General features: G+C 38.6%; 2 protein-coding genes across 6 annotated transcripts; one reads left to right on the top strand and one right to left on the bottom strand.

Moving 5' to 3' along the window:
- Positions 1-31,850: 31,850 nt before the first annotated feature.
- On the bottom strand, positions 31,851-93,099 carry rin (ras GTPase-activating protein-binding protein 2). 4 transcript variants are annotated; one of them, XM_067761081.1, is made up of 5 exons: positions 92,542-93,099; positions 44,438-44,496; positions 42,438-44,363; positions 42,109-42,356; positions 31,851-33,457 (listed from the first exon to the last, which is right to left on the bottom strand). In XM_067761081.1, exons 3-5 carry the CDS (start codon positions 44,203-44,205, stop codon positions 33,005-33,007), a joined length of 2,469 nt encoding a protein of 822 aa, XP_067617182.1. In that variant the 5' UTR covers positions 44,206-44,363; positions 44,438-44,496; positions 92,542-93,099; the 3' UTR covers positions 31,851-33,004. The 4 variants fall into 4 exon arrangements, with proteins under 4 accessions (XP_067617182.1, XP_067617183.1, XP_067617181.1 ...); XM_067761082.1 differs by having other exon boundaries at positions 44,438-44,491; XM_067761080.1 differs by having other exon boundaries at positions 42,438-44,496.
- Positions 93,100-99,539: 6,440 nt separating this feature from the next.
- Positions 99,540-109,385, top strand: Hrb98DE (Heterogeneous nuclear ribonucleoprotein at 98DE). 2 transcript variants are annotated; one of them, XM_067761078.1, is made up of 5 exons: positions 99,540-99,698; positions 99,831-100,308; positions 103,950-104,462; positions 106,886-106,996; positions 108,883-109,385. In XM_067761078.1, exons 1-4 carry the CDS (start codon positions 99,636-99,638, stop codon positions 106,993-106,995), a joined length of 1,164 nt encoding a protein of 387 aa, XP_067617179.1. In that variant the 5' UTR covers positions 99,540-99,635; the 3' UTR covers position 106,996; positions 108,883-109,385. The 2 variants fall into 2 exon arrangements, with proteins under 2 accessions (XP_067617179.1, XP_067617177.1); XM_067761076.1 differs by lacking the exon at positions 108,883-109,385 and adding an exon at positions 107,401-108,610 and having other exon boundaries at positions 99,542-99,698.
- Positions 109,386-143,106: the final 33,721 nt, after the last annotated feature.

Below are 143,106 nucleotides of genomic sequence, written 5' to 3'. Positions count from 1 at the left end.
GAATGCATTATATATTGTCGACATAAAGTGTTCGCGCATTTTTCGCACCCGACAGCACTTTATCGCCAAAGGCGATGGAAATTTTGTCGTTGTGCTTGGACGGATTCGATAGGGACTTTACGGTGGACCAAAGCTTACCCACACCAGCAGAGAGGTTACAACGACTTAGATGCTCCTCCCATTTCGCCCGTTTGTGTTCATCCACAAGCAATCTGATGCGCTGGTTTATATCCCTTATTTGGGGGTCGCCGGGATCGAGCTGACTTATAAGGTCACGTTCTCTCGCTAAATTTGCGACCTCCGCCGAAAAATGAAGCCGAATTTCGGGAATTCTTCCGGCGGGAATAAAGCAAGCCGAGGCGGATTCAATAACCTTGCGAAAAGCGCGCTCCCCTTGGCGAGCATCAGTCGGGAAAGGGAGACCAACAAAGCGGCTGTATTCATCCCACTTTCCTTTTTTAAAGTTTATGAAAGTGTGTTTTTCGGTGACGATGAAGTCGGCGGTACGTTAGAGCGAAATTAGTATTGGCAGGTGGTCGGATGCCAATGTTATCATCGGCTGCCAGTTGACGCAGTTTACGAGTTCTGCGCTCACGATTGATATATCCGGCGAACTGTAACAGCTTCCTACCATACGTGTGGGGGCGCCTACGTTTATTGTGCAGAATGTCGTTTCTTCTATTTGATCTGCCAACATCTCACTCCTACTGTTCCTCCGCAAGTTTGAATGCCATAGATCGTGATGGGCATTGAAATCGCCTAAGATAATGCGATTGTTGCCAGTGAGTAAGGCGCTGATATTAGGGCGGTATCCACTGGGGCAACAGGTGACAGGAGGGATGTAGATGGTGATGATTTCTAGGTTTGCATCGCCTGAATGGACAGATAAGCCTTGACGTTCTAAGACACTGTCCCTGCGGCCGATGTCAGGATCAAATATATGGTATTGCACTGAGTGGTGTATGATAATCGCGAGACCGCCTCCATTTCCGCTCTCGCGGTCTTTTCTGTGGACATTATACCCAGAACAGGTCTGCAGAGCAGATCTTGCTGTGAGTTTAGTTGGTGTTGTTGTTGTAGCAATGTTTCGCCCCACCTAATAGCTGCGACCGATCACAAATTGTCATCAATACCCTCTAACGGGAGTCCAAGGAAACTTGCTGTTTCGACAGGGGTGGACCATAATGAAAGGGGTGTTAGAGGCGTTGGTTCCACATTACAATTAAAGACATGGTTGGTGTCATGTGGGGACACATTGCAAGCGGGGCATACATTTTGTATGTCGGGGTTGATTCTGGATATGTAAGAATTTAACCTGTTACAGTATCCAGAACGAAGTTGAGCCAGAGTGACTCGCGTTTCCCTGGGGAGTATGCGTTCCTCTTCCGCAAGTTTTGGGTACTGTTCCCTGAGTACTGGATTCACTGGGCAATTCCCGGCATAAAGGTCCGACACCTGTTTGTGGAGTTCACCAAGGACCTGTTTGTGTTTTTTTGCTTCATACGGCAGAGTTCTCAGGTGCCGTATTTCCTCAAAATGCTTACGGTGATGACTCCTTAAGTCCCTAGGCGGCGCTGGCTCATCAATCAGATGTCTGTTGGGATGCCCAGATATCTGGGTATTCAACAGGAACTCTTTGGTTAGCATCTCATTTCTCTCCCTGATGGGGAGTATTATCGCCTCATTATGTAGATGGTGTTCTGGGGACATAAGAAGACAGCCCGTGGCGGTTCTGAGCGCAGTATTTTGGCAGGCCTGTAGCTTCTTCCAGTGGGTAGTTTTTAGGCTTGGCGACCATTTAGGGACGCGTAGCACGCAAACGGCTGGCCAATTGCTTTTTATGTGGTAATAAGCGTTTCTTTGTCTTTTCCCCAAGTACTGCCAGCAAGGGATTTGAGGATTTTATTAATTTTATTATTACGGCTCTGGATTTTCGGAACAATTGCGTCTGCGTGCTCACCAAAATGTAGATCCTAATAGAGTCGCGGATGATTTATTCGGTGATAATTCCAGGTTTCGCGAGGCGAAAAAACTGAAGAGATCAGGGAGGTAGCCGTTTATTTTGTTGCAAAGCTCATCGATCTTTGGGCCTGGGCCTGTGGCCATTATTGTGCAGTCATCGGCGTAAGAAACGATAGTAACTCCTGGTGGCGAAGGTAGTTTTGATATGCAAAAATTAAACAAAAGTGGGGATAGGACACCACCCTGTGGCACCCCTTTTTTAATTTTTCTTGGCTTTGATATTTCGTTTCTGAATTGCACCGATGCCTGCCGACCACCCAGATAATTTGCGGTCCACCTTTTAAGACTTGGGGGAAGGGTAGACCCTTCCAAGTCTTGCAGTAACGTGTCATGGTTGACCGTATCAAAAGCTTTTGATAGGTCTAGCGCTACGAGTACTGTTCTATGGTGGGCTTCTGATTTAAACCACAATGGCATTTAGCGCGTGGTGGTGCTATGGAGTTTTCTAAAGCCATGCTGATGACAGGCTAGCTGCAAATTTGCTTTGAAGTGGGGGAGCAAAATGACTTCAACCGTCTTGGCTATTGGCGATAGGAGAGATATCGGGCGATATGACTCTCCTATATTAGCTGGTTTCCCAGGCTTAAGTAGCGCGACCGCCTTGGCCATTTTCCATTTTTCGGGTATGACAAAGGTGGAAAGATACAGGTTGAAGACATGTGCTAAATATTTGAAACCCTCTTTCCCTATGCTTTTAAGCATCGGCATTGCTATGCCGTCTGGGCCCACTGCTTTGGATGGTTTAGCATGAGTTTAGTCTCTTGAATCGCAGCAATGCGGATGTTGTGCCGCTTCATGAAATCGACTATCTCCGTGATCTAACTGGCAATTACTGTTTAACTGCAGAATTCTGAAGTGCAGCGGGGAAAACGTCGTCACTCCAGGAGTAAGTGACGGGTGACTACGCCTGGGTTGTGAAAGGCTAGGACGCAATTTCTGTTGTGGCCCTCGGACTGGACGTCTCTGGGTAAGCATTGTGGTACCCGGTGTATTTGGGTTTGCAGCCTGGCAACGTGGCGCAATGAAGCCCGTCGGGGGTTTCCATCGCGGATACCAGAACATCTAGGAAAGTGGCACCGTCAAGGGCAGGAGCTGCATTGGGCGGATGTCGCAAACATATGTATTCTGTACAGGCAAACGGTGCAAAAGGTGGTAGTGACTAAGAGTCTGTTTTCCTGACCTACACGATTGCTGCCGGAAAAGAAGGGGGAAGAAGACGAGGGCGGGGGCTGATTCTCGGCATTGCTACTCACTCTACTACGGAGATTGTAGCTATGAGTGGGAGCGGCCGTATGAGCTGGTGATGCCGTAGGGCCAAAGGTAATAAAAATGCGCTCTTTTTTGTCGATCCGAAATCCCCATAAATTATAAGTTATGCATCACATAGATACACTTTTCTGAACAAATTCATATTCCAGCCCATTTTACTAGAGGTTTACGCCGGTCAGTTAATCGGCGGCGGCGGCGTAGACTCTATTATATACCGGCGGTGGCGGCGTGGCCGGCGCGCCGACAAAGTGATCGACGTAAACCTCTGAATTGAATGGCTGGACTTCAGAGTATCACATTGGCCACAACTAATGAATATGGACACATACTGCTGACGCCAATGGTATGTTTGACGATCTGGAACAATATCATTAACTTGCGGATGAGTATCTGGGAGGCTTGTAAAGCGAAAATTAAAAAAAAATAATATTTGGAAAGATTTTGTTTATAAGTATTTAAGGAAATCGACATTTCGGCCATTTCGGAAAGATCCGCCGCGGCTTTTGCCTCAAAATCTCGCGGATCGTTCAAAAAATTTCGGGAGTAGAGAGGAAGAAATACGTAAAATGGTCAAACTTTTGTAGCGTAGTTTCACCGACCGTCGTCGGCACGATTTGTGGGTACATGCTGGTCACACACAAAGGAGACTTACGGTTGCTATCAATTATCTACTAATAGTCATGACTCTCGTGGCACAGTTTTAACGATTAGCGTCAATGCTGGCTTATTGTTGATCGCGCCAAAGGGCGGCTTCAATTTTTTCGGATGTTTCTAGGAGCTACAATTCTCAACGTGCGAACAGTAGCAAATCCGACCACCAGTCGCTACCACGCATCCTGGCCCTTATACCATATGCCAGCACAGAAGCTATAGGACTGCGACTTTGAACTCATACCTTCGTCGACGTCACTTTCCTAGAACCTCTAGGTGTAGCTCCGAAGACTTTCTCATGCTTCCGAGTTAAACCAAAAAAACACCTTGAAATGTTAGGGAGGATTTATTCGGCCAAGGATGTCGCCCTCGAAATCATAAGCAGTCTAAGTCGATATCATTGTGTAACACATGGGTGAAAATCATATAATCCTTGACGCATCTACAGATTAAACTTTACAAGGACCGTGGATAAAAGTTTTAAAATGTGGACCAAAATTTGCAGACGTTTGTCTTCGAAACATTGGCTTCAATAGTCTTAGTTTCCGGCCTTATGATATAAGAGCTCATTATGGATGACCGCCTTCAGTTTTCAGACTAGTTCGATTATCCCCTACGTTAGGGTAGTAGAACACCCGGTCATTTGTTCGACTGTCTTGAGAAAGCTTTTGCTTTACCACTTTCAGTGTTCTTGCGAAGGGCAAAGCCTAACCTGTTTAAAAAATGTCCCTGTGTATTTACATTTGTAACAGGAGCCATCACGTGTTGGTCATATTTAAACATGGCTGATAGGCTATCTCCAATGTGATTCACTCTAGTTGGGGACTAGTTGGGGATAGGGCCACCAACTTTAGGAAATGTCAAACCGGGAGACTTGGGTGTTGAATGATGAAGCGTGAAAATCTAAATTAAGATTTCAGACGCTATTTTATAGTTAAGCAAATAAAGTGACTTTTCAAACCCTTCTCATACGTGTTGAAGATATATGCAACTTAAGTGTGAGCTGAGAATCATTTCAAAGGAGAATTTAAACCACTGGAACCTACTAGAGGATTTTTGCATTACTGATTTCGCTTATTCTTTCAGCCAATCGGGATATAAAATTCGGCACCATTTTCGGGTAACTTGCTTTTTTTAACAACTTGAGGACAATTTGGAAATATGTTCGACATTTTCGGACATTTTATTTAAATTCATTGTGTGACTGCCAGACTTTCGTCATTTTAGAAAAGTTGAAATTTCGTCAGTGCATACTTCCCACTGAAGCGGGTCGTTGGTATATTATAAAACTTGAGTCATAGTGGCTTTAACAGATATCGTGCAAAAATTTTGCAGAAAAATAGACCTTTCTTTCGTAATTTTATAAAGACTGATTTTCATATATGATCTTCGTCACGGTATAAGAAGCCACTAGCATCATTGCCAGACACTTTGCATAGTGGCGTTGATTATCCAGACACTTTTAATCCTTCTAAACTTCAAAGAACATCGAAGTAATTTTATACTGAAATTCTTATACAAAATCTTAAAAAAAAACAAATTTTGTTTGCCGTAAAAAACTTTTAACTTTCATTTTATGAAAAAGTATAGTTTTGCATTACAAAAAGTGTCTGGCTAAACAAAGCCACTATGGAAAGGATCTGGCAATTAGAGCTTACGATTTCTCGAAAATGTTCGAGAAGAGATTTCTCGCGAGATTCTCGAATCTCGAATTACTCGTAAGGCTCGCGAGCTTCTCGACATTCATCTTAATCGATTCATTGGCTGTTTTATGTAGAGCTTACGATTTCTTCTGGAGCACAAGCCCAAATGTCCGCAAAACCCCAAGTAAAGAACCCCGAAATGTATAGAATATTGACAACGCAGCGACTGAATTGAAATTCGAGAAGATCGCGAGTATTACGAGGAATTTGAGATTCGAGAATCTCGCGAGTCTTACGAGTAATTCGAGAATCTCGCGAACCTTACGAGTAATTCGAGATTCGAGAATCCCGCGAGAAGCCGTGTTCTTGATGTCTCGTTGAAAAATAAAATATTGCGAACAAAATTATATGTATAATAAATATGTTTTGAGTTAAATTCAATGACATTGAATGAGCATGAGCAATATAATCAACGTCACAATCAAAGTCACAATTAAAAAACACCAAATGTATAAAAGCTGTCCATACAGTGATTAACAGCCTGATTCTAATGTGGTAACAACTTTCTTCACCACGGCAACTTTCTTCATGTGGAAACTTTTGTACCCTTTTGGTATTCTGCCCACGAAAGTAGCCGCATAATTATTTACCCACTAAAATAGGTGTTGCCTCTTGCTATACATATTTGTTTCCATGTACTTTCACAGTATATATTACAATATAGCTATGTAAAAACGTATGCATGTATGTACATATGTATATACACATCGTCCCGTTTATTCGTTAACATCGTATCTACGAGTGAAGGGCCAATTAATGGTGACTTATAACCATATAACCATAACCAGATAAAACAGCTGATCGAACCTACCTTACGGAAATCAATGTAATCGATTAATGGTGCCATACCATAACGCTAACTCCATAACCATATCATAGCCAACCAATTGGTTTTTCGCCATATCCATTGCCTAAAAATATTTGAGTTGGTGAATTTAATAACTTTTTGTAGATTTTATTCATTGTTTTGGATACGTTATGACTAAGAGACTTATTTTTCCTGTAATATGTTTGTAATTTTTTGCGTTTTCTTCATTTTTATGACATTTTCTCGATTTTTAGGTTAAGGCACCATTAATCGATCACATTGGAGATGATTATGAATATGGGTTTGGTTACAACTATGGCGTTAGGGTTAAGGAAGTTTAATTAGCCCTTGACACATCGTAGGTAAAGCCATGGCGGAACCATACACGGTGGCAGCATGGTGACATACCTACAAACATAAATAAAAATTCCATGTACTTCGTTTTTGTAAATTCGATTGACAAATGTCAAAATCGTACTGCGCCGGAAGCTGATGTATCAAATTAAATAAAAAAAGTTTTTTTCAGCTGTCCCATGCTGCCACCTTGTATCGTTCCGCCATGGGTAAAGCGAAGAAAACCAACTTTTAAATTTCACCACAGACACTGGTGAGTTTTTCGGTGATGACAGCGTTACCACTTTGGTCAGAATCGCGAATAAAACAACTGGTAACGATTTTCGGTTACATAATGTTCTGGGTACAGTTTTACCGGTAACGCTAAGAATCTGGCCGTAAGTAAGAATGTCGAGAAGCTCGCGAGATTTACGAGTATTTCGAGACACGAGAATCTCGCGAGAAGTCGAGTTCTCGATTTCTCGGGTCTCGAAAATCACGCTTGTGTTCTGTGTAAGCTCTACTGGCAATGAGGCTAGTTGCTTCTTATATTGTGACGAAGACCATATATGAAAATCAGTCTTTATAAAATGACGAAAGAAAGGTCTATTTTTCTGCAAAATTTTTGCATGATATCTGTTAAAGCCACTATGACTCAAGTTTTATAATATACCAACGATCCCGCTTCAGTGGGAAGTATGCACTGACGAAATTTCAACTTTTCTAAAATGACGAAGGTCTGGCAGTCACGGGCTCTTAGACTATAATTTTTTGAAAGATATATGCGAAGTGAGCATTTAAATTTATTATATAACTTTTCTTTAAGTGTTTTGTTTTAATAACTTGGTGAATTCGGTGATGCGAAATCCGTGTTAAGCTGGCGTTGAAAGCGCCTGTTTTCTCAAATAACTTTTGAACGGTTCGAAAGTGTTAAATTTCGCAATTGGATTTTTATAACTGGCAGTGATGTGTATCCCTTGATACCCTCGACCATATCGGACCAACTTTCGAGATGAACAATAAATGGCCTAGACAGTCTTAAAAGAGTAGAAAATATAGTAACGCGCCGAACGCCGCCGCCGCCGCCGCCGCGCCGATATTTTTGACATTCGGCGGCGGCGTTTATCGGCGCCGTATATCTTTATTACTTACCTAATTGGCGCTCATCCGTTTAAACGGTTTTGGTCATCCGACAAGGTACGCCAATCTATTCTTTGCTCTGCAAACTGGTGCCAGTTGGTCACACCATGTGATCTTGAATCGGGTTTCACCTAGTCCTTCCACGAAGTGGGGGCCACCCTCTTCCTCTTCTTCCATAGGCGTCTTCCGATAAAAATACTTCTTAAGCCGGAGCATCATCTTTCATTTGCATAACATGCACTAGCTAGCGTAGCCGCTTCGTTTTAATTTGCTGGACTATGTTGATGTCTGCGTAAAGCTCATACGGCTCTTCATTAAATTTTCTTCAGTACCCGCCGTAGCCAAGGCGTAGAGGTCCGTAAATCTCATCAGATGTTGTCATAGTGCATGCTTAGACATCATATAGCAGGACGGGTACGATAAGTGACACGTAAATGCGCTGACTCTTTGCTCGATGACAGCAGAGCCATGGCTCCCGAAAAATTAACATATAATGAAATTGTGTACACATATTTTGCTTATAGCAGAAAATATTTCTAGTGAAAATGGACGGGATCGGTTAAAGACCACGGCAACTTAGGTATAAAACAAGTCTAAAAGGGTCGTAGACTAGAATAATAAGCTATAACTTAGCAAAAAATAGTTTTGAATCAATGATATTCCACTTATCAGGTTTTATTGTAAGAGGAAACGGGGAGACATTTTTATACTCAGTTGAGCAGAGCTCACAGAGTATATTAACTTTGATTGCAAACGGTTGGTTGTACAGGTATAAAGGAATCGAGATAGATATAGAATTCCATATATCAAAATCATCAGTATCGAAAAAATATTCGATTGAGCCATGTCCGTGCGTCCGCCCGTCCGTCCGTCTGCCCGTTAACACGACAACTTGAGTAAATTTTGAGGTATCTTGATGAAATTTGGTACGTAAATTCCTGGGCACTCATCTCAGATTTCTATTTAAAATGAACGATATCGGACAATAACCACGCCCACTTTTTCGATATCGAAAATTTCGAAAAATCGAAAAAGTGCGATAATTCATTACCAAATACGCATTAAGCGATGAAACTTGGTAGGTGGGTTGAGCTTATGACGCAGAATAGAAAACTAGTAAAATTGTGGACAATGGGCGTGGCACCGCCCACTTTTAAATGAAGGTAATTTAGAAGTTTTGCAAGCTGTAATTTGGCAGTCGTTGAAGATATCATGATGAAATTTGGCAGGAACGTTACTCTTATTACTTTATGTCTGCTTAATAAAAATTAGCAAAATCGGAGAACGACCACAAGGATTGGTAAATTTTTGTTCGACTTATGGCATTAAAAGTATCCTAGACAAATTAAATGAAAAAGGGCGGAGCCACGCCCATTTTGAAATTTTCTTTTATTTTTGTATTTTGTTGCACCATATCATTACTGGAGTTGAATGTTGACTTAATTTACTTATATACTGTAAAGATATTAACTTTTCTTTTAAAATTTGAATTAAAAAAAAAATTATTTAAAAAGTGGGCGTGGTCGTTCTCCGATTTTGCCAATTTTTATTAAGCAGGCATATAGTAATAAGTGTAACGTTCCTGCCAAATTTCATCATGATATTTTCAACGACTGCCAAATTACAGCTTGCAAAACTTCTAAATTACCTTCTTTTAAAAGTGGGCGGTGCCACGCCCATTGTCCAAAATTTTACTAGTTTTCTATTCTGCGTCATAAGTTCAACTCACCTACCAAGTTTCATCGCTTTATCCGTATTTGGTAAGGAATTATCGCACTTTTTCGATTTTTCGAAATTTTCGATATCGAAAAAGTGGGCGTGGTTATTGTCCGATATCGTTCATTTTAAATAGCGATCTGAGATGAGTGCCCAGGAACCTACATACCAATTTCATCAAGATACCTCAAAATTTACTCAAGTTATCGTGTTAACGGACAGACGGACGGACGGACGGACATGGCTCAATCGAATTTTTTTTCGATACTGATGATTTTGATATATGGAAGTCTATATCTATCTCGATTCCTTTATACCTGTACAACCAACGTTATCCAATCAAAGTTAATATACTATGTGAGCTCTGCTCAACTGAGTATAAAAACGAGTGCCTTTTGCCGACAATCTGTGATACATTCTTTCGTCGACAAGGTCAAATACGTGCCATTCTGATTTATAGATAACAATAAAACAGATAATTTTTTTTAGCTTCAAACATATATTTTAAATATTAATCAGACGCACGATAAATACGATGTATACTTATTTATTTGTTTGTTTTCCTTTCTACTTAGGCTTATTAAATCTTAAACTCTCCTTAATTTATCAAATGTTTATCTTTTCAATATCTGTTAAGCAATATACTCTGTACTTTCTTTTTTAAATTAATTTAAAATTTTTTATATTAAAACAAGTAAAGGTGTTTAAGTTCGGGTGTAACCGAACATTATATACTCAGTGTGCGCTTCAACTGTACATAACACGTGGCAACGCCCTTTTAAAAAAAATGTCTCCCCATTCCCTCTTACAATAAAACTTGGCAAGTGAAATATCATTGATTCAAAACTATTTTTTGCTAAGTTATAGCTTATTATTCTAGTCTATAACCCTTTTAAACTAGTCTTATATCTAAGTTGCCGTGGTCTTTAACCGATCCCGTCCATTTTTACTAGAAATATTTTCTACTATAGGCAAAATATGTGTACACAATTTCATTACGATATGTTAATTTTTCTTCGAGTTATGGCTCCGGAAACATAAAAAATTGCTTAGTCATAAAAGAGGAGGTGCCACACGCATTTTTTTGTTTAAATTTGAAGTTTTTCCTATTTATTGTTATAAATCCACCTGGAAAATGAAATACTATTGATATAAAGCTCTTTTTTTGCAAAGATATAGCTTATTTTATTCGTCTACGACCCTTTTAAAAATCTTTTATATAAAAGTGGGCATGGTCCTTAACCGATTTCGTTCATTTTTCTTCAAATCATTCCTTATAGTAAAGGCAACCTCTCTGCCGAATTTTGTTACGCTAGGTTTAACGATTTTTGATTTATGATTAATAATATTTGTAAAATTGATTTTATCACAAGTGGGCGGTGCCACCCCCATTTTAAAAAGTCCACGTGTCAAATTTCAACATCCTAGGTGTATTATTTACTAAATGATCAGGTTTTTTGTGTTTTCCAAAATTTTATATATATAAAAAGTGGGCGTGGCTGTCATCCGATTTCACTCATTTTCCATAGCAATCTATTCTGGGTTCATATAAGCTAGTGTACCAATTTTGGTGAAGATATCTCAATATTTACTGAAGTTATCGTGCTAACGGACGGACGGACATGGCTCAATCAAATTTTTTTTCGATACTGATGATTTTGATCGATTCCTTTATACCTGTATTGTTGTAAAACATAATCACACATAGACATAAGTATGTATACTAAGCTGGGTTGATTTGCATGGACGAAAGTTAACCCATATCGCGCCATCGATTTTTCGATAGGTTTTGGGCTCAGGAAAAAAAGTTCCACTAAGCATACCCAAAAAAATAATTTTCGAGCCTGCAAAATTTGAGTTTTTTGACTTTTTTTTCTTTGATTTTTAAGGTTTTTTTCATGACCTACTTAAAAAATTTTCATTTGATTCTAAAATTTTCATATATACCCTGTCCGACTCAAAATTGTACGCTAAAAACTTTGGCAATAACAGTTTTTTGAAAAAAAAAAATTTTTTTTTGGGTTTTGAGGAGTGTTTTGGTGAAAAAATTTCTTTTTTCGCCATTTTATTTAAGGGTTTCTTCAGAAAAGTGCAAAAGTGTTGCCGATTTGTCTCATAGTTCCTATCCCACTTAAAATTATGCGATAACAAGTAAGGAAGGTTAAGTTCGGGTGTAACCGAACATTACATACTCAGTTGAGAGCTATGGTGGCAACAAAAGGGAAAATAACCATGTAGGAAAATGAAGCGAGGGTAACCCTGGAATGTGTTTGTATGACATGTGTATCAAATGAAAGGTATTAAAGAGTATTTTAAGAGGGAGTGGGCCATAGTTCTATAGGTGGACGCCATTTAGAGATATCGCCATAAAGGTTGATCAGGGTTGACTCTAGAATTTGTTTGTACGATATGGGTATGAAATGAAAGGTGTTAATGAGTATTTTAAAAGGGAGTGATCCTTATTTCCATAGGTGGATGCCGTTTGGAGATATCGCCATAAAGGTTGATCAGGGTTGACTCTAGAATTTGTTTGTACGATATGGGTATGAAATGAAAGGTGTTAATGAGTATTTTAAAAGGGAGTGATCCTTATTTCCATAGGTGGACGCCTTTTCGAGATATCGCCATAAAGGTGGACCAGGGGTGACTCTAGAATGCGTTTGTCAAATATGGGTATCAAACGAAAGGTGTTAATGGGTATTTCAAAACGGCGTGGGGTTTAATTCTGCAGGTGGACGCCTTTTCGAGATAGCGCCATAAAGGTGGACCAGGGGTGACTCTAGAATGTGTTTGTACGATATGGGTATCAAATTAAAGGTACTAATGAGGCTTTTAAAAGGGAGTGGTGGTAGTTGTATAGGTGGTCGCCTTTTCGAGATATCGGCATAAAGGTGGACCAGGGGTGACTAGAATGCGTTTGTACAATATGGGTATCAAACGAAAGGTATTAATGAGTATTTTGAAAGGGCGTGGGGCTTAGTTCTATAGGTGGACGCCTTTTCGAGATATCGCCATAAAGGTGGACCAGGGGTGACTCTAGAATGTGTTTGTACGATATGGGTATCAAATTAAAGGTACTAATGATGGTTTTAAAAGGGAGTGGTGGTAGTTGTATATGTGGTCGCCTTTTCGAGATATCGGCATAAAGGTGGACCAGAGGTGACTCTAGAATGCGTTTGTACAATATGGGTATCAAACGAAAGGTGTTAATGAGTATTTTAAAAGGGCGTGGGGCTTAGTTCTATAGGTGGACGCCTTTTCGAGATATCGCCATAAAGGTGGACCAGGGGTGACTCTAGAATGCGTTTGTACAATATGGGTATCAAACGAAAGGTGTTAATGAGTATTTTAAAAGGGCGTGGGGCTTAGTTCTATAGGTGGACGCCTTTTCGAGATATCGCCATAAAGGTGGACCAGGGGTGACTCTAGAATGTGTTTGTACGATATGGGTTTCAAATTAAAGGTACTAATGAGGGTTTTAAAAGGGAGTGGTGGTAGTTGTATAGGTGGTCGCCTTTTCGAGATATCGGCATAAAGGTGGACCAGGGGTGACTCTAGAATGCGTTTGTACAATATGGGTATCAAACGAAAGGTATTAATGAGTATTTTGAAAGGGCGTGGGGCTTAGTTCTATAGGGGACGCCTTTTCGAGATATCGCCATAAAGGTGGACCAGGGGTGACTCTAGAATGTGTTTGTACGATATGGGTATCAAATTAAAGGTATTAATGAGGCTTTAAAAGGGAGTGGTGGTAGTTGTATATGTGAAGGCGTTTTCCAGATATCGACCAAAATGTGGACCAGGGTGACCCAGAACATCATCTGTTGGATACCGCTAATTTATTTATATATATAATACCACGAACAGTATTCCTGCCAAGATTTCAAGGGTTTTTTATTTCACCCTGCAGAACTTTTTCATTTCATTCTACTTAAAATGGTAGGTGTCCCACCCATTTTACAAAGTTTTTTTCTAAAGTTATATTTTGCGTCAATAAACTAATCCAAATACCATGTTTCATCCCTTTTTTCATATTTGGTATAGAATCATGGCATTTTTTCGTTTTTCGTAATTTTCGATATCGAAAAAGTGGGCGTGGTCATAGTCCGATTTCGGTCATTTTTTATACCAATACAAAGTGAGTTCAGATAAGTACGTGAACTGAGTTTAGTAAAGATATATCGATGTTTGCTCAAGTTATCGTGTTAACGGCCGAGCGGAAAGACAGACGGTCGACTGTGTATAAAAACTGGGCGTGGCTTCAACCGATTTCGCCCTTTTTCTTAGAAATAAGTTATCGTCCCAGAATCTAAGCCCCTATCAAATTTCACAAGGATTTGTAAATTTTTGTTCGACTTATGGCATTAAAAGTATCCTAGACAAATTAAATAAAAAAGGGCGGAGCCCATTTTGAAATTTTCTTTTATTTTTACATTTTGTTTCACCATATCATTACTGGAGTTGAATGTTGACATAATTTACTTATATACTGTAAAGATATTAAATTTTTTGTTAAAATTTGACTTTAAAAAAAAATTGTTTTAAAAGTGGACGTGGTTGTTCTCCGATTTTGCTAATTTTTATTAAGCATACATATAGTAATAGGAGTAACGTTCCTGCCAAATTTCATCATATATCTTCAACAACTGCCTAATTACAGCTTGTAAAACTTTTAAATTACCTTCTTTTAAAAGTGGGCGGTGCCACGCCCATTGTCCAAAATTTTACTAATTTTCTATTCTGCGTCATAAGGTCAACCCATCTACCAAGTTTCATAGCTTTATTCGTCTTTGGTAATGAATTATCGCACTTTTTCGGTTTTTCGAGATTTTCGATATCGAAAAAGTGGGCGTGGTTATAGTCCGATACTGTTCATTTTAAATAGCGATCTGAGATGAGTGCTCAGGAACCTACATACCAAATTTCATCAAGATACCTCAAAATTTACTCAAGTTATCGTGTTAACGGACGGACGGACGGACATGGCTCAATCAAATTTTTTTTCGATCCTGCTGATTTTGATATATGGAAGTCTATATCATCTCGATTCCTTTATACCTGTACAACCAACCGTTATCCAATCAAAGTTAATATACTCTGTGAGCTCTGCTCAACTGAGTATAAAAACGTTGGCATTAACAGTTAAAAAAAAATTTTTTTGTTTTTTGGTACTTGTTTTGGCGAAATCGATTTTTTTCATTTTCAAGGCTCCAAATCATTTTTTATGTATATGTTTCCGTTAGACCCACCAAATTGTATACCAAAATGATCAGGGGACGAACTAAGTTGATTTAGCAATGTCCGGCTGTCCGTCCGTCCGTTTGTTTGAACGCAAACTAGTCCCTCAATTTTTGAGATATCTTGATGAAATTTGGTAAGAAGGCATATTTTGATGGGGGATTTGACATTTCAGTTGAGCAGAGCTCACAGAGTATAATAACTTTGATTGGATAACGGTTGGTTGTACAGGTATAAAGGAATCGAGATAGATATAGACTTCCATATATCAGAATCATCAGTATCGAAAAAAAATTTGATTGAGCCATGTCCGTCCGTCCGTCCGTTAACACGATAACTTGAGTAAATTTTGAGGTATCTTGATGAAATTTGGTATGTAGGTTCCTGGGCACTCATCTCAGATCGCTATTTAAAATGAACGGACTAAAAATCGGACTAACACCACGCCCACTTTTTCGATATCGATAATTTCGAAAAACACAAAATGCGCAATAATTCATTACCAAAGACGGATAAAGCGATGAAACTTGGTAGGTGAGTTGAACTTATGACGCAGAATAGAAAATTAGTAAAATTTTGGACAATGAGCGTGGCACCGCCCACCGCCCCGAAGGCCTTGGGGAGTGTTATCGAGTTGATGGTCCTTTGCCGGATGCAGATCCGGTACCAAGCCCGACCATCTCGGAAACGATTTGTTATGACCAAATAGAAGGTCCCAGTGTATTTCTGCTATGAAAAGCTTCTCAGTGAAAATTCATGTAGGACCTGTTTCGCCAATTTGTAGGAAAAATTAAAAAAGAGCACGAAGAGAGAAAAGCTTGGCCTAAATCCCCCTGGAGGTAAATCGTGGCAAGATTTTTTTATATATATATTTTTTTAAGAACTTTAATTTTCTAAGCACAAAATAGAACTAGACAATTTAAAAAAAAAAAATTTCGTTTCTTTTGGGGTGAGAGAATATCTTAGCTTAATAATAAATAGTACACAAAATATACATATATAACACCCTAATTAGTTAATTATTCTCTACATGCTTAACACGTTTGCCTTTTTACAAGTATGTTGGTATTTATGTATGCATTAGGGTAAGGCGAAATATGGAACCCCTTTAATTTGTTGTCACTACACATTGAAAGTCTTTTGATTTGCAACGTACTACAACCTGCAAATTTCATTACGAAAATAATCATTTTTATTTTGCTTCACCCGAGTGCATGAATTGAGCAAAAATAAAACAACAAACTTATTTAAATAATTTTATTTTTGACTTATCTTGTTTGGTTGATTTTCCGACAGGGTGGATAAATGATGTATATTGGAACGATTTTCCGTCACCCCTTGTCAAATTTGGTTTTGAGACAAACCGGTTTCGGCGTTGTGCCGTTATCAGTGTAGATTTTCGTTCTGATCTGTTGTTGTCGTTTGTCCTGTATTTATAGTTCGTAGGTATATGAGCAGGTATTGTCAAATTGATGCTTGGGTATATTTAGTTATGTGTATGTGCTGTGTGTTCATTCAGAACCGAGAGTGGTTTACTAATCGGTTTGCGTGGCTGACTGGGGTAGGTAAAAATCTGTGATTTTAGTCGTTTGACCTTCTTTGTCGGTTTTTTGTTTCGGTGTGTTAATTGTTTTGTATTTATTTGTTGTTGTGTGTTTGTCTGTTGTACCTTTGTGATTACGTTGTTTCCTGTAAACAAGTTTTAAAGGCTCGAATATTGTGTCAGAAATTGTGTTTATCTGTTCGTTTATTATTCTACCGTCGAATGTCTTCTGTTTGTAGATTTCCATATTTTCGAGTACGTTGAGACGTCGGCCCTTTTCTTGTATGTGAAGAACCCTAACTGTTTTATTCATGTTTGCTGGAGAACATTCATTCTCGACCATGTGATTCGCGAAGTTAGACTCGGGTATAATGTTTGGATTCCGTATTTTTTTGTTGTAATCTCTAATATGTTCTCTGAACCTCGTTCTTATTTGCCGTCCTGTTTGTCCTATGTAACTATGCTGGCATCCGCAGGTAAGCTTGTATACGCCGTGGCTGCTAAACGGATCCTCTGAGTTAATGTTAGTTCTTAGTTTTCGCCCTAGATTGTTCGATGTTTTGAATGCTGTGTTAATGTTGTACTTTTTAAAGAAGTTTGCCAATTTATATGATGCTTTTCCAGTATATGTCATAGTTGTCCAGCTATTATTTTCCTTTTCATTATTTCTTTTTGGTTCTCCATTTGTCCTTCTGAGCTTATCTACTAGTGCTTTTCTATATCCGTTGTTTGCAGCGATATTATATATGACCTCAAGTTCTCTCTTATATGCCTCTTGTGTAAGAGGTGTTCTTTAAAGTCTATGTACCAAGTGCCTTAATGCTGCATTTTTATGCTGTTGAGGGTGATTTGAGGTATTGTGTATTATTGTGTCGGTGGCCGTTGACTTTCTATATATGTCATAGTTAAATCTTTTGGCTTCTTTATCAATATTTATCGTGAGGTCTAGATAGTTGATTCCTCCGTCTTTTCGGTTTCCATTGTAAATTTTATATTTCCGTGCTGCTTGTTGAGGTACTCCAGTACAAGCTCTTCGTTATTAGTAGTTAAAACGCATATTATGTCATCCACGTATCTAGCATAAAATGACACGCCTAATTTGGACTTCAGCTCCTGTATGTACTTTTCTTCCAGATTTTGCATGAACACTTCCATAAGAATTGCTGATGTGGGGCTTCCCATTCCAAGACCGTGCCGATTTAAAATTAATGATGGGCCTCATTGGCGTGTCCGGCTTGTGGATTTTTGGTAGCGCAACCAGTGGAGGAGCCGAAGGGTTCATTTGGACCAATCTATGTGCCATGTTAGAATCTACTATATTTGTTGCATTTTTATAGCAACTTTGATTTGTTTTTGGTATTCATCTGTGGGATCCTCTCTCATTCTACGACATTTCATTTCCTCTATGAGATCCTCGGTTTTGGATATATATTGCTCTTTTTCGATTAGCACAGTGGTGTTTCCTTTGTCCGCTTTCGTTGTGACAATATTGTTTTTCCTTAGTTTATGCCGTAGATTCTTTATTGTTTTCTCCTCTGTATTCGATTTTTGTCCTTCCTGTGCTTTCACCTCCTTTTTATGATTTCCCTGCACATGTGTCTTGCGTGCTCCTGTTCTTCCTGTGGTATCAATGATATTGCGATCTCCGCATCTACAATCGCTTGCTCCGTTTTTCTTACTGTATTCTGGTCCATGATATTGTGCTTCAGGCCCTTTTCGAGAAGTTGTGCCTCTTCCTTGGTATTGGCCACTGTTAGCGTTAACGAACTTGTCATGAAACTGGTGAGTGTTTTGGTTTTGGTTACCCTCTCGTTGTCCTGCCAGCTTGTCCATCTTTCGGTTCAGCGACCTGTATTTTTGTTGTAGTTCCTGATCGACCTCTGTTTTAATGCGGTCGAAACATTCCATTAATGCAGTCGTAGGTAGTTGTTCTGCCAATCTTAAATGGATAGATAATAACTCGGCATTTATCTCATCCTTCTTCGAGTATAAGTTTTCCAACTCATATTTTAAAAAATTAAAAATATTTTTCTTTTCTTAACGATTTCTTCAGGATGTATGTTTGTATGTGTGTATATGTTTTTATGTATTTTATGTTTTACTTTTGTTATAAATATCTTTTAGCTTTCATTATGTATTAATGCATAAATAATAGATATTAAATAACTAAGTAGGCTTGCTTTTATGGTTAGATTTCGCTCACAAATTTTGCGACCTGAAAAAAATTAATTCTTAAATGCTTCTGTGTTAAAATAAAAGGCTTTTCAATTTCCCTTTTTTTTTGTTTGTTTTCAATAAATATAAATGTCAATAAAAAGAAATAAATATAATTTTAGAGGACGTACACAAGGGTATAAAGAACTCGATTATAAAGGGTGGAGCAAAACACCTGTTTTGTGAAAACTAAGCTTTAATTTTCTTATACTTTTGTCATGTTTTTTGATGATATAGACAACTGAAGTTGTCTTTTGCATGTTGTGCTTATCATTAACCCAATACCGTTCCTTGGGTGGAATTCTGGGAAGTTTGGTAGATTCTCCTCTTTTCAAGCGTTTTTGTAAAAGAAATGAATGATGAAAAGCGCAGAGACTTAATAGGCCCAATATAAAGCTGTCAAAATGTGCGGCAACAAAAAGATATCAGACATTACTTCTTGAATATAGTGCCCTTAAAAAAAGTTTTTCCCATCGGGGTCGCCCCTCGGAAGTGATTTGCCAACATTCCGAGTTTATTTTTGCTTTGAAAAGCTTCTCAGTGCCGTTCGGAGTCGGCATAAAACATGTGGGACCTACATGCTAATTTTTAGGGAAGGGGAAAAAAGAAGCTCGACGCAAATTGGAAGAGAAGCTCGGCCTATACCTACTGATACAATTTTAATTACAAATATTTATCTAAACGTACCTTTTCTTTATGATGAGAATGAAAAAGCGGATGAACTAGCTAAAAAGGGCGCATCCCTTGAAGCTTGCTCCGTAGACGTCCAAATTAGACTGGGCGAGATTAAGCGAAGGCGAGAGGTGCACATGATCGACCAAGCGGGAAGGCGTGTGTTCAAGCGCGGGGCTGTAAAGTGTCGAAGATTATGTGTAGGTCTTACAACCTTAGACTAACAAAGTTCCTTCTATCATTAAAAAGACAGGTCTCATGACGGGTATTCTGACTGGACACTGCCTTCTGGGGTCACATGCCTTTAAATTAGGCTTGGTCAGTGATATCAGATGTAGGAAGTGGAGGAAACGATCGAGCACGTTCTGTGCTCGTACCCTGCGCTTGCCAGGATAGGACTCCAGCTATTGGGAGTGATACAGCTGTCAGATCTATAAGCAGCAAGTGGCTTAAGTCCTAGGAAGCTTCTAGTATTTGCCAAGAGGACGGAGTGATTTTATAACATAGGTCCTGGTTTTTGATAGGGTTTTTCAGTTTGGTCGTTAAAACAAACTTCTGGTAACACTACGGACTCAATCAGTATATGTGAGGTCCTCATGGACCGGCCAGTTCAACCTAACCTAACCTTTCTTTATGATAAATTCATGATGCAGCGAAAATTATGAAAACTGTATCTGTGAAGAAGCTAATTTAAAAACCAGAATAGATTACACTCTCTCTCGCCCCTCGGCAGTGATTTGGCAAGCACTCCGAGTGTATTTCTGCCATAAAATTCTTCTCATTGAAAACTCATCTGCCAGATGCCGTTCTCGGCAAAAATATGTAGGTGCAGTCCCGCCAATTTGTAGGAAAAATTTAAAAGGAGCACGATAAAAATTGGAAGAGAACCTCTGCCTAGTCTCTTCGGAGGTTATCGCGCCTTACATTTACCAATTTCACACTGAGGGTTAATGAAATAATTCGTAAATTTGTCTACATTAAAGCACTTATTGAACGCAATCTTCCATACAAAATGCAAATTCTTTATCTCATTATTGCTTTATTGAATGCCTAATGAATTCAAAAATCGAGTATGTTTTGCTTGATGGGTCGAATTTTATTGTTAATGTAACAAATGACAATCAAAAATCAATCATTTTCAATAATTTACGAAAAATAGAAAAACGTCAAAAAATGTAACATTCTATTTTCGCTGCATTTGCAGCAAAAGATAATATGGCTTATTCTAAAACTGGCACATATTTGGTTAGGTGCAACATCTATGAGCAATTGCGAATGCATTTTATTTTAATTGCTATCAATTTTGAGTTTTTTCTAAAAACGCAATATTTTTGGGGCTGCTGACAGATGTTCGCCTGTGGTCCTGTATGAAAAGTAAAACTTAATTACTTCATTAAACAAAATTGTTATTCGATTCATTTTCTGTGTGAAATCTGTATTTCGAAATTCGTGTTGATTTTTCGCACGCTTGTTTTTACGGTGTTTCAGCTTTTCTTCCACTATTTGAAAAGGTTTTGAAATTCTTTACAGTGTTCGTTATACAACTCGTTAAAACTTCTTCTAATGCCGTTTTCGTTTCTGGAATTAGTCGCTCGGTTAGCTTTTTCTTTGAAGCAGTATTTAAAAAAATTTTATTTGCGATTCATTGCTTTTTATTGTCAGCTGCTAAGGCCTTACAACCAAATCTAAACTTGGTATCAAGAAGTTAAATTAAACAATATTTTTTTGGCTCCACCCTGATTACAGTTGGGCTTTAAAGAGCAGCAAAATTTCTTTCCTATTTTTATAAAAGTTGGACGATTATATTCTAAGTCTGACGATATCACCGTTTCTTAATATTTTTTTACTAATTAACAATAAAAAAATTTAATTGTGGAACACATAGGCGCATAGTCATAGTTAAAATCATGGCGGAACGATACAAGGTGGCAGCATGGTGACATACCTACAAACATAAATAAAAATTCCATGTACTTTGTTTTTGTAAATTCGATGGAAAATGTTAAAATCGTACTGCGCCGGAAGTTGATGTATCAAATCAATTTAACAGTTTATAATCACCTGTCCCATGCTGCCACGTTGTATCGTTGCGCCATGGTTAAAATAAAATAGGTTTTAAATTTATTTGTAGCTTTTTGACATAATTTTCTATGAGCTATCTGTCAAAAAAGCTGCAACTAAGGCAAGGTGCACACGAGGCTACGCGTCATAGACGCTGCAGGCGAAATTTGTACGCTTTGATGCCGAACACATGTATTTGAATGGAGAGCTGCATACGAGGCGTCAGCTGCATGAAAGCGACAAAGCATGAAATTTTCGTGTAGCTAAGCATACAGCAATGTTGGTCGCTGAGCGTAGGTACGCTTCAAAAAAAGGAAGAACAAGATGTTTGTTGTTTTTGTATGCAAATTTGTGTAATTAGTTAAAAAATGTTACTTTAGTTAATAAAAGTGCGTGAAAGGTATATTACCAAAGCGAAAAAGAGTATTGAAAACCACAACAGCTTGGTTAGACATTGTTGAAGCGTTTAAAAGGCTAAAGAGTGTTGGAAACTAGAAATCACCCTTTTCTCTAGTCCGCGGTGGTTTAAAATTGCCTTTCATAATTTACAAAGGCACGGGGATGCAAACAACGTTTAATACCTATTTTCCTTTGGTTTCGGGGCGGATATAGCTGAAGAAATTTAATTTTTTATTTTTTTCAATAATTGCTTGCTTTTTGTAGCGACGCTCGTAAGTAGCTTCGTGTGCAGATCTTGAGGCGTAGAGAAATTGTAGCTATATGAAATATCTTGTACGCGTCTATGACGCGTAGCCTCGTGTGCACCTTGCCTAAATATAAAACCTATTTTATTTTGACTATGACTATGTGCCATAGAATTTAGTAAGTATTAGAGTTGGGCATAATTTAAAAAAATTTTAGTTCACTAAGCGTTCCTGTGGTCCTCACGGACTGGCCAATTCAACCTTAGGCTAGGTTCCACTACCATTTTAATAATTGGTGGTGCTTGAAATTTCCTACCATCATTCCCATTTGTGAAGATATTTTCTACACACTTATGTATGTAGATACATACCTAAAATTTCAATTAAAATCTAAAATAGCCAACTGCCAAACGCCTCCATATGAGTAGTTGTGGTATTAGGGATGTTCTTTTCAGAGAAAATTTTGTAACCATACAATCTACAGCCAGCTGTACTTCGCTTCCAATAGGTACGATCGCTCACAAATTTACATCAATATGCTCTAACGAGAGTCCGAGAAAACTTGCAGTTTCAAAAGAGATCGACCAGAGTGAGAGGGTTGTTAGAGGTGTCGGCTCTACATTGTAATTGAAAAGATGGTTGGTGTCATGTGGGAACACGTTACAAGAAGTCACATATTTTTTATGTCGGGAATGATTCTAGATAAGTAGGAGTTTAACCTATTAAAGCATCCAGATCGAAGTTGCGCTAGATTGACTCGCGTCTCCATGGACAGGTTGCTTTCCTTAACTGCAACTGATTTGAAATTGATATAATTTGCTTGTTGTTTACGTGAATAATTCTTACATATTCACCTAAATGGATTAGTTAAAGTTCACATAGGTTTTCCAAGTACTGTCAATATATATTAACGTCAGCATTTTGTGAAATAACTAGTAAAAAGTATTTCATATTATTGAAATTGTATAACCAGTAAGGGTGGATCCGGAATTTACAGGAGAAAAATATCCCTACCAGCAATTTTCTGATCATTTTATCGTCTTTCGCCAAGATATTACTATTCGATACGTTTTTGTTACTAAGGCCCGGGTTATCAGTGGTTGGTTAAGCTAAGCTTAAACTAAGCTTGCTTAAACTCTAGTCAAATTTAAACTCCTCTTTAACTACTCAGCAGTTTTTCAGTCACAGTTTAAGGCCGCCTTTGGGGTATGCTTTTTGTGCGGCAACATTGGTTTTTTTTATTATCTGGATAATTTGTAGATACGGCAAAAGCTGGATTTTGTTTACCCAACAAACGTGGAAAAAAATTCTCCGGCGAAATATATATCTAGTTCTGGATATCCAACTTCATTCTCTAGTCACTATCCAACCTTTGAGAAATTTTTTAAAATTTAAAGTTTTCCAGTTGATCTCCAACGTCATTAAGATTTTCCAATTATTATCCTAATTTCGAAATATTTTGAGAAATGTACACCAAAACCAACAGCTGTTTATTGTGAGAAATAAACAACTGGTTGACAGCAGTAATGAAGCGTAATTAATCAAGAAGAAATTATATAGGCGGCCGCCGTGGTGTGATGGTAGCGTGCTCGGCCTGCCACACCGAAGATCCTGCATCAACATCATTGAATCATACAATTGAGTCCAGTTAGAGAACCGCAAGTTGTTAATTACACATTTTCAACTTAAGTAATATCATATTTTCCGTTATAAAAAGTTCCCTCCTTTACTGAGTACGCTATGATTCTCGAGTTGAGCCACTGTTTCGAAACAACTTTTGAGATTTTAGAAATATGCCTAGTTATCAACATGAGCTCTAATGGTATTCAAGCCCAAATGCATGTTGGGTATATTCGACGCCATATCGTACGAACGCAAATAGCTGATAGGTTAACTAGAGTTTCGGATCGGCCGCTTAAGCTTAGCTTAAACTTCAGTTAAAGTAGACTGAAACCTGCAGAATAAGTTTAAGCGTAGTTTAACTGATAAACTGAGTTCAACTTGTACTGAAAAACTGGGCCTAAGACGATATACAATAGACAAAAGTATTCGTCATTTAACGTATGTGCTCTAAAATAATATGTCACGCCCATAAATTTATTGAAATATTTTTAATTCAAATCGTATTAGTTATTACAATGTATTAGCTTTGTTGTAGTACTGAAAAGCTTTTAATCAACGCTTCAATATTTAAATAAATACGATTTAAGTAAAATAGGTACTGTAACAACCACGATTAATGTCATCAATGATATCTGTTTCATTTTACTTGTAGTATACCATAAATGCTATGTTCAATGTTTTACATGTAGACTCGATGTAATGTTTTGTGAAAATACCACTCTGTGCTGCGCACAGTAATACCTTAAAGATGCATCACTGACGATCAGCATCGTCATGATCGCCTATAAATACTGTGTAAGCAATGTAATTGAGGGTGATTCTCGTTTGACTGCCTTAAGGACGAATTAATGGTGACTTATAACCATAAAGCCATAACCAGATAAAACAGCTGATCGAACCTACTTTATGGAAATCAATGTAATCGATTAATGATGCCATACCATAATGCTAATTCGATTACATTGATTTCCATAAGGTAGGTGTGATCAGCTGTTTTATCTGGTTATGGCTTTATGGTTATAAGTCACCATTAATTCGCCCTTTACATGTTAGTTCGTCCAATATTGCTTTGGTCAACTAGCATTAATAAAGCATACATACAAACGAAATATTAGTACACGCGTTTTTATTCGATTGTCTACAATTCTGTGTGCGACTCTCGTCCTAATTATTGGACAGGTCCATTTGGAAGAGTAGACGCGGTCGCTACAAAAAAAATAAGGAATTGTTGACTCTGCCAATCCTATGAGCTATAATCTTCGGAACGGCAAGGCTAGCGTTTCATTGGCGCCCAACTTAGTGGCCTCGAATCTCGACAACGAACCGACTAGCGTGCACAAAATGGCGACATTTTCACCCGAACAATTTTCCCAAATACTGGAGGCGATTTCAAGCGGCGGTAAAAGCGGTTCTTTTACAAAGTGTACATCACGCTTTAAAGGGCAACGGGATCCAGCAACGGTAGAGGAATTTGTTGCTGCTGTAACAGTATACAAAGATATAGAAAAAATTTCTGACGCCGATGCATTACGTGGGATGCCGCTATTGCTCGAAGACTATGCAGCAACTTGGTGGATGGGAATAAAAGAATCCGTTTCAACATTCGAGGACGCCATGCAATTGATATGAGCAACATTTTCTCCTCCAACACCCGACTGGAAGATTTACTTAAATATTTTTGAGCATAAGCAGCAAGTACGCGAAGCTACCGACAGTTTTATCTGCAAAAAGCGGCTGTTGTTCTCTCAACTCAAAGATAGCATCAGCGAAGTGGTGAAGTTGAATATGATCTACGGCCTCTTATCCATGAAAATTAGAGATCGTGATGTATTCTCGACATTTGACCAACTTATATCGCGTTGCCGTGATGCGGAATTGTTTCTGGCCGAATCCAATCAACTTCCGACGGCACCAGGTGAGAAGGCGGAACGCGCGGATGGGCCCAAGAGGTGCTCTTTTTGCCGATTACGCGGGCATACAGTGGACGTGTGTTTAAAAAAGAAAAAGGAGCAGCAGGCTCAGCAACAATCAACAGTGGCAAGTTCCAGCGGAACAGCGCCGCAAATCAAACGTACACCTGAGTTTGCATGCTACGGCTGTGGAGCACCGCAGCAGTCCGCTAGTTCACATAGAGATGTTTGGGATGACAGGTGAAGCTCTCTTCGACACTGGAGCGAAAACTTCTGTTGCCAGCGCTAATTTAAAGAAAGTATTATCGAGCAAGGGGTGTGTTTTCCAAGATGTCTTGGCTGACGTCATATTGGCAGATGGAAGCTCGACCACGCAAAAAGTGTTATCAACCATTTGCGACATTACTATCGTCAATAGGGTTCGGAAAATTCGAATGATATCGCTTCCAAATGCTACAAAGAATCGGACCTTAATCGGATCGGACTTTTTGGAACAAGCACACATTGTGCTGAATATGGCACGATACTGGTATTTCGAAGATGAACCCAGAACAAAATATGATTTCGCCGCTCCAAGTGGGAGTAGTCTACCGTTTGCTATAGACATAGCTGGTGCGCATGTGGTAACGAGCAATCGGCAATCGCCTCGAACCAAGACTCTAAACGAATATTCAAATTTCGTAAACTACGTCATAAGGCGTGATACTAACATCGACGATGCCGATTCTCCAGAAGTATGTCCAGAAGTAAACTATGGGCCATCAGTAAAAGAGAAACGTTCAAATTCCAACGACTACTCTCCACGTTTAGTACAGCGAATACTTCAGAATTCACTTTTTTAAATTTTTCAATTTTTTGTTAAAATTTTACTTTAAAAAATTTTTTTTAAAAGTGGGCGTGGTCCTTCTCCGATTTTGCAAATTTTTAAAGCGTATGGTAATAGGAGTAACGTTTTTGCCAAATTTCATCATGATATCTTCAACGACTGCCAAATTACAGCTTGCAAAAGTTTTAAATTACCTTCTTTTAAAAGTGGGCGGTGCCACGCCCACTGTCCAAAATTTTACTAATTTTCTATTCTGCGTCATAAGTTCAACTCATCTACCAAGTTTCGTCGCTTTATCTGTCTTTTGTAATGAATTATCGCACTTTTTCGGTTTTTCGAAATTTTCGATATCGAAAAAGTGGGCGTGGTTATAGTCCGATATCGTTCATTTTAAATAGCGATCTGAGATGAGTGCTCAGGAACCTACATACCAAATTTCATCAAGATACCTCAAAATTTACTCAACTTATCGTGTTAACGGACGGACGGACGGACATGGCTCAATCAAATTTTCTTTCGATCCTGATTATTTTGATATATGGAAGTCCATATCTATCTCGATTCCTTTATATATGTACAACCAACCGTTATCCAATCAAACTTAATATACTCTGTGAGCTCTGCTCAACTGAGTATAATAAAAGGGAGTGGGCCTAAGTTCTATAGGTGGACGCCTTTTCGAGATATCGCCATAAAGGTGGACCAGGGGTGACTCTAGAATTGGTTTGTACGATATGAGTATCAAGTGAAAGGTGTTAATGAGTATTTTAAGAGGGCGTGGGCCTTAGTTCTATATGTGGACGCCTTTTTGAGATATCGCCATAAAGGTGGACCAGAGGTGACTCTAGAATTTGTTTGTACTATATGGGTATCAAATGAAAGGTTAATGAGTATTTTAAAAGGGAGTGGGCCTTAGTTCTATAGGGACGCCTTTTCGGAATATCGTTATAAAAGTGGACGAGGGTTGACTCTAGAATGCGCTTGTACAATATGGGTATCAAACGAAAGGTGTTAATAAGTGTTTTAAAAGGGAGTGGGCCTTAGTTCTAGGGGTGGACGCCTTTTCGGGATATCGCCATAAACGTGGACCAGGGGTGACTCTAGAATTGATTTTGTACGATATGGGTATCAAATGAAAGGTGTTAATGAGTATTTTAAAAGGACGTGGGCCTTAGTTCTATAGGTGGACGCCCTTTCGAGATATCGCCATAAAGGTGGACCAGGGGTGACTCTGGAATTTCTTTGTACGATATGGGTATCAAGGGAAAGGTGTTAATGAGTATTTTAAAAGGGCGTGGGCCTTAGTTCTATAGGTGGACGCCTTTTCGAGATATCGCCATAAAGGTGGACCAGGGGTGACTCTAGAATTTGTTTGTACGATATGGGTATCAAATGAAAGGTGTTAATGAGTATTTTAAATGGGAGTGGGCCTTAGTTCTATAGGTGGATGCCTTTTCGAGATATCGCCATAGAGGTGGGCCAGGGGTGACTAGAATTTTTTTGTACGATATGGGTATCAAATGAAAGGTGTTAATGAGTATTTTAAAAGGGAGTGGGCCTTAGTTCTATATGTGGACGCCTTTTCGAGATATCGCCATAAACGTGGACCAGTGGTGACTCTAGAATGTGTTTGTACGATATGGGTATCAAATTAAAGGTATTAAAGAGGGTTTTAAAAGGGAGTGGCCCTTAGTTGTATATGTGAATGCGTTTTCGAGATATCGACCAAAATGTGGACCAGGGTGATACAGACCGTCATCGGTCGGGTACCGCTAATTTATTTATATATGTAATACCACGAACAGTATTCCTTCCAAGGTTCCAAGGGCTTTTGATTTCGCCCTGCTTTTCTTTTTCATTTTCTTCTACTTAATATGGTGGGTGTCACACTCATTTTAGCAAGTTTTTTTTCTAAGGTTATATTTTGCGTCAATAGACCAATACAATTACCATGTTTCATCCCTTTTTTCGTAGTTGGTATATAATTATGGCATTTTTTTAATTTTTCGTAATTTTCGATATCGAAAAAGTGGGCGTGATCATAGCCGGATTTCGGCCATTTTTTACACCAATACAAAGTGAGTTCAGATAAGTGCGTGAACTGAGTTTAGTAAAGATATATCGATTTTTGCTCAAGTTTTCGTGTTAACGGCCGGGCGGAAGCACAGACGGTCGACTGTGTATAAAAACTGGGCGTGGCTTCAACCGATTTCGCCCTTTTTCACAGAAAACAGTTATCGTCATAGAATCTAAGCCTCTACCAAATTTCACAAGGATTGGTAAATTTTTGTTCGACATATGGCATTAAAAGTATCCTAGACAAATTAAATGAAAAAGGGCGGAGCCACGCCCATTTTGAAATTTTCTTTTATTTTTGTATTTTGTTGCACCATATCATTACTGGAGTTGAATGTTGACATAATTTACTTATATACGGTAAAGATATTAACTTTTCTTTTAAAATTTGAATTTAAACAAATTTTTTTTAAAAAGTGAGCGTGGTCGTTCTCCGATTTTGCTAGTTTTTATTAAGCAGACATATAGTAATAAGAGTAACGTTCCTGCCAAATTTCATCATGATATCTTCAACGACTGCCAAATTACAGCTTGCAAAACTTCTAAATTACCTTCTTTTAAAAGTGGGCGGTGCCACGCCCATTGTCCAAAATTTTACTATTTCTCTATTCTGCGTCATAAGTTCAACTCACCTACCAAGTTTCATCGCTTAATCCGTATTTGGTAATGAATTATCGCACTTTTTCGATTTTTCGAAATTTTTGATATCGAAAAAGTGGGCGTGGTTATTGTCCGATGTCGTGCATTTTAAATAGCGATCTGAGATGAGTGCCCAGGAACCTACATACCAAATTTCATCAAGATACCTCAAAATTTACTCAAGTTATCGTGTTAACGGACAGACGGACGGACATGGCTCAATCGAATTTTTTATCGATACTGATTATTTTGATATATGGAAGTCTATATCTATCTCGATTCCTTTATACCTGTACAACCAACCGTTATCCAATCAAAGTTAATATACTCTGTGAGCTCTGCTCAACTGAGTATAAAAATATTTTTTCCTAGCTTGTGGATGAAATTTCTAGTTTATAAAAGGAGGAAAATTCAAAATGTTGACGTCAAACATTGGAATCAAACATTGATCTAATCCCTTTCAGGCATTCGCGTTAGCTGGTTATCTAGTTATCTGTTTTAAAATTATTTCTCTCTACACCTTTTCCAGTTTAAGTTCAGAAATTTACAATTCAAGTTCAGAAAATTGCAATTCAAGTTCAGAAAATTAAAATTCAAGTTCAGAATTTCCAATTTAAATTCAGAAATTTGCAATGCAAGTTCAGAAATTTACAATTCGAGTTCAGATTTTCCAATTCAAGTTCAGAAATTCCAATTTAAATTCAGAAACCTACAATTCAAGTTCAGAAAATTACAATTCAAGTTCACAATTTTCATTTCAAGTTCAGAAAATTACAATTCAAGTTCAGAAATTACATTTCAAGTTCAGAAAATTACATTTTAAGTTCAGAAAATTTCAGTTCGAGTTCAGAAATTTATAAGAGGGTGTTAATTTTCAAAAGTTATTTTAATTAATTAATTTTATTCTTATATGTTACTTGCGGATGTGTTGATGCTTCGTTGACCATGTTGCCAAAATGGTGGCTTGGGTATAGTGTATACCAAGTTTTCTTCAAGGTGTGTACATCCCGAACCTTGAAATCAAATGGACGACAATTCTTTCCAACAAGTGCATGATGACGCTACGGCCAAGAAAGTACTTCAGTCGAAACAGCAGTTTGTGAGCAGTGGAAGAGGGGGACCTCAACAGAGTTGCGAAGGTGGAGGAAGACTTCACCTCGCATGGTTCTTCGAATCGCCCTCAGTTACCGCGAAACAGGGAAAGCTGGCATGATTTGTTACGAAACTGCCAAAATCGCGATTAAGTGCCAATTCACGATGAATGACACTACCTATACGTAACTTCCGGGAGTGTGGACGCTCCCTTGACTGTTTAAGTGATCAGATCTTCGTCATCACTGCTGTCATACTCAGTGCAGAGCAATGGTTGTGACGCTAAGAATATAGCTGGATGGCATTGCAATTGCTTCTTATGAGCGAGTTTTTTTCTTCGCTATCTCGCAAAATTGATTTAAAAGAGCTAAGATGTCCAATGCTTCCTTAACATATAGATACCATCTTACATACCTTTATATCCATTGGATGAAAAAAAAATACTCAACAAATTTTTTGAACTTGAATTGAAAAGTCTGAACTTAAATTGTAATTTTCTGAACTTGAATTGCAATTTTCTGAATTTAAATCGTAATTTTCTGAACTTGAATTGGAAATTTCTAAATTAGAATTGGAAATTTCTGAATTTAAATTGGAATTTCTGAACTTGAATTGGAAATTTCTGAATTTGAATTGTAAATTTCTGAATTTACTAGGGGGCTTTGCCCCCTGCTCGCTACGATTGCCAACCCCCACCCCATCTTCCGATAGCTTGGCTATCTCCAGTGGGGCCCCCACATTATTTAAATTGTCATTGCATAGACTCCTTTTTTCAAGTCTACATTTTGAGCATTCAGGGAAGCAAAGGCGAATAAATTGTTGTACACTCTAATATTTTCTCGGAAATGTTTATTTATTTCATTGCTTTCGAACAACAATTTCTTTAGTATTTCGGGGTACTCGGCGTTATTTGATAGTACAATTTTACCCTGGTGACAACGTGAATGCTTAGAACGCGACATTTCATTTTTGAACGTGAGAGCGTGACAATGTTCGCATTCTGTTTCTAAATCTCCCATATCCAAATATTCTTTCATTGACTCCGTATCAATTTGCTTTTGCCATACGGTAATTTTCTCGTGCTGATTTACGCTTCTCGGCTTTCCAAAATGTTTGATTTGTTTTTCTTATAGAATTTCACATCGAAATGTAATATTTTCTCTTTCTCAACAAACCTTTTCTTAGCATTGCGACGTTGAATACGTTTTCTCTCCGCCAACTCAGCTTCGGTTAAATTTAACTTCTTTCTATAAATTAAAAGAAAAACAAACAGTACATACTACAGAAAGATCATACCACTGAAATAAAATATTTCCGGAAGAAAAAAACTTTTTATATAATAGAAGGAAATTGGAATTTCTGACTTGAATTGTAATTTTCTGAACTTGAATTGAAAATTCTGAACTTGAATTGTAAATTTCTGAACTTGAATTGTAATTTTCTGAATTTGAATTGGAATTTCTGAACTTGAATTGTAATTTTCTGAACTTAAACTGGAAAAGGTGTAGTGTATTTTGTCTTTGTAAACTGAGTAAAAAATATAATCACATATCCGATAACCTTATAACCAGTTCTACGTGAATATCCCATGTATAAAAGAAATACGTAAGGTAAATTTTCAGTCAATTAAGGCTAACTCAAGCTTTTGAATAAAGGATAAGAATAAGGAATTCCAGGTGCAAGCTAAAAAAATATTATTTTTACTCCACTCTAATTTGTATCCACCTTTTTCGAGTTTGCACTACTTTTACTTAATTATTTATTTATCAATTTGATTTCAGAGCTTATTACAGTTTAAAAAAGTTTTTTTGTTTTGTTTATTTTTCGATTTTTTCAGATTTTATCTTATAAACGTACGAACATCTTAATTTTTGTTAAAGTTTTATTATTTTAATTTAATTCAACGCCTTTCTTTTTATTGGGTTTTTTATAAGTCTTTCTTTTGCTCCTTTTTATTGCATATTTTAATTTTACGACTTTTGTTCTTTAAATTACGTTGTTTTGTGTTAAGTTTATGTTAGTTGTATGCTACGATGCTACGTTTTATTTATTCTTAAGATTGGGAAGTTGGTTTTTTTTATTTTTATTTCATTTACGTTTTTTTTTTTTTAAATTAAAATACATAATAACGAAGTTTTTTTATAGTTTTGGTTCTAGAGAAGAGAGAATGCTTATTTTTTGTTGTTTTTTTTTTTTTTCAATGGTTTCATTTGTTAGCATAAAAATTAAAATATTAAATAAAAATTTACTTCAATATATAAAACAATAAACTAAATTTTGTGAGCAGTACAAATTAATAAAAGGTAGAACGTTTTACCGTTATGTGTGAGAGAAAAGATGAATGACAAAAATAATAATTTGAGAGAAATTGTTACTGATACAAAATGGATAAATAAATGCTTTCAGAAAGCGACGACAAGATCGACAAACAATAATAATTTAAATTTAGCAAAACAAAAATAAAATAGTTGTGTGATTTGATTTTTGCTTATTTTTTCGCCAAAAAAACAAAAAAAACAAAAAGCGCCAAATTCAAAATTAAGTTTGCTTTTTGCTATCGATTTGTAATTGATGCATGCCAAAGCAAACTTAAATATTCATAATAATGACAACGACTAAAATAAAAAGTTTGCTCTTGTCTCTTCATCATGGAAATATAAGTTTTTTTAATTGGTCAATCTTATAAAGATTACTACTTTTGTTGATTATGAGCTGGTGGTGGCGTGGTTGTTGTTGTTGTAGTTGGTGTTGTCACAATTGCAGCATTTACTGTATTATAGCGTGACGGCTGCTGCTGATGTGGATGATAGATGAATATTAATGGTTAGCGACGTGTACCATAACTATTGCTGCCACCACCACCAGATGACTGTGCACTGTTGTTTTGATTACCACCACGTACTTGTGGGCCACCACCATTTGCCGGGCCACCACTACGACTGTCACTACGATTGAATCCGCCGCTGCTAAGCCGTGGTCCACCACCGCTAGATTGACCACGTGACATACTATTGGTATTGTTGCCACTACCGCCCGTATTACGCATCATGCTACCACCGCCGCTAGTTCCACCGCCAGCGGAATTGGAAAGCGAACGAGATGGTGGACCGCCACTCATGTTGCGTTGGGAATTATTCATACCACCCCCCATGTTTCCGCCGCCACCTAGCGATTGTCTTTGTGGCATGTCGTTGTTGGGACGCATTGCTGCGCGCGGTTTTTTCTCCTCTACATTCAATTTTTGACCATCTGGAGAGTTTTCAGGGAAATAAAGTGGCTGCAAAGATATAATAATAAGAATTAATCTTTGATTTCATAGTTTACAATGGGTTTTGTTAAAATTTCAAAATCAAAATTTATTGATACTCGTAACGCGAAACATAAAATTTCAGTCTTAATTCATTTACCATAGGCTAGAACCAGTTTAAACATAATTTTTACTTTTAGCCTTGAGAAATCTTTAATGGGACTTGTGAAGATTGAAACCACTTATTTTGGATATAAAAACTATTAATTTTTATTTACGCCCACATAAATGTATGTGGGAATTAATCCTGACAGCGTGGCAACACCACGGCGGAGCAAGCGTCATACGAACGAGGAGTAGGGAAAATAGAATAGAATTGAATAGAATTCAGTCGTTATTCACTCGTCGGTCGTTCAACATTTTCTAAATCGTCAAATTTATTCAACATAAAAGTTCTTTAATATAATTTAATCAAAATTAAACAAATACCTGTAATAATCCGAATTCATGTAAAATACATTTTTTAAATCATAAACTGTGTCGTGTTTGATTGGAAGTCGTGATTGAGTGAGGTAAGAACCACAAAATCGGGGGCTCAGCCGAGATTGTTAGCACGGGAAAAAATAGTGAAGTTTTTGCTAAAGTGAAAATTAAAAAGTTTAATACGGTCGTGTGCGCATACAGAAATCGAGCCAAAAGTGAACATTTGTTTAAATGTGCCGGAAATTTGGCCACAAACGTAATACATGCGCGCGTGGATAAAAAAAGGATTTGTGTACACAAATAGATTACAGAAGTGCTGTGGAAAAAATGCGTAAAATGCATTTAAAATAAAAACTAAAGAATTGCGAGTGAAGTGGACAAAGTGCAAGCTAACGCACTTAAAGGTAGCGTTTTTTTTTGCAAAATTCTGTGCAAAATATTCCTAAGGCGTACAGTATACGCAAAATACATATACATATACACATGTATGTAAGAATGTACCTAGCGTGGTTTCAAAATAAAAATCCGTAGAAGAAGTCTAGAAACTTGCTGTACTTATGTAAGTGAATACATCGGGCGTGCATACATACATATAAAATTTGTGACCAGTAAATTTTGAACTGTGGTGTGGCGAAACGAAGCCAATGTAGCGTCATAACGGTAACCCAAAAAGATTGGTCGGGTAGCGAGTCGGCCATAGCAAGAGCTCAAAATTGAATAGAAAAAATAACGACACAAACACAAAGGTAAAATAAAACTAAAGAGTAACGAAAAGAAACGACACAAACACAAAAAGTAAAATAATGCAAAGTAAAGAGTAAAGAAAAGTATCGACACAAACGCAAGACATATAAACAAAAGTAAATACGACACCAAGCCAGGACCGAAGGCAGCAGTAGCAGCAACGAAAGGCGACGCATAGAGCATACCATCAGAGGAGGACAAGCAGGCAGCAGTTGTAGTAGTAAGAACAATATTTATGTATGTATCTATTTGTCATTTACTTTAGATTCCTTTTTATTTGATTTGATATTGTAAAAAATTTTCGAAAATGAAAGCAAGCGAAATCAGAGCGTTGACGGTTGACGAGTTAAGAGCGAAATTGAGAGAGCTCAATTTGAATGCAAACGGGTTAAAGAAAGATTTGCAAGATAGGTTATTAGCACATTTTAATTCGAATGAAGCAAATTATCAGAGTGATGATGGTAGTGAACGTTCATATGTAACGGTGGCTAATGCAGCTACAGAAGTAGCACAACATTGGAGTGATAGGGTTGCTTTCACACTTCGTGATATCAAAGAGAGCATATCTGCGTTTAGCGGTGACAATTCCATTGACGTGAAACATTGGATTGTTGAGTTTGAAGACGTGGCTGATACGGTGGGCTGGAATCAGTTGCAAAAGTTTGTTTATGCGAAACAACTTTTGACAGGTGCTGCTAAAATATTTGCTCGTGGGTTAGTAGGGGTAAGAAATTGGATTTCTCTTAAAAATGCTCTAGTTGATGAATTCGGTGAAAAGATATGCGCTGCAGAAATTCAACACGCTTTAAGAAATAGACGTAAACAAACAAAAGAAAGTTTGAATGAGTACTTATACGTTTTGATAGAAATGGGCAAACCCATATCACTGGATGATCAAAGTATTATTTCGTACTTTTTAGAGGAAATTCCAGATACCAGGGCTAATAAAATAATGTATCAGGCAAAAAATTTAAAAGAATTAAAAGAACAACTGCGCGTGTATGAAAGGGTGAAAGGGCCTCACTATTCGGTAAATAAGGCGAGTGCACCTCAATCACCAGCGAGTTTTAGTGAAAATAAAGACAAACAGAATAGTTCTAAAAAAATTTGTTTTAAATGCAACAAAGAGGGTCACATAGCAAAGAGCTGTGGAAAAGAAAGCAATGAAAAATGCTTCAAATGCAAACAAATTGGACACTATTCATAAGAGTGCAAAGAAAAGGCTAAATATGTGAAAAGCGAGCCTATGAGCATGATAAAAGAGGGTAGAGCTGATAATGTAGCAAAAAAAGCTAACGATTTTTATTTTCTTGATATTACAATGAATAACATTACGTTTTCTGCTTTGGTCGATACCGGAAGCAAATATAGCATAATGAGGTATGACACACTCCTAATGCTAGGTGATGTGGAGCTAGACCGGGAGAAACTACATCTAAGCGGGGTAGGAAAAGGTCAACTCACGACACTGGGTTGCTTTTATTCGGAAATAAAGGTAGACGAGGTAGTTCTACAAGTACGGTACCATGTGGTTAGGGAAAGAGACGTACCATATGCGGCGATTATTGGTTGCGACGTTTTAAAGAAATTTGAGTTCGTAATAAAGGAAGACCAAATCCATTTTAAGTCATTGATAGGTGCCGTAGCTGCGGTTGCGGTGGAATGTAAGCGTCAGGAAGAGGTGGTGAGGCCAAGAGCGATAGATGATACGGAGGTATCAATCGTGCCATCTGCTGTGGTAGTTGGTAGCAACGTCACTTCTGTGGATGATCAGCGTGTGATTGAAGATGGTGGGGATAACACTAACTTCAATGAGATTTGGCTTAAGGAGTTTGAAACGTTATGTTTGGCACAGGATGCGACAGAAGGCGTCGAGCAAGAGAATGTCGATCTGTCGAACATTGGGGAAAATTACGTAAACGAAATCGAGGCATTGATAAGCAATTATATGCCTAGGAAATCGAGAAATTCACCAGTGGAAATGAAACTGATACTAACAGATGAAATACCCGTTTATCAGCGTCCACGTAGAATGACTTTTGCAGACCAAAAATGGGTAGATGAGCAAATTACTATCTGGTCGGAAGAAGGTATTATACAAAAGAGTTCGTCCGAATACGCCTCTCCGATAGTACACACTAGTAAGAAAAACGGATCAAAAAGATTGTGTGTAGACTATAGGAAAATAAACGAGAAAATTTTCCTATGGCAGTTGTCGATGAAGTGCTCGACAAATTGTACGATGCGTTAGTGTTTACAACTTTGGATCTGAAAGATGGATTCTTTCACGTTCCTATAGAGTCAGCTTCCAGAAAATATACTTCATTCGTGACACAAACTGGCCAGTATGAATTTTGTTTCGTACCTTTTGGTATATCGAATTCACTTGCGGTATTTTGTCGGTACGTACAAGCAATTTTTCATGATTTATTGAGGGACGGTACGGTAATTATATACATGGACGATATTGTTATTCCGTCTAAAGACGAATACGAGGGTATACAAAAACTCAAGTTGGTTCTAGAGCGAATATGGTTTAAATATACAATGGGCAAAATGCCAATTTCTGAAGCGACAAATAAATTTTCTGGGATATATCGTAGAAATGGGGAAAATTCTACCGTCTAGTGAAAAAACCAGAGCAGTTGAAAACTTTCCGATACCGTCAAGCAAGAAGGAAATTCAACGGTTCTTGGGGCTTACGTCATTTTTCAGGCGGTTTGTGAGTAATTACGCAACGGTAGCTAAGTCATTGACAGATTTACTTAGAAATTGTGCGAAGTTTGTTCTGACTGATGAACATCTGATAGCAATCCAAGAGTTGAAAAAGGCTCTGACGAACGCACCCGCTTTAAGGCTGTATAATCCGACGGCGGAAACTGAGGTCCACGCAGACGCCTCGAAGTATGGATATGGAGCAGTGCTATTGCCAAGGGATGGAGAAGATCGGCTATTACACCCAGTGGAATCAGGGATGCACCTTAACGTTAAGCTAATCGTTTATCAAAAAATTTCCACCGTTTCCGTTGAAACACTTCGAAATATTATCGATAAAGAAATTATCAAGATAAATTGCATCTCGTTTTTAACCGAAACGAAAAGCTTTCGTTAACGTTAAAAACGTCAACAAAAACGTGATACTTTATGTTTGAATTGTGCTGGCAATGCTATAGCCATGGTGAAGCCGTAAGGTGGTAACAACGAGCGCACATACACACACAAAATCCATATAATTTGTTTGCGTAATTCGTTGGTGGTAATGTCAAAAACCCTATGAGAAATGTTCGTGCTGTCAAAATTCATGAGAAAAGTTGCAATCAGCTTGGCTAATGCTTTCACCTTTAATGACTCCGCCATCAATCAGCTTTGCCAGCATAGTTTGAAATTAATAATCAACATAAACGATTTGATTCCGTTTTGATACGGCAGAAAACGAAACGAAATCATTTCGTTAATTTGACGTTCTTAACGTTAATAAACGAAACGACTTTGTTTCGTTTATTAACGTTAATTATCGTAACGAAATGATATGGGTTCGTTGGTTAAGCATGCCTGAGTGGAATACATGAGTAGGAAAACAACATCAACGGAGGAGAGATACAGTTCATACGAACTCGAAGTTTTGGCGGTCATAGCAGCCGTGAATAAATGGAGAATTTATCTCCGAGACGTAAAATTTAAAATTGTAACGGACTGCAATGCTTTCGCTCTCACCATGAGCAAACGAAACGTGACGGACAGAATAATGAGATGGGCCATGTACTTGCAAGAGTATGACTATACAGTTGAACACAGAGCAGGGACTCGCATGAGATATGTTGATGCTCTCAGCCGTGTGTATTGTCTAATAATTGAAGATTCGCTAAAATAAATATTACGAGACGCACAGGCGGAAGATGATTTGAAGATTATTTTTTGAAAAACGACGTATTGTACAAAGATATAGTCAAAGAACTGTTAGTGGTACCTGCGTCAATGGAAGATGAGATCATACGGCTGGCACACAATCAAGGCCACTTTGCAGCCAAAAAACACAAGAGTTGGTCGAAAAATACTATTATATACCAAACGTGAGCGGTAAGGTCAGTAGGGTGGTGAAAGGATGTGTTGAGTGCATCATAACGGATGCTAAGTCAGGGAAAAGGGAAGGGGTGTTGACGACAATCAACAAAGCTTGCGATCCTCTAGGTACGTATCATGTAGACCACGTAGGTGCACTGACTGAGACGCGGAAAAAATATAACCATATTTTCGTAGTAGTAGACGGATTTTCCAAATTTGTTTGGTTATATCCAACAAAGTCCACTGGGGCAGAGGAAGTAGTAGAGCGGCTACAAAAACAGGCGTCGACTTTCGGAAACCCGAAGCGAATCGTGTCGGATAAGGGAAAATCGTTTACATCGAACTTGTTTAGAGAGTACTGTGAGCGTGAGAATATACAACATTTGCAAATAGCGACGGGGTACCTCGCGGTAACGGGCAGGTGGAGCGGGTTCACAAGATAGTCATACCCATGTTTTCAAATCTATGTCACAGCAATCCTGCTCACTGGTACAGTCACGTCGACAAAGTTCAACAGATTATAAACAGTACAGCTCCGAGAAGTACGAAAGCATTTCCGTTTAAAGTTCTCGCAGGATTAGATATGCGTAGAACAGATTATCCAGATTTAAGGGAATTATATGAGTTAAACATTGAAGAATTAAATTTAGAGAGGGAAATGATAAGAGAGCAAGCGCAGGAAAATATAAATAAAATTCAGACCGAAAATAAGAAAAATTTTAACAAGAAACGAAAGAAAGAAAAAGAATATGCTGTGGGAGAATTGGTTGCCATAAAGAAAACACAATTTGGAACCAACACGAAGTTAAAAGCCAAGTATTTAGGACCGTATGAGATAACCGCTAAGTTAAATCACGGACGATGTGAGGTGAGAAAACTAGGAAATGGCGAGGGACCAAATAAAACAACCACCGTATGCGAGTTTGTGAAGCCTTGGGATTCGTCATTGGGGTCCAATAACCCATCAGGACGGCCGAATGTGGGAATTAATCCTGACAGCGTGGCAACACCACGGCGGAGCAAGCGTCATACGAACAAGGAGTAGGGAAAATAGAATAGAATTCAGTCGTTATTCACTCGTCGGTCGTTCAACACTTTCTAAATCGTCAAATTTATTCAACATAAAAGTTCTTTAATATAATTTAATAAAAAATAAACAAATACCTGTAATAATCCGAATTCATGTAAAATACATTTTTTAAATCATAAACTGTGTCGTGTTTGATTGGAAGTCGTGATTGAGTGAGGTAAGAACCACATGTATGCGCATATCATGGTATAAGTATTCGAGGTGCGTTAAACGACAGCAGTATCTACAGTCCCACATGTAAGGAATCAAAGTTTAAAACTTTTGTTTGCGTTAATAGAAAGATGACATCAAACTTAGTCCCTATCTTTAATTATACTCAGCTGAGCAGAGCTCACAGAGTATATTAACTTTGTTTGCATAACGGTAATCCGTAACGGCATAAACTAATCGAGATAGATATAGACTTCTATATATAAAAATGATCTGGGCGAAAAAAAAATTCATTTAGCCATGTCCGTCCGCCCGTCTGTCCGCCCGTCCGTAAACACGAAAACTTGAATAAATTTTGAGGTATCTTAATGAATATTGGTATGTATGTAGGTTTCTGGGCACTCATCTCAGATCGCTATTTAAAATGAACGAAATTAGAATATAACCACGCCCACTTTTTCGATATCGAAAATTTCGAAAAACTCAAAAAGTGCGATAATTCATTACCACAGACGGATAAAGCGATTAAACTTGGTAGGTAGGTTGACCTTATGACGCAGAATAGAAAATTTTTAAAATTTTGGATAATGGGCGTGGCACCGCCCACTTTTAAAAGAAGGTAATTTAAAAGTTTTGCAAGCCGTAATTTGGCAGTCGTTGAAGATATCATGATAAAATTTGGCAGGAACGTTACTACTATTACTATATGTGTGATCAATAAATATTAGCAAAATTGGATGACGAACATGCCCACTTAAAAAAAATAAAGCGATGAAACTTGGTAGGTAGGTTGACCTTATGGCCCAGAATAGAAAATTTTTAAAATTTTGGACAATGGGCGTGGCACCGCCCGCCCACTTTTAAAAGAAGGTAATTTAAAAGTTTTGCAAGTCGTAATTTGGCAGTCGTTGAAGATATCATGATAAAATTTGGCAGGAACGTTACTACTATTACTATATGTGTGCTAAATAAAAATTAGCAAAATTGGATGACGAACACGCCCACTTAAAAAAAATTTTTTTAAGTCAAATTTTAACAAAAAATTTAATATCTTTACAGTATATAAGTAAATTATGTCAACATTCAACTCCAGTAATGATATGGTGCAACAAGATACAAAAATAAAAGAAATTTCAAAATAGGCGTGGCTCCGCCTTTTTTTATTTAATTTGCCTAGAAACTTTTAATGCCATAAGTCGAACAAAAATTTACCAATCGTGAAATTTGGGAAGGACATAACTGTTTTCTGTGAAAATGGGCGAAATCGGTTGAAACCACGCCTAGTTTTTATACACAGTCGACGGTCTGCCCTTCCTCTTGGCCGTTAACACGATAACTTGAGCAAAAATCGATATATCCTTACTTACTTAGTTCGCGTACTTATCTCGACCCCCTTTATCTTTTTTTTTTTTGAGATTTGATATAAGGGCTGGAACGTTTGATTCCACTGGCAGGTAATTCTTCAAACTTGACAAATAATTCAAAAATATTTATATTATCTTGGTATTAAAAATAGGCGAAAGCCGATTATGACCACGCCCACTTTTTCGATATCGAAAATTTTGAAAAATTAAAAAAATGCTATAATTCTATACCAAATACGAACGGATGAAATATGGTGATTCTGGGTTACCCTTGTCCACATTTTGGTCGATATCTCGAAAACGCCTTCACATATACTACTAAGGGCCACTCCCTTTTAAAACCCTCATTAATACCTTTAATTTGATACCCATATCATACAAACACATTCCAGGGTTACCCTAGGTTCATTTTCCTACATGATGATTTTCCCTTATTTTGTCTCAAACGCTCTCAGCTGAGTATGTAGTGTTCGGTTACACCCGAACTTAGCCTTCCTTACTTGTCTTTAATTGAAATAATAGCACATATTTAAAAGTACAGGTGCACACACGTTATGTTCAATATCTCCGTTTCAGTTGAAATGTAGATACCCACATTCTTTATTAGGACGGCAGTATGTATTAATGTATATGTTATTACACACATTCCAAACCGATGTACTAAACCGAAATTCCGGTTTAAAGAGCCTGATGAACTGCTCAAACGCTGAACTTAACCGACAACATTTTTCATCTGGGCCACCTCCCTGATAAATAAATATATAATACAAGTATTAAGAAAGACTTACGCAATTAGCTAAACAGGTTTGAACCGATTCTGCATCCTCATAAGTAATAAAGCCGAAGTTCTGTGGATTTCTTGCACCTGGTGGTAATTTGCCAATTGACTTTGACATAACACGCAATTCTAGTACTTGACCAAAGCGGCCGAATAAAGTTTTCAATTCCTCTTCGGAAGCATGATGTGGAATATTACCAAGGAATAACTGTTGGTTGTCGGATTGTTGGGCATTACTGGTACGTCTTGGTTCAAAGTCTAATAAGAAGGAATACGAACGATTAGAAACTACATATGTATGTATGAAATACATACAGATTTGTTAAACAATAAATGTACCTTTATTTATACGAGATACATTAGCACGTTGCGGCAAAGGCCCACCTTGAGATACGGAGCCCATTGTATTGTTGTCTAAGCGCAACGAGTTTTCATTATTACGATTGTTATAAACCGAAAGTGATGATGTCGAATTCGTGTTCGATTGTGAGTATGTTGCGGGGGATATGGTAGTTGCCGATTGATAAGTATTATTAGAAGATTGTTGCTGTTGTTGCTGTTGCAATTGTTGTTGTTGTTGCATGGCGGCAGTTACAAAACCGCTGGGCGATGATGAAGTTGATTTAAAGAGGTTTGCATACGTCTTTGGCTCATTTTGTTGTTGTTGTTGCTGTTTAGCCGCTTCATACTTTTCCTGTTGCTGTTGCTCGTTAATAGTCTTGAAATCGTCAACAATTGGTGTATTATCAACTGCGGCGGCTGCTGCTGCTGCTGCAAGAATACCTGTTGAGCCTATACGTTGTGGCATTGATTCGGCCGAATTGATGATCATATTTGGGCTTATTCCGCTGCCACCGGTGCCAACTTCTTCCACATCAACTGAAGTTGCTGGATGTGTTTGCGCTTGATGTTGTTGTTGCAGCAATGGTTGGTGATGTAACGGTTGTTGTTGCATTACATTTTGCTGCAATAGAGTGCTCTGTTGGAAGCCTGGTATGTTTACAGCTGCGCCGCTTTGGGGTAGAGCAGATGTGGCAGCGACGGGCACAGCAGCGACTGTAGCCGATGGTCCAGCTTGAGCAGCCAATATTGTTGTAGCGACGGCAGGCTGCTGAACTAATGGGGAAGGAGAAGGCGTTATTAATTGTGTTTGCTGTTGTTGTCCAGGAGCCGTTTGCTGTTGATGTTGTTGCTGATGGGCAGCACTTAATAAATCATCATGACCAACTACGCCATTAATTTGTACCTGTTGCGGTGGTACTGTGGTGGTGGTGGCTGAAGCGGTGGCAGCTACTGCAACAGTTGGAAATTGAGCACCTAATTGCACGGCAGTTGTCGCAGCTCCTTGCGGTGGAGCTGCTGCGGTAGCCAACAAAGGTACTGGACGACCGCCAGCAGGTGGTACCGAATAGTAAATGGTTTGTTGTGGTGCAGCAGCAGTGGGTTGTGCGCCTGGTTGTTGTTGTAGAATACCAGCACCTGTGGCAGCTACTACCTGTGACGTCAGTTGAGTCTGTTGAGGCTGCTGTTGCTGTGGTGGATCAACAGGCACAGCCGCGTTATTAGCACTTACCTGTGCAGCTACAACTTGTTGATCATTACCCGGAGCGGCAGATGTAGCTACAGAAGAAACCGTAGATGGCTGAAGTTGCTGCTCAAGCTCTTCATCGTTCTCTGGCCGTGTTGTTCCATCAACATCCTCTTCTGAATACATATCCTGATAGCGAAATATATCATTATGAACATAGTATTTCTTGGGTGACTGTGATGCCAATACAAAAGTTTGTGTGAAACGACGCATTGGTTGACCATCATTCGATAATTCGCCAGTAACTTGTACAACAACACCATTACCCAATGTTGCTTGAGCATCCACCTGACTTATCTTAGCATGACAATCTTTAAAATTTAATTGCTGAATGCGATTATGGATATTACGTTGTCCCACAACCAATGTTGATTCTCCATGAATGAATGAAGAATTATTATTGTAGAAACGATGTAAATGGTTTGGTGCACGATTAAGAAGAGTATAATATTGTCGCACAAATTCGCGACCAACAGATTGTGGAGATGGTTGTTGGGATTGAGTTGCATCCATTACCATTGCGTTTTAATTTTTAATCTTTACGCTACTTTGTTGGTCGGGTTGTTCCAAATTCAGTTAAAATGGGTGATATATTTCTTGTATTGGATCAAAAATTTTCAAAGCGTGCTGAAGACGCTATTCAGCAAGGTTATCAATATCAAGGAAAGAAGAAATGTCTGCAATGTTTTACAATGGTGGGTTTAGTAAATCAATCCTGACGTTGATGCGAATGTATTAATGTTGATATTACTTGACACTTTTTCCGACCTGGCTGCGGGTACAAATTTAGGCTTTTGGTCTGGTTCTGTGCTAAAACAAAAAAAATAAATTTTGCTTTTGAGTTTACTTGATTTTATTTATTGTCTTAACAAAAATTTTGAAAAGAAAAACAAATCTTATTGCATGTTTTTCAGCCGTTGCTTAACACAAGAAATCCAGAAGAAAGTGTGTTTCATATGAAGGTTGATTCTTATAGTTGTTGGTAAAAAGATATTCACAAAATAACGGACCGCTCCGAAACCGGGGGTGAGACCCATTGTAGTATTGCGCAGGGTAATTATTTACTTAAGGGTACAACTGCTAAAACTCGTCCAAAAATATCGGGAGAGCTGTCAAAAGTCGCGACGTCTTGATCCCAGGAACGAATCCGAAAGCGGAAATTAGAAATTTTATTTCTTTTCGGAGATATTTGCAAACAAAATCGAAAATTTTCATGTGGTTGTTGTAATGTTGATGGTTTTGGTGTAGCCACAAGAAAAACTGTGGGTAAAAGTGTTTTGCGCGGATATAGTTTTGGTCTCCAAACGGGTGTTGGACCCGCCCAGGGTAATTTTTTATAAGAGCGGCCGAAGGCTGCCAATGCAGAAAGGTGCTCTGCCCAAAAATACTATGGATACCATCCACGGTTTCGGAGCGCTCCAGGCCATTTTTCGGTTTTTTGGAAATATCTTTTCACAGAAATAAATCCTGGGTCCATAGCGCGTCTTTTGACACCTCTCCCGATATTTTTGGACGAGTTTTAGCAGTTGTAACCTTAGGGAAACAATTACCTTGCGAATAACACCTTTCGGCGTTGACGGCCTTCGTTCGCACTTATAAAAAAACCCTACCTGGGACCAATACCTGTTTGGAGATCAAAACTATATACGCGCAAAACATTTTTCTCACATTTTTTTAAGGCTCAAAAACAAGTTTTGGCGTTTGCGTTGCGTCAATAGCTATCTTTGAACACACACGTCTTTATTGCTGTGTTCTCAATCCACAGGCAACGCAACGGGAACGCCAAAGCAACAGCAAATATCCTTAATATCCTTAATTTAATTTAGTCAATGAAAACAAATCAAAATTTGAGTTTTCTTGCATTCATTGTGGTCAAAACGACGCAAAAGTCGAATGTGTTCTTTTTTTTTTTGAGATTTGATATAATGGCTGGAACATTTGATTCCACTGCCAGGTATGTCTTCAAACTGGACAAATAATTCAAAAATATTATTGTAGAATTAGTTCTTGACTAAAATTCCAATCGTGATATGTTTCGAATAATCTTACAAAATTAAAAATGTCCTTGTGTTCGTATATTAATTATATAAAATAAATAATTAAATAATTCTTGACAAAAATTCCAAGCTTGATATTCTTCTTGTAAATCTTCTCATTCCATTAAAAGAAAAATTATTAATAAAAAGATCATATGAACTTCTAATCTCATTTAAAAAAATGACAAACAAAAGTCTTATGATATATGTACATCATCAATCAAACCACACCTACAATAAGGAGAACTGAAAACTCCAATTTTGTGTAGATATGATTTGAGGGGATGTGTGGAATAATGGTATAACTCAAGAATCAACCTTTTGAGAAAAGTGAAAAAAGCTTAACAATGCAGGTAAAAATAAGTTTATAATAATCATTGGATTTTAGATAGTATGATTCTTTGATAAGAAGAAGTAACAAATTTTATATATACCAATTTTATTAGAAAATGGATTTCTTTTTTTTTTTTAGTTATACCGTTATTCCATAGATCGAATATCAAATATTTTGATTGAGATACTTTATTAAACAAAATAGTAGATACATTAATAACCATTCTTAAATACATTATATTCTATTATTTAGATGTGCTTATATAAAAAAAAAAATAAATGTAAGGCGCGATAACCTCCGAAGAGATCTAAGGCCGAGCTTCTCTTCCAATTTGCGTCGTGCTCCTCTTGATTTTCCCTACAAATTGGCCGGAGGGGACCTACATGTTTTATGCCGACCCCGAACGGCATCTGCAAGGCAGATGAGTTTTCACTGAGAGCTTTTCATGGCAGAAATACACCCGGAGCGCTTGCCAAACACTGCCGAGGGGCGACTCCGCTTAGAAAAATTTTCTTCTAATTGAAAACCCTTATTTCTAAAATTTTGATGTTGCTTTGCCCGGGAGTTGAACCCAGGGCATACGGTGTGATAGGCGGAGCACGCTACCATCACACCACGGTGGCCGTTTGTAATTTTTAGCAATTTTATTTTACTACTTTTATCATTTTTAAACTTTTTCTATTTTAAACAATGGAGTTCTCTGTCTGCTTAGTCGTTTTTGAAACCACTTCAATTCTTTTATTTTTCAGTTCTTTCTGGTCTACGACATTGAATATATTTTCATACCATTTCGATGCTTCACTAGTGCAAAATTTTATTAGAGAGTTATACGGGTTTTCCATAAATGAAGCTAATATCTTTGTTAAATATCACTATTATTTTCTAAGATTAATATGGTATGTGTATGTAATCGTGCTGTTGTTGTTGTTGTAGCAATGCTCGCCCCACCTAATAGCCGCGACCGATCACAAATTGTCCCCCCCAGCGGGTTAGGGGGTCAGAATATACCCGCGGTAGGTATGCCTGTCGTAAGAGGCGACTAAAATACCAGATTCAAGGGGCTGTGTAGAGCAACCCTTCAGGTTGCCAGCGCAATATATAGCTTCTCCAAACCCAATTGTCAACCTCACCTATCCGCGGCGAATCCTGTCTCACTAGCAGACGAGGCTCTGGCGACCCCAAGCTCCTCAAGGAACTTGGGGATGGGGAGGGAGGGATGGCCTGAAGGTTTAACGTGGCCACATAAATCGTTCCCAAGATGGTCGGGCTAGCACTTTAATGATGCTGTGTTACCGGAGCGTACCGGATCTGTATCCGGCAAAGGACCATCACATCGATAACACTCCCCAAAGCCTTCGGGGAGCAACCTTATCGCTACAACAACAACAACAACATCACAAATTGTCATCAATATCCTCTAACGGGAGTCCAAGTAAACTTGCCGTTTCAACAGGGGTGGACCATAAGGAAAGGGGTGTTAGAGGCGTTGGTTCCACATTACAATTAAAGAGATGGTTGGTGTCATGTGGGGACACATTGCAAGCGGGGCATACATTTTGTATGTCGGGGTTGATTCTGGATAGGTAAGAGTTTAACCTGTTACAGTATCCAGAACGAAGTTGAGCAAGAGTGAAACGCGTTTCCCTGGGGAGTATGCGTTCCTCTTCCGCGAGTTCTGGATATTTTTCTTCAAGTACTGGATTCACCGGGCAATTCCCGACATAAAGGTCCGACGCCTGTCTATGGAGTTCACCAAGGACCTGCTTGTGTTTTTTCGCTTCATACGGCTGGGTTCTCAGGTGCCGTATTTCCTCAAAATGCTTACGGAGATGACTCCTTAGGCCCCTAGGCGGTGCTGGTTCGTCAATCAGATGTCTGTTGGGATGCCCAGGTTTCTGGGTATTCAACAGAAACTGTTTGGTCAGCATCTCATTTCTCTCCCTGATGGGGAGTATTCTCGCCTCATTATGCAGATGGTGTTATGGGGACATAAGAAGACAGCCCGTGGCGATTCTGAGAGCAGTATTGTGGCAGGCCTGTAGTTTCTTCCAGTGGGTAGTTTTTAGGCTTGGCGACCATATGGGTGACGCGTAGCACGTAATCGGCTGGCTAATTGCTTTGTATGTGGTCATGAGCGTTTCTTTATCTTTTCCCCAGGTACTGCCAGCAAGGGATTTGAGGATTTTATTACGGCTCTGAATTCTCGGAACAATTGCGGTTGCGTGCGCACCAAAATGTAGATCGTGATCAAACGTCACACCCAAGATTTTGGGGTGTAGGACAGTCGATAGCGTAGTGCCATCGACGTGGATGTTCAATATGGTCGACATTTGGGGCGTCCATGTTGTAAATAAGGTCGCGGAAGATTTAGTCGGTGACAATGCCAAGTTTCGCGAGGCGAAAAAACTGGAGAGATCAGGGAGATAGCCGTTTATTTTATTGCATAGCTCATCGATCTCTGGGCCTGGGCCTGTGGCCATTATTGTGCAGTCATCGGCGTAGGAAACGATTGTGACTCCATTCGGTGGTGAAGGTAGCTTAGATATGTAGAAATTAAACAAAAGTGGGGATAGGACACCACCCTGTGGCACCCCTTGTTTAATTCTCCTTGGTTTGGTGTTTCGTTTCTGAATTGCACCGATGCCTGCCGACCACCCAGATAATTTGCGGTCCACCTTTTAAGACATGGGGGAAGGGTAGACCCTTCCAGGTCTTGCAGTAACGAGCCATGGTTGACCGTATCAAAGGCTTTTGATAGGTCTAGCGCTACGAGTACTGTTCTATGGTGGGGGTATTGATTCAAACCGCAATTTATCTGGGTGCTAATGACATTTAGCGCGGAGGTAGTGCTATGGAGTTTTCTGAAGCCATGCTGATGAGGGGCTAGCTGCAAATGTGCTTGGAAATAAGGGAGCAAAATGGCTTCAAGCGTCTTTGCCACTGGCGATAGGAGAGATATCGGACGATATGACTCACCTACGTTAGCTGGTTTCCCAGGCTTTAGTAGCGGGACCACCTTGGCCATTTTCCATTTCTCGGGTATGACAAAGGTGGAAAGAGACAGGTTGAAGACATGCGCTAAATATTTGAAACCCTCTTTCCCTAGGTTTTTAAGCATCGGCATGGCTATGCAGTCTGGGCCCACTGCTTTGGATGGTTTAGCGCGACCAATGGCGTCCTCAACCTCTCTAGCGGTGATGATGATTGGTGACGCGCTGAATTTGTGTTTATGTGCGTGTCTATTGGCTCTCCGTCTATCTTTGTCGACCGTAGGATGCATTATATATTGTCGGCAGAAAGCGCTCGCGCATTTGTTCGTATCCGACAGCACCTTATCGCCAAAGGCGATGGAAACTTTGTCTTTGTGCTTAGTCGGATTCGATAGGGACTTTACGGTGGACCAAAGTTTACCTACACCGGTAGAGAGGTTACAACCTCTTAGGTGCTCTTCCCATTTCGCCCGCTTGTGTTCGTCCACAAGCAATCTGATGCGTTGGTTTATATCCTTTATTTGGGGGTCGCCTGGATCAAGCTGTCTTATAAGGTCGCGTTCCCTCGCTAATCTCGCGGCCTCCGCCGGGAAGTGGGGCCGGATTTCGGGAATTCTCCCGGCGGGAATGAAATGTGCCGAGGCGGATTCAATGACATTACGGAAGGCACGCTCCCCTTGGCGAGCATCAGTCGGGATAGGGAGGGCAGCAAAGCTGCTGCCTGTTGCAGATTTATATTCTTCCCACTTTCCTTTTTTGAAGTTTATGAAAGTGCGTTTTTCGGTGACGATGAAGTCGGCGGTACGCTCGAACGAAATAAGTATGGGCAGGTGGTCGGATGCCAATGTTACCATCGGCTGCCAGTTGACGCAGTTTACGAGTTCTGCGCTCACGATTGAGATATCTGGCGAGCTATGACAGCTTCCTACCATACGTGTGGGGGCGTCTCCGTTTATTGTGCAGAACGTCGTTTCTTCTATTTGATCCGCCAACATCTCACCCCTACTGTCCGCCCGCAAGTTTGAATGCCATAGGTCGTGATGGGCATTGAAATCGCCTAAGATAATGCGATTGTTGCCAGTGAGTAAGGCCCCGATATTAGGGCGGTATCCACTGGGGCAACAGGTGACAGGAGGGATGTAGATGTTGATGATTTCTAGATTTTCATCGCCTGATTTTCAACGCGAGGCCGCCTCCATTTCCGCTCTCGCGGTCTTTCCTGTGGACATTATACCCAGAGCAGGTCTGCAATGCAGATCTTGCTGTGAGTTTAGTCTCTTGAATCGCAGCAATGCGGATGTTGTGCCGCTTCATGAAATCGACTATCTCCGTAATCTTCAAGTTAGTCCATTACAGTTTAAGTGCAGAATTCTGAAGTGCATGAGGGGTGACGCCGCCACTCTAGGGGTAAGTGACGGGTGACTACGCCTAGGTTGTGGAAGGCCAGGACGCAATTGCTGTTGTGGCCTTGGGACTGGGCGCCCTTGGGCAAGCATTGGGGTACCCGGATGATTTGGGTTTGCGACCTGGCAACATGGCGCGATGAAACCCGTCGAGGGGTTGCCGTCGCGGAGACCAGAACATCTAGGAAAGTGGCACCACCCAAGGCAGGAGCTGCATTGAGCGGATGTCGCAAACCTATATATTCTGTGCTGGCAGACGGTGCAAACGGAGGAAGGGACTAAGAGTCTGTTTCCCTGACCTGCACGATTGCTGCCAGAAAAGAGGGGGGGGAGAAGAAGAGGGGGCAGGGGCTGATGCTCAGCATTGCTACCAGCTCTACTACGAAGGTAGTAGTTATGAGTGGTATCAGCTGTTTGAGTTGTTGGCGCCGTGGGGCGCGAGCAGCAGCGGGTACTTGTTGTGGCTTGCTGAGCAGCGAGGCTGCTGGAAGGTAGTGGGGGGGGGGGGGGGGGGGGCGCTTAGGCGTAGACTACGGGACGCCCTTGGGCGTGAGCAGCAAGGAGCCACAAAAGATTTATAAAAGTTACGTGGACGTCGGGTTTTGGGATCAAGCCCAGAACAACTTGTCCGATGCAACCATCCCTTGCACGAGACACACTGAACAGAGTATGACCGTCCTAAAAAGATTCTTTTCTGGCAAATGCAGCAAAACCATTTCTCAGGACCGGGGTCAGGAGACGGACCCGGATTGGGTTCGATACCTTCCCGGAGTAAGAGAATATGTAGCAGTCCTGCTGCAAGGAGCTGCTGGGAGGATGACAATTTGTGGGACGAAACAAATTAAATGGGGTCACACTGAAATGACAGTCCTTGGTCGGGAAAAATCCCGAGTCGCTCCGGTACATAGAACCAACTGCCTTGGGAATGCGATGTAATCGTGCTCTTTTTATTTAGTTGTTTTATGGAAAAACGGTGTAACTCGACTTATACCATTATTCCACACATCCCCTCATTTATCATATGTTTGACCAGTTAAATATTGTTAATTCTTTTAATATCATAAGGAGACAAACTAATTTTACGAAACCAACAAAAGTTTTTCCTAGTACTAAAAATGGAAGCAAACAAATTTGGATGATCCTTTGAATAATTTAAAAAATTTAAATAAAAAGCATCAAAAATCATATTTCTGAAAATTTTTTGACCCTCATCAACAGTGAATTTAACATTTAAAAAAAAAACCATCATAAATAGCCTTTTGAGCTAATTCATCAGCTTTCTCATTACCATAAATGCCAACATGACTAGGTGTCCCAATAATATGTATGTTATCAAATTTACTATCAATAATTTTCTTATGAATTCTAATAGCAATAGAATTAACAGTATTATTTTTTTTTAATTTGACATAAAACTAAACTATCAGTAAAAATAACTACATTAGAACAAGTATTAACAAAGGCAACATCAATAGCTTCTTCAATGGCTAAAAATTCACCAAAAGAAGAAGCTTTAAATGATAAATTAAAACAAACTTCTAATCCAGTATTTAAATAAAAAATTCCACAACCAGTATTATCATCAGAAAGAGAAGCATCAGTATAAAAAATTACGAGATTTATAATCATTTAAAATTTCATTAGGTAAGAGTTTAACCTGTTACAGTACCTAGATCGAAGTTGAGCTAGAGTGGCGGGCGTTTCCCTAGGGAGAGTGCGTTCCTCGCTGGCTATTTTTCTATAAGAACTGGATTCGACGGGTAATTCCTGACATAGAGGTCTGACGCCTGTTTGTTGATATCACTGAGGACCTGTTTGTGCTTTTTTGCTCCATACGGCTGTGTTCTCAGGTGCCCTATTTCCTCATAATTCTTAGGGATATGACATCTTAAGCCCCTGGGAGGTGTGGCCTCTTCAATCAGACGTCTGATGGGAGTCCCAGGTTTCTTGATATTCAACAGAATGTTTTTTCAGCATTTATTTTCTCACCCTAATGACGAGTACTCTCGCCTCATTGTGTAGGTGTTCTAGGGACATAAGAAGACAGCCCGTAGCGGTTCTGTGGGCAGTGTTTTGCAGGCCTCTATTTTCTTCCAGTGAGTAACCTTTAGGCTTGGCTACCATATCGGGGACGCGTAGCATGCAATCGGCCGGCCAATAGCATTGTAAGTGGTAATGAGGATTTCTTTGTCTTTACCCCAAGTGCTGCCGGCCAGAGATTTGAGGATTTTATTACGTCTCTGAATTTTAGGTACAATTGCGGTTACATGCGCACCAAAATATGGATCCTGATCGAACGTCACACCCAGACAGTCGGTATCGTTATGCTATCGACGTGGATGGCAAATATGGTCTACATTTGCAGTGTCCATGTTGTAAATAAGGTCGACGATGATTTGGCCGGTGACAATGTCAGGTTTCGAGAGGCGAAAAAACTGGCGAGATCAGGGAGATAGCTGTTTATTTTATTTCAAAGCTCATTGATGTGTGGGTCTGGGCCTGTAGTTTGATGCAAGAGTACGAAGTTTGTACACATACACGCATTCATAAATAAATTAAATGACAAAAACATTTTTTTAAATATTGTTTCTTTATTTAAAATTCACTTTTTAACGTTTTTTTAATAGATATTTTAATTGCTTAAATTTTTGATTGTTACAAAACGATCCGCACAGGTTAAGAGTTAAACATTGATTGATTAGTGCTTGTTCTTAAAACTAAGGTAAGAGTTAAAAATATATGTTCATATTTGGTAAGCTAATTGAGAGTGTAATAAATACCAAAGCTAAGAAGAAAAGGAATTTATAAGCAAAGTCTGATGAGAGGATAACGGTTATATTGTAGGGTAATGAATGCAAAGAAGGTAAATAGGTAAATTATGTATTAGTACTATATTGTAGGGTAATGAATGCAAAGAAGGTAAATAGGTAAATTATGTATTAGTACTATAGTATATGTAGGATTAGGGGTGCGTTTTATCATCTAGATCGGTGTGCATTTTGCTCAATCTAAAAATACGTATGTGTTCATTGAGGGTTAGGTGAAACCTCTCAATGTCTGAATTTCCAGTATGAGTATTGGGTGATGTAAAGTGATATTCCACATTTTCAGAGCTACGACAGTTTTTTATTAAAGCTGTGTTAAATTCATTGTCTGCAACAATTTTGTTAGGCTTACCTAATATAGCAAATCTTTCATTAAGAGAGTCTACAATAGTTATCGAATTTCGACCAGAAAGGGTGTGAATAGAAACGTGTTTTGATAGCTTGCCAATGCACGTTAAAAACATTTTAACTTTATTTAAATACAATGTATCGATATGACACACCTCATTAGATTCAGATGGAGTTTCCGTAAGACATAATACAAATTATACAATTATTAATAAATTTATGTATTTCTAGTTTTAAATTTGGATAGTATATTGTGTTTTTCATTTCCTCATATGTTTCCTCGATTCTTCTGTGATTTTTTCCTAAATGATATTTTTCAATTGCTTCAAGAAGACGGTCTTTTTCGAAAATGTTCGTTAAATATTTACAACATTTTAAAATACGCATGCCTGCAATATTTGAGAAATATTTAACTCAAGTCTTTTGAAGTAATTTAAAAATGTCTAAATCATCGCAAATACCCTCACAGTTCCTTTTATTGGGAATATATCATTTAAAACGCTTAATACGTAGCACTCTTCGTAATTTTCGATTTTTATTATATGCCTAATTTTTCTTTGAAAAATTATCTTTTTTAAATAGCTATTAGATTTTCCCTTTTCTATTATAATTTGGTGTTTATAAATATTTACTGGTGATTCGGTTATATAAACATGGTCATCAAGATTTTCATGCCCACTGTGGATAGTTGCTAAGTCACTTCGTACATCACAATTATTATCAAAAGCGTTTTCTTCAATCCTGCTCAAACAATCTGCAACGCAATTGGATTTCCCTTTGATATATTGTATATCGAAATCATATTCATTCAAACTTATCTTCCATCGTTGCATTTTCATATTTGGTTCTTTCAGTGAACTTAGCCAAACTAACGGACGGTGATCAGTTTGTATTTGAAACTTTCTGCCAAAGAGATATGGCCTAAAATATTTTGTTGACCAAACTATACTGAACAGCTCTTTCTCTATCGTGCTGAAATTACATTCGTCGTTATTTAAGGTACGTGAAGCGTATGCTATTGGACGACCATTTTGTGATAAAACAGCACCTAAAGCGGCGAAGCTTGCATCCGTGGTAAGGGTAAACATTTTATTAAAGTCGGGATAAGCCAAAACCGGACTTGAGCTTATTGGTTTTTCCAGCTTACAGAAAGATTCAACAAAGCTAGGGTCATTTACATTAATTCTAGATTTTATCTTTAAACAAGAAGCAAGCGGAAGTGCAACTCTATTGTATTGTATTGTATTTTATTAAACATTTTCTAGATGCATACTTATTAACCTAAGATTACAATATTACATTAAATAATTTCAAATTACTATGCAGCATAGGAAAAGTATATGACATTTTTTATATTAATGTTTAACATAGTTCTAAATGCCAGTCCTAGCTTTGGTATATTGATTTGTGTGGGGTGTACAAAAATAAAAATTTCATAAAGAGTTTAAGTTATACATTAAATTAAATCATCAAAGATATGAAAGAGAATCAATACTAAATATTTGCAGCTTCCTAAGGTAGGTAGGGTTTATAGGGTCGTCCTCAGCATCGTTTCTAATTCAAAGTGATTATAACCAAAAAGATACAGCCTAACTTCTTTTTTAAATAAGTTGACATTTCTTATTACCTGTACAGTGGCAGGAAGGGAGTTGAAAAATTTGCACGACGTGTATGTGTAAAAATTTCTGAAATGCGACGTCCTAGTATGCGGAATTTGTACCATCGGAAGTAGATTTCTTCGTAAGTTGTAGACTTCCGAAGGAAAGCTTTCCAGGTAGCCACACCGTATAAAGAATGTTTTTAAAACTTTGTAAAGATAGAGATGTCGACACGGAAATATATCTAGTTTCCTAAAATATAGCATAGAGTGAGACCTATAGTTTACACTACAGATTCGCCTTATAACCCCCTTTTGAATTGTTACCACTGCTGACAGCTTATTAGCTGAAGCGCCGCCCCAGCATGTGACACCATATTGCAGTTTAGATTGAAATATTCCGTAGTAAACTGTTTTTAGAGTGGATATTGAACATAACTTTATCAGACGATAAAAGTGACGAGTGGTATATAGAAAGTATTTTTTTAGAGCATTAATGTGCTCAGACCAACTCAAGCGGTTGTCTATTATAATTCCTAGGTATTTGAAATTCTCAACAACTTCAACCCTGAAGCAGCTCTCACTACAGTTTCTATTACAATCAAAAGATCTCATCGCGTCACTTTGAGTGCACGCTATATGGTGCATGTTAAAACGAGAGCACACTGCGGAGTGAAATATGACATCATAACTTGGTTGTTCTTTGAGAACATAACTGAAATACATAAGTCTAGTCTTACTACTTACAATCAGTTTGTGTGAAGCGAACCATGTTCGTAACAAATGAATATCATGGTTAATGTCGCATATTAATTCAAAGTAATTCGGTGTACTGTACGCAATTGCAAGATCGTCTGCAAAGGCAGTGGCCTTGCCTCTCAATGGAAGCTTAAATATTGAATTAATATAGACCAAGAACAATATTGGACCAAGAACTGAGCCTTGTGGAACGCCCAGATTAACAAGCTGTAAGCTACTGTAGCTACATTCTACTTTAACTTTTTGTGTTCTGCCCGATAGATAAAATTTAAGCCACTTATGCATAACACCGCGGAATCCTGCACTATATAGTTTATCCAATAGTACACCCCTATCGACCATATCAAAAGCTTTTGTTATGTACACAAAGAGACCAGCGCAACTTCTTTTTTCATCCAGAGCTTTGTAGACGTTGGTGCAAAAATCCAGCAAAGCGTCTTCTGTTGAAAGGTCAGAACGAAAGCCAAACTGCATGGAGCTAAAAAAGCTCGCTTTATTTAGAAAATTAACAAATCTGGTTTTAACAGCCTTTTCAAAAACTTTAGATATGGCCGAGAGCAGTGAAATAGGTCTGTAATTATTAACATCTTTTTTATCCCCTTTTTTCAAGATCGGAATTACAATCGCACATTTCAAACCATCGGGAAAAATACCCTGAGTAATGCTGGTGTTGAATAAATATATATCAGTATATCAACCACATTAAAATATATCTTTTTTAAAATTAAATTGGAAATACCATCCTCACCGCATGAACTATAGTTTTTTAAGGTTTTTATAATGCTTATAATTTCGAAACCTGTGATAGGGTCAAAAAAGAAGCTATTTCGAGCATCTTGGCCCGATGGTAAATGGGTCGCAAACCGACAATTGCAGTTAGTTAATACTGTGTTCCCAACCGTTGTAAAGTACGTGTTAAGTTTATTAGCTACTTCCACAGCATCCGTAATCGACTGACTTCCAGCTTGCAATACTATTCGCTCATTATCTTTTTCACCGTTTCGATTAAGAAGATTATTGACAACTTCCCATTCTTTTTTAATATTACCAAGTGCTGAATTAAATTTGTTTCGAAAGAAGTTTTTCCGCGTCAGTCGTATGGCCTTATTGGTGCTATTACTTATTTTGTTGTATCTAGTGCGGAGCCTTCTATTACTAGGATGCTTAGCACACTTTTTTCTTAGTTGGTTTTTGAGCTTTATTTTCTGTATGAGATCCCGAGTAATCCAAGGCTTAAGTCTCACATTTTTTTTACGATTATTCACAGTATACGAAGAGTTGAGAATGTGCGCGTTTAAGGTATCTGAAAATATTGTAACGAATTTTGCTGCAAATCCTCTTATTTGCAATCCTCTGCTAAGTTCGAGTCACTAAACTGTTGAATAAATAACTCCAATATTGAATAATGGAAAAATGGCCTTTATTAAAGTACTTCACAATAACACTTATACTTTGCTACTCGCTGGCTTAATAACCAAACTGATTGATAACTCAAATGAAACTCTACTATTGGCCGCCAGATCGCGTGCTTAATCAAACTGATTGATATCTCAACTCAAACTGAATTACTTCTTACTCGCTTGCGCCACTTTTATAGTTTACGCTGCATAGTGGTAGCGGCTTTGCAACTCAATTTGGAATATCTGTTTCCTATGCTCGCTGCCGTAACGTCTCTCTAAAGCGCTCATCAATGTTTCGTAGTGGTTCCGCTCGTACTCTGGGATGGTCTGTGAGATTTCCGCAGCTGGTCCTTTTAAAGCTACGAACAATGCAGCAACTTTATCTTCAGCATTCCATTGGTTCACTGCTGCGGTCTTCTCAAACTGTAGCTTAAAGACCTGGAAAGGAACAGAACCGTCAAAGGATGGTGTTTTTACCTTTGGATTACTAGTTTAAACTGCTGGGAGATTTAGTTGCAACGTCCTCTCAAAGCATCCACCTCGGCCTCGATTTTTTCTTCAAACTGTAAAATTTTTGTATCTTGCGCCTCCAACTTCGAGGAAATACGTCCTTCTTGCTCTTCCAGTTGAGCAGAGATCTGCGATGATATCTGTGCTGAAATTTGAGCCGACATTTCGGATATCCGTGCCTCTTGTGCTTCCATCTTCGATGTAATCTGTGTCGACATTTCTGACATACGCGTTTCTTGTGCTTCAATCTTCGATGTTATTCGCGCCTCTTGGGATTCCATCTGTGATGACATATACGTTTTCTGTTCTTCTAGTTGTGATGACATGTTGGTGGATATTTGTGATTTCTGTTATACGTGCTTCTTGATGCTACTGTCGATGTTTGTGCAGATATTGCAGCCAATATCCTGTTCAAGTCTGTGCTCGTAACTGTCTGCGATGTTTCGTTTTTCTCTTCGATTTTTGTTGTCTCGTCGACATCAAGATGAAAGACATACTCTTCCACGTTAATTCCTTCTGCTTCCATTGCCTCTCGTAGCCGTGCCTGAAGTTCGAGTTTAACGCCGCTTGTATTCAATCCACGGCTCTCCAACTCCTTCTTCAGTTGCTGGATCTTCAATTCACTGAACTTTGCCATATCCTTGTTGTCTTCTGGAATTTATTCAACAATTCCTCTTCTGACACCAATTGTAACGAATTTTGCTGCAAATCCTCTTATTTGCAATCCTCTGCTAAGTTCGAATCACTAAACTGTTGAATAAATAACTCCAATATTGAATAATGGAAAAATGGCAACAGTAGTGCGCTCTGGCTTGTCCTGGTTCTTATGGCGCATAATTTTCCTCCGCATATCGATCCTGACGTCATGGTCAACCAAGAAGTCCACTCCCAATATGACTTCATCAACGATCTCCGCCACAACGAATTTGTGTAGAACCATGACTTTTCCAATGAATACCTCACATACCACTTCACCTTGGACTTCATTATACTCGCCTGTGACCGTACGCAACTTTGGTCCAGGTAATGACTTTACTCTCCTGTAGACTAAATCCGCTCGAATGATGGAATGAGTTGCACCCGTATCTACAGTCAGTAAACGTTCCTTTCCATCCACATGTCCTCCGACAGTAAGATTGCTCGACCTTCTTCCAATTTGTGAGATAGAGATTATGGGGCATTCAATTGAGGGAGTCAGCTGTCGCCCCTTGCTGCTGACTCGCTTTAGTTTAACGATTGATTTGTCTTGGAGATTTGCTCATCTCCTTCTGCTCTGCGTTTACGGCCACCCACATTGTTGGAACTGTTAGGGTTGGTGTTGCAATAACGCGCAATATGCCCTGGCTTTCCACACTTAAAGCATTTGACTGCATCATTATTCTTCTGCTGCGTACCCTTCAATGCTTCCAAAATTGCGTCTACCCAGTCTGGCTTTTCCACTTCCACTCGATGAGCTTTGTACGCTGGCTTACTCAAAAGTGAGGCTGTTTCCTGAGTCAGTGCATGCGATACCGTTTCAGCAAACGTTAGTTTTGGATTCGCATATGTAGCCCGCTTCGTTTCCACATCTCGTATGCCATTTATGAAGCTCTGGATTTTTACCCTTTCAGTGTATTCCACGGGTGCATCCGCATTTGCAAGATGAGCCAATCTTTCAATATCTGAAGCAAACTCCTGCAATGTCTCATTTGCTTTTTGGTAGCGGTTTTGCAACTCAATTTGGAATATCTGTTTCCTATGCTCGCTTCCGTAACGTCTCTCTAAAGCGCTCATCAATGTTTCGTAGTGGTTCCGCTCGTACTCTGGGATGGTCTGTAAGATTTCCGCAGCTGGTCCTTTTAAAGCTACGAACAATGAAGCAACTTTATCTTCAGCATTCCATTGGTTCACTGCTGCGGTCTTCTCAAACTGTAGCTTAAAGACCTGGAAAGGAACAGAACCGTCAAAGGATGGTGTTTTTACCTTTGGATTACTAGTTGAAACTGCTGGGCGATTTAGTTGCAACTGCTCGATACGTCCTCTCAAAGCATCCACCTCGGCCTCGATTTTTTCTTCAAACTGTAAAATTTTTGTATCTTGCGCCTCCAACTTCGAGGAAATACGTCCTTCTTGCTCTTCCAGTTGAGCAGAGATCTGCGATGATATCTGTGCTGAAATTTGAGCCGACATTTCGGATATCCGTGCCTCTTGTGCTTCCATCTTCGATGTAATCTGTGTCGACATTTCTGACATACGCGTTTCTTGTGCTTCAATCTTCGATGTTATTCGCGCCTCTTGGGATTCCATCTGTGATGACATATACGTTTTCTGTTCTTCTAGTTGTGATGACATGTTGGTGGATATTTGTGATGACATTTCTGTTATACGTGCCTCTTGATGCTACTGTCGATGTTTGTGCAGATATTGCAGCCAATATCCTGTTCAAGTCTGTGCTCGTAACTGTCTGCGATGTTTCGTTTTTCTCTTCAATTTTTGTTGGCTCGTCGACATCAAGATGAAAGACATACTCTTCCACGTTAATTCCTTCTGCTTCCATTGCCTCTCGTAGCCGTGCCTGAAGTTCGAGTTTAACGCCGCTTGTATTCAATCCACGGCTCTCCAACTCCTTCTTCAGTTGCTGGATCTTCAATTCACTGAACTTTGCCATATCCTTGTTGTCTTCTGGAATTTATTCAACAATTCCTCTTCTGACACCAATTGTAACGAATTTTGCTGCAAATCCTCTTATTTGCAATCCTCTGCTAAGTTCGAATCACTAAACTGTTGAATAAATAACTCCAATATTGAATAATGGAAAAATGGCCTTTATTAAAGTACTTCACAATAACACTTATACTTTACTACTCGCTGGCTTAATAACCAAACTGATTGATAACTCAAATGAAACTCTACTATTGGCCGCCAGATCGCGTGCTTAATCAAACTGATTGATAGCTCAACTCAAACTGAATTACTTCTTACTCGCTTGCGCCACTTTTATAGTTTACGCTGCATACATCTAGGCTCTTCTATTTCCAGAAGTTACTAGTTAGTTTCGGCTACAAAATCGCCAGCCACAACTACGTGCACACATTATTGCTCTCTCTTGTGATAACTCAGATAAGATATATGCATGTGTTTGTGCATTGCCGCTCCGATGCTCGTATACGTACATATGTGTAGACGCAATTATTTATTCGTTTATGTAGATACATAATGATTGAATTATTGATGTGAATGTTTGTAGTTTACAGTCTCTCGAGTACACATAGGCGTATAAGTAAATGCATCTGTGTGTGACATCTCTTTCGGCTGCCTTATATATGTGTATACATGATTTGATTATTGACGTAAATACTGCTTGGCATGGCCTTAGCTTCGCCTTAGTGATGGTATAGCTTAGTGATGCTAATATCCGTGACAATATGTAAAAAGCTACTGATATGTCATTTTCAGCGAGGACATTCGACCAACTTTCGAAACATAGCTTATGGTTCAGCATAGGGAAATTAGCTTTGGTATATGATTTCTGAACGCGATTGTCGAAAACAATTCCAAATATTTGCAAACCCGTCATCGTGTGATCAGTTACTTGCAAGTCAATGTTAAAACTATTACAATATATGGTACGGAATTAAAGCGGCAAAAAATATGATCAATACACGTACCCGAACTTAAGCGCGTCGGCTCATTAATATAGGAAGTATAACCATTTCCAGCCATCAAGGCCAAATAATAGTCAGTTGTATTACAGTGATGCAAAAGGTCTAAATTAAAATCACCCAGTCTGAAAAAGTTTGTAGTTTCTTCACACAGCACGAAACTGGAGTATTCTTGAATAAATACAGAAATAGGAACAGAATGTAGTCTGTATACCTCTAGGAAAACAAATTGTTCGCCTTTTATATTAAGAGAAAGTTGTAGCATATCAGCACTATACAGATTTTTACTTACTGAGGTACACTCATAAGTATCGCGCACAAAGGCTCCAACACCTCCCGCACTGTATCTATCATTCGCATTGGCATAAAAATTGAAATGAGGTATGCTGTAGTCACTTACTTCATAAGAATATATCCAAATTTCCGTTAAAAATATAATATCTGGTAGGCAACCTAATGCATCGATATGACTTAAAAATAAATCAAAATTCTGCCTAAGGCTACGTATATTCTTATGCACAACTTTTATATCGTTAGAACCTACTGAGGGCGCTTTTTGAAAAAAATGTTTGCTAGCGATGATTGGGTTATCATCAGTCAAAACGTCAACAAACATCGAAGAAAAATAAATGAAGAAAAAAAGAACAAAGAGTATAGCTAAAGAGTAGCTAATCAACAATAAATTGTATGTCTTCAAAAGTTCTGATGTTGATAACCCTCTCATTTTCTACTCTTTTTAATAGGAAGCTCGAGCTGTAGTCTTTTATAAATTTCCTATAAAAGCCAGTGAGCCCTAGAAACGAACGAATTTGCTTTATTGTTTTCGACACAGGTATTTTCTGAATGGTATCTATTTTATTGGAATTGAGTTTAATACCATCAATCGAAATAATATGGCCCAAATACTCGGATTGTCTTTTGAAAAAATTACACTTGTCTATCTGAACTTTCATATTGAATTCAGATAATCTAGTGAATATTTTTGTTAGTGAGTGGACATGTTCCTCTAGTGACGTCGAAAATATAAGTATATCATCTAGATAAACTACGCAAATCGTATTAATGTAATCATGTAAGACTTCGTTCATCATCCGCTGAAATGATGCAGGGGCGTTTTTTAAGCCGGAAGGCATTCTTGTGAATTCGAAGTGACCCGTTGAGGTTGAGAAAGCAGTTTTATGCCTATCTTCAAGAGCTATGGGGATTTGGTGGAACCCTTTAGCCAAATTCAGGGTAGTAAAATACTGAGAATTACCTAATTTTGAAAACATATCCTCCATATTTGGCATTAGAAATTTGTCTTCAATTGTTACGGCATTGAGATTTCGATAATCAATAACCAAGCGCCATTTCTAGATTTTTGAATTATCAAATTTCTTGGGTACAACCCAAATGGGGGGCATTATAAGGACTGGAAGATTTTACAATAATTCCAGAGTATAGCATCTCATTTATCTGCGTTTCTACTTCTTTTTTATGGACCTCGAATAAATCGGGGTGTTATTAAAAGTTGGGATTTTATGCTGGTATTTACTGATAACAGATAATTTTTCACCTTCGTCATAAAATACTGAATTTAATTTTTTTAAGAACGTGGTAAGTTTTTCGATATCTTCTTTATTCAGGTCATCTGTGATTAATTTCTCCTGTATTATTTGTATATCTGGCTTAATAAATTATATATCTGCTACATTTGAACTAAAACTGAGAGTATCCTCATTAGAAAGATATTTTATTTCACTATTAGGGTTTGAGAAAATTAAATTAATCGTAGCATTCTTTGTAATTAATTGTTGTTTATCAAAAGCAATTTTAGCTTTTAAGGGGCTTAAAATATTGCAACCAATTATGCCGTCGAAATCATATTTAAGTCTGCTTCTAGCATTTCTATTTTAATATTAGGGTTGTTAAACTCTTTGAATAGGGGAATAGTTACTTTACTGTTTAGAGTTGATTTTGAATTAATTGTTGTAACTGTAATAGGTTGATCTACTTTTTAACTAAAAGAAGAATGAAAAAGATTTTTTTTATTAATGATGTACCTGCACCGGAGTCAATTAAAAGTTTAGAGGTATTGACGTGAGTTCTGATCACTATATGGGGAAGAATTCTGTGGCTGTTGATTGAAAATTTTGATGTGTTTCGGCTTCAATGGTATCTAGTATTTCCATTGGGGCGGTTCTGTTGGAAATGTGAGCTCTTGCCGAATTCTTCGGGTCGGTATTTAACAGGTTCCGGACAGTTAGTACGTCATGTGATACATCTGCCATAGTGGAGTCTGTAAATATTGTTCAGTTCACGGTTACAGAGGAAGAAGTCCTGGAGTCCCTTATGAACCTTGATGTATCTAAGGGAGCTGGATACGATCTTCTGCCACCCTTGTTATTAAAGAATTGTGCGGTTTCACTCTATCCGCCTCTTACTAAAATCTTTAACAAGTCCCTTGAATGTGGTAATTTCCTTGACGAATGGAAAGTGGCATTCTTATCGCCAATTTATAAGTCTGGCCCTCGTAACAAGGTAGACAACTATCGACCCATTGCTAAGCTATCCATCATCCCAAAGCTGCTGGACAAAATTGTAAATGACCAGCTATTTGCAGTTTTTAAAAACTATATTATACCTCAACAGCATGGTTTTTATCCAGGGAGATCCATCAGCACAAATCTCACAATATTTGTTAATTTTGTGGTTAATGCGATTGAGGACGGCGAACAAGTGGACACTCTGTACACTGATTTCGTAAAAGCTTTCGACAGTCTCAATCATAATATTTTACTTAATAAACTCGAGAAACTCGGAATCCACTCCAACGCTCCAAGTTGGCTTGAGTCGTATCTCCAAAACAGGAAATTAATAGTAAAGATTGGCAGCAATTTCTCCAAGCCTATAATCGTTACATCAGGAGTACCACAAGGTAGTCATCTGGGCCCTTTACTTTTTTCTTTATTTATAAATGCGATTTGCCAATGTTTTAAATTTTGTAGTTGCTTGATGTACGCTGATGATCTAAAACTTTATTACAGAGTTAAACACATTAGCGACTGCATAGAGCTACAGCAAGACATCTTGGAATTGATAAAACGGTGTAATAGTAACGGTCTTTTCTTGAACTTCTCGATAGCGACTCATTCAATCGTACAACTACTGTTAAGGATTTAGGAGTACACTTAGACTCGAAGCTTAGATTCGACTTTCATAGGGAGTACATAATCAGTGCTGCCAATTCCAAACTCGGCTTTCTCAAACGTAATTCCAAAGACTTTTTTGATCCGCTAACGCTGAAAAGTCTTTACATTAGCCTTGTAAGATCCATTTTGGAATATGCCTGCATCATTTGTCACACATTCCAGCCGGTCAGAAAGAGTTCAAAGGAGATTCACTAAATTCGCCCTTCGACGAATGTTCACTTTTGGATAGATGCCATCTTATGAACTAAGATGTAGAATTTTAAATATTCAGTGCGTTAATATTCGAAGGAAAATTTGTGGTATTTTCTTTATCAAAGACATTTACGACAACAAAATCGATTCTCCGGAACTACTTTTTCTTTTCCCCTTCTATGCACCTGAAAGGTGTCTAAGGGACAAATACATTTTCTACGTTCAAACGCGTAGAACGAATTTTGGAAATAATGAACTCTGTGAACTATGTAACTCTGTTTGCCATCATGCCGATTGTAACTCATGTAAAGAACATTTTAAAGCTGATGTTATTGATTACTTTCTTTTCAACTAATATGTTCCAGTATTCCTATTAATATATAAATGTTTGTACATACATGTGTATTTATTTAAGCCGTAGCAAATTTTTTACACAAATTTTTGTTATAATGTCATTGTATTTATAAATTGTTACCATATATTTTTCTATTTCGATAATTTTTGTTTAAGTTGTTACATATCTGTGAGGACTATGTCCGGTAGATAATAAATAAATAAATAAATAAATAAATACTAGACTGCCTAGTTGTTGTTGTTGTTGTAGCGATTAGGTTACTCCCCGAAGGCCCTGGGGAGTGTTATCGATGTGATGGTCCTTTGTCGGATACAGATCCGATACGCTCCGGTAACACAGCACCATTAAGGTGCTGGCCCGACCATCTCGGGAACGATTTATATGGCCACATTAAACCTTCAGGCCATCCCTCCCTCCTCACCCCCAAGTTCTATGAGGAGCTTGGGGTCGCCAGAGCCTCGTCTGTTAGTGAAACGGGATTCGCCGCTCGAAGGTGAGGTTGACAATTGGGTTGGAGAAGCTATATATTGCGCTACACAACCCCTTGAATCCCTAGACTGCCTAGTCATATTAGATGGCATGCGCGCACTACTATTGGTGCCTGTCGCTTCTGAGTTATAGCCTCTCATGTAAGTTGAGCCTCTGGGATCACTTAAACATCGCTCCGTAAAAGTTGGATTATTATTACTATTTCTGGCATAGTTATTAGTACTTGATGTAGTATTATATTTACTAATTGCTAAATTTTCCCTATTGTTGACTAAATTCTGTTGGAAAGCATCAGAATTTCTTGTATTTCTTAAATTTAAGTTTTTATAGAAATATTCGGTTTCAATTAACTTTTCTTTTGCTTTCAGTAAATTATTGGGATTTCTAGCTCGAAGCAGTAATTTTTCATCGCTGGGTAATTTACTAATAAATATTTTTAAAACCATTTTTTCATTGGTTTCGCATTTGTACCAAGTATTTTTATCGACACGCGACTTTAAATTTAGCTTTGTTAAAAGACCCCAGGCAAAGCAACATCAAAAATTTTTAGAAATAAGGTTTTTCAATTAGAAGAAAATTTTTCTAAGCGGGGTCGCCCCTCGGCAGTGTTTGGCAAGCGCTCCGGGTGTATTTCTGCCATGAAAAGCTCTCAGTGAAAACTCATCTGCCTTGCAGATGCCGTTCGGAGTCGGCATAAAATCATGTAGGTCCCATCCGGCCAATTTATAGGGAAAATCAAGAGGAGCACGACGCAAATTGGAAGAGAAGCTCGGCCTTAGATCTCTTCGGAGGTTATCGCGCCTTACATTTATTTTATTTTTTAAAAGATATGTAACGTACTCAAACAAATCACTAATACTAGACCTTATTTCAGTCATTTTAATTTTATTAACAAGGGTTTCGAAGCTTTCATTTATATTGAAATTAGTTTGTAAAATTGTTTTTATACTCTGCCAATCTACATGTTTATCTATATATTAATACGCTAACAAAATTTCCATACAATCAATTGACAGGCTGTTTCGCATACTTAGCATACGTAAAATCATATAAAAGTTATATGAATCGATTCGTATTGATCAGCCGCAGTGCATAGGCCTATTTTTGTTAACAAATATTACTCTGTTTATAATTAATAGAAAAAGTTTTTTGTAAATTCGAAAATCTGTGCAACTATCGAAATTGCCATCTGAAGGACGGATTATGTTCACAAACCCCCCTGAGTACATAGCTCCAAATTCACAATTGTTGCGTTGCTCAAATGTTTCATCTCTACATATGTATATATTTGTACACGCCAAACGGTGAGAGAACTACTGCTTCGCTCATTTTCTGTTGAAATAAAATATTGTTTCCCATTGTTTCCAATTACCTATATTGGTTTTACCAAAATCCTTAAAAAAGTGTTCTAAAATAATTATTAGCGCACAAAAAAACTTTAAAGAGAAGTAATAACTTAACCGGCCTATTTTTTTGGACAAATTTTACTTACACGTAAAAGCATAGGTCTTTATTTAACAGATTCTTTTTTTCATTTTAGGTGCTTTAAAAAAAATTAAATCAAAAATAATGAGTCAACTTTCGTTCAAACTCACTAAATTTATTTATTTATAACAATTAATTGCAAATTTGACCCAAATTTTTTTTGCATTTCCAAATTTTATGCTCATTTTAGATATAGCACGTCTTATAGTGAACAAAAAATAAATAAATTTGCTACAAAGATATTACATTAAAATTTGTATATTGTCTTTTATGCTAATTTATTTTGATATTTCTTATTTTATTTTATTATATTATCTTTTATTTCAACTTAGTTTATTATTATTTAAATGCAACTTGATTGAATCGGAAAATTTCACGTTGTATATTAAACGAAAAAAACGACCCAAAAACGTTTTCGATTTTAGGTCGAAATATTGCATAGGCAGTATATTACCCACTACCTATATATTAATACGCTAACAAAATTTCCATACAATCAATTGACAGGCTGTTTCGCATACTTAGCATACGTAAAATCATATAAAAGTTATATGAATCGATTCGTATTGATCAGCCGCAGTGCATAGGCCTATTTTTGTTAACAAATATTACTCTATTTGTTTATAATTAATAGAAAGTTTTTTGTAAATTCGAAAATCTGTGCAACTATCGAAATTGCCATCTGTAGGACGCATTATGTTCACAAACCCCCCTGAGTAAATAGCTCCAAATTCTCAATTGTTGCGTGGCTCAAATGTTTCATCTCTACATATGTATATATTTGTACACGCCAAATGGTGAGAGAACTACTGCTTCGCTCATTTTCTGTTGAAATAAAATATTGTTTCCCATTGTTTCCAATTACCTATATTGGTTTGTACCAAAATCCTTAAAAAATTTTTCTAAAATAATTGTTAGCGCACAAAAAAACTTTAAAGAGAAGTAATAACTTAACCGGCCTATTTTTTTGGACAAATTTTACTTACACGTAAAAGCATAGGTCTTTATTTAACAGATTCTTTGTTTTTCACTTTAGGTGCTTTAAAAAAAAATTAAATCAAAAATAATGAGTCAACTTTTGTTCAAACTCACTAAATTTATTTATTTATAACAATTAATTGCAAATTTGACCCAAATGTTTTTTGCATTTCCAGATTTTATGCTCATTTTAGATATAGCACGTCTTATAGTGAACAAAAAATAAATAAATTTGCTACAAAGATATTACATTATAATTTATATATTGTCTTTTATGCTAATTTATTTTGATATTTACTATTTTATTTTATTATATTATCTTTTATTTCAACTTAGTTTATTATTATTTAAATGCAACTTGATTGAATCGGAAAATTTCACGTTGTATATTAAACGAAAAAAAAAACGACCCAAAAACGTTTTCGATTTTAGGTCGAAATATTGCACAGGCAGTATATTACCCACTATGTTTATTATTGGGCTAACTTTGTTTGGTTATATGCCCATTAATCGGATGCTTAGATCCCATAATCCTAATTTGTTTATGTCGCTTAAAATTATGAAATCAATTTTATTTTAGTAAATATGTTTGCGTGAATAATTTCAATGTTCTTGTTTCTTTTTCTTTTTTTTCTAATTTATTCTGCTTTGCTATATCTTAGTATTATATTGTTCACAGACGATATTTTATGGTAGATATGGTCATATATATTCATCTCCATTTCATGAATATGAATGTTTACAAATTTAATACAAATTAATTACGTACATAGATCTCAATGGGAATCCCAACATTAAATATCCTAATATTAGAATCTTCATATTTCCACAATGATAACATTAAAACCCGGAAAAAGGTCCAAGTGCACTTATTGCGTTTTTATATGGAACTGTTTATTCACATCACTTAATTTTTTCGCACTTTAAGTACTTTATTTTTTTCTTTCATTTAAATTTTTTTATATTTTTATTTTTTATGAAGGTATCCTCTATTCTATTCGAAATTTTCGTTTTGTGTCACACTTATGTATGTACATATGTATTTATACAAAATTAAACTCGGTAAAGCGCCAATTGCATACCTAACGGGTGGCGTGAAATAGGCTAAATTGCTTAAGCACATTTCTTCGTTTTTAACTAAAAGTTCGTGTTTTTGAATTATGACACTATTGAAGTAAATGGGCGATATATGTATATGGGAGATATAGGCCTACTGGGGAACCGAGCACACAAAACTAACTTCGGTAGCGCCCCAACGGGGACCTCCCGGGTGGTGTGGAAAAACCTATTTTTCAATTTAATGTCAAGTAACTTCACCTTAATTCTATGTCAATTTCTTTTGATTTTACATATTTTTTATATTTTTGTTTAAGGAGCTCCATACGAAAAGGTTATAATTACATTTGAAAATTTTGTAGAAAATTTAAGAAAATACAATAAAAATTACAATGTCTTAATGAAAAATTTAAGTAAGTTAGACCAGTTTGCTATATTTCCGCTCACTGCTTAACTATTAACGCATTATTTCACTACCGCCAACACTGGATGCATAGACTGAGTTGAAAAAAATAAGAGTTGGTCGAATTTCGACCACAGGCGATACTAGTTGTTATTAATAAGCACCACGTTTGCCCTATCCTTAATTTTAGATCTTACCCTTAAATCAAATAAACTTAAGAAATTCGGATCAGCTGTAAATGTTATGGCACGCAACTCGTCAATGTTTTTGATAAATAGAGACAGCTCTTCTGGTTTTCCTCCGAATTCTTCAACATCTGCTAATAAGTCAAATACTGTGAGTCGAGACATGTTGATTATTTCTGGTTCACTACCACAGCTCGTTGGTGAATAATGCTTTACAAGTTTTTATTAGTTTTGTTATTGCATATATGTATATTGTTAACTATTTTTTTTTTTTTTATTTGTCTTTCTTTAGTCGATGAATTTTCCTGAAACGTTGTTTGTTGTTTTTGTTTGTGTTACCTTTTTGCTTACACATCCGTGTATGTATTTGTAATCTTTCTCTTTTTTTATCTTCAATAGTACCAGGCATGCTTAACCAACGAAACGATATCATTTCGTTACGATAATCAACGTTAATAAACGAAACGAAGTCATTTCGTTTCGTTTATTAACGTTAAGAACGTCAAATTAACGTTATTTTGACGATCTTAACGTTAATCAACGAAACGAAATGACTTCGTTTCGTTTATTAACGTTGATTATCGTAACGAAGTGATATCATTTCGTTGGTTAAGCATGCCTGAATAGTACATTGCGAATTAAAAGTCACTCTTATTAAAGATGGTGTCAGCAGTAGTTTCCGCTTTCTTCATATGCATGCATTAGTGTATGGATGTATGTGAGCATAAAACGCGAGACCAACTTCCGCTCTTATGATAACCTAATCGCTAGGCCAACTTTGTTTGTGTTAATCTCATGAGTGAGTTGTGTTGAGCTACTCAATGCAGCTATGAGTGCATTGCAACTACTTGATGCATATATGTACTTAAGAGAAGATGACTGCTCAATTAAAATTTAGCACAAGTCACAAGTTATTTTGCTTGGTCTCTTAATTATTGTATAACAGTATATGGAAAAAATTGTATCCGTTACTTTTTTGCACATATTTTCTTCAAAGAAAAAGTTAATGTTTCATATATGACAATATTTTTTCACATTTTATATTGAAAAATTTTCTTATTTTTATATTTAACTACACATTAATGTTTTATTCTTTTTGATGGTTTTCAATTTTCAAGATTCAAGAACCGATTGCGCCAGTTTGATGCAAGTGTACGATGTTTGTACACTCATTCATAAATAAATTGTTGTTTGTACACACATTCATAAATAAATTAAATGACAAAGAAACGTTTTGTTTCTGTTAAATATTGTTTTTTTATTTAAAATTCACTTTTTAACGCTTTTTTTAATAGATATTTTAATTGCTTAAATTTTTTATTGTTACAAAACGATCCGCACAGGGTATTGCTTGAAACACAATGCCGAGCGACGACGATATACGCAGCGTCGGGCGATGACATTTTTCATATTACGCCCAGACATTTCGTCTACTTAAAACACAATGCCGGGCGAAATTTACACTGTTTATTCAGAGTGGTCATTATTTAGAAATAAAGATGAAAACAATCAGAACTTTTTTAATTCTCTGCTTTAGCACTTGACTGCTAAAACACGCCCAAAATGTTAAGAAATTAACAAAACAAAACAAAAATGTTAAGAGATTAAATTAAAAATTATATTTAAAAAAAAAATTAAATTTGTTTTTGGATATTATGTTTTCTTTTTTATACTTAAAAAATTGAACAGCAGCAACCCTTGGGATGTTTGTGGTCATCGCCCGGCGACGACGATAGAAATAAATCTATCGTCGTAGAATTACGTCGCGTAAATTTCGCTCTTGGCGTTCATTGTGTTCACCTTCATGTAATTATGGGGATTCTATTTTTGACAAGACGATGTTCGTCACGTTTATTTCGCGGCGTCAGGACATTTGTGTTTCAAGCTTAAGAGTTAAACATTGATTGATTAGAGCTTGTTCTTAAAATTAAGGTAAGAGTTAAAAATATATATTCATATTTGATAAGCTAATTGAGAGTGCCGGCGGCCACCGTGGTGTGATGGTAGGGTAATGAATGCGAAGAAGGTAAATAGGTAAATTATGTATTAGTGCTATAAGTATATGTAGGATTAGGGGTGTGGATACATTTATGTAACTCTGTGGCCATTATTGTACAGTCATCGGCGTGTGATAATAGTGACTCCTTCTGGTGGTGAAAGTGGCTTCGATATGTGAAAATTAAACAAAAGCGGGGATATGCCACCACCCTTCTTCGGTCCCCTAACCAAAATGTCCCTACTACTCGGAAAATATCCGAGCATCTTCTAAGCCGAAGGTGTGCACAGATAAATTTACAGCTGGGATATACGAACGAGAAAGTCGCTATACTTAGCGACAGTCAAGCTGCGCTCAAGGCATTCACCCTTATCGCGGGTTTTATTTTCACCCGAAAAAGATTTCACCTTATCGGCAACTCTTTGTTCGGGCGAAATGAACAGCGGGGAAACCAAAATTTGTTCACTTATATTTTACAGGCGAACGAGAGGAAAACAAAATGTAATTAATTTTTTGTTTTGAAATTTGATACTCTTATAATTATATGTACTTTTATTATTAGAAATAAATCAATAAATAATGCACAATCGGAAGCTGAGTGGAAAAAAGTGAAATTCCTGTATTGCTAAGTATGTAAATTCTACTTTTTATAACAACGTATCAGTCGGCCAAGTTATCCATTGTGGACAAAGCAACGGTTCCAAAATGTTGATCACCTCACTGAAACAAGATTACCCAAGACCCACTTCATGGTTCTTTCCAACGCGTTTCCCTATGCGAAAAAAACGAAGACATTTACCCAACTTTACAATTGGTGGAACTCAAAATTTTTGCTTCAATGGTGGCAAGGAGTTGGTAAGAATAACTAGCAAATATTAGAATTCCAGCTTGTTTAGCCTGTAATATTGGCGAAGGCTATTTGAAAAAAAGTAACTGGTTATTCAAAAGTGCTCAAAATAGTAATTTTTAGCTTACAGTGAATCATTTAGCTCCAAAGGGTTAGAACTGTCTCTTAATTGCCTCCGAATCGCTTACACATATATATTTGCCTCGCGCTCAATCAATACCAACCTAAGTGCAATACTAAACATTATTTTATAAATTTTTTATTTATATTTTTGTTGTATTTTAAGGAAATATATGCTTGGTTACAAAATTTACACAATTGTATGTAAATTATTTGTTCACTGCCAATTCGCAATAGAGCATCAGCTGTTTCGAAGTGAACTTTTGTTCGCCCGAAATTGCCGATAGGCGGAAAAAGTTCACCCGAACAAAAGAAGTGAAGGTGAACACTTTTCCGCGTGAACTTCGCGATAAGGGTGATTATCTTCAGTTCAGATTAAGTAAGCAAAAGTCCTTGAGAGCGTAGAGAGGTTAAACAATCTAGGGGTCAATAACACCATCCGTCTAGCATGGGTACCTGGACACAGATGGATGTTAACGAGCAAGCGGACGATCTTGCCAGGTTGGCAGCGGCCGAAAAGCCAATAGGAACCGAGACCATCGAGCCGATAGGGTCACATACAATAAGGGGAAAGATACGCGCCTCAGAAAACAACACTGGCGCGAATGTCCAGGACCTCGGCAGGCAAAGGCTCTAATAGGACGGTACAATTCAAAGCGATATAAAGCTATGATTAACCTCCCAAAAAGTAGACTTAGAATTTTAACAGGCATACTCATAAGTCACTGCAGGCTAAAGAGCCATATGCATAAATTAGGCATATCGTCTAGTAGCCTCTGTCGTTTCTGTGATCGCGAAGATGAGACTGCAGAACACATCTTGATGGAATGCGATGCAGTCGCGAGAGGAAAACTTAGGATCCTAGGATCACTGTTATTAGAAAGTAGTTACACAAGTAGTCAGACAGATAATTTGCGGCCCATCTTTTGAGGCTTGGAGGAAGGGAGGGCACTTCCAAGTCTTGCAGTAAAATGCCGTTGTTGATCGTATCAAAAGCGTTTGATAGGTCTAGCGCAACGAGTACTGTTCTGTGGTGGTTTTTTTGATTTAATCCGCAATTTATCTGCGCGTTAATGGCGTTTATCACGGTGGTAGGGCTACGCAGTTTTCGAAAGCCATGCTGATGATTGGAAATACTCAAATTTGCAGTGAAATAGGGAAGATAGGGAGATATCGGACGATAGGATTCTCCTATGTTAGCTGGTTTCCCAGGCTTTAACAGCGGGACAAACGGCCATTTTCCTTTTTTCGGAGATGACGAAAGTGGACAGGGACAGGTTGAAGACATGCGCTACTGCCTTAGGTGGTTTAGCATGAACGATGGCATCGTCAACCTCTTTGGCGGTGATGGTAATTGGAGACACGGTGTGTTTATGCTTGTGTGCGCGTCCGTTGCGTATTGGCCACAAAACACACACTATGGTTAACACAGTATTCCACGCCTTTGTACGTAAGACTACTTCTGGCTAAAGCGTACTTAATACCTACGCTACTCTATGGTTGTGAGATTTACTCAAACTATGACTGTGTGCAAGAACAAACTAAATGTTGTTTACAACAATATTGCTAGATATGTTTACGGGTTGAAAAGACTTAATCACGTATGACAACATGCTGAAAGGATGCTAAACATTTCTTTCGAAAATATTTTAAAAGTCAAAACACTGTCCTTCCTTCTTAAATTGAATTCGAAGGAACCTGACTATCTATATTGTAAGCTTATTTTTCTGCTTCTTCTTACGCACATTAGATATCGCACGCTAACCTACGAACGCCAATTCTTTGTTACTGTAATACGTCTTTGGAACTCCCTACCTACAAGTCTCCGACTATTAAGTAATACTCTGCACGACTCTTAAACTGGATCTGTTAAATACTATTCTATTTATAATCAGCTAAAGGTTATCATCACTACTGCTGTCTTTTAATATTTATTAATAATTAATAATTTGTCAAAAGTGTTGTGCTAGGAACAAATTTTCAAATAAAATACAAATACAAATATATTTTGTCTATATGTCCCATGTAAAGCGTAGTTTCACCAAAGGAGATGTTCTGGGCTAACTCCTTATACTCGTTGTCGACACATTTTTTTTTAGTCAGTTGTAGCTTCTTGTTGTTCACACACAAAGGGGACTTACGGCCGCTATTAATGGTCTATTAATAGTCATGATTCTCGTGGCACAGTTTTTACACGCTGGCCTATTGTTGATGGTGCCAAAGAGGCCTCAAGTTTTTTCGGCGATTTTAAAGGGCTACAATTTCCGAAATGCGAACAGTAGCAATCCCGACTACAAGTCGCTACCACGTCTCCTGACCCTCACACCATATGCCAGCACCGAAGCTAAATGACTGCGACTTCGAACTCATCATAGACTCTAGCCTGCCGTCGAATTACTGTCGTTGGACAACAGCTCCGATATTGGATTTATAGCAGTAAAGATACACTACATCCTACACTTGAGATAATGCGTGATTATGCTCAGCCTGTGTTGTTTGATGCAGCAAAAGTAAACTCTAGTTTTCGATCAAGATTTTTTTATAAGGCAAAATTTTAATACGCTGAGTTATTTTATTTCTACCCATGACTGGTCGGATCTATATACTTGTAATGATGACGAGTCAGCAACTTCTATTTTTTTACAGTTCTCTTGATGGTTTCTTTGAATGCAAACAAAAACCCGTGGTTCTCAAGACATCTTGTAAAACTATTGTAACGAATTTACTTGCAAATCCTCTTATTTGCAACCCTCTGCTAAGTTCGTATCGCTAAACTGTTGAATAAATAACTCCAATATGTAATAATGCAAAATGGCCTTTATTCAAGTACTTCACAATAACACTTATACTTTGCAACGAATATCTTGCTTATTAACCAAACTGATTTACAGCTCAAATGAAACTCTACTATTCAAAATAATACTGCTATAGCTCGCTAGATAGCGCTTAATCCAAATCTCAAATCAAACTGAATTACTTCTTACTCGCCTGCACTGCTTTTATAGTTTACGCTGCATACTTCTAGGCTCTTCGATTTCCAGAAGTTACTAGTTGTTTCGGCTACAAAATCGCCAGCCACAACTACGTGCACAAATTATTGCCCTCTCTTGTGACCACTGAGATAAGATATATGCATGTGTTTGTGCATTGCCGCTCCGCTGCTCGTATACGTACATATGTGTAGACGCAATTATTTATTCGTTTATGTAAACACATAAAGATTGAATTATTGATGTGAATGTTTGTAGTTTACAGTCTCTCGCGCACACATAGCCGTATAAGTAAATGCATATGTGTGTGACATCTCTCTGGGCTGCCTTATATATGTGTATACTTGATTTGATTATTAACGTAAATACTGCTTGGCATGGCCTTAGCATCGCCTTAGTGATGGGATAACTTAGGGGTGGTAATATCCGTGACACTGCCCTCCACCTAAGTCTGATCGTCCCGATCAGACAAATCTCTCGATCTAAACGTTGCCAGCCTTTCCAAATGGACCACTTTCATTTTGGTTCGTGGTTTACCGATGGTTTGTATGCGGTACACTACATCGTTGATCCGTTTTACAACTTTGTATGGGCCTTCCCAATTACACTGCAATTTCGGGGACAAACCTTTTTTACGTTGTGGGTTGTATAACAGCACCAAATCTCCTTCCTGAAAACCTTCTGAATTAATTGCTTTATCGTATCTGGCTTTCATCTTGTCACTCATAATCTTTGTTCGTTGCCTTATCAGATCATGTATTTCTCTTAGCTCTTCTTCCAAATCACTAGTGGATTTCCTGACATTTCTCTCCGCATTGGCATCTATCCCAAACTTCAAATCAGCTGGCAGTCTAAGGTCATTGCCAAAAATTACTTTTGCAGGGGTTTGGCCCGTTGTCTCATGCACTGCTGATCGGTAAGCCATCAAGAATAATGGTATGCGGGTATCCCATTCTTTATGGTACTTGTCTACTACTTTCCTTAAGTGCTCCTCCAATGTTCTATTGAATCGTTCTACCATACCATCGGATTGAGGATGCAATGCAGTTGTCCGTGTTTTTCGAATGCCCAATGACTTACACATTTCCTGGAACACATCTGATTCGAAATTCCTGCCTTGGTCAGAATGTAACTCCATTGGTACACCATACCTTGCAACCCATTCGTTTTTAACCACTTCTGCTACTGTTTCTGCTTCTTGGTTTGGGATTGGGTATACCTCTGGCCATTTACTGAAATAATCCATAACCACCAGTACGTATTTGTTTCCGCGGTTACTAGTAGGAAATGGACCTGCGACATCCATGGCGATCCTTTCAAATGGCGCACCTGAGTTATATTGCTTCATCTGGCCATGACTTCGTGTTCTGGGCCCTTTCGCTCTGCTGCAAACCTCGCAGTTCGCAATCCACTCAGTGACCGACTGACGGCAACCAACCCAATAGAATCTCTGTTTAATCTTCTCGAGCGTCTTCGTGATTCCAAGATGACCTCCGCTTGGACCATTATGCAGCTCGCTGAGCACGTCAGGAATCCTCTTTCTGGGAACAACTATCAGTTTATTCTTGTATTTACCATCCTCACTCTCCCATACTCGATGAAGGCAACCGGATATCAATTCTAAACTGTTCCACTGTGCCCAATATGACTTCGCAATGGGACTCTCTGCTGACATCTCTTCTCTGTTTGGTCTTTCATTTCGTTCGAGCCCTTGCATAACACGTGACAGATCTGCATCTTCTAGCTGGCACTTTCTTAGCTGTTCCTTGTCCCATTCATCTGTACATGTTATATTCATTAGCCGGACATCTATAATGTCTTCTTTAGCCTCGGCTTTTGAACAGTGCTTGCATTCCAAACTACATGGTCTTCGTGACATTGCATCAGCATTTCCATGGGTACTACCTTTTCGATGCTCAATGGAAAAGTCTTAGCTTTGTAGTCGCTCGATCCACCGTGCCAATTGTCCTTCCGGATTACGGAACTGCAGAAGCCATTTCAACGCTGCGTGATCTGTCCTGACACGGAATCGCTGGCCGTAGAGGTATTTGTGAAAATGTTTAATGCAGTCTACCAATGCCAACAGCTCTCTCCGCGTAACACAGTAGTTCCTCTCTGGTTTTCCAATCGAACGGCTGTAATATGCAACTACCTTCTCCTGTCCATCGACCAGTTGTGATAAAACGCCTCCTATAGCATATCCACTTGCATCTGTATCTAGAATAAATGTTGCTCCTGGAATCGGATATGCTAACATTGGGGCAGTGCACAAACGCTCCTTCAATGTTTGGAAAGCCACTTCTTGCTCCTTCTTCCATTCAAAAGCTTTGTTTTTTCTTGTAAGCTCATGGAGGCTATGGGCTATGCTGGAAAAATTTGGTACAAATCGGCGGTAATATGTGCACAGCCCAAGAAAACTTCTCAATTCATGTAGGTTCTGTGGTCTTGGCCAATCCTGTACAGCCTCTATTTTTTCGTTCGCAGTGCAGATGCGCTCTGTCGTTACCTTGTGACCTAAATAATTGACTTCCTTTTTAAACAGCGCACACTTTTTGGGACTTAACTTCAGACCAGCGCCAGCTATTCTCTGGAAAACTTCCTCTAAGTTCTTAAGATGTTCATCAAAGTTCTTGCCCAATACGATGATGTCGTCCAGGTACACCAAGCATGTTTTCCAATGTAGTCCTTTCAGTACCTGGTCCATGAGTCTCTCAAAAGTAGCTGGTGCATTACAAAGTCCAAAAGGCATCACTGTAAATTGCCAAAGACCATCACCGACACTGAAGGCTGTTTTCTCTTTATCTTCCTCCTTCACCTCCACTTGCCAGTAGCCGCTTTTCAAGTCCAGCGTGGAAAACCATTTCGTACCAGATAGCGAGTCCAGAGTGTCGTCAATTCTTGGCAATGGGTAGCTATCCTTTTTCGTTACGTCATTCAACTTCCGGTAGTCCACGCAAAACCTCATTTTTCCATCCTTCTTTTTTACAAGTACTACCGGTGAGCTCCATGGACTAGCTGATGGTTCGATGACGCCGCTGTCGCTCATTTCTTGAATGATTTGACTCACAACTTCCCGCTTCGCCAGTGGAACACTACGTGGAGCTTGACGGATCGGCCTCGCATCTCCAGTGTCAATTTGATGCTTCACAACGTTGGTGCGGCCTGGTTTAGAATCATCCTGGTCAAATATGTTCGCGTACTTTAGGAGCAGTTGTTTTGCCTTACTCTGATGTGCTTCCTCTAGCCCATGCGTCCATGCCGTGATATCATTTGAAAGATCAGTATTACTAGATGAAACGTGTTCCTGGAGCTGTTCACAGTTAATAACTACTTCGGCCTCTTGGCATCTTCCCAAAATAGCTCCTTTGGTCAAATTGAATGGTGACTTGAACTCATTGAGTACTCTTACCGGAATACGTCCATCTTGTTTTGTCATAGCCAGGGTTTTTCCTACAAGAATGTTCAGTGCTGATTTATTTGCTGCTTCGACAACCCACAATTTGTTTGTCCCACAATCTCCATCAACCTTTGCCCAGATGACTGCTTCTGATTTTGGTGGTATTTGCTGACTCTCTTCCACCAGCACTCGTTTACTGCTGTAGCCTCTCTCGTAGCCGAAATTAAGTGGCACATCCATGTTCTTATATCGCATCGTCTTGCTTTGCATGTCGATCTTGATGCCCTGGTCGATTAAGAAGTCCACTCCAATTATGATTTCATCAACAATCTCTGCCACTATAAAATTGTGTACTACCGTGACGTTCCCAATTGCGACTTCACATGATACTTCTCCTAGAACCGTGCTGTCTTCTCCAGTGGCTGTACGCAATCTTGCTCCATGCAATGGTGTTATCTTCTTGTTGACTAAATCCGCTCGAATGATGGAATGAGATGCACCCGTATCTACAGTCAGTAAACGTTCCTTTCCATCCACATGTCCTCCGACAGTAAGATTGTTTGACCTTCTTCCAATTTGTGAGATAGAGATTATGGGGCATTCAATTGAGGGAGCCAGCTGTCGCCCCTTGCGGCTGACTCGCTTTAGTTTAACGATTGAGTGGACTTGGAGATTTGCTCATCTCCTTCAGCTCTGCGTTTACGGCCACCCACATTGTTGGAGCTATTGGGACCGGTGCTGCAATGTCGTGCAATATGACCTGGGTTGCCGCACTTGAAACATTTAATAACTCCGGCATTTTTCTGTTGTGATCCCTTCAGTGCTTCCAAAATTGTGTCTAACCAATCTGGCCTTTCTACTTCTACACGATGAGCCTTATATGCTGGTTTACTTAATAGGGAGGCAGTTTCCTGAGTCAATGCATGTGATACCGTTTCAGCAAATGTCAGTTTTGGGTTCGCGTATGTAGCTCGCTTCGTTTCCACGTCTCGTATGCCATTTATAAAACTCTGGATTTTTACCCTCTCGGTGTATTCCACGGGTGCGTCCGCATTTGCGAGATGAGCCAACCTTTCAACATCTGAAGCAAACTCCTGCAATGTCTCATTTGCTTTTTGGTAGCGGTTTTGCAACTCAATTTGGAATATCTGTTTCCTATGCTCGCTTCCGTAACGTCTCTCGACAGCGGCCATCAACGCTTCATAGTTGTTCCGCTCTCCTTCGGGAATCGTCTGTAGGATTTCGGCTGCTGGCCCTTTCAATGCCACGAACAGAGCTGCAACTTTATCTTCATCATTCCAGTTGTTCGCTGTCGACGTCTTCTCAAATTGGAGCTTAAATACCTGGAATGGAACAGAACCATCAAACGTTGGGGATTTTACCTTCAGAGTAGACGTTGAAATGATTGGACGGTTCAGTTGTAACTCCTGAATCCGATCTTTCAAAGCATCCATCTCGGCCTCCACTTTATTTTGTCGTTCACTAACAGCCTCCAGCTGCGATGAGAATTTTGTTTCCTGTGCCTCCCGCTTTGTTGAGATACGTTCTTCTTGTGCTTCGAGCTGTAATGTTATGCGTGCCTCTTGTTCTTTTAATTGTTCTGCAATTTGTGACGCCATGTGTGTTTTCTGTTCTTCCAATTCTGATGCCATATATGTCTTCTGTTCTTCCAGTTGAGTTTCCATCTTGGATGTTATCTGTGTCGACATTTCTGAAATGCGTGCCTCCTGTGCTTCAATTTTCGATGTTACTGTCGACGATTGTGCAGATATTGCAGCCAATATCACGTTCAAGTCTGTGCTGGTAACCGTTTGCGATGTTTCGTTTTTCTCTTCAATTTTTGTTGTCTCCTCGCCATCAAGATGAAAGACATACTCTTCCACATCAATTCCTTCTGCTTCCATTGCCTCTCGTAGCCGTGCCTGAAGTTCAAGTTTAACGCCGCTTGTATTCAATCCACGGCTCTCCAACTCCTTCTTTAGTTGCTGGATCTTTAATTCACTGAACTTTGCCATGTCCAAGTTGTATTCCCAATCTTCGGAATTTATTCAACAATTCCTCTTCTGACACCAATTGTAACGAATTTACTTGCAAATCCTCTTATTTGCAACCCTCTGCTAAGTTCGTATCGCTAAACTGTTGAATAAATAACTGATTTACAGCTCAAATGAAACTCTACTATTCAAAATAATACTGCTATAGCTCGCTAGATAGCGCTTAATCCAAATCTCAAATCAAACTGAATTACTTCTTACTCGCCTGCACTGCTTTTATAGTTTACGCTGCATACTTCTAGGCTCTTCGATTTCCAGAAGTTACTAGTTGTTTCGGCTACAAAATCGCCAGCCACAACTACGTGCACAAATTATTGCCCTCTCTTGTGACCACTGAGATAAGATATATGCATGTGTTTGTGCATTGCCGCTCCGCTGCTCGTATACGTACATATGTGTAGACGCAATTATTTATTCGTTTATGTAAACACATAAAGATTGAATTATTGATGTGAATGTTTGTAGTTTACAGTCTCTCGCGCACACATAGCCGTATAAGTAAATGCATATGTGTGTGACATCTCTCTGGGCTGCCTTATATATGTGTATACTTGATTTGATTATTAACGTAAATACTGCTTGGCATGGCCTTAGCATCGCCTTAGTGATGGGATAACTTAGGGGTGGTAATATCCGTGACACTATATAATATTAAAGCTAGGCCATACAAACGATTTAAAATATCAGGATCATGCTCCGATTTTTCTAAATATTTAGTTGCTAGATCAAACTTTCATAGCCTTAATCAGCAGTGCTATACATGTTACTTAAATCGGTGTAAGCTTCAATTTTTTAACAACCCGAAACAATTCTTTAGTTTTGTCAATTCCAAGAGAAAAACCTCAGGATTTCCGTCTGGTTTTGCTTATGGATGTAAGAACGCAAGCTGGGATGATGATGTTGCCAACTTAATACTTTAACTGAATACTTTAAGTCCACCTATTCAATCAGATCTCTATCCGTACACCTTAGAAAGTTCTAATTGTATTCTAGATCCTGTCATAGATATAGATACTGTTCTGAAGTCTTCTGGAGTTGAAACCAATTTCTTCTCCGGGTCCAGATGGTGTTCCTAGTTGTGTTCTAAAGTTCTGCGCTGTCAATTCATCTAAGCCGATCCTAAAATTATTTACACTATCTCTTGAATATTCTGTATTCCCTTCAATTTGGAAGCAATCATTTATTATTCCCTTACAAAAGAAAGGTAGTTCTCCAATATCGAGAACTACAGGGGCTTATCTAAACTTTCGGCTATTCCTAATATGTTTGAAAAGATCATCACCTGCCAAACTCAATATATATGAACTTCTTTATTATTAGCCAGCCAACATGGTTTTGTGCGTAGAAGATCTTCCACAACCAACTTGTTTGAGTTCACCTCTCTAGTCATGTATGGATTTTTATCAATAAGCAAACGGATGTCATTTATACCGACTTCAGCAAAGCATTTGATTCTGTTAATCATGAGCTTTTAACTCATAAACTTGACTTACCGGGTTTTCCGAAGAATTTATTACTTTGGCTTCGCAGCTATCTTGTCAAAAACAGTCTCTCAGAGTTGATACAAGTAACTTCAGGTGTGCCTCAGGGTAGCCATTTGGGTCCATTACTTTTTACCCTCTTTATAAATGAATTACCAATGGTTATCTCGTATTCCCGTGATCTAATGTATGCAGATGATGTTAAACTATGCTATACATACTTGCCTTCTGACTCTTCTCGTTTGGATCTACTTCAGGCCGATTTGGACTCATTTCAATTATGGTATAATGTACTAGTTTTGAACTGCTGCAAATGTAAACTAATCACATTTTACAGTCAACCCAGTTTTAAAATCCGATATGCTAGATGGTGCTCCATTGGAGCGTATATGTGTAGTATGTGGCCTAGGTGTTCTTTTTGATGCGAAGCTGAGCTTTAACATGCATATTTCATCTATCGTAAACAAAGCATCGGGTGTACTCGGATTTATTAAAAGATGGGCTAAAGAATTTGATTATCCTTATTTAACCAATCGATTCCTAGCAAAGTGTTCTCCACGATCTTACTGTCCCGAATTGAAGAGGCGGTGTATCGAACTCTAAGAGAAAATCAGTTTGGCTTTAGACAAAACCGATCCTGTGTTGATCTAATAAATACCGTCCGAATCATTGTTGAACAATGCTGTGAATACAGAACATCAGCTTATTTACTTTTTATCGACTTTAAAAAGGCTTTTGATAGTCTCGACAGGAAATATATTTGGGAAATACTACGAAAACGAGGGATGCCCAATAAAATAATCAACATTATAAAGGCAATGTATGCCGAATTTAAGTGCCGGGTCAGTCACGATGGGCGCCTCTCAGAACCCTTCGAAATTAAAAGCGGGGTGCGACAGGGATGCATACTCTCCCCGCTCTTGTTTATCTTGGCATTAGACGAGATTATGAGGAACGCAGAAAATGGTGGACACGGTGTACAGTGGACGCCTTTCACTCAGCTAGGGGATTTAGAATATGCAGACGATGTCTGTCTGCTAAGCCACAGAAGTACTGACCTTCAACACAATTTAGAAGCTGTCAACACACATGCAAAGGAGGCCGGACTAAGCATCAATACAGCGAAAACCAAAGTCATAAGATGCGGCTATAGTATTTCATCAAGGCCATTGACGCTTACGGTTGACGAAAATGAAATCGAAGGTGTAGAGTCCGTTGTTTATCTTGGTAGTATTGTCTCAAATAAGAGCGGTGCAGATGAGGACGTTCAGTCTCGCATAAACAAAGCAAGAATGGTTTTTGGGCAACTGGCAAACGTGTGGAGGTCCAGCCAAATATCTTTAAAAACGAAGCTTCGACTGTTTAATTCGAATGTTAAATCAGTACTGTTTTATGCTTGCGAGACGTGGAAAAGCTCAACTTCAATTCAGAAACGTCTACAAGTTTTTATTAATAAATGTCTGCGCCGAATCCTGAAAATTCGATGGCCGGAAAGAATTTCAAATGACGACTTATGGTCTAGAACAAATCAACCTAAGGCTACCACAGAAATAACCAAGCGTAAATGGTCGTGGATTGGTCACACTCTCAGAAGACCTCCAGTAAATATAGCCAGACAAGCATTGCGATGGAATCCACAAGGAAGCCGACGACCTGGTGCACCTGCGAAAACTTGGCGCAGAACTGTGGATAAAGAACTCGAAGACGCAGAATATACGTGGAATGACATCACAAGAACTGCACCTAACAGAATAAGATTTAAGTCGGTGGTCGAGGCCCTATGCTCCAATAGGAGTTGAGGAGGATGATGATGATGATGATGATTGGTACGCCCAATACTTGAGTATTTGGTCCCCGGGGTATAAAAATCATATAGATCGAATTGAATCGGTACAGAAGCAGTTTCTAATCTTCGCTTTACGTGGTCTTAACTGGGAATCAAATAATCATCTTCCGCCTTATAGAAATAGACTTCTTCTCATTAGTTTGCCAACTTTAGAGAATAGAAGAACATTACTCGGGGTAATGTTCCTTCATAAACTGATTATCGGAGAGATAGACTCCACTGAACTTGTGAGCAGACTGATTTTTTCTGTTCCTGCGAGAACTTCGAGACACTATGTACTCTTTCATTTACGCATTGTCCGGCGTAATTTTGTCAAATATAGCCCTCTTCGCAATTGGTGCTCGCGCTATAATGAACTGTACAACTGTATTAGTTTTGAGTATTCGATTGCTGCTATCCGTAAGGAAATACTCTCACGTCTGGTGTGATATTTTTCAAAGATTTTTAAATAAGATGTCAATTTTATTTCAATATTAATTTTAACTAATTTTTATTTTTGATTTGATTTATATATTAATTAAAATTTAACTTAATTAATTTGATTGTTTATTATTTAAGTTTTTACTTTAAATTTTGTTTTTACACTTATGCTTTTTTTTTCCTTGTTATTTTTATTGTATCGTATATCGAGTCATAATGTAATGACAATTCCATCATGTATCCAATAGTCGATCGCTTTGTGTCTGTGTTGACTTTAATAAGTTGCGTTTAATTTATCGTGTTGCTTGCTATAAACAATGGATGATTTCTGTGGAAAGTGCAATAAAGGTTTCGGTAGATCTGATTCTATGATTGTCCCATGTAGTGGCTATTGCAAACAGCTCTTCCATCGCACCTGCTGTGCAGGGCCTATCGCCGAATATGACGTGAACCTGATGAAATCTAACCATAATATTCGGCACCTGTGCCCAGACTGTACTAATGGGACTGAAAAACTCTGTAAACTATTTGAGTCTGTGATTGCTACACAAAAAATTGGGTTAGAAGCACTGATGACTGCCTCTGAAATTAAATTCAAAGATTTTGATACTCTAAAAGCTAATATGAACATAGTGCCGTTGCATTACAACAACGAAACCAATAAAAGTAATGTGACTGACAATAATGGTGCAAAAATAGCAAAAAAACACCATAAAAGAGCAAAACAACACGAAAATAATATTAGCCGCAGAAATAAATGCCCTCAAGACAGATGTAGTTAGCTCTCGTACTTTTAGTGCTAAAAGCAATCATAATATTAATTGCGATAGTTGTCGCTCTGCAGATGTCGATTTCTTGGCATTCTCGCCTTTGCCCAGTACCTCACACACTCTCCCTACTGCACATCTGGCTACCACTCCTGCTAATAAACCTGTTAACACTGATCCTAAAATGAATGCTGCTACAAATACAGACAATACTAATACTGCCGCGATCAGTAGTGCGCCTTCAATTAACCATGCTACTAATACGGTTAAATCTATTTCTGCTGCTCCGTCTGCAGGGCCTGCTGCTGTTTCTACTGACGGCTGCCCTGTCTCTCCGGCTGCGTCCCGACGAATAGACTCTGCAAACATCATTGGCATAACTGCTGCTGGCATTTTGGGCCAAGATCTTAATCATTTGGCCGCCATTTCAACACAGCCTGCCGTTTTTCAGAATGTTCGAAGAGAAGTGACAGCCGTTCCGCCTCGTAAAGTGATCTTTGTATCAAGGTTGCATGCATCACTATCGGAAGAAGACATTTCTAATTATATCTGCACTAAGCTTGGAGTTGAAAATAGTGGCATCAATGTCTTCAAGTTTACTTTTAAATATGCGAGAGACATATCTTCCTTCAAAATATCGGTTCCTGATAAATATTTTGATAAGGTACTGGATACTTCCTTTTGGCCGACTCATTCTGTGGTTCATGTATACTCTAAAAAGCATGTCAATACGCCAAAAAACTAAGAGACCTGTGCTGTGAGAGCAGCACATACCTTGAGAGCTGTCTACCGTCCTGTTCAAAAGGTCAGGGAGTTGATAATATTTCCATAAATGGCACCCAAAAGCAATTGAGTGTCTACTTTCAAAATGTCTCCGGAATGCGAACTAAGTCTAACGTAATGTACAATATGAGTTCGCTTGTCGACTATGACGTGTTCGTTCTTATTGAAACCTGGCTAAATCCTGAGTTCCTTGATGCTGAGTTTTTTGACTCTAACCTGTACACTGTCTATCGCAAGGATCGCGATTTTTTCAAAACTGGACTCTCTAGAGGCGGTGTAGTTTTAATTGCCATACGCCGGCACATCAATTCGTCGCTTGTGGAGCTGAAGGATCAAGACTCGCTTTTGGACCAACTGTGTGTCTCAATTCGCGGCATCTTTGAAATTTTTATCTGTGTGTCATACATTCCACCGTCTAGTCTAGACTCACTTTATAAGTCTCATGTAGATAATATTACTGATTTAGTTCGTCCTTGTGATAGTGGTAACTTTTGCATATTGGGTGACTTTAATTTACCTAATATTGAATGGTTCCGAACAATGTAAACACCACTTCTGAGATTTACCTTATTGACAGTTTCTCAAGTGTTAGTCTTTCTCAGATCAACGGCTTCACCAATCAACTGTCGATAATTCCTGATCTTGTCTTTCTTAATGATAATTTGAGCTGTACGGTCACCGAATGCCTGGAACCGTTGTCGTGCTCTGGTTTGCAACACATTCCGCTTATCCTCGAAGTAGAATTCTATAACTTCGAAAGTATTGGAACTCTGAATGAGGATCCTACTTTTTCATTTAGACGTGGAAATTATGACTGTATATATCAGGAAGTTTCTTCCGTTGATTGGGAAGCCCTGTTTGTGATCTTGCTCGATGCTTCAGCTTATTTAAAAACGTTGTAAATCAAATCTGCATAACAATATACCTCAGAAAATGAAGCGGTGTTACAGAATACCATGGTATACTAGAAAACTAAAGAGGCTTAAGAATCAGAGGAATAGGTTTTACAAAAAGTTCAAGGCCACTAAGCTAATGGCGTATAAAGAAAAATACCTGCGTTATTCCAAATCATTCAAAGCGTTAGGCAAGAGGCTCCATGGTAACTATGTTCGTAATTTTGAGTCCGACATTAAGGAAAACCCTAGGACATTCTGGACTTATGTAAATTCCAAAAAATGATGCTCAAGTATCCCTGCCTCAGTCATCTATAATTCTGAGCATGCTTCATCAACAGCTGAAGCGGCCAAACTTTTTGCAGCCTTCTTCTGCTCCAATTTCGTTACGCCACCGGAAGACCCGCAGGAGTTGCCCACTGTGGTTGACAGTCCCATTAACTTTGGTGCGCTGACTCTATCAATTGAAGATATGGTCGATGGAATCCAGAATATTAAATCATCTACCCATACTGATATTGGCGGCTTATCGTCTTATCTTTTGAAAAATTGTTTGGCTCTGGCATTTCCCCTCCTTTTAATTTTCAACAAATCTTTAGAGTGCGGCGAATTTATTGATGCGTGGAAGATAACCTTCATCAGCCCTATTTTCAAGTGTGGTAGCAAGAACAATGTGGCGAATTATAGGCCCATTGCAAAATTATCATCGGTTTCAAAATTATTCGAGTACATTGTGAAACAAAAAATGTACTTTGCTGTTAAACCTCTAATCACAGAAAATCAGCATGGTTTTATGGCCGGTAGATCCACTGTAACAAACCTATCTATCTTCTCTGATTTTTGCATATCTTCTTTTAATGACCGTTGTCAAGTTGATACTGTGTACACCGACTTCCCAAAAGCATTTGATAAAGTTAGTCATTCTATCCTGATTTGACTCGCGTGGGCTTCCTCTCGATGTTTTTATTATGGATTAAATCATACCTCCACCAGCGTAGCTGTGTTGTGGTTAAAGACAATAACTCTTCAAACACATTCACAGCCACCTCCGGGGTGCCTCAAGGTAGCATACTTGGCCTATTACTTTTTGTAATTTTTATAAACGATATTTCCACCTGCTTCCAGCACTCTAATTTTCTATTATACGCTGATGACCTAAAGATTTTTAATACCATCGCAAACTCAGACGACGTGATTAAAATGCAATCTGATTTAGATAACATTGCTGTTTGGTGTCGTGCCAATAACTTGCCACTAAATGTTAGCAAATGCTTTCTTGTAAGCTTTTCTAAATCACGTGGCCTCATTCCCACTTCCTACTCTCTCGATGGTACCCACCTCTCAACTATTAACGAGATAAAGGACTTGGGTGTTGTCTTCGATTCGAAATTTTCTTTCACGACTCATATAAATTCTACTATTGCTAAGGCGTATTCACTTCTTGCTTTTATTAGGCGTTCCTGCACACACTTCACGGATCCCTACACCCTCAAGTTATTGTTCACTGCACTAGTTCGTTCGAAGCTGGAATATGCCTGTTTTATTTGGAGGCCGTATCATGAATGCCATATTGTTAGGCTTGAACGTGTGCAGAAAGCGTTTGTTCGGTTCGCGCTGCGCTCGCTGAACTTTTCTGAACCGATTCCATCTTATAAATCCAGGTGCTCACTTATCAAATTAGAGTCCCTGGAATGCAGAAGAACTGTCCTATCGCTCACGTTTGTTTATGACATCATTAATGGTGTAGTTGATGCACCTTGTCTCCTCAGGAGTCTCCGATTTCATATCCCTATAAGGCCTCTTCGTAATATACCTATTTTCTACATGGATTGTGTCCGAACCCTCTATGCCTCAAACGCACCTTTGCTTAGAGCTATGACCGACTTTAACCGCATCTCTGATTCTTCAGCTATTGATTTTGCTCTTTCTAAGTTTACTTTTAAAACAATACTTACTGATATCTTTTCAAACAGATAAATGTGCTGGTCAATCTCTTCATAGATTGTAAGTTTTATTGTGTCTATACTGAACTTATGTACTATACCATTAAATAATTATCTAATTTTAATTTAACATTGTTATCTAGTCTGTAAGGGCTTTAAATGCCATAGACTGAAATAAAGAAATATGAAATAAATTCGGATCGTTTACGCTCATTATGAGCTCATTTATGAGTCCGGAATTAATGATTTTCCTTCTTACGATGGTTGAGCGATATGAGCTTAGTTTCGTACATTATATGAGCCTAAATAAGAGTCCGATATGACTCCTGTTGGTTGAAAACCAGGAATTTTGGAGGAAACCCATAAATGTAGGGCATACCGATGTCAGCTCTAATTAAAGACAGACTCGACAGACCAACCGGGACACGGCAGTTTTGGTCGAAGTACTTACATTGTTAAAATACCGATCATTACGAAGCTGATTAGATAGAAGCGTCCATGCCAATTTAATACGAAAACAGCAACCCAGCGGGTTGGGGGTCAGAATATGCCCGCGGTAGGTATGCCTGTCGTAAGGGGCGACTAAACTACTAGATTCAAGGGGCTGTGTAGCGCAACCCTTTCAGGTTCCCAGCGTAATATATAGCTTCTCTAAACCCATTTGTCAACCTCATCTATCCGTGGCGAATCCTGGCCGAGGCTCTGGCGACCCCGAACTCCTCATGGATCTAGGGGTTGGGAGGGCGAGATGGTCAAGAAGTTGTTGTTGTTGTTGTTGTTGTAGCGATAAGGTTGCTCCCCGAAGGCTTTGGGGAGTGTTATCGATCTGATGGTCCTTTGCCGGATACAGATCCGGTACGCTCCGGTAACACAGCATCATTAAAGTGCTAGCCCGACCATCTTGGGAACGATTTATGTGGCCACGTTAAACCTTCAGGCCATCCCTCCCTCCCCACCCCAAGTTCCTTGAGGAGCTTGGAGTCGCCAGAGCCTCGTCTGTTAGTGAAACAGGATTCGCCGCGGATAGGTGAGGTTGACAATTGGGTTTGGAGAAGCTATATATTGCGCTGGCAACCTGAAGGGTTGCGCTACACAGCCCCTTGAATCTGGCATTTTAGTCGCCTCTTACGACAGGCATACCTACCGCGGGTATATTCTGACCCCCTAACCCGCTGGGGGGATGGTCAAGAAGTTCGCATGTGGTCATAACAAATCGATCCCGAGATGGTCGGGCTTTGGACCGGAACATCGATAACACTCCCCAAGGCCTTCGGGGAGTGTCCTTATCGCTACAACAACAACAACCACATAGCTATAATTTTATTCAAAATAAAATATGTATGAATATTTGTTCCAAACTTGCTTTGTTTGCTGAACACTTGGCATATAGCTCATATTTTTTAACATATCGGAGTCACAAGACTTTTACGACCATATTTCCGATGCTCTATTTTTCACTATTTCGGACTCATATCGGATTCCTAAATTATGAGCGCTCCGAGAATGCTTCGAGGGGTGCTAATGAAGTTGAAGCTTTTTTATGTGGTTGTTGCAGTTTTGATAATTTTGTTGCCACACATACTCACTTATGCAAAGTAAAAGTGAAAAGCGGGAAAATAATTCTGATCCCTATTGAGCATCCGCGACCCAATTGTCAACGTTATATACGCGAGAGGAATCCTGTTACAAATATAAATGTATCATATACATATTTAGCAGGCTAACCTTTGGCGACCCCGAGTTCCACATGGAACCAGAGGGTAGGTGTGGGAAGGCCTAAAAGGTTTAATGCGGTCATATTAATCGTTCCCGAGATGGTACTAGAACTTTAATGGTGCTTGTTACCGAAACGAGCCGGATCTATATCCCGCTAGGGACTAACATCGGTAACGCTCCCCAAAAACTTCGGGGAGTGTTGTTGTTGTTGTAGCAGTGCTTCGCCTCATCCAATAGGTGCGACCGATCACAAATTGTCATCAACCCTATTCGGGGAGTGTTGTTGTTGTTGTAGCGATTAGGTTACTCCCCGAAGGCTTTGGGGAGTGTTATCGATGTGATGGTCCTTTGTCGGATACAGATCCGATACGCTCCGGTAACACAGCACCATTAAGGTGCTGGCCCGACCATCTCGGGAACGATTTATATGGCCACATTGAACCTTCAGGCCGTCCCTCCCTTCCCACCCCCAAGTTCCATGAGGAGCTTGGGGTCGCCAGAGCCTCGTCTGTTAGTGAAACGGGATTCGCCGCTCGAAGGTGAGGTTGACAATTGGGTTGGAGAAGCTATATATTGCGCTACACAACCCCTTGAATCCCATTCGGGGAGTGTCTTTATCGTTAATACAACAACAACAAAAATGTTTTCGACACACACTGTTGTGTCACGAACAGGACCATACATAATCTGGAAAAGTTTTGTCTTCAACTATACCTAGAGCGATCGAGACCAGCCATGATTACGTGCCATATATAATGAGAGATATGAGACAGATTACAGAGCGTGATTTTTATACGTAGAAGATTTAACTTATCCACCATTGCCTACTCTACCCAAAGTAGCCCTTTCAGAAAATTGTTTTGTGTACTCCCCAATATACAATATTAGATGGAATTGCAAAACAAATGCAAATATTTATATGTCTCCGACTTCCGGATACGGTGGCAATCAATATGCGCCCCATAGCACTAAGTAGCTTTCCTGTGCCAAGTGTAGACAAAAAATGCATAACCAATGAATTTACAATAAAACCAAGGCCTCAACAAAGTAGTTAGTATAATAAATAGAGAATTACATTTAAAACCCATTTACAAATTACTGCATAAATGTAATGAAATTATTTGAGGTTAAAAATGGCAAGGATGTTGGTTTCAGGTCATAATGAAATTAAAGGCAAACACGCTGGAATATATGCAACAGCAAGTGGTAAGAATAAGAAGAAAATCAAAAATAACTAAGAGTCATTGAATTACGTAGCAATGAATGATGAACTCCTCTGTTGATAAATTGCACGTTTATTGTTATATGAATAATAACAAAGCTACATTTGCATTAAAAGAGTACAAAATTTAATTTTTTTTTTTTTAATTATAGATATATACATACATATATACACATAGAATGAGAGTCAAATATATAACTTACCTTCTATTTTTTATGTGCAAATTGATGTGTAACTTTTTGTAGGTTTTGTACTTTTTTTTTTTTTTTTGTTTTGGTGTTCAATTATTTTTAGTGCGTGCTGCTATTAACCCGTTGGCATCTACCCGGAATTGCATTAATCCTAGGTGCTCTTCTGTTGGATATCAACAGAAAAGGTTTCCTGTTGTCCAAATTACTACCAAGTTTTCTTGGCGTTTCTCCGGTTTCCTAGTTTCTTCGTTAACGTCTTCTTCTTACCACCTCGTTGTCGTCTTCGTCTTTTGGCTACAATTCTGTCGTTTCGGCTTTCAAGTTTTTCTTGCTTTTGGTGTCTTCCTTCTGCGAGAATTTTCCCTAGTATTTTGGCAATTCACTTCTCAATGTACTTTCTCACAATATCCCCTTCAATTAATCACAGTTGTAATTTATCATTTAATTATATTTAGTACTAATATTTAATTTATGTTTAATTTAATAATGCAGCTCGAAATTGAACAAGTGTTGAGTTGAATTGAAATGAGATATAAAATTGTACTCATTCTATTTTGCTTCATGTCAGGAAGAAATGCGATTTATTCCAGTAAAAATGTATATATATAGTTGCCTCATTTGTACACAGGAAATAGAGAATTGAAATAGATTCAGCAAACTTATGAATCTATCAGCTTCTCTGTCATCTTGGAAATATAAAAGTGAGCTGCCACTTTTAACAAATATCCAATAAAGGTTCATGCACATTATTCGATATGATATGTAGCGACAAAATATTCTTTGCATGTATCCTTTTGGAGCCATGCACATCTAGTGATAGTCGTACGACACGACATGACCAAGTTCAACTAGGCAAAAATGCCGCGAATATTTTGTCGGAACGTGTCGCGTGTGCATGAACCTTAAAAGGCGCTTTCAGCGAACAAAATTTTTCCAAAAATTTAATCCGAAGGCGGAAAAGAAAAATTTTATCTCAGTCCGGAGATATTTGCATTTGAAGTTGGCAATTTTCATTTGGTTGTTGGAATGTTGTTGTGCACGGAAAAAAACGCGTGTACAAAGTGATCTACCACGCATTTAATTTTTATTCCACCCCATTGGTGGTGCGGCCCGGGTGATTCTTTGTAAGCGCTACCAAAGGCTGTCAACGCAGAAAAGTGTTCTGCGCAAAAATACTATGGATCCCAACCCGGTTTCAAGAGGCACCCGCGGGCACTTTGCGGTTTTTCGTTAATATCTTTGAACGAATTAAATTTTTTATTTTCCGCCTTCGCATTATTAATACTGATGTCAAGTCGCGTCGTTTGACACCTCTCTCGATATTTTTGGTAGCGTCGACCCCTGTTCTAGACTATTACCGGAAACGTACATCTTAAATTATTATTTTCACTTCCTCACGATTCTAAGAGGAAAAATTTTATTCATAACGAACATTTTAAAATGTCAAAGAAGTACCGGGCAGGCAATAAAAACGTTGCCCCATATAGCGGGAAAATTTTCTGTTCAGTGGCTAGATTCTCTTACTGGGGAAAACTGAAAAATATACACTGATTGAAAACTCATTTGCACACAAAATTTTCACTTTAAATTCAGCTGATCAACAGTTGTGTTTGCTGAAAGCGCTAAAAGTTACTTTTAATAAAGAGTTTGAAAAACGCTAACTTATGCCTGCCAGTAACATCGCCACAATCACGCAAGATTTTTCGTTTGTAAATATAAAGAAACTTCAGAAGCCCCGGCGGCTTAGGGGGCTTAGAATATACCTGTATTAGGTATGCCTAACGTAAAAGGCGACTAAAACACCAAACTGATTCACAACCCTTTCAAGGGGTTGATAGCGCAATATATAGCTTCTCCAACGCAATTGTCAACCTCGCCTACCCGTGGCGAATTCTGCTTCTTTTACAGCCGAGGCTCTGGCTACTCCAAGTTCCTCTTGTATATAGGGGGTAGGAGGGTGGAGTGGCCTAGAAGGTTCCGTGTGAGATTGTTGGGTTAGTACTTTAATGGTGCATGCAAACGGAACGTACCGGATCTATATCCGGCCAAGGACCATCAACATCGATAACACTCCCCAAAACCTTCGGGAAGTGTCGTTAATGGGAATGTCCTTATCTCCATCTATATGAAAAACTGCTTTTGTTATTGGGCTTAAATGTCTGAATGTCCAATAAACAATGCACCCAGCGCTTTTTGTTGAGGCATGCAGCAACGTTAACCAGACAAGACGCGTTATCTAGCTACGATGCTGCTATACCTCAAGGTATGCACACGAAGATACTTTCAAATTAATTATAAATTAATTTAATTTGTCTATATTCGTCATCGTAATGAAAAAGATATACTAAGGAAAAGTTGTATGCATCCCCATGTATTTAAATATTATAAAAGGCAACATTTCCCTTTATATTTTACCCTGACAAATTTTCTTTAAAAGTTTATTTCAACTATTTAGTTCTTTTGCGTTTTAGCTGAAATTCTATTCCGGGAAGCCCATATCCATTTGTATAAGATTCAATAAATAAAATTCAATATATTAGTAAACACATAATACATAATGGTGTATTTATTAAAAATATTATGCATAAAAACTAAACTTTTTTTATCAATAGCCGAAATTTTTTACACGTATATACGTCTACGTTTTCGTGTAAAAAACGCTTATCGACACTTATGTAATGCTTAGGAGCCCCATCTAGCGGCAACTAGCTACATAACATGTTGTACCGAAAAGCGCAGACACAAACCTCTGGTGGCCATAGTGTATAACATATCGGTTGCGATGAATAGTGGACACACACAATTTTTAGAGGTGATAAATTGTGTAGAAATGAAACATAGTAGCATCTTAGTATAATGCATATTGAAATTTAGTAGTACTAATTTTATGCGCATCAATTTAGAAGTATATATAAAGTTTGACGCTTGGGAGTCCATATATAGTTTAAGCGTAAACGTCTATAGATGTAAAAAAAAACAGCTAATAATATCTTAAGATGTTGGAGGTATATACCTATCAATAGTATTCAGTACCATTTAAAATGCGACTTTGCTTAAACGATAATGAGCCACAAATCAGCAAGGAAAAAATTGTCTGAACTCGGTATAAAAAAATATATCGGAAGAAGAAAGATACAAAATGTACACAAGTTGTTTAAGCAATTAAAGCTGATTTAACGGATAGCTTCACAACAGCATTTTACAAGCATCGAAACATCAAACTTAGCATAGGGACCGTATATTTTTACCGACATACATATATATTTTATGCTTTTTGCGCTTACACGAAATCCGGAAGTTTTAAAGGGTTAATGTGGTAGCACCGTCGTTTCACTCTGTCGTCCCGTTTCTCTTGTATGAATAAAAAAGCAAGTATAATAGAGCTCATATTTCTTCTCTATTGTTTTTTTTTGCAAATTACTCTTTTAAAACAATTTAAATAATTTTAATATGATTTGGAACGACATACAAATTTTACACACAATACCGAAAGTAAACAAAACCCAGCTGATTCGAGTATCGGTTTTGTTTATTTGTGAAAACAGAAATATCCAATCAAATTTTTTTTTGTTTACTACGGTCTTTAAGACCTAGTTTAGATTAAATAAAAATTTGTTTCATTACATGCCAAGTGTTTTACAATATATAAATAATTTTTCTTTAAACTTCTTAATATTTTCACAGTCTTTAATCGCAGTATATAATTCATTATACAATTTATACCTTGTATTCTAGGGTCTTCTTTGCGAACTCCGTTCTTACTCTAGGCAGTCTTATATTTTTGCAGTACCTAGTTCCATAGTTTTGGATCTCATAATTGTATTTTATTTTATTACTAAGGTAGCTCGGTAACATTCCCAATCTTACATGGTGTATAAACTTCAATGTAAAATAAGTGATTGACTATTTTCTACTAGCCAATTTAGCCTATTCAGCATTATAAATTTTGTTGTTCTAGGAGGGCATCGTAGAATTAATCGCATTGCTTTATTTTGTTGTATTTGCAGTTTTTTAATTTGCATTTCATTCGCTAACGGAAGAATTGTAGGGCAGTAGATAAAATGTGGTTCAACAATTGAACGATACACCAACATTTCGTGACGTTGGCTAATATGTTTTCATGTTCTGTACATTAATCCTATTTTCTGAGCAATTTTTCTTTCAATATTGTTTATATGTTCGCCAAAATTTAAACTATCATCATCAAAACTCTTAAATACTTCATTTCTTTACTCTTCGAATTTCACTGTTTTTTACCTTCAAAGTTATATTTTTTAAATCGTTGTGGCGTATGATGTTCTTGTGTTTGCAAAATATCATGATTTTGGTCTTATCCACATTTAACTTCAATTTTCTAAGGCATAACCATTAGTATAAGGAGTCAAGATCTTCTTGTATTTTCTGCATAGCACAGTCCGCATACTTATCGCTGATGATGAGCAAAGCATCATCTGCAAACAAGCGTATTTTACAATATTTTAAACATCCTTTAATATCATTGATATACAACGTAAATAATATCGGTGCAAGTACCGAACATTGTGGTGATCCAATATTTACGTCCACAACCGGTGAAAATGCTTTTCCGATTATTGTCCTCTGCTTTCTTTAAATCAAATAACTTCGGAACCATTCCAGGGCCATGCCTTCTATGTCAATTTTAAACATAACGTCCAACAATTTCAATCTATCAACTGTTTCGAAAGCCGGTTTCAAGTCTAAGAAGACAGACACCACAACTTTTTTGTCTGATATATTCTCTTTCCATTCTGCAATTACAATGTTAAGCGCCGTTTCACTTGAATGACTTTTCCTAAATTCCGATTATTCTGGTATAATCACTTTGTGTTTGTTTAGAAATTCCACCAGTTGATTTTTCACCACTACTTCAACAATTTTTTCATCTGCGGGTGAAGTATTTATTGGGCGTAGCTCTTCCGGTTTCACTGTGCTCTTTACTTTTTCCATGGGTACTATTGATGACACTTTCCAGCAATTAGGAACAAGGCCACTGTTTAGGGATTCATTAATAATCTCTTTGTAAAAGTTACCAATGTACACCATGGCATCCTTGAAGACACCCTCAGATAAGAACTTCTCTCCACCGTATTTGTTTTTAAATGACTGAGTGATATTCATTATATCGACTAACTCGATGGCTCTGAAATGAAATGATTCACTTGTGGTAAAATGATTTGCGACAATTCGTCCGTTCTGGGCAATTCTTCGATACTATCATTAATTTCTACTATACTCTGCACAAAAAACTTGTTTAGGGCATTAGCTATATCTTGTTCCTTGTCTAGACATTCCCCATTATTTACAATTTTAGTGATATGTTTTTTATTATCTGTAAGCTCTGCAAGGTCTTTAAGATAGTTCCACATCTGCTTCATGTTTCCGCCATTGTTAAGCACTCTGTCTTCCATGTATTTCTTCTTTTTATAATTAATGGTACGTTTGTATACTTTCTTAATAGCATTATAATTATCCCAGTATCCAGTAATTTTGGCAATATCATAAAGGTGTAATTTTCTTTTGTGGAGAACTGAAATACAACATGAACTGAATAACCTGTATAAATGGTTGTGCGGAAATAGACTGAAACTTAATATAAATAAAACGAAATTTATGATAATAACAAGGAGGAACGTTAATGAGGATATAATTGGTTTAAAAATAAATGATGAAAGCATACAAAAAGTTGACAGTATAAAATATTTGGGAATTATAATTGATAACAAACTCAAGTTTGAAGAACATATAAACTACACAGTCCAGAAAGTTGCGAAAAAAATTGGGGTTATGCAGAGAACATCCAAATATATCCAAAAAAAGTACAAAACAATTATATATAAGTCCATTATAGAACCGCACTTTGTAAACTGCCCATCTATTCTATTCATTGTGTCAGACAAAGAAATAGATAAACTTCAAAAGATGCAAAACAGATGTATGAGATTTATTCTTAAAAAACCTAGAGATACTCGTACGGCTGATATGCTGAGAAGTTTGAACTGGTTAAGTGTCAAGCAAAAGATTTTTTTTCACGCTATGAAGTTTATATTTAATATTAAAAGTGAAAATGTACCTGAATATCTAAGTAAAAACATAGTATTCGTTAAGCAAACACATAACATTAATACAAGGAATAAACACAATTTCAAACTGCCTTTATTCAGAACTGAAATAGATCAGCAAAATATTTTTTTATAAAGGTCTAAAAAGTTTCAATGAACTGCCTATAGATATAAAAAGTTGTAATGAAATCGTAGCTTTTAAAGCAAAACTTTATGAATAATGTAAAACCTTAGCAATAAGATAGTAAATTGTAATATAATTTAATTTATGAATTAGGCTTTTTTGCCGTAATAAATAAGTGAAATGAAATGAAAAATGAAATGTTAGCTCCCGGTCATACCACTTGCTTCCAAGTTGTACTTGTGTTCTCTTCAAATACGTCAGTGTCTGCATGACTTCTGTTAGTATATTGGTCAGAGCTGATGTTTTAATTTCTAAACCCCCAGTACACATAAAGCTAAAATCGCATGTTGCAGTAGATTCAAAAGATTTTCAGCACTATAATGTTCCCATGATGTGAACGATATATTTTACGATATATTTTCTCATTTTACAAGATTTCGTTGTTGGAACTTCAACAAAAATTTTCTCATGATCTGAAATTCTATATTCACCTATATTTTCCGCTCTAACTAGATCATTATTACTGAAAAGCAAATCAATTTTCGTAGACGAGTACTTTGTTAATCGCGACAGATATCGGTTTTCATTTCCGACAAAAATTAAATCCGAGTCGGATTCTGCGACATACCTGAATATTTTATTTTCAAATGCAACCATGGCCGGTCACAAAAAATCGCGTGGTACGTTAAATTACATCCCTGGGAAACTCTCCAGGGTGGCACACAATTTCACTATGCTGGCAACTTTTATAGAACGGAAATTTACGCCATATTGGTGTCGCAACGAGAAGAAGTTCATTCGGGTTTTTTCTTTCAAGTTGCTTGGTTGTGTGATCGCGTGCTTATATAATTTCATATAAAAAGACGGTAAAATTGCGACAAAGTTAAAAACTAATAAATTAAATGGTTAAAATGAATAATCAAAACAATTCTAATCAAAATGGAAATAATGGGGACTATAATGATGTAAGTAACGTAACACATAAGTTGTGGCTTAATTTTTAAGGTGGCCACGAGTGTCCGCCATTTTCTTGATGTGTATGTATACCAAGGAAAATTTTTTCATGTCATGTATGTATATACTTTTTGCCATTTTAGGAAGAAATAAATGAGCCAGAATGTCTGCGAAAATTATTTATTGGCGGCCTAGATTATCGTACCACAGATGATGGCTTGAAATCTCATTTCGAGAAATGGGGTAAAATAGTTGATGTAGTAGTGATGAAGGATCCTCGTACCAAGCGGTCACGAGGGTTCGGATTCATTACTTATTCGCGTTCCACCATGATTGATGATGCCCAAAATGCACGACCTCATAAAATTGATGGTCGCGTTGTAGAACCAAAACGGGCAGTGCCACGTCAAGATATTGATAACCCAAATGCAGGCGCTACTGTAAAGAAATTGTTTGTTGGCGGACTCCGAGACGACCACGATGAGCAATGTCTACGTGATTATTTTGGAAAATATGGGAAAATCACCGATGTAAATATAGTAATCGATAAAGAGACTGGCAAAAAACGTGGGTTTGCTTTTATTGAGTATGATGATTATGACCCAGTTGATAAAATTGTATGTAAGTATTTTCCCTATGCATATATATATCTACCGTTGGCTTATGATCGAGTCACCAATGTAGTTTTTCGTAAAAATGTGTTGAGGTAATAGCTGGTTTTTGAAAAAGTGGTTTATATGGAAAACTGCCCTTAGAGAGCCCGAACACATAAAATTTTAGATGCAACATCGAGTTGACAGATAAAAACCAGTCACATAAGCAGTATTTCATATATGTAGATCGTTTAACGCAATCTTATGCATGATAAATATATTGCACGTATTGGTATGGAGAACGGCAGATAGCTACAAGCGCCATCTGACATGAAAAAGTAGCTAACTTTTTTTGCCGTTACAAACATACATTTTCTTTAGCTAAAGCTCGAGCCACAATAACATTTTTTAGGCAAGGAGCACACGAGGCTACGCGTCATAGACGCTGCAGGCGAAATTTGTACGCTTTGATACCTACCATGTATTTGAATGGAGAGCTGCATACGAGGCGTCAGCTGCATGAAAGCGACAAAGCATGAAATTTTCGTGTAGCTAAGCGTACAGCAATGTTGGTCGCTGAGCGTACGTACGCTTGAAAAAAAAGAAAGAAAAAGATTGTTTTTTTATGCAAATTTGTGTAATTAGTTAAAAAAATGTTACTTTATTTAATAAAAGTGCGTGAAAGGTATATTACCAAAACGAAAAAGAGTATTAAACACCACAACAGCTTGGTTAGACATAGTTGAAGCGTTTAAAAGGCTAAAAAATGTTGGAAACTAGAAATAGTCCGCGGTGGTTTAAAATTGTCTTCCATAATTTACAAAGGCACGGGGATGCAAACAACGTTTAGTACCTATTTTCCTTTGGTTCCGTGGACGGATATAGCTAAAGAAATTAAATATTTAATTGTTTCAATAATTGTTTGCTTTTTGCTCGTAAGTAGCTTCGTGTGCAGATCTTGAGGCGAAGAGAAATTGTAGTTATATGAAATATCTTGTACGCGTCTATGACGCGTAACCTCGGGTGCACCTTGCCTTATTATATAGATACGTTCAACACAATCGTATGTAGTGGTGGGTAATAACACTATTTTTTGAGTGTTAACACAGTAGCACAGGCACACTTTGCAGTGTTAACACATTGTGTTGACACAATTGTGTTATAACTGATTATCGAAAGTCGATATGAGTGTTGGCACAATATCAGAGCACAGTACTGTGTTACTTACCTCTAACGCCACGTTTGACGCCATTTAGAAAAGTAAATCATGGCAACATTTATCTTCTTGCATACTCCCATGTTTAGGGAATCTACATTATATAACCACAACTTTTGTTTAAATAGAACATTTTCAACTTAGAGTATATATTTTGTGCCCACATCTTTTAAACGTAATACACAGGCAAGATTATGAGTACAATCAACACACAATCACAATGGACTATGTATGTATGAATGCGCACTTACGATCTGAGTGTCATTCTCTGTGCTATAGAAACAGTCAGCTTTGTGCCATCGAGTGTGCCACTGTGTTATAAATTAATCGATAAGTGTGTGTGTGCGTGCCGCACGTTACTGAGTGTTAACACAATAACAGCACAGTGCTGTGTTACTCAGCCTTAATCGTATGTATGTCAATAACACCATAATCACGCAAAATGTTGCGTTTGTAAATATAAATGAATAAACTTCAATTGCTATGACTTGAAGTTCCATTATATTTATAAACGCAACTTCTTACTTGATTGTGGCGACGTTTTACTGACATGGAAATGCGTTGAACATATATATGGGAAAAAGTTAAAAGTGCGTGCACACTAAGCAGTGCGACATGTAGCGGCAGCGGCGCTTCACCTTTTTGCCTATTTGATCCAAAAAATTTTGAATATAAAGATATTGCATGCGCGAACTTCGGTGGAAAGCAGCGGAGCGTAACAAAATTCTAGTAGGTCACTTTCACCACAACAAAAACTTTAAAACAATTTTTAACATAATTTAAGCACAGAAATACACTGATTGGAGTTTTAGTGTGTAAAAGTTAAAATTCTGAACACATTAGCTGAATAAAAAGTGTACAAATAATTATTAAATAACAAATACAGACAGTGGTTGTTTAACAAATTCTGCTGTGGTAAGTGGTGGATCTGACATACTAGAATTTTGTGAAGCTTGCCTCACACGATTTTTCGTCTATGCAATGTCTATATTATATTGTTTCTGATTTGATCAACATTGCCGCTCATGGCCGCGGCGCGCAGTGCTGCTGCCGCTTGGTGTGAATTGTTACATAAGAATACATGCGAAGAATATTTTGCAGCGCAGTGTAGTGCAGCTCAGTGTGGCCTTAGCTTAACGGTGGCTAGGCCATGAGTTGATTACATGTGTATGTACGGAAGCGACAAAAGACCTATTTTTGCTCGGCATGAAAATGCTTGCAATGTACTTATTTTTTAACGCACGATGATGCACCAAAAGTTTTATGTGTTGGGCCTTTAGAGTGCAAACCTGTAACCGACTTAAAAATAATGTAAAAGGCAGGCAAAATACTATTTGAGTTTTTTATTTATTTTTAATGCTTACAAATATAGTTTATAGAGTTTTAAAAAGTTAATGTAAAAATAAATTAAACTAGTTCATAACTCTTTTGTCAAAAAACTTTTTTAATTTCAATTACAAAGTTTTTAACCGGCCTCTTGAGATGCAATTTTATTTACCACTTTGTTGAGATACTCCTTATCAACAGAATTTCTGAGATACGTCCTTCTTAACAAAGCGTTTAAGTTTCGACTTTTCTATTATTTGTTAAGTGTACTCTACAGTCCCAGCTCCGCACATGTATTTTTAATGACGTGTGCGGCGTTTTTTTTACTGTTAGATTAAACCTTAGGCATGTATAATATTAAGTTGATTATTTTTGAATTAATAAAGAATCGATGAAAATGTATATGTCACATAAAGAAAACCTTAACACAGTTCCATGACACAGCTACTAAACTATTTAATATTTGGTTTGCTTACAAAAAATGATAACTGTGAGATCAATTAAAGCGTCGGCCTAAGCTATGTTATGCGAATGTTTATTCATATCAAATTCTGTGTAACACGCAGCCTCGTTACAATATTTGCAACATGTTCCCCAAAATGCTAGTACTAATATTTTCATAGCTTTTTAACTAGTGATAAAAAAAAATGATTTGCACTACACCTCTTCACTCTGGAAGTAGTTTTGTAGTTGTACCTTCACACAGTGCTCTAACAACTAGTCTGTCGGTCCAGCGTGTTTTCTTGCTTTTTATTTCAAAAACAAAAATTAATACTGGTCGGTCTAAGCTATCCCTAGTACCAAAAGAATTCCGAACCGAAAAAGGTAAGCGAGTTGGGAATAGGTTGCGGGGTGAGAGACGATACAAATTTCGCACAACTGAATGACACTGCCAAGTATGTGAGTCGGTAAGGTGAACGCTGATCAATTCATTTACCCAAGTGAGTTAGATCCTCACTTTGGCTATTACCAACTCATTTCCTATCTATTACGTTTTGTTACGGGGATGTTAATTTTTTTTTAATATTGTGTAACGCGCAGTCTAGTTAAACTTTAGACTTTTTATTATTATTATACTTTATATTTACTTACGCCAATTTTGTTCCTTTAATATTTAAAAATTTCAGTACAAAAAACGCACACCATTAAAAACAAAGCCCTCGACGTAAAGAAAGCTTTACCGAAAAATAGTGACATAAGTAGGCCGGGCGGTGGAGGTGGTCCAGCTGGCGGCGGCGGCCGTGGTGGCAACATGGGCCGTGGAGGAAATATGGGTGGCAACCAAAATAATTGGGGCGGCAACCGCGGCAATGATAATTGGGGTGGAAACAGTGGTTTTGGCGGCGGCTTCAATAGCGGTGGTGGCGGTGGTGGTGGTTGGAACAGCAATAACGCTGGTCCATGGGACAGTGGAAATAGTGGTGGTGGAAACTGGAATAATGGTCCTGGAAATTTTGGTGGCCCTCCAAACGCCGGACCGGCAAACAGTGGTAATTGGGGTAATGATTTTGGAGGTGGCTATCAGCAAAATTATGGAGGTGGACCACAGCGTGGTGGCAACTTTGGAGGTAGCGGCGGTGGTGGTGGTGGTAACCGCATGCAACCCTACAATCAAGGCGGAAGCTTCGGTAACAAAATGGGTATGTACAAATACTTAAAAATTTAGGTTTTACTGTTATTTTCCATTTTGTTTTTGAAATATCGGTAAGTACACATTGATATTTTGCATTTATTTGATGCATCCAAATAAATATATATGACCCGGTCTATGAAAAGGTGACTCAAAAAAGAAATTGCAAGAAACAGCTGTTTTTTTTTTAGTCATAAGCCACCTTTTCATAGACCGGGTCACACATACAGAAACACAAGCCTCTAATACAGGGCTCGAATCGTAACATACGATCACGGATGGGCAACCATTCGAAAGAAAATTACGTGATACGTCAAACGTATAAACCAGGGGCTGAAACTGTTATTACTTTTATAATATAAGTCCTTGCAAAACTATTAATTTTGGAATGTAAATATATTTGGACAAGATAAAAATTATTTTCGGATTTTTATTTTTATCCCAAATAATTTTTTTTTTTTAATTCGGATAAGCCGTTTCTTTGTTATCAAGCGGGACTTTTATTTCGGCCTTAAAAAAGTCTTGATTTAACTTTTATTTCCGGACTTTTATTTTTAAAAGTCCGAGTGTAACTAGTTCTATCGGACTCAAAAAATAAAAATACAAATTTTACTTTGATATGTGAACTTTTATGGAAAAAGTTGGAAAAATAAAAAGGATGCATGATTCGACGTCTTGGAGTAGGGCAGGATTGAGAACACGTCCTTCCAACCTTCCAATGAGATGACTCCAAGACTCGCCCGTTGGGACCACCAGTTCCCGTGCTGATCGGAATCTCATTCATTCCGACACCCCAAACGCTAGAAATCCTATTATTATTAAAATGTATTTATAATTTGTAATAATCTAAGTTTTAGGCTTAAAACGCCGTAATAATAAATAAATAATAATATTGCTATAGGGATACCTGGAAACTCAAACATTTTCACCTAGGACAATTTTTTGGCCAGGACTTCGACTCTGAAAAAAAAAAATAATTATTTTCCATCCCTGGTATAAACAGAATGGGATTATAACATACGATAGCAAACGGAACGTAATTTATTTTCAATTCGCAATAAATTTTACGATCCACATTAGGTTGCATTGTATTTTTAGCCCAAATTGATTTTGAACTTTTGTTGCCAAAAATATAAAAGAAGTAAATAACTGCGATGGACCAAATTTTATTGATTGTTTGAGCTCCAGTAATATCGAAGACGATGAAAAGATAGTCCGAAGACGGTTAAGAGAGTGTAGTATCCTTCCCCACAGCGGGCTAGAATATAACCGCGGTAGGTACGCCTGTCGTAAGAGGCGACTAAAATACAAGGGGCTGTGTAGCGCAACCATTTCAGGTTGCCAGCGCAATATATAGCTTCCAAAAACCTAATTGTCAAACTCGCCTATCCGCGGTGAATCTTGTTTCACTAATAGACGAGGCTCTGGCGACCCCAAGATTCTCATGAACCTTGGTCGTGTGGAGGGAGGGATAGCCTGACGGTTTTATTTGGCCATATAAATCGTTCCCGAGATGGTCGGGCTAGCACCTTAATGTTACTGTGTTACCGGAGCGTACCGGATTTGTATCCGGCAAAGGACCATCACATCGATAACACTCCCCAAAGCCTTCGGGGGAAACCTTATCGCTACAACAACAACAAGAGTGTAGTATCCGTTTGGACTTACCGAACAAAGCGTAAGCTTATCATTTATGTATTGTTTTTTGTAACAAAAAATTTTGTAGTTTCTTGAAGAGATTCCGCTTAATTTAAGAAGCTTTTATTTACTTTCTTGAGAACTTAAATGTGAAGCAAGCCGATACCAGAGGGGCTGTGTCTCGCCATGAATGCCGCCAATATTTCCTTTTGGTTTGAATTAAGCTCGTTTGAATGCGACCCTTGTTAATAATCAGAGTTTGAAATTTGTTATATTTTTTTCATCTATTTTAACAATTTTTTCGAATGAAAATGGAACATAACGTGTACATTCACTCACTTGTCACGTATGTTTCGATCCAAAATTACGATCGAAGTAGTACGTTGACGTAGGTCATAATTCGAAAATCATCTTTTTTTTCGTGACGAGTTATACGATCACGGATGTTACGATTTGGCCCCAGCATACCTGTTGTAACTTTTTTCCCTTGAACCTCTGCTAGCGCTAGAGTTATCGGTAAATAGTTCTTTGATACCTCTAACGGATTTCTGTTATGAAGCCATAATATCACCTTTATCTTTACCCGATTAGGTTGTTTTTGACAAATTGACTCAAATTTGCAAATATTCTCAAAGTGCCAACTCGTTTGGAAGTTTCGAACGAAAAATGCAGAAAGTTTTTGTAAAACCAAAAGTGTTATTGGAAGCAAAATGCTTAACTTAAAAAAAGAAATTGATTAATTAGTTCACCATGGACAATGTGAAAATAACGAATTCTATAACTATTTAATTTTAGGCAATCAAGGCGGCGGCGGCGGCGTCGGTGGTAATTTCGGTAACCAAGGCAGCTTTGGTGCACCGAACGCAATGGGCGGAGGTGGTGGTGGCGGCAATAGGAGATATTGAGGTAAGAAATAATATAACTATTGAATGGACCTCTTTATACAAATGTTTATTTAAAATTTAACTAACTCGTTAAGTTTCGACTGATATTTACTAGGACCTAATTTATTTATTATGATTTGTAGCTATACAAAATTTTGCGAAATTAAGTTCAATTTTAAAAATTTTTTTAAAGTGTGATCAATTTGGATTTTGATAGATTTTCAAAAAAGGAAAGAATTCAACAAAAGTGTAGATTGTTTCTGCCCTTTTTTTAATTTATTTTCTCATTGGCTAGTGTGAATGATTCAGTTTATAAACTTACAATTTTTATTTTCACTAATTTTTCTTTATAGAATTAGAAACGATTCAAAATTATGTTTTTTCCGAATTTCAATAAATTATTTCTTATTTATGAACATTTTATAGGTCGTTAAATTGAGCCAGGTCACATTCGTACTCAGATTCATGCAAGCAATCCCAAAAATTACAGATAAGAAAACTAAATAACAACTACGAAAGCAGCAGAATTAACAGTTTCATTTCAAAAAGTGTTAAAAAAAGTCAGAAAATTTAAAGCAGAAAGTGATGATAAACGCCAGGAACAATTTGAAGCGCAGGTGATGAGGAGGAGTCAGGAGGGAGAGACAGAGAGAAAGAGAGAATGTATAAGTTATTAAAGGATGTGACGATGATGAAAATTATAAGCAGCAGTTTAAGAAATATGCACACACTCACACACAGTTATTAAGGAAGCTTATGATATTTAGGCATTTTATGACGACAACAAAACTCAGTTCATACCCACATTTGTAGTTTTAAAGATAACAATTTTAAATAGTACAGCAAGTGAGAGAAACATATTGAATCATTTATATATAACGTAAAAGAAACTTCCATATAAAACAATCGAACAAATATTAAAAATTTTAAAAATGAATATGAAGTAGCGGAAACTTTTTAATGCAGAGTACAGTTACAAGTCAGGATTGTATCTCAACTAATTTAGTTTAAAAAAAAATAGTATGGTAGTCGTTTTTTTTTTAATATCAACTTTTGTGTGTTGTATTAACCGTTAAAAGGAATATGTAATTCAAATTTCAGTCAGATTCTCTCACATTTTGTAATACATACAAAATTTAGTTTTTTTTAATGCTTTAGGATTTTCTTTATAATATTTTAAATAAGTTCTTAGTATAAGTTTAGTTGTATTGTATTTATTGTCATGTATACACACATTTGTGGCAATCAATCAAGGTATTATATCAGAACGTTTGTAAGGAATATTGTCTTACAAAATCAATATCAAAACAAATTTTAAACTTTTTTTCATTAACAGAAGATGTGAAGAAGATATAGAAACAAATTAACTATCAATGATGAAACAGGTTTTTTGATTTTGATTTCATAAGATTGACCATTAGTTAGTTTTAATCTTCAGAGGTTTACCTAGTATTGATTAAATCTATATCTTGCTACATTTCGATTAAGTTTTCACTGAAATCCTTCATTTTTTTCTACTAAAGAATACAATCTTTCATAATTGTAAACTTATGCATATAGAAAAATATATACTTAACATAAAGACTTTGTATGGCTTGGTAGTAAATACACTTGACTAACAGGGTCATAACTGCAATAGCTTCTATCGTTCCATGTCTAGACAAGTTTGGAATAATAATTGCAGGAAGGCAATATGGGATAAGTTGATAAGTTTGCGTTTTTCTCGAAGGATTGTTTTCAATTTGGATTTGTGAGTTAGATGGTGAAAAAAATAACAAAAGGAGCCAACCCTATCCTGACCAAACAATTTGTGTAGTAGTTTTATTAAAATGTTGAATCAATTCTTAAAACATTTAAATTTCACACATTTGTTTGTCGCCAAGTAATTTTAAACATTTTTGTTGCAAGATCGCTGCCAAGAGCTGTGAGGGCATGCAGATTTGCAGTGCATATCCACCATAGAGATCACAAAACGTTTGAAATGGAATCGGGTGAAGGGTTCCGCACAAAGCCTTGCACTTGCCAAATGGAATGAATCACTTGCGTACGGTAAGTCGTTAACGATTTCTTACAGGTAATGGATAGTCCGCCGCCACTCTTGGTACATGATTCTTGCTTTCATTCCAGTATTTCGTTAGCTTAATTCACAAAGGCCCCAACAAATAAATTTAAAATTTTACAGAAGCAGAATAAATTATTTAATAAAACACACTGTATGAAAGCACGGTGTGCTAAAAGTTGAATTACGTTTGAAATTTTTTACGGACGGTGTACTTTTAATATAACAAGCCAGAATCTGTGAAAACATCTGTTTGTTAAGGCCTTCGTGAATTAAGCTAACGATTTGTATTCATTAAAATTTTTACATTTATGGAAAACAAGTTTTGAATAAAGCTCGAAATAACCCAAAATTGTGTTTGAATTATGTATATCTGGATGGAAACTTTGCTCTGATATGGCGGTGAGATGTCTTGTTAATTAATTTTTGCTTGTCCCTGTTGGTACCGGCTCCGAACGGTATGAATCGGTAGCAAACAGCAGTATTGTGCTACTTGATGGAAAGTTGCTGATAATGTATTTTTATACGTTTGATTTGTTAATTACATTTGTATATGACTAGCAAAACTGCTGTTGTTTTATTTGGGCTCCAACACTAATCTTGCATTGCTGATTACTATTGGAAAAAACTTTCTCCATAGCAAAATGCTACTGTGCGTCTGACTTGTTGTTGTAGCGATAAGGTTGCTCCCCGAGGGCTTTGGGGAGTGTTATCGATGTGATGGTCCTCTGCCGGATACAGATCCGGTGCCACAGCACCATTAAGGTGCTAGCCCGACCATCTCGGGAACGTTTTATGTGGCCACATTAAACCTTCAGGCCATTCCCGCTCCCACCCCCCAAGTTCCATGGGAGCTTGGGGTCGCCAGAGCCTCGGCTGTTAGTGAAACAGGATTCGCCGCGGATAGGTGAGGTTGACAATTGGGTTTGTGGAAGCTATATATTGCGCTGGCAACCTGGAAAGGTTGCGCTACACAGCCTCTTGTATTTGGTATTTTAGTCGCCTCTTACCGACAGGCGTATCTGCCGCGGGTATATTCTGACCCCCTAGCCCGCTGGGGAAGATACTACACTCTCTTAACCGCCTTCGGACTATCTTTTCATCGTCTTCGATATTACTGGAGCTCAAACAAAACAATAAAATTTGGTCCATCCCAGCTATTTACTTTTTTTTTTGTATTTTTGGCAACAAAAGTTTAAAATCAATTTGGGCTAAAAATACAGGCTTTGGGGAGTGTTATCGATGTGATGGTCCTTTGCCGGATACAAATCCGGTACGCTCCGGTAACACAGCAACATTAAGGTGCTAGCTCGACCATCTCGGGAACGATTTATATGGCCAAATTAAACCCTCAGGCTATCCCTCCCTCCCCACGACCAAGGTGCATGAGAATCTTGGGGTCGCCAGAGCCTCGTCTGTTAGTGAAACAGGATTCGCCGCGGATAGGTGAGGCTGACAATTCGGGTTTTGGAAGCTATATATTGCGCTGGCTACCTGAAGGGTTGCGCTACACAGCCCCTTGAATCTGGTATTTTAGTCGCCTCTTACGACAGGCATACCTACCGCGGGTATATTCTGATCCCTTAACCCGCTAACTCTCAAGTCATTGTGTATAAATGTGAGGGCTGGAGGGGAAACGATAGACTACGTTCTGTGCTCGTGCCCTGCGCTTGCCAGGTTAAGCTATTAGGAGTGATACAGCTGTCAGATCTAGAAGCAGCAAGTGGCTTAAGTCCTAGGAAGCTTCTAGTATTTGACAAGAGGACAGTTATTTTATGGTTTTCGATAGGGTTTTTCAGTTTGGTCGTTAAAACAAACTTCTGGTAACACTACGGACTTATTCAGTCTATGTGAGGCCCTCATGGACCGGCCAGTTCAACCTAACCTAGCAAGTCAGATGATGAGTTTGCATGACAGAAATACACTCTGGAGTGTTTGCCAAATTACTGCCGCTGAGCGGCGACCTCGCTTGGAAAAAGTTATTTCTAATGGAAGAACTGCCCGGCAATTGAACCCAGGAACTTCGGCGAGGTAGATGGATCTGATGACCCCAAGTTCCTCATGTATCTAAGGGGTGGTGTGGCCTAGAAGGTTTCATGTGGTTATAATAAATCAACATCGATAAAACTCGCCAACATCTTCGGCGAGTGTCCTTACCGCTAGAACACCTCGTGAATAAAATTTCCCAAGGCAGTCGGTTCTATGTACCGGAGCTACTCGGGATTCTTCCCGACCAAGGACTGTCATTTCAGTGTAACCCCATTTAATTTGTTGCGTCCTTCCCACAAATTGTCATCCTCCCAGCAGCTCCTTGCAGTGGGGCTGCTCTCTATTCTCTTGCTCCGGGAAGGTATCGAATCCAATCCGGGTCCGTCTCCTGACCCCGGTCCTGAGAAATGGTTTTGCTGCATCTGATGGAAAAGAATCTTTTTAGGATGGTCGTACTCTGTTCAGTGTGTCTCGTGTAAGGGATGGTTGCATCGGACAGGTTGTTCTGGGCTTGATCCCAAAACCCGACGTCCACGTAACTTTTATAAATCTTTTGTGGCTCCTTGCTGTTCACGTCCAAGGGCGTCCCGTAGTCTACGCCTTAGCGCCCTCCACTACCTTCCAGCAGCCCAGCTGCTCAGCAAGCCACAACTAGTACCCGCTGCTGCTCGCGCCCCGCGGCGCCAACAACACAAACAGCTGCTACCACTCATAACTACTATCTTCGTAGATGTTCTGGTCTCCGCGACGGCAACCCCCCGACGGGTTTCATTGCGCCATGTTGCCAGGTCGCAAACCCCAATCTACCGGGTACCCCAATGCTTGCCCAAGTATGCCCAGTTCCAGGGCGACAACAGCAGTGGCGTCCTGGCCTTACTCAACCCAGGCGTAGTCACCCGTCACTCCCAGAGTGGCGACGTCTCCCCCTATGCACTTCAGAATTCTGCAGTTAGACTGTAATGGACTAACTGGGAAGATCACGGAGATAGTCGATTTCATGAAGCGTCACAACATCCGCATTGCTGCGATTCAAGAGACTAAACTCACAGCAAGATCTGCACTGCAAACCTGTTCTGGGTATAATGTCCACAGAAAAGATCGCATGAACGGAAATGGAGGCGGCTATCATACACCACTCTGTGCAATATCATATATTTGATCCTGGCATCGACCGCAGGGACATTGTCTTAGAACGTCAGGGCTTATCTGTCCGGTCAGTCGATGCAAACCTATAAAATCAACATCTACATCCCTCGTGCCACATGTTGCCCCAGTGGATACCCCCCTTACTCACTGGCAATAATCGCATTATTTTATTTTTTGGCGACTTCAATGCCCATCACGATCTATGGCATTCAAACTTGCGGGCGGACAGTAGGGGTGAGATGTTGGCGGATCAAATAGAAGAAACGACGTTCTGCACAATAAAGGGAGACCCCCACACGTATGGTAGGAAGCTGTCACCGTTCGCCAGATATCTCAATCGTGAGCGCAGAACTCGTAAACTGCGTCAACTGGCAGCCGATGGTAGCATTGGCATCCGACCACCTGCCTATACTTATTTCTTTCGAGCGTACCGCCGACTTCATCGTTACAGAAAAACGCACTTTCATAAACTTAAAAGGAAAGTGGGAGGAATACAAATCTTTTACAGACAGCCTCTTTGCTGCCCTCCCTATCCCGACTGATGCCCGCCAAGGGGAGCGTGCTTTCCGCAAGGTCATTGAATCCGCCTCGGCACGCTTCATTCCCACCGGGAGAATTCCCGAAATTCGGCCCCACTTCCCGGTGGAGGCCGCAAATTTAGCGAGAGAACGTGACCTTATAAGACAGCTCGACCCAGGCGACCCCCAAATAAGGTATATAAAGCAACGCATCCGATTGCTTGTGGATGAACACAAGCGGGTGAAATGGGAGGAGCACCTAAGAGGTTGTAACCTCTCTGCCGGTGTGGGTAAACTTTGGTCCACCGTAAAGTCCCTATCTAATCCGTCTAAGCACAATGACAAAGTTTCCATCGCCTTCGGCGATAAAGTGCTGTCGGATTCGAAAAACTGCGCGAGCGCTTTCTGCCGTCAATATGTAATGCATTCTACGGTCGACAAAGATAGACGGAGGGCCAACAGACACGCACATGAACATAAATTCAGCGCGTCACCAATTACCATCACCGCCAGAGAGGTTGAAGATGCCATTGGTCACGCTAAACCATCCAAAGCAGTGGGTCAAGGCGGCATAGCCATGCCGATGCTTAAAAGGAAAGAGGGTTTCAAATACTTAGCTCATGTCTTCAGCCTGTCTCTTTCCAGCTGTCATACCCGAAAAATGGAAAATTGCCAAGGTGGTCCCGCTACTAAAGCCTGGGAAACCAGCTAACATAGGAGAGTCGTATCGTCCGATATCTCCTATCGCCAAAAGCTTTTGATACGGTCAACCATGGCACGTTACTGCAAGACTTGGAAGGGTCTACCCACAGGCCCAGACCCACAGATCGATGAGCTCTGCAACATAATAAACGGCTACCTCCCTGATCCGTCCAGTTTTTTCGCCTCGCGAAACCTGGCGTTATCACCGACTAAATCTTCCGCGACCTTATTTACAACATGGACGTCCCAAATGTCGACCATTTTAACCTCTGGCACTACGCTACCGACTGTCCTATACCCCAAAATCTTGGCTGTGACGCTTGATCAGGATCTACATTTTGGTGAGCACGCAGCCGCAATTGTTCCCAAAATCCAGAGCCGTAATAAAATCCTCAAATCCCTTGCGGGCAGTACCTGGGGAAAAGATAAAGAGACGCTCATTACTACATACAAAGCAATTGGCCAGCCGTTTACGTGCTACGCGTCACCGATATGGTCGCCAAACCTAAAAATTACCCACTGGAAGAAGCTACATGCCTGCCAAAATACTGCTCTCAGAATCGCCACGGGCTACCTTATGTCCCCAGAACACCATCTACATAATGAGGCGAGAATACTCCCCATCAGGGAGAAAAATGAGATGCTAACCAAACAGTTCCCGTTGAATACCCAGAAACCTGGGCATCGAAACAGACATCTGATTGATGAGCCAACACCGCCTAGGGGCTTAAGGAGTCATCTCAGTAAGCATTTTGAGGAAATACGGCACCTGAGAACCCAGCCGTTTGAAGCAAAAAAACACAAGCAGGTACTTGGTGAACTCCATAAACAGGCGTCGGACCTTTATGTCAGGAATTGCCCGGTGAATCCAGTAATCAAAGAAAAGTACCCAAAACTTGTGGAAGAGGAACGCATACTCCCCAAGGAAACGCGTGTCACTCTTGCTCAACTTCGTTCTGGATACTGTAACAGGTTAAACTCTTACCTATCCAGAATCAACCCCGACATACAAAATGTATGCCCCGCTTGCAATGTGCCCCAACATGACACCAACCATCTCTTTAATTGTAATGTGGAACCAACGCCTCTAGATAGATAGATAGATAGATAATTAGTTGAGGATCGCACTGCGACCATTGGTCTATTGTGCCTTCATCTGCTTCACAACACCTCATCCAAGCCGACATCTCTGATGAACCCTAGCAGTTCACCTGGCTTGAGGGATTTGATGTGAGAATGCTCTGGCCATGGTGAGCCCATAAACTTAGCTCTACGTCTTGAGATTGCATCACACTCCAGGAGGATATGGTCCGCCGTCTCCGCTGATCGATCACAAAATCGGCATGTGTTGTTCGATATTATACCCAGCTTTTGCATGTGGCTGTTCAGTCTACATTGTCTTGTAAGAATAGCTGTTAGAATTCTTAGGTTATTTTTCGATAGGCCTATAAATGCCCTGTATCGAGTTGTGCAGTAACCCTCTAACAGTAGCTTAGATTGTCTCAGGCCTGGCATATTACGCCAGTGCTCATCCCTCTTTTCCTTTTCTTCTGCTAATAGATGCCCCCTAATTTCCTGTGGGCCTACTGGCAGGAATGGCTCAGGACCAATAGGTCGTATCGTTGCTGCTTCTCTGGCCAGGCTGTCCGCCTGATCGTTTCCCTCTACTCCCCTGTGGCCAGGAACCCAGGCCAACAGTAGTTCATTGTGTGCTCCTAGTTGATTCAGCTTTTCCACGCACTCAAGGACTAGTGCTGATTTTATTTCAAATGCCGAGATGGCCTTGGGGGCGGTCTGGCTGTCACTGAGTATGACAATTTTCTCATTGGAGTATTTCCGCTGAAGGTTCAGGCCCGCGCACTGGCTTATGGCGAATACCTCCGCTTGAAAAATGATCGGGTATGCTCCCAGGGGTGTTGATATCTTGGCTCTGGGTCCAACGACTCCAGATCCAATCCCCTCTGGGGTCTTCGAGCCATCGGTATACCATACTATACTGTTTAGCTGCTGAATGCTCTCAATTCTGTTTTGTTCCCACGTACCCTTGTCTCCCAGTTCTACTTTATATCTTTCTCATATACTATCTGCCTGAGGATGTCATCCCTCGGGAGTTGAGAGATTGGGATCTTCTCTCTCAATTCCTCCTTGTTCCGGGACGATATGACTTTACCTTTGCCCGAGCCCTCGACGATATTAAGGAGGGCTCACTTGGCTGACTGCTCTATCGATATATGCAGCGGGGTTAGATCGAGGATAGCTTCCAGCGCTGTTGTGGGGCATGTGCGCATGGCTCCAGTGATGGACACACATGCCAGTCGCTGAAGTTTTGACAGTGCTTGCCTCGTCGTCGCCCGAGTTGTTCTCGAGCCATATGTTATCATAGGTTTTACTATCATGGTATACATCCATCTTAGCCCGTGTGGGCTACAGGCCCATGGTTTGCCTGCTAGACGTTTGCATACCATGATGGACCTCGTGGCCCTAGTCTTCATGGAGTTGAAGTGTTGTTTCCATAAGAGCTTGGTGTCAAAAGTGATCCCCAAGTATTTCACTGCGGTTCCATATTCTAGTTCCACGCCATCTATTGTTATTGCTCTCAGGGCTGGTAGGACCCTTCTGGTGAAGGGGATGATGGTTGTCTTGGATGGGTTGATGTTAAGACCCCTATTGGCGCACCATTCCCTTGTAATGTTCAATGCTCTTTGTATTATGTCACAGAGCGTACTCTCGAATTTACCCCTTGCAATTATGATGATGTCGTCAGCATATCCTTGGCATCTTATGCCACTGTCTGATAGCTTTTGCAGGAGTTCGTCCACTACTAGGCTCCACAAAAGAGGTGACAGGACACCTCCCTGGGGGCACCCTCTCGTTGTAATAACCTTAACTGCACTGCTGTCTACTTGAGCTTCAGCGATTCTTGTGCGGAGTAGATTGTCAATCCATCTCTGGATTGGCACCTGGACTCCTCTTCTCTGCAGTGCTATGTTTACGCTTTCGTGAGATGTGTTGTTAAAGGCACCCTCAATATCAAGGAAAGCGCAAAGCACTGTTTCCCCTGTTTCGAACGCCCTCTGTATTTCAGATGGTAACTGGTACAGAGCTGTGTCCGTGGACCTACCCGCTCTGTAGGCATGCTGGCTATAATGTAGGGGCGTTCGACCTGATTTCTTGGTCTATTATCTTTTCCATTGCCTTCAAGACAAAGGAGGTTAGACTTATTGGTCTGAAGGACTTTGCTTGTGAATAGTCCTTTTTACCTACTTTTGGTATGAATACTACTCTTGCTCTTCTCCACATCGTGGGTATATATCCCTCATGATCCTGGCGAGATGTGGGAAGATCTGTGTCCCTTGCTGCATTAGCGCCGGGTAGATGCCATCCACCCCGGAGATTTGTATTTCTCAAAAGATTCCACTGCCCATCTGACTCTGGCCTCACAAAAGAGGGAGTTGGCTAGTTGCCAGTCCGATGGGATTGGTCTAACTCTGGGGAATACAGGTTCCGGTACTTGCGGGGAGGCCTCAGGAAAATGCGCTTGTAGCAAGGCCTTTGCTCGCTCTTCCACCGTTTCGGTGTAGGTACCGTCTGGGAGCCGAATTGCTAGGTTTGTTTGTCTCTGCTCTTTGGCTAGGGCCTTGTGTAGCCTTGCCGCTGCAGGCGTGCTGGAAATTCCCTCACAGAAATTCCTAAAACTCCCTTTTTGCTTTTCTTATCTCCTTATTGTACTTAGTTAGATTTTGGGTGTATTCCTCCCAGTTGCCGGTTCTCCTTGCCTCGTTAAAGAGTTTCCTGACTTCCCTCCTTAGCAACGTCAGGTCATAAGACCACCAGGGGGTTGCCTTCTTACCTTTAATCAAGGAGACCCGGCAACTGGAGTTATAGGCATCTTATCATTATTTGATTTGCCCTTCCCACCCTGCTCTCTAACTCGGTACAATTGGTACTTCTGCCTTTACTCTTAAGGCTATCTATGTTAGCTTCTGTAATACTTTTGTAGCTGTCCCAGTCTGTTTTCCTGGGATTTCTTCTAGGGTTGGTTTGCCCCGATACAGCGCCCAGCTCAAACCTTATGATTCTGTGGTCCGAAAGGGAGGGTTCTTCTGAGACCCTCCATTTCGCGATCATATTCTCAGTTAGGTTGTTGCCGAGTGTTATATCAAGGACTTCTGCCCTAGCTCTCGTAACAAACGTCGGTTTACTCCCGACGTTGTATATACTTAAATCATTGCTGGCTATATATTCTAGCAAACACTCACCCCTTTGGTTGGTATCACTGCTGCCCCATTCCGTATTGTGGGAGTTAGCATCGCTTCCTATGATTAGAGGAAGTTTCGCTCTTCTGCAGTGAGCTACCAGCTTCTGTACGTTATCTGGGGGGACCATGTTGTCGTCCCCCGGGAAATAGGCTGCGGCTAGCACAATGCTGGAGTCGTCCCCATTGATCTTTGCACCGCCACCAAATCTCGACTTAAAAACTCTGTAATGCAAAAATAGTTAATATCTGTTTTAAGCATTAGACATGCTCTAGGTCTCTCCTGGGAGAGATCCCAAATTACTTTACTATTACTCACATTAAGGCCCCTCACCTGTCCCTTGTATACCCAAGGTTCCTGTATGAGGGCAATGCCCAGATCATCCGAGGCTGCAATTGCGTGATGGAGATTGATCTGGTCTATCTGGATACTTATGCCGGTCATTTTGGCCCGGCCGGCCTCATCGGATCGTCGTAATCCGACAACCCGCTCTCGCTGTCGTCCTGCTTGTTTAATGCCAGCTCCTGGAGGTCCAAGCCCTCGATGAGCTCCTGTGTGGTAGGTATTTCATCATCCCTTGGCTGTGCGATTGCATCGCTTCCGCTTGCTGCGGTGGGAGGTTTTGTGGACTCACACGCTCGGATGGTGTCGGTGCTTGCGTCCGACATGTCCTCGTCCGACGTCTCGTGTTTGTCGACGCCCTCTGCCTCCGCCCTTTCTTCCGGCCGCTCACTGTTGCCTGGTGGCCTCCAAGGTCTCACATGGATTAAGCCGTATCTGTAATGCAGCTTGAAACCATTCCTACGAGTGAGCTGGTAAGATTCCTCGTCAATGCCCACGTCGAGACGTAGGCCCGTTTCTTCCGCGCTACAGTTTATGATGCGCCACCTTTGCGTTTTGAGGCCCTCGTTTTGGTTCGCGAGGAGCCGGATCACAAATTCTTTGGGGCGTTCCGCACTCCTGGGGAGGAACATTGTCACATTATGTGTGGGCGGTATATCATCCCCGCGCCTCGTACATAATGGTGGCCCTGTCCACCCCTCGGATGTTGGTACTACCTCTTCGAGCCACTTCGCTGTTCTCTCGTCCTCGCAGTCTACGAGGAGGAGCCCTGCTCTGAAATACACCCCGCAAAATATTAGGGCATGCCCACACCCCCTGAACACCCTCCATTATCTGTTCCTGGAGAATCGTCAGGTCCTCTTGACTGAGGGCATCCGCTGGGTAGTGCCTGGGCAGCACAGCCACTCGGATACCCCTGAGGGCGTCCGAGTAGCTCTGCTGCCGTGGTGCTGTCTCAGGGGGTAACCCGGCGCCCTGGCCAAATTCTCCCGGCGCATAGTTGCTGTGTTCTGCGGAGCATGGGCCCGTTGCCTTTTTGAGCTGGGAGTTTCCTCCGGTGTGATCTGCCCGATCCTACGCTTTTCAGCGGGCCGGGTGTATGCTGCCGCTGGCTGTGCTCTACTTTCGCCTCTATTCCTCCGTTCGGCGGTCGCTGATCTCTGCTCGTTGGCTGGTTTATGCCCTGGCTCTTGCCTCCCTGGGCGACAGGCCCTCCTCAAGGTATCGGAGATACCATTTTATACCTGACCCACTTAGTCCCAGGCGCCATTTGTCCGTAAGCGATCTTGGTCTGCCCGGTGGTGGTAGTGCAGGTTGCCTGCCTCTGTTATGCCTTCTGTTGGGCCTCCACTCTTCCCGGTTTCGTCTGGTGTCGTTCCCTTTCTGGGTCCTATCGCAGCTGCCTTGTGAGCTGCTTCAAGAATCATGCTTCGACGGTGATCGCCCATGCTTACTCGGCTCTCTAGAGGGCCTGTTAGGATGGTTGTTGCCACCTTCTCTCGTATGTGTAGAGGTACCGTCGGAGCTACGTTTGGTTGTTGTACCTCCATGGTTCGCGGGTTTATTGCTCGACGCCTGTCCCTCCTGCTCCCGTTCCTTGATTTTCCCGCGCTGCTCACCAGTGGCCGAGATGCCTCTGGGGATCGCGGGTTTCGTCGCCTTTTGCTTATTATGCTCTTCTGGCCCACATTGCTTTACTTGGGTATCTGTGTTGTGTGGAGATTGAAACCACGTTTTAAACTTTATACTATATTTTATTAATTCACCTAAAAGTATACGTCAATATTTTTTATTTTTCACAACAATAAAAATTTTTGAAAATTGAAAATCAATATTGAAATTTAAAATATTGATAATACATTTAAAAATTAAAAAGTTCAAAGTAACTAAAATACAAAGTTAAATAAAGATAATAAGAACCCTACATTAACTCCCCCTTCAAGAAAATTTATCATTAAACAAATTGAACGTAACTCTCTTTTTATGTAAATTCTTGGTGTTGTTTGTGTCTGTTGTCTCAATTATTGCCGGTTTTAATCTATCAATAGGAATAGTTTTAATATTATTATCTATTTCAAGTTTAAAACATTTTTGGTCTTTTTCCACAATTTTGTAAGGTCCTTCATATGGTTGTTGTAATGAATGTTTATTAATGACTCGAACGAATGCAAATTTACAAGTTTGAAGATCTTTTGGAACATAAATTCCAGTATCAGCATCTTTATGATGACTTAAATTTGATCTAACATTTCGAAAATTTTCACGTAAATGACTTAAAACTTCAGTTGAGAAATTTTTAGCTGATGGCACAACAAGTTCCCCTGGCAAACGTAAATTCTGACCGAAAACCATTTCCGCTGGTGTAGCCGAAATATCTTCTTTGTAAATAGATCGCAAACCAAGTAATATGACAGCTAACTCGTCATACCAATTATTTGTGTCCTCTCTAGCTATTATAGTAGTCTTTAATTGTCTATGGAACCTTTCAACCATACCATTTCCTTGAGGGTGATATGCGGATGTTGTAATTTGGTGACTACCAAGTAATTTAGTTAACTCTGAAAACAATTTCGATGTAAATTGGCTACCTTGATCAGTTGTTATCTTTAACGGAACTCCAAACCGAGAAATATATTCTCTAAAAAACTTATTTGCAATTGTAGTTGCTGAAATATCTTTTAATGCATATGCCTCAGGCCAACGAGTAAATCTTTCAATAATCGTTAAAATATAGCGATGTCCTTTTGAAATAGGTAATGGTCCAACTATATCTAAATGGATGTGCTCAAATCTATTCTTGGGAATTTGAATTTTGACAACAGGGGATTTTGTATGACGATAAACTTTAGACTTTTGACAATTAAGACACTCTTTTGACCAAATATTAATATCCTTATTCATATTAGGCCAATAATATTTTTTAACTATGAGCCGTCGTGTAGCTCTTGTACCCGGATGTGCTATTCCATGTAAAATATCAAATACTGTCTTTCGCAAATTACTCGGTACAAATGGCCTAGGAGTTTCTCCTGAAATTTCACACCAAATATTAAAATTTAAAATAGGAATATTAATTAACTTTAAATTTAGATATTGAGAATCAGATACAAGTTGATTTAAGTCATCATCTTTTTGTTGTTCAGTTTGTAAAATTTTAAAATTCAGTTCTGTATTATATATTGCATTAACCTCAAAAGCTCTAGATAGCGTATCTGCTACAACATTGGATTCTCCTTTAATGTATTGTATGTCATCAGTAAATTATGATATAAATTCCAAGTGTCTCGTTTGTCTAGGACTTCGTTCTGTTTTTGAATTTAAAGCAGTAGTCAAAGGTTTATGGTCCGTATAAACTGTAAATTGTCGTCCTTCCAAAAGATATCTAAAATGTTTTATATTTAAATAAATCGCCAATAATTCCCTATCAAAAGCACTATACTTAATTTCAGTTGGAGAAAGTTTTTTTGGAAAAGAATGCAATGGGCTCAATTTTATTATTGTAATTTTGTTGTATAACGCCCCCAATCGCTGTGTTAGATGCATCTACTGTTAAAGATAATTTAGCATCTTTGTTAAAATGATTTAACAATATCGTAGATGCAAATTTATCTTTAATGCATTCAAAAGCTTCATTCGAATTCTCATCCCATACCAAAGTTTTGTCACGTTTCTTATTTACTTTGTTAATTAGATCATAAATTTTGTTTGTAAATTCTGCTAGTTTTGGAATGTATCTATGATAATAATTTACCATACCAATAAATTTCTGTGCCTGCTTAACTGATTTTGGACGTTCGAAATTGCGAATAGCTGATACCTTTTCATCGGAAGGTCGAATACCTGTTCCAGAAATGTTATGTCCTAAAAAGTCTATATTCGTTACACCAAAAGTACATTTACTTGGTTTAATGTTTAAACCGTACTCTGTAAGGCGTTGAAAAAGGATACGTAAATCTTTTAAATGTTGTTCTTCGTCTGTACTTGCAATAAGTAAGTCGTCGATGTAAGCATATACAAAATCTAAGTCACCTACTACCTCATTTATGAATCGTTGAAAGGTTTGTGCAGAATTTCTAAGTCCAAAAGGCATTCTCATGAATTCAAACATACCGAAAGGAGTTGTAATAGCAGTTTTATAAATATCTTCTTCAGCCATAGGAATTTGGTGATATGCCCTAACTAAATCTAATTTTGAAAATATATTTTTATTATGAAGGTTCATATTAAAATCTTGAATGTGAGGTAAGGGATAACGATCGGGAACAGTTACAATATTCAATCTTCTAAAATCACCACATGGACGCCAATCATTCAACTCTTTTTTAGGTACAAGGTGAAGTGGTGATGCTACTGAAGAATTTGAAGGCCGACAAATGCCTGTTTTAACTAAGAAATCAAACTCCGTTTTTGCGACTTTGTATTTAACCGGATCTAAGCGCCTGGGCTTAGAAAATGGAAGACTACCTTCTGTTACAAGTCGATGTACTGTTGTATGTTTAACAGGTTTAGTATAATCTGGCTCTGAAATAAGTGACGGAAACTCTTTTAATAATTTTGTAAATTTATTGTCAACCACAAATAATTTAGGTAATGGAATATCACAAAAGTAGGATACTGTATTAACTGAGAGATTGGTTAATGGATCTACTAAACGTTTATGTTTAATATCTATAAGAAGACCATATTTACAAAGAAAATCAGCGCCAATTATTGGCTTGGCTATATCCGCAATCAAAAATGTAAAGGGAAGTTCACGTCTTAAACCCAAATTTACGTTTAAAAGCCTTTTCCCGTAAGTGGCAATTGTTGAGCCATTAGCTGCAGTGAGAATTATGTCGGAACGTTTCGTATGAGAAAATTTAGATGCGGGTAATACCGAAATTTCTGCTCCACTATCAATTAAAAAATTTTGTTTGTTTTCTCTATCAAAAATAAATAAGCGACGCGTCGAAAATTCTAAATTTCCGCTGTTCGTCGCTGCAAGAACGGAAGAATTTAGTTTGTTGAATCTTTGTTTTTTGTTATAAGAACAAGGTTGTTCACAACTTCTAGCATTATTTCCAAATTTGTAGTGAAATCTACACAACCAATTTGGATTATTACGCGAGTTAGAACGACGCCTAAAAGAATTTCTAAAATTGTTCCTAGAATTGGAACGCGACCTAGATTGATTCCGATACATTTCTGTTTTAATTTCACCTAACTCCAAAGAAAGTTTCTGAAAATTTTCACTCACCAAAGAGGTGGTTTTAACCAAGTTTTCAACAACAGAATTTTGTGCTTTTGTATCCGAAAAATTATTAACCGAAAATACTTCATTTTTGTTTATCACTTCCCAAATATTATCTGCTAATTTTGTTAATTCGGTAATATTATTAGAACTCGAACTAGCTAAAATCATACTCAAATTTTTAGGAAGTTTACGCATCCAAATTTCCTTTAAAATATTTTCGCTAAAATTTGATCCGGCTAATATAATTAATGAGCGATAAAATTCTGATGGCTTACGATCACCCATATCAGAATCGTTTAAAATTTTATCAAGTTTCGAATTTTCGCTAAGTGAGTGTCTTTCTATCAACACTTTTTTAAGTTCAGTAAATTTGTTATTAATGGGGGGATTTTGGATAAAATCCAAAATAGTTATTATCACTTCCTGCGGAAGTGCTGTAATGATGTGTTCGTATTTAGTGTTTTCTTGTGTAATGTTTTTAGTACTAAATTGTGTTTCGGCATGAATAAACCATGCTTCCGGACAATTAGTCCAAAATTGTGGAAGTTTTACTGAAACTGACAAAATTTCATTTTGAGTAGCATTTGCATATGGATTTGTAATTTGTTGTTGAGAAGTGTCATGTGATAAATCTATCAAAGTGTCGTTTAAATTGTTAGTAAATGTAGATGTTTTCGTATTATGTTGTGGTGAACGAATCATAATGAATTAAATGAAAAGAGAGTTAACTAACAAAACAGTAAAATAAACTAGTAATTCTATAAAGAAAGAGTTTACAATAATAATAATATATCTATATATTAGTATACATACATAAACACATATAATATAAATATAACTGTTCACCAAAATACTTGCTGTGAATATGCAGTTTGTTGCTGTTAATGCAATGGCTTTTGATGTTTTAGCTGCTCAATCAGGGAACTCAAAAATAACAGTTGTGTTTATGCAATGGCTTTGTTGAGATTGCGTGTCCTCAATATAGTTGGATGATACAATATTGATGAGTTAATTTTTGTTTTGTTGTTGTTATTTAACATCGCATCTAATAAGAGCAACCGAAGTAGTGATTTGGATCAGCTTGAAAAACTGCACATTATTCTACAAATTCTTGTTGATACATGTTCAATCCGGATATACGGTCTTGATGGGAATTCGTACGATGTTACAAATCTTTATACTGAGTTGAAATTAATGAAACTTTCTGCATTAGATATTGGTTCTATGTGAGGTAAACGTTCGGGTAACGATATACGAAATTCGTTTCGTATTGATTGTAATATTTTCTTGGATGCTATGGCTGATAAAGGCGTAATTGTTCAGTTGTACGTGTCCGAGTGTTTCACCAAAATATTCATATTTTGTTGATTAAATATTTGTTTTTGGTTTTTGCTTTTGTTTAAGTTATTTCCAATTCGGCGAGTATGCTTTTTGACCGATGTAAACTGGAATGAATGCCTGTTGTTTTGTTAATTATTCTTTGTTTGAGAGATTCTTCTCATTTTGCACAATTTACTTTTTTTGTCCGTTATCTGTTATGATTTTATTACAATTCGCACATATTTGTCTTTTTTTTTTAAATTTTCACAAAAGTTCACTTTATCACTAAAGCAAGATCGCCAGTGTGGAGATTGAAACCACGTTTTAAACTTTATACTATATTTTATTAATTCGCCTAAAAGTATACGTCAATATTTTTTATTTTTCACAACAATAAAAATTTTTGAAAATTAAAAATCAATATTGAAATTTAAAATATTGATAATACATTTAAAAATTAAAAAGTTCAAAGTAACTAAAATAAAAAGTTAAATAAAGATAATAAGAACCCTACATGTTGCCCTTTGGGTTCGCGGGTTTAAGAGCCGGTTCTCTGCGCACTCCAGTGCTGGTGGAGGGAGATTCGTCGTCCCTCATATGCTCTAAGAAGAGCATTGCCTCCTCTCTCGAGAGGCTCTCCAGGAATTGCCTGGAGTACTTGCGTGGCCTGCTACTGCTTTGCCCGCTGCTCTTCTTGGAGCCCGTTTTCTTTGTTTCGTTGCTGTTTTTGTTTGGTTTTTTGTTGTTGTTTTGCTTTTGGTTTTTGTTTTTCTTAATTTTTTGTCGTACGACAACATGCTTGACGTGGCAAGCGTAGTTGTCAAATTATTTATTTGGGGAACTGGGTTGGTCCGCCGCGGCAGAGCCCCTTGACGCGGTAAGGCCATGATTACTCCCCAAGGTGGCCCGGTGTTGGGGAGGCGCCGTTATAATACAGCCGGTGTTGTGGACCTCCTGGCTGCAAACCAGTCCAATGGGCACGGTGACGCATGACACCCTGGATTAGGAGGTGACAGTTCCTGGTTACCGATAGCATTCGACCACATCTGTCAGGTGAGCGCGGTTGCGCCGCTCCCATCTGACCAATTAGTATCGAATGCGATCGGCATAAGCCCCTGCACCGCTACAAGGTGACTGTCTTCGCAGGAGAACCAACGTCTCTAACACCCCTTTCATTATGGCCCACCCCTGTTGAAACAGCAAGCTTCCTTGGACTCCCGTTAGAGGATATTGATGACAATTTGTGATCGGCCGCGGCTGTTAGGTGGGGCGAAGCACTACTACAACAACAACAACAATAAAATTTCATGTTCTTGAAGTTGGTAGAGCAAAAAATTCTCACCGTAGTAAATTGCGGTAACCTTTTTTTCACCACCTAATTTTTATCCAAAATTATCGAAGGTGGTATCAAAAGATGCGTTTCGACCTCGGTTTTTTGACACAGGCCGTTTTTCATCTTAGTTTTGGAGCCGTGATCAGTCAAAGTTGACAAGAGTGTTTAGCAGTGTTTCGCCCATCCAATAGGTGCGAACGATCACAAATTGTCATCAACATCCTATAACGGGAGTCCAAGGAAACTTGCGGTTTTAACAGGGGCGGTCCATGATGAGAGGGGTATTAGAGGCGTTGGTTCCACAATACAGTTGAGATGGTTGGCGTCATATGGAAAATGTTACAAGCAGGACATATGTTTTATATGTCGGGGTTGAATCTGGATAGGTAAGAGTTTAACCTGTTACAATATCCAGATCGAAGTTGAGCTAGAGTGACTCGTGTTTCCCTAGGGAGTGTGCGTTCCTCTTCTGCAAGTTTTGGGTACAGTTCTTTGGGTAATAGTGCAGTTTACGGTAGCCATCGAAATTTGGGCCAAACTTTTCGAGTGAGGTATCAAAAGACGCGTATTCACGTCTAAATCAGGAATCCGGAAGTTAACTTTTTTTACCCGTTCAAAAGATATTAACGAAAAACCGAAAAAAGACCCGCGTGTCCCTCCGAAACCGGGGTCGGATCCATAGTATTTTTGCGCAGAACACCTTTCTGCGTTGGCGGCCTTTGGCCGCGATTATAAAAAATAACCATGGGCTACGCCATGCCAAGTCCGGGTGTGTGGTATAACCGTGGCTACCGCCACGGTGATCCACAATTTTTTTTGGGGGTACAAACACAACAACAACCACATGGAAATCGCCAACTTCAACTGCAAATATCTCCGGACAGAGGTAAAATTTTTCTTTTCCACCATCGGATTATTGTTCTCGAGATTAATACGCGTCGTTTGGCACCTCTCTCGATATTTTTGGTAGCGTATTAGCAGTCGACCCCTCAACTAGACTATTACCAAACATGATTTATTTACTATATTATACTACACCGATGTTTTCAGAAATACTCCGTATGAATTTATTCTGAAAGTTTTATTTGGCTGCATAATATTTGTATAGTAAGGTGAATAAATTTTTAATGAAAAATACAGAGGAAAAATATAGCAAATTCTTCAAACTATTATAAAAATATTCTTTAGCAGAAAATTAGCCACCCACTTCAGTTCGCTAGAAATTAGCCGGAGAATTCAACCATATGACAAAGCTTGAATTACATTCTCCCAAAAACTTAAATTTTGAGTGAATCTGTTTCAATAAGACGAGTGATATATGCTTCTATAATTCTTTTATTTTTTCACCAAAAACACAAATTTTATAAAACTGTTAACGGCTACAGCCTAGAAGTATTAACTTATGAATAACACAAGCATTAGTTTCGGTAACGTTGTACCAGACGGCGCACCACCTAATTTTTATCGAAATTTATCAAAGGTCGTATCAAAAGACGCGTCTCGACCTCCGTTTTAAGAATCTGAGAGCGAAAATAAAATTTTTATTTCTGTCAAAAGATATAAGCAAAAAATCGGTTCAAATTTCCATGTGGTTGTTGTTTTTTGCCACATTTGATGTACACACACACACTAATGCAGAAAGGAGTTCTGTGCGCATTTTTTGAGAAATTTAGATAAAAATTAGGTAATGAACCGTCTTGTAAAACGTTACCTTAGTTTCATATCCGAATCAGTTTTAGCAAGCGTAAAGTATGCTATTGTTTTTTTGTTTAAGCCAACGTCTTATTTCTATACCCTCCTGTGTTTGCGATTCTTTTAAATTTTTATCGTATTCTGTTTCTAGGCGCACAAGTGGACCAAAACCTTTCTCGTATTGATAACCATCTTCATAACGCAATAGCACTTGTTATGGTTCAGTATCTATACCCGGCTTCTTTAAATTCTGAAATGTTGCATCAATAATTTCCTTCCATAATTCCTCCAATTTGTATATTTGTGCTGCTGATATTTTTCGTTCAAAAACGAACGATCAGTTATAAGTGGTTTCCATTGTTCTTGATCCCAATTCATATTTTTCAAAGAGTTTTGCGCTGCACGTGGTTGACTAAAATTTCAATTTATTCGTTTAAATAGATACACTTTTTAATATTCACTCCATATTCAGCTTACCCGCATAACAACACTACAACAGAATCAGCCTGTGCTGGAATGAATCCTAATACAAATACATTACGTACGCCACACGAGTAACATTTCAGTACTGTTTCTCCAAGTGGACCTGCAGAATGTAGGGTGACTTCCCTATGTTTAGCCCTCACCGAATGATTAACAATTTGTGATCCAGATGTGCTTCCACGCCCATTACAAAACCATTTTTGCAGAAAATGTATATGAATATGTCATTATGAACGCTTAATAAGCTTTTTGTATTTGCAAAAATTTACACAAGCTATATATAATTGATCGAGGCGACCGCCGTGGTGTTATTGTAGCATGCTCCGCCGATCACACCGAGGGTCCTGGGTTCAACTCTCGGGCTGAATAACATCAAAAATGAAGAAAAAAGTTTTTGCAACTAGAAAAGTTTTTATAATCGGCGTCGCGTCTCGGAAAACTCTACTGCCTTGTAGGTACCGCTAGGAGTTGGCGTAAAACATGTGGGTTTCGTTCCGCCAGTTTGTTGGAAAAACTAAAAAGAGCACGACGCAAATTCGAAGATAAGCTCGGCCTATAATCTCTTCGGAGGTTATCGCGCCTTGTATTTATTTATTTATTTAATTTGAGTGAAAACAAATAAGATTTTTTATTGTGTAGCCTTTTCGTTAATTAAGATATATTGTTGTTATTTAAAACTGACTGAAAAGTTGTTGCTTATGGACTAAATACTTTGAGACTATTAAAGGACCGATTCAGGATTATTTGATTATCAGCCCAATTCTAAACGAAAATTCCGTGCGAATTGTTTCCCTTCTCCCATTCCTCGTATTCTAAATAAAAATTCCTTGTGAGTTTTTTCACTTCTCCCTTTCCTCCTATTCTGAACAATGTTCGAAAAAGCGGAAACCGGTTATGGGAGAAAAGTAGGTATTATGAATGTGAGGGAGATGGAGATTTCTCTGCCATTTCATGGGAGTTTTTTCACTAGGTAAGTTAAAGGGAATGCATCAAAATAAATAAATAAATAGTTAAAGGAAATTGGTTATTTTAAGAAAGAACACTTATTTGTACAAATTTGTGCTAAAATATGTATTTACATTCTACCACAATATTCTCACTGTTAATACAACAACAACCACAATATTCTTTATTTTAAGTCGAAAAGTATATCATAAGCAACGGAAGAGATCTTCGCATATTTAATGCAGTCATCCAGAAATTGGGCAAGGATTTGTTAAGAAGCCTTATATAGATTTTGGCATATGGAAAAAGGGGAACTCAACTCGACTTGGCCGCCAGAAAATTGCTTTGCAGATTGAATGCAGGCAACTCCGGCGGATTTGTGTTATCCCGCCGGTCTTCTTCTTATGCTCCTCTGTTGATGTTGCTGTGGCACCAATTCATTACTCATTTCAGTGAATACCACACGAAATGCAATAATGTGCATTGTTTATACCTTATTTCTTAATTTCAAACAAATTGGCAACAATAATTAAACTACAATTTTTTAAGCAAAATAAGAAATGCGCAACGAAATTTCAATTGACAAAACAGCTGACTTCGAAAATTCGAAATTCCTATTCCCCAATTATTCTTCTCCCTAGGAGAAAAGAATTGGAGGAATTTTTCCGCGGGAATAAAAAAATCCGCGAGAACAAAATTCCGCGAGAATATTTAGAATTGGTCTGTATGTAAAAAAAAAAGTATTTTAGGGGAGTATTGGATCCTATTTTTTTAAGAACTCCACTATATCCTTACTTCTGTTTATAACCGTGCGCGTATCTCGCCGAGTGCGAGTATTTCGGGATTTGTTGGGACTATTATTTTCTGGACGATGTCATTACTTTTTTCAAAATCATATCTTGGCACAGCGTGCGGACTGGGAGACGGTTTTAGGCTAGTTTTACGAATACGTGAAAGATGAACAGACATTAAAATCTACAAAAAATAAACGCCTTATTAACACCGAAAGATATTGATTATGTCAGACCATTTAAGTTCTGCTCCGAATTTCGTGCATTTCTCCCAACTCTGGGTCTTTGGCAGTAAACAATAGAAACTATTAGCAGTTTGGAAACAGATAAAACTAAGTAAGTGTTCCCTTTGTACTTTTCTGTACTTATTAACTAAAAATACAGTCATTGTACATGTATCAGTTTGATAACACGTTTCAACTGTGCAAATATACATTTATATAAACAAACAATTACTGGGAAATTTTCTTTTAAAAAGTATAGCAAAATGTTTTGTCAAAGCCGCGTTCATTTCATTTCGGTGGTATATGCGTCAATATTAATCTGTTTGTTTAACTAATTAAAACTTTCCATTATCGTTATTAATTAAATGTGCTCATTATTTTGTCCAATTAGGTATAAATAGCGCCCAAAAAATTTATCTCGGTGTACTTCTACTTAAAAAGTGAAGAAAAAGTTCTTAAACGAAATGAATTTACGCAATATATTCGCTATACTTTTTGTCGTTCTACGCTGCCTTCTATACGAATGCGACATTTCAAAAACTAATTGGAACATATATAGAAATAAAGCACAGTCCACATTCGGTATCAATATTTGAATGTTCCGAGTATATTTGCGTTGGTTCCATAATCTCTAAAAATTCGGTGGTTACAGCTGCACATTGCGTATTCGGGAAACAATGGAGGAATATCGACGTTCTAGCTGGTGTAGCTGATATACGTTATTTAAACAGAGGAAGTGGTCAACAACGCAAAGTGCAGCATATATTTTTTGCTATTGGTTATAAACGAGAATCATCATTTATGAATATAGCTGTTGTAAAAGTGAATGAAGATTTTATGTGGCAGCCTTTTGCAGTAATGCATGTAAAGCTTCCCTTTTTCGGATTAGAACCGGGCACGAGAATTAAAGTTAATGGATGGGGTCCGGTAAATTTACGTGATCCGGTTCCTAATCCTCTTCTCAAAACTATTAGAATGAATATAATACAAAATGATCAATGCGAGAACTTTTATGGCGATATACCAAACACAATCATTTGTGCTAAAAATAGAGGAGGTATTCTGAGTAAAAGAGATTCTGGAGCAGGAGCAATTTGTATGGGCTATCTATGTGCGGTGGCACACGATGGTACTGATAGGCGCAATGTTCCGAGTTTATTTACAGATACAACAAATGAAAGAGTTAGAGAATTTTTAGGACCCCATGCATGTTAAAAAGTGTTGTTATAAATTCACTGTTGAGTGGAATATCACCCTACTCGACAGAACGCCGAATTTCGAAGCAGTTTGAGATAGGTCGTTTTCGAAACAGCAGTTGAGATATGGTGGCATTTCAATCAACAGTCGAACTGGCGATATTTGTTTTATATATCATGTAAAAATAAATTGTTATGATTGCGAGTAAATAAATATTTTTTATTGTATGCAATGAAAGTTGTACGTAAGTATGTAAATGTCTTAAATTGTCAGACCAAAGTTTGATCACTACTGTAAAGTTCCCCCGTGTATGAATAGATCATGAGATAAATAGAAAATTGCGGCACAACTACTACGATGCCCTGGCAAACTCCGTGTAAAACAGATGATCCAATCGATGTAATCAGTTATTGAAGTCATAGAATAACGCCTTAGTCATAACGATACCATAGCCAACCAATTAGTTTTTGGTTTTCATCCAACTCCATAATCTATAAATTTTTGCGCTGGCGAATTCATTCACATGCTGGAGATTATGTTTTAAGTTTCGAAGTTTTTCACATTTTCTATTTTATGAAGTTATCACATATTTTAGATTAAGGCACCAATAACCGATGCCAGTATACATATATCTATGGTTAAGTCCAAATATGTTTACCAACTTGGCGTTGTGAATATGGAAAATTTTCTTTTATCACTCTCTATATCATCGAACAGACCGAACAGACTACAACTTTACTACTTTTTCATCCATTTCGCATTCTTATTCCTTTCCTTTTACCCTTCATCCGTTTGAAAAATAAAAATACAAATAAAAGGGCCGAATATATCTTGGGGGCGCCGCGGGTGTTGTTGCGACGCCCGGTGCTTGTCCCACGCTCAAATCCATGGCCACCGACGCACCTATTTTTCGGTGGCCCCTTACCTGGTAACCCTACGTGCCTTCTAAATGAGCCAGAACATCAGCATTCCCATTTTAATTACAAAGTTTATTCAAATTTCATTATTATTAACGTATGTATGCTACAAAAAAAATTTTACGGTAGTACAGGTTTCTTAACCAGGGCTACCGCCTAGGCTCCAAAGCCAAAACAAGGCTACTTATAGCATCGTCCCAAGACAACTTCAGAACAAAAAAAATGTAGAACTACGAGCAGCTATTTACGCTATGAAAATGTATGTAAGTGCGTGTAGCATATAAAGGGAGAGAAAAAAAAATGATCCAACAGTTTCCCACTTTATTGGGCCGAAGTTGAAAACGAAATCTAATATGAATATTTAAGTCTGGCTAAGTTTGTCCTGTTGGGCGTTCCTTTCTTTTCTCTTACTTTTGCTCGTAATATTTCAAGCTATACCTATATTTATGTCACCCCCTTTTTTTTGATAAGGGTTATAAACGCTTGGTGTGAGAAAAAAAAATGTAATTAAATGTGCTTATGGATAGTAAATATACTACATACAAAGTAAAAATTTGGTTTAATGCCTTTTTTTTTGTTATTCACAAAACATATTTTAGGGCTATAAAGTTTGGATACAAATTCCGATAATTGGGGCCCCCTTACAAAATTATTATGTTGTTGTAGTAGAACTTTTTTGAGTTTAACAAAATATCAAATTGGTATAACGCATAGTATAATGACACTAATATATAATATGTACTAAGAAAATTTGTTATAAAAGCAATTAAGATTAAATTTGGGGTAAATCATACTCCTCGAAGAAATCGTTTCACATATTCAAGTAAAACGTAAACCTTTAAATTCATAGTAAATCATACTCGTCAACGAAATCGTTTTACATATTCGAGTAAAACGTAAACTTTTTAATTTATAGTAAAATTAACGGAATCGTTTTACATGCTCAGGTAAAACGTGAACTTTTAAATTTATAGTAAAATTAACGAAATCGTTTTACATGTTCAAGTAAAACGTAATTGTTTTGCATTTACCAGTCAGTGCTGGTATTGTTTTGTTTTTTTTTTTTTCTTGCGTCTAAGTTAATTAAACCTCTTTAACTTAACATTACGTTACGTCTACTTTTTTAACTTTACTACAAGTGGATGCTGCTTGCTCTCTTTAACTTAGGTATATGCATGTATGTATGTATTACATGTTAAGATTCTATACTAGGGTTGTAGCCTTAAATTTGAATATGTTTGTATATTAATACTATATGTTGTTGCAGAGTCATAAAAAAAATGAAAGAACAAGGTTGAGGCTACAAATACGTATATTTAGTTAGTATCGGAACGAACTCACCGCTTTAACCGCTGATATTCGTTGTCGTAATCGGGATGGCCGCAGGCCTAGGTTCGCTGCCCTGCGGTTGTTGTTGTAGCTGGTATTGTTACGCTGGTATCGTTGTAGCCTGAATGGTCGTGGCTGATAAGGTTGCGGCTATTATTGTTGTAGCCGGTATGGTCGTAGCTGATAAGGTTGCGGCTAGTATTGTTGTAGCCGGTATGGTCGTAGCTGATAAGGTTGCGGCTAGTATTGTTGTCGGTGGTACCGCCTGCCTTTGGTGTTAACATTAGTGGCCGCAGGCCTATGGTCGCGGCCCCGCTACGTGCGTTGCAACTGGTGGCGGTACGTCTGGTGGTTGTTGCGCCCGTGGCTGGCGCTAATGAAGGGGTTGGGGGAGGTACTACCGATGGTGATGCCCGTGGTAATAGTAGGCGCCGTTGGTGGTGGTTGGCGCTTTGGTCCGAGGTAACCGAATGACCCGGCTGGCGATAAAGCTTCGTGCTGGCCTTTACGAGCCGGATGACTTTGCCATTTCGACGTTAGTTGTATTACGCGGCATCGTACTGGTGGCGGAGGTGGTGTCGGACGCTTTTCCGCAGGTGGTAGTGTTCTTCGTAAACGTAGAGGAAGGGATTTATCTCACTAGGTGTGACTGTGAACGCCGACCTACTTCAACTGGATCTTGGGTCAACACAACACAACCGGTGTAAGGTTTATTACCACCCAAAATTAGACGCGTAGAAGCGAGGTTTGTCGGAATGAACAGTTTCGGTACTTTGCGCTATCGACTCCTTCCTAGTTTCTGGGCATTTACCTGTTTACGCGCACAGCCGGCGAGGGTGTTTTGTGATTAGTTGAGTATCGTTTGGGAGGCGCAGTTGAAGTGAGCAATAAAGTTACTGAAACAGTATATTAACTGAGCTTGACGCCTTTGCTGTTGAAGTTGTGTCCCTAAGTGTTATATGATCCCTTATATATAATTGCAGGACCGCCAAAAAATTTTGCTCAAGCAATTTACCAACCTTCCTCCTTTTTTTCTTGCCGGAAACTCATGGCAATTTTCGCTAGTGATGGCCGGTCTGTTTTTTTCCTTGTTTTTCGATACTTTTTATCGCAACTTATCGCGCGAACACGCTCCCAAGTGGACCGTAACCGTAGACCGTAGCAGCAGACCCTAACACTATCTGTTGACTAGAAATTTTTTTCGTTGTGCAGTTCTTAAGACAACTATCCCGACTTTTCGATAATAACTGGCAAACGTTTGTAAAAGTATATTTTTCCAATTTTGTAAAAAATGATTCCTTTTTGTATCCAATAAACTTTTTTACTCAGTCGGAAAGTAAAGCACGATATTTCACTATCGATGATTGCATCGCCGCTATCACTATTAGTATTAGAATTTCATGCCGAAGGAAAATCGCCAATCGCTATAATCGCTATTGGCGATATTCGGCCAGAGGTGATTGCCATTCAAAACAATCGAATGAAGGAAAATCGACAATCACTGATATATTTGGCAATGCAATCACCAATAGCGAAATATCGTTCCATCACTAATGCTAAATAACATAAGAATATTCGTAGTATAAAATATCGTAGTGAACGGTTCGCTGAAATTCCTTGCAGCTCAACCATATGGAAAATTGGGCTTTATAACATGTGGTTGAGTACAAATCCAGACCGCAAGGAATTTCACAGCGTTACGCGTGAGTAAAACGTGTTTCGTGTCAAAATCAACATTTTCAACAAATAAAATTAAAAAACTAAATAATTGTGCGTGTTACGAGTTCGTCGTAAAAAAAAATGCAAATTGTGCAAAAAGATTATATTGCTATCGGGCAAAAATCTGACAAAAAAAAACATTAAACTAAAAATATGCATTTTGTGCAAAAAATACATATAATTGCTATCGGGCAAAATCAAATTTAACATTAAAATATTAAATGAAAAAATATAAGTAAAACTTTCGTTTTACATAAATTCATACATATATGATAAACGGAACATATTGTAACGAATTTGCTTGCAAATCCTCTTATTTGCAATCCTCTGCTGAGTTCGTATCACTAAACTGTTGAATAAATAACTCCAATATTGAATAATGGAAAAATGGCCTTTATTAAAGTACTTCACAATAACACTTATACTTTGCTACTCGCTGGCTTAATAACTAAACTGATTGATAACTCAAATTAAACTCTACTATTGGCCGCCAGATCGCGTGCTTAATCAATAACTCATTGATTGCTCAACTCAAACTGAATTCCTGCGCCTCTACATCTGTTGCCTTTTATACCCTTTGGTTTCCTCGTTCGCATTTTTCCAGAATGTACTAGCATTGTCCATGAGCTCTCAAACTTCTCAGCTATAACTAAAATTGCACAATTGTATACATCTTTTAGGCGCTTCCAGAGTCTACTAGTCCAGTAGCTCTCAAACTTCTCAGATATATGCATGTGTTTGCGCATTGACTCTCCGCTGCTCGTATTCGTACATGGTACATATGTGTAGACGCAATTATTTATTCGTTTATGTAGATACATAAAGATTGAATTATTGATGTGAATGTTTGTAGTTTACAGTCTCTCGCGCGCACATAGGCGTATAAGTAAATGCATCTGTGTGTGACATCTCTCTGGGCTGCCTTATATATGTGTATACTTGATTTGATTATTAACGTAAATACTGCTTGGCATGGCCTTAGCATCGCCTTAGTGATGGTATAGCTTAGTGATGCTAATATCCGTGACACTGCCCTCCACCTAAGTCTGATCGTTCCGATCAGACAAATCTCCCAATCTAACTGCCGCTAGCATCTCCAAATGTACCACTCTTCTAATCCGTGGTTTCCCAGTGGTTTGTATGCGGTAGATGGTATCACTGATCTTCTTCACAACTTTGTACGGGCCTTCCCAACTGCACCGAAAATTGGATGGAACACCTTTCCGCCGGTGAGGGTTGTATAACAGTACCAAATTTCCCTCCCGGAAGCCTTCCGAATTATTTTCCTTGTCGTACCTGTGTTTCATCTTACTACTCATTATCCTCCATCGTTCCCTCGCACTATGTTGCTCGGCCAATGAAGAACTACTTCGCAGAGCTTGCGCTGGACGGATTTGCTTTGCATAATCAGTATCGTTCCGACGCTTCACAACAGTAGTGTGCCTTGGCTTGAAACCACCCTTGCATTCTTTCTTCGTTTTAGTAGGTCCGTTAGGGCTTTTCAATGCCAGTGTTTCTCTCACAGGTACCTTCGGTTTTGATTTGTTTGGCCCATTTGTTCCATCAACCTTTGCCGTTGACTTTCGTGGTCTTTGTCGAGTCTTTTCCACCAGTACCCGATTACTGCTGAACCCTTTTTCCAAACTAAAGTTAAGTGGTATGTCCTGGTTCTTATAGCGCATAATTTTTCTCCGCATATCGATCCTGACGTCATGGTCAACCAAGAAGTCCACTCCCAATATGACTTCATCAACGATCTCCGCCACAACGAATTTGTGTAGAACCATGACTTTCCCAATTAATACCTCACATACCACTTCGCCTTGGACTTGATTATATTCGCCTGTGACCGTACGCAACCTTGCTCCAGGTAATGACTACTCTCCTGTATACCAAATCAGATCGAATAAAGGAATGAGATGCCCCCGTATCTACAGTCAGTATACGCTCTTTACCATCCACATTCCCTCTGACGGTAAGACTGCTTGATTTCCTTCCAATTTGCGACACAGATATCACAGGACATTCAATAGCCGGGGCAAGTTTTCGTTCTTTACATTCGACACGCTCTTGCTCATTTCCGCCAGCTTTGCGTTTACGGCCACCCACATTGTTGGAACTATTAGGGTTGGTGTTGCAATAACGCGCAATATGCCCTGGCTTTCCACACTTAAAGCATTTGACTGCATCATTATTCTTCTGCTGCGTACCCTTCAATGCTTCCAAAATTGCGTCAACCCAGTCTGGCTTTTCCACTTCCACGCGATGAGCTTTGTACGCTGGCTTACTCAAAAGTGAGGCTGTTTCCTGAGTCAGTGCATGCGATACCGTTTCAGCAAACGTTAGTTTTGGATTCGCATATGTAGCCCGCTTCGTTTCCACATCTCGTATGCCATTTATGAAGCTCTGGATTTTTACCCTTTCAGTGTATTCCACGGGTGCGTCTGCATTTGCAAGATGAGCCAATCTTTCAATATCTGAAGCAAACTCCTGCAATGTCTCATTTGCTTTTTGGTAGCGGTTTTGCAACTCAATTTGGAATATCTATTTCCTATGCTCGCTTCCGTAACGTCTCTCTAAAGCGCTCATCAATGTTTCGTAGTGGTTCCGCTCGTACTCTGGGATGGTCTGTAAGATTTCCGCGGCAGGCCCTTTCAGTGCCACGAACAGAGCTGCAACTTTATCTTCAGCATTCCATTGGTTCACTGCTGCGGTCTTCTCAAACTGTAGCTTAAAGACCTGAAAAGGAACAGAACCGTCAAATGATGGTGTTTTTACCTTTGGATTGCTTGCTGAAACAGCTGGGCGGTTTAGTTGTAACTGCTCCAAACGACCTTTTAACGCTTCTATTTCGGCATCAATTTTGTCCTCGAGTTGTAAAATTTTTGCATCCTGCTCTTCCAGTTTCACAAAGAGCTGCGATGATACCTGTTCCGAAATTTGTGCCGACATTTCAGATATACGTGCCTCTTGCGCTTCCAGTTGAGATGCCAAATGTCTTCTGTTCTTCCAATTGTGATGTTATACGGGTTTCCTGCGATTCCAGTTGGGATACCATATACGTCTTCTGTTCTTCAAGTTGTGAAGAAATTTGTGTTTCCTGTGCTTCAATCTTCGATGTTATTCGTGTCTCTTGGGATTCCATCTGTGATGACATATACGTTTTCTGTTTTTCTAGTTGAGATGACATATACGTTTTCTGTTCTTCTAGTTGTGATGACATGTTGGTGGATATTTGTGATGACATTTCTGTTATACGTGCCTCTTGCACTTCCATCTTGGATGTTACTGTCGATGTTTGAGCAGTTATTGCAGCCAATATCATGTTCAAGTCTGTGCTGGTAATTGTCTGCGATGTTTCGTTTTTCTCTTCAATTTTTGTTGTTATCTCGTCCCCATCAGGATAAAAGACATACTCGTCCACATCAATTCCTTTTGCTTCCATTGCCTCTCGTAGCCGTGCCTGAAGTTCAAGTTTAACGCCGCTTGTATTCAATCCACGGCTCTCCAACTCCTTTAGTTGCTGGATCTTCAATTCACTGAACTTTGCCATGTCCTTGTTGTCCTCTGGAATTTATTCAACAATTCCTCTTCTGACACCAATTGTAACGAATTTGCTTGCAAATCCTCTTATTTATTCTAATATTGAATAATGGAAAAATGGCCTTTATTAAAGTACTTCACAATAACACTTATACTTTGCTACTCGCTGGCTTAATAACCAAACTGATTGATAACTCAAATTAAACTCTACTATTGGCCGCCAGATCGCGTGCTTAATCAATAACTCATTGATTGCTCAACTCAAACTGAATTCCTGCGCCTCTACATCTGTTGCCTTTTATACCCTTTGGTTTCCTCGTTCGCATTTTTCCAGAATGTACTAGCATTGTTCATGAGCTCTCAAACTTCTCAGCTATAACTAAAATTGCACAATTGTATACATCTTTTAGGCGCTTCCAGAATCTACTAGTCCAGTAGCTCTCAAACTTCTCAGATATATGCATGTGTTTGCGCATTGACTCTCCGCTGCTCGTATTCGTACATGGTACATATGTGTAGACGCAATTATTTATTCGTTTATGTAGATACATAAAGATTGAATTATTGATGTGAATGTTTGTAGTTTACAGTCTCTCGCGCGCACATAGGCGTATAAGTGTAAATGCATCTGTGTGTGACATCTCTCTGGGCTGCCTTATATATGTGTATACTTGATTTGATTATTAACGTAAATACTGCTTGGCATGGCCTTAGCATCGCCTTAGTGATGGTATAGCTTAGTGATGCTAATATCCGTGACAATATAATACTGTTTTCACACAGACGGCTTATTGAATAATAAAGGCAGTTTTCTACATTAATACTGTTTTCACACAGAAAATGATCTCATTTCACCTTCTAATGAATGATCGATTAGTATGAAGGATGAGACAGACAATCATGGCGGAATGATACAAGGTGGGAGCATGGTGACATACCTACAAACAAAAAAATTCCATGTACTTGTAAATTCGATGGACAAAAGTCGAAATCGAACTGCGCCGGTAGTTGATGTATCAAATCAAATAAAAAAGGTTATAATCAGTTGTTCTATGCGGCCACCTTGTATCGTAAGCGTCTTCATGTAGAAAACTGCCTTTATTATTCAATAAGCCGTCTGTGTGAAAACAGTATAAGACGCTTATTGAGCTCAATCTTCCCTACAAAATTTGAATATATAATTATTTCATTAGTGGCTAATCGAATGCCTAATGAAGTCAAAAGCACAATGTAACTCTGTGTTATGGAAACGCATTTACGATGGAAGCAGTAAGGAAGGCGGTCGGCATGATGTGTTGGTGCACAGTGGCTAGTCATTGTCGGCTGGGGCGGGTCCTTGCCAACCTTACTGTTCCTGCGCCATAAACAGAAAAAAAATTCCTATCAAAACTAGCTGTCAAAAAGCGCAGAGACCGACTCAAAACGCTTATAATCCAAATTAAAACGACATCCGGTCGAACCGGATGCCACGGACAAACCGTTAGACATTCCAAAATTCAAAAAAAAACTGACGCAAAAAAAATACCGAACCGGACATGACCGGTTACTACTCTGAAATCAAATAATAACAAAAAAGCTGAAAAAGTAAAACAAAAGAAGGGAAATAAACAAAAAGGGCCGAATATATATAGGGGGCGCCGCGGGTGGTGTTGCGACGCCCGGTGCTTTGTCCCACCCTCAAAAACCATGGCCACCGACGCACCTAAATTTTCGGTGGCCCCTTACCTGCTTTACCTAAGTGCCTTCTAAGTAAGTGGCGACGCCAGCATTCCCATTTTAAATTACAATTTATTTATAATTCATTATTAAATTATAAATACATTATTAAATTCATTACAAAAATTATTACAATGTTATCGTATGACTCAGTTTTGAGTGTGACCTGATATCGAATCGGTATAGTGCTAATGCGCCTAGTGTAATGCTAACAATATCTAATATGTACAAAAAAAAGTATTTACCAAAAGCAATAAATATACAATTGCGATAGCAATATGTATTACGAGCACGTAAATCACCTTCGTCTTGTTGTTCGAAAGGTATTGCCCGCAATAGGGATTCATATACATATACATATTGTAACGAATTTGCTGGTAAATCCTCTTATTTGCAATCCTCTGCTAAGTTCGAATCACTAAACTGTTGAATAAATAACTCCAATTTGTAATAATGCAAAATGGCCTTTATTAAAGTACTTCACAATAACAAACTGTGCAACGAATAGCTTGATTAATAACCACACTGATTGATAGCTCAATGAAACTCTACTATTCAAAATAACACTGCTATTGCTCGGTAGATATCGTCTTAATCAAACTGCTTGACAACTCAAATCAAACTGAATTGCTTCTTACTCGCTGGCGCCGCTTTTATAGTTTACGCTGCATACTTCTAGGCTCTTCGATTTCCAGAAGTTACTAGTTGTTTCGGCTACAAAATCGCCAGCCACAACTACGTGCACAAATTATTGCTCTCTCTTGTGACAACTCAGATAAGGTATATGCATGTGTTTGTAGTTTACAGTCTCCCTCACACACATAAGCGTATAAGTAAATTCATCTGTGTGTGACATCTCATCTCTCGCTGCCTTGTATGTAAATGTTGCTCGTCGGAATGTGTACATATGTGTAGACGCAATTATTGATTCGTTTATGTAGATACATAATGATTGAATTATTGATGTGAATTCACGTCACTGCTTAGCATCGGCCTGGAGATGGCAGCACTCCTTAGTTTTGCTAATATTCGTAACACTGCCCTCCACCTAAGTCTGATCGTCCCGATCAGACAAATCTCCCAATCTAAACGCCGCTAGCATCTCCAAATGTACCACCCTTCTAATCCGTGGTTTCCCAGTGGTTTGCATGCGGTAGATGGTATCACTGATCTTCTTCACAACTTTGTACGGGCCTTCCCAACTGCACCGAAATTGGGCTGGGACACCTTTCCGCCGGTGAGGGTTGTTTAACAGTACCAAATCTCCATTCCGGAAACCTTCCGAATTATTTTCCCTGTCGTACCTGTGTTCCATCTTACTACTCATTATTCTGGATCGTTCTCTCGCACTCTGTTGCTTGGCCAATGAAGAACTGCTTTGTAGAGCTTGTTCTTGACGGATTGGCTTCACATACTCAGTATCGTTCCGACGTTTCCCAACAAAAGTGCGCGCTGGCTTGAAATCATCCTTGCATTCTTTCTGAAAAATTCTTTCAGTCAATTTAGTGCGTCCATTAGGGTTTGTTGATGCCGGTCTTTTCCTCGCAGGTACTTTTAATTTCGCTTTATTTGGCACATTCGATCCATCAACCTTTGCTCGATCTACTTTCCTTGACTTTCGTGGTCTCTGTCGAATCTCCTCGACCAGCACTCGCTTACTGCTGAACCCTTTTTCCAAACTGAAGTTAAGTGGCACATCTTGGTTCTCATAATGCATCACCCTTCTCTGCATATCGATCTTGATGTCATGGTCAACCAAGAAATCCACTCCCAATATAACTTCATCAACGATCTCCGCCACAACGAATTTGTGTAGAACCATGACCTTCCCAATTAGGACTTCACATATTACTTCTCCCGAACTTGGTTATATTCGCCTGTGACCGTACGCAACCTCGCTCCAGGTAATGACTTTATTCCCCTGTAGGCCAAATCAGATCGAATCAAGGAATGAGATGCCCCCGTATCTACAGTCAGTACACGCTCTTTACCATCAACATTCCCTCTGATGGTAAGACTGCTTGATTTCCTTCCAATCTGCGACACAGATATCACAGGACATTCAACAGCCGGGGCAAGTTTTCGTTCTTTACTTTCGACACGCTCTTGCTCATTTCCGCCAGCTTTGCGTTTACGGCCACCCACATTGTTGGAACTATTAGGACCAAGATCGCAATGACGTGCAATGTGACCTGGGTTGCCGCACTTGAAACATTTAATAACTGCGGCATTCTTCTGTTGAGATCCCCTTAGTGCTTCCAAAATTGTGTCTACCCACTCCGGCCTTTCTACTTCCACACGATGAGCTTTGTATGCTGGTTTACTCAATAATGACGCCGTTTCCTGAGTCAATGCATGGGATACCGTTTCAGAAAATGTTTGCTTTGGGTTCGCGTATGTGGCTCGCTTCGTTTCGACGTCCCGTATGCCATTTATAAAGCTTTGAATCTTAACTCTTTCCGTGTATTCCACGGGTGCGTCCGCATTTGCAAGATGAGCCAATCTTTCAATATCTGAAGCAAACTCCTGCAATGTCTCATTTGCTATTTGGTAGCGGTTTTGCAACTCAATTTGGAAAATCTGTTTCCTATGCTCGCTTCCATAACGTCGTTCTACAGCAGCCATCAATGTTTCATAACTGTTCCGTTCGTACTCTGGAATCGTCTGTAAGATTTCCG

This window comes from Eurosta solidaginis, chromosome 1 (assembly GCF_040869045.1).
Source record: "Eurosta solidaginis isolate ZX-2024a chromosome 1, ASM4086904v1, whole genome shotgun sequence".
NCBI classification, from domain to species: domain Eukaryota; kingdom Metazoa; phylum Arthropoda; class Insecta; order Diptera; family Tephritidae; genus Eurosta; species Eurosta solidaginis.
This window is presented reverse-complemented; position numbering and strand designations above follow the sequence as displayed.

Coding starts and splice junctions, on each gene's coding strand:
- rin (XM_067761080.1), bottom strand. CDS start 44,205: ATGGTAATGGATGCAACTCAATCCCAACAACCATCTCCACAATCTGTT. Junction 42,357..42,437: donor TGTATCTCGTATAAATAAAG/GTACATTTATTG, acceptor CCTTCTTATTAG/ACTTTGAACCAAGACGTACC. Junction 33,458..42,108: donor AAACCTGTTTAGCTAATTGC/GTAAGTCTTTCT, acceptor ATATCTTTGCAG/CCACTTTATTTCCCTGAAAA.
- Hrb98DE (XM_067761078.1), top strand. CDS start 99,636: ATGGTTAAAATGAATAATCAAAACAATTCTAATCAAAATGGAAATAAT. Junction 100,309..103,949: donor CCCAGTTGATAAAATTGTAT/GTAAGTATTTTC, acceptor TAAAAATTTCAG/TACAAAAAACGCACACCATT. Junction 104,463..106,885: donor AAGCTTCGGTAACAAAATGG/GTATGTACAAAT, acceptor ATTTAATTTTAG/GCAATCAAGGCGGCGGCGGC.